This window comes from Mya arenaria, chromosome 5 (assembly GCF_026914265.1).
Source record: "Mya arenaria isolate MELC-2E11 chromosome 5, ASM2691426v1".
NCBI classification, from domain to species: domain Eukaryota; kingdom Metazoa; phylum Mollusca; class Bivalvia; order Myida; family Myidae; genus Mya; species Mya arenaria.
Genome location: NC_069126.1, coordinates 75,681,007 through 75,825,185, shown reverse-complemented (window position 1 = coordinate 75,825,185; position 144,179 = coordinate 75,681,007). Strand labels below are relative to the sequence as shown.

The 144,179-nt window shown below is 36.0% G+C and overlaps 8 protein-coding genes across 13 annotated transcripts in view; 2 read left to right on the top strand and 6 right to left on the bottom strand.

Annotated features, from left to right (window-relative positions):
* The window catches only part of LOC128233457 (uncharacterized), a 2,315-nt gene extending 692 nt beyond the window's left edge, over positions 1–1,623 (top strand). Inside the window, exons 2-3 of one of the 2 annotated variants that reach the window (XM_052947133.1) lie at positions 281–338; positions 1,070–1,623. In XM_052947133.1, the coding sequence (XP_052803093.1) occupies positions 281–338; positions 1,070–1,352 (341 nt within the window). In that variant the 3' untranslated portion in view covers positions 1,353–1,623. Of the gene's footprint in view, positions 1–280; positions 345–1,069 lie in introns of both variants that reach the window. The other variant, XM_052947132.1, reaches the window with a different exon arrangement.
* Positions 1,624–4,512: 2,889 nt separating this feature from the next.
* On the bottom strand, positions 4,513–7,024 carry LOC128234898 (uncharacterized). The gene is made up of 2 exons (XM_052949508.1): positions 6,869–7,024; positions 4,513–6,667 (listed from the first exon to the last, which is right to left on the bottom strand). Exon 2 carries the CDS (start codon positions 6,660–6,662, stop codon positions 5,766–5,768), a length of 897 nt encoding a protein of 298 aa, XP_052805468.1. The 5' UTR covers positions 6,663–6,667; positions 6,869–7,024; the 3' UTR covers positions 4,513–5,765.
* Positions 7,025–30,466: 23,442 nt separating this feature from the next.
* Positions 30,467–32,927, bottom strand: LOC128233386 (uncharacterized). The gene is made up of 2 exons (XM_052947040.1): positions 32,666–32,927; positions 30,467–32,356 (listed from the first exon to the last, which is right to left on the bottom strand). Exon 2 carries the CDS (start codon positions 32,349–32,351, stop codon positions 31,455–31,457), a length of 897 nt encoding a protein of 298 aa, XP_052803000.1. The 5' UTR covers positions 32,352–32,356; positions 32,666–32,927; the 3' UTR covers positions 30,467–31,454.
* Positions 32,928–38,622: 5,695 nt separating this feature from the next.
* LOC128235001 (uncharacterized) lies at positions 38,623–40,863 on the bottom strand. The gene is made up of 2 exons (XM_052949676.1): positions 40,847–40,863; positions 38,623–40,422 (listed from the first exon to the last, which is right to left on the bottom strand). The coding sequence occupies exon 2, from the start codon at positions 40,415–40,417 to the stop codon at positions 39,824–39,826; it is 594 nt and encodes a 197-aa protein (XP_052805636.1). The 5' UTR covers positions 40,418–40,422; positions 40,847–40,863; the 3' UTR covers positions 38,623–39,823.
* A 9,118-nt stretch (positions 40,864–49,981) lies between these two features.
* LOC128233651 (uncharacterized) lies at positions 49,982–52,303 on the bottom strand. The gene is made up of 2 exons (XM_052947433.1): positions 52,134–52,303; positions 49,982–51,816 (listed from the first exon to the last, which is right to left on the bottom strand). Exon 2 carries the CDS (start codon positions 51,808–51,810, stop codon positions 50,914–50,916), a length of 897 nt encoding a protein of 298 aa, XP_052803393.1. The 5' UTR covers positions 51,811–51,816; positions 52,134–52,303; the 3' UTR covers positions 49,982–50,913.
* A 29,558-nt stretch (positions 52,304–81,861) lies between these two features.
* Positions 81,862–88,381, bottom strand: LOC128235211 (ATP synthase subunit C lysine N-methyltransferase-like). Its single transcript, XM_052949979.1, has 6 exons — positions 88,226–88,381; positions 87,111–87,280; positions 84,867–84,941; positions 84,333–84,470; positions 83,632–83,682; positions 81,862–82,160 (listed from the first exon to the last, which is right to left on the bottom strand). Exons 1-6 carry the CDS (start codon positions 88,284–88,286, stop codon positions 81,918–81,920), a joined length of 738 nt encoding a protein of 245 aa, XP_052805939.1. The 5' UTR covers positions 88,287–88,381; the 3' UTR covers positions 81,862–81,917.
* A 3,743-nt stretch (positions 88,382–92,124) lies between these two features.
* On the top strand, positions 92,125–96,480 carry LOC128235000 (protein HEXIM1-like). The gene is made up of 2 exons (XM_052949675.1): positions 92,125–92,388; positions 93,488–96,480. Exons 1-2 carry the CDS (start codon positions 92,217–92,219, stop codon positions 94,207–94,209), a joined length of 894 nt encoding a protein of 297 aa, XP_052805635.1. The 5' UTR covers positions 92,125–92,216; the 3' UTR covers positions 94,210–96,480.
* Positions 96,481–112,281: 15,801 nt separating this feature from the next.
* LOC128234224 (programmed cell death 6-interacting protein-like) lies at positions 112,282–138,177 on the bottom strand. 5 transcript variants are annotated; one of them, XR_008260905.1, is made up of 21 exons: positions 137,968–138,177; positions 133,411–133,465; positions 133,117–133,186; positions 132,502–132,629; positions 131,806–131,959; positions 131,028–131,134; positions 130,549–130,665; positions 129,920–130,142; positions 129,251–129,374; positions 127,919–128,096; positions 127,019–127,240; positions 126,255–126,411; positions 123,918–124,066; positions 123,487–123,621; positions 122,587–122,758; positions 121,381–121,470; positions 118,660–118,710; positions 116,504–116,533; positions 115,169–115,282; positions 114,233–114,821; positions 112,282–114,195 (listed from the first exon to the last, which is right to left on the bottom strand). XR_008260905.1 is itself a non-coding variant. In XM_052948316.1 (20 exons), the coding sequence occupies exons 1-20, from the start codon at positions 138,168–138,170 to the stop codon at positions 114,667–114,669; spliced, it is 2,634 nt and encodes an 877-aa protein (XP_052804276.1). In that variant the 5' UTR covers positions 138,171–138,177; the 3' UTR covers positions 112,282–114,666. The 5 variants fall into 5 exon arrangements, 4 of the variants coding, with proteins under 4 accessions (XP_052804276.1, XP_052804277.1, XP_052804278.1 ...); XM_052948316.1 differs by having other exon boundaries at positions 112,282–114,821; XM_052948317.1 differs by lacking the exon at positions 116,504–116,533 and having other exon boundaries at positions 112,282–114,821.
* Between the last annotated feature and the right edge of the window lie 6,002 nt (positions 138,178–144,179).

Genomic DNA, 144,179 nt, shown 5'->3' with positions numbered 1-144,179 from the left:
TCACAATTATTTGATTTTACTAACATATGAGTAAATTATTTGAATCGATCCACGTCAAATTATTGAACAGGACATTTGAAAAACCCTCAACTATCATTGACCCGAATAAACATGCAAACACCAAGTTTTGTTTGAAATGCACACGCCAATACAGGCTTCTTACTTACCTAATATTTCCTTATTTATTACGTGCGTATTTAATCACAATGCAATCAACAACGATAGATACATGCTATATTGATCCGCAAAACAATTTCATAACGTTCATAATCTTTTTCAGGGAATTGCGCTAAACAGAAGACCAACACGGGCCGACGTTGGCATGGAACACGATCGAGGTTAAGGTTCGACTGAATACAACAATATTTAACTAGATTCCTTCTAGTAGTTTATTTGAAACTGAACCTAACTATGAAAATATTTCTCGGGCGAGAATTGTCCCGGCATTGCTTCAAGTAGGCAACAGTAAACATAAATATATCTAATATCAAGTGGTTGCAAACTAGTATCTGCATGTGAACTAAGCAAGAGGAAAATATAAACAGAAGGTAACGATTGCATTGCAAATTGGACATGGTACATACATTTCAACATGCTAATCAGGCAGGAACCGGACCAGAAACTGTTTAAAATAATTAACATGTATGTACAAAGTTATATTTGTTAATAGACCCATATTAAAATGGGCTGGTTTTGTAGTGGAAGTGACATGCTATTTATTTCGCTAGCGGATCTAGGGAGGGAGCACACGCGGTAACATCCCTATCCCCACCACTTGAAATTTTCAGGTGAACATTTCTTTTCAATTTGGTGGAAAAGTATGCATATCACACATGAATTCACAATTTTAAACCAAAATAGCTAGACTGGTCTTGGAAGAATCCCAAAACCGCGTACCGCATTCAGAGCATATCATGTTTTGTATCTGCGGGAAGGGCGCACCCAAGAGCCCCTCTCCAACGTGAAATGCTGGATCCGCCCAGCCCATGTAGTATAACACTTGAACACTGCCATGAACAAGATTATAGTAACTTACTTTTATCATTGTTGCCGTGTTTTCACATTACAGATTTTGCATTACTGCAACTGAACGAACCCATTATCCGGATGATAGCATCCGGGCGTGGCTCGACTGTAAAGTGATACGGCGGACGAATCCTTCATCGCGCTTCTTCGATCCACAGGCGCGTGCGTGCCGCGGAGATGACAATGGTGTCTCTGGGATAAAAACAACAATTCTTATGCCTGCATCCGACGGAGGCTCAATGAAGACCAGCGGTCAGGCTCCAAAAATGCCAGCCTTTAAATTCCTTGTTTTTCAAAATGTCGGCGCTGTGAACCATCCAGAGTAAATGACACCAATTTGGAAGTGCCTACTCATTATTACATGCCTTATTTCTCTTTTAATTGACACTTGACAGTGAATCAACGCATGGTTATACCATCTCAAACCATTGGCTTCCGTCCATTGAACTGTTGCACAGATTGTAAATTAATACTGTACATATGTATATTGTAATGGACCGGTGGCCTTATAGCAAATAAACTTTGTCATTGGCTGAATCCTTCCATATTTATAGGTTTTGAAGCTGAATGGTTTGTGATTTCAAAACAGGCTGAACATGCTGGATCTACTTTTTTGTTTACATGTTCACAGCATTGCTTGTCCTTGTACACTGGATATTGCCATTTTACCGAATACATTGTGGTTATGTTCAACCAATTTTATTTTTCTATGGAGAAACGTAACTTTTTTTCTAATGTTTATAATGTTTAGCACACAAATGGAGCTTTTCCCTCATATATGGTGTCGGGGTCGTGAACCACTTGAAATCAGTGTTATATTGCATGCTAATAGTCAATTGACTAGAATGTATAGGAAATTTATTCAGTGGTCTGTGACCTCCATATTTCATTAATCGCGTTTCAACAGCGAATTATTTATGCGGCGCATACCCCACTAGGCGCGGGTGTGTGTGTGTGTGGGGGGGGGGGGTATTTTTCTCTCTTAGACAACATCATTGTTTACAGTCGAACCGTCATTTAAGCTCGGTCAGACTTTTATGACCTAAAATCAAAGAGGATTTCATTATGCATCATGGAAATGTTCTATTCAAAGATCTGTCTTACATTCCGTAGTCATGGTGTGTTTAATAGTGTAAATAACTACTAATTGACACATGTAAGTGACAACATTTATTTACAGTTTTTACTCATATCATGTATATGTAAACATATATATATATTGATATTTTTTTACAATATCGTGTCGTTAACTACATTTGTCCCATTTCATTGCACCAAAAGTGCTGGCAATAAGGTTTTCAGCTGAAAACAAAAACCAACTATAACGACGTTGCGTACGATGTTGGCGTAAATTAGCGTAACCGACGTTATCGTCATTTTTAACCGTTTTAACGTTGCATAGATTACTTGAGGTGTTTTTCGATAGTATGCTATTTTTTCTGCTCCAGTTTCGAACTTCATCTTAATAGTGGAGATGAAAGTATTTATACATTATTCATTTTAATTTAATTCTAAACAAATAAGTTATGAGTGAATTATATTGCAATGTTCGTATAACATCGTATACGTAAACATTATTGAGCTTTCAAACGTAACGTCGACATCACATTAATATCAAAGGCTGTGCCATCGTGGCTAGATTTTGCAGTTTTCAAGTTTTAAATTCAGTTTATATTCAACTTAAGACATATGCACAGCAATTTGTAGTCAATTTTATGTACTTTTAGACTGCAGTTGCAGCTTTATAAACAAATGCATATTTCTTTAAATATTTCGACAACGTACGTTCATGTGTTTGCAAACCACCAAATACTGAGTTATTGCGTTACATTTGAAATAATACGCCAAGTGTTTTTCTCATTCTTGGATGCATGACAGTTTTCTTGTACAGAAATTCATTGCTGTTATGTGTGTACAACATTGTATGAATAAATATTTGTTAAATATTCTTGCTTCTTTAACATGCGTACAAATGTCGATAAAATATGTAGAACAAGAACGCAACATTGAGCTTCTTTTCGTCACTCATCGGTAGATCATACTGTTCATATTCAATCCCAAATTCTGCGTTTACAAATTTAACAAATTTAATTAAAAAATTCTTTACATGTTTGCAGAATTAGACACGACAAAACATAGTTATATCTGCAAATATTGATCGCAAATTTGATATCCTATCTGAAGCTTCAAAGTCCAAACCATACATTACATATAAATATGTTTTATTAAAAGTATATGTAGACCTTTTCCTAAAAAAATCATAAACGGTAAAATAACTTTATCGATGAAACTGTGTGGCATTATATACAACTTCAATTCTTCGAAAGCCATAACATGATGTATATCCCTGCATTTACTGTGGAACATCTGTTTAACCCCTTCCATTTCATACTCATGTTTTATAGAATTTGCATACTCTGAATGCTCTTTCCGAAATAAGATGCATTTAAAGCTGCACTCTCACAGATTGAACGTTTTGACAACTGTTTTATTTTTTTGTCTTGGAACGAGCCAATTTTTGCGAAAATCCATGAAAACCAGTTATATGAGACTGCTGACAAAAAAAACCAGTTTATATAAGTTCAAAAATTGATATTTTATGCATATTTCTTAAACCGTTAGTAACGGTTTAAGCCGTAAAACATTAATTTTCGAACGAATTATTGTCAGCAATCTTATATCATTGGTTTGCAGATATAAGCGCAAAGATTTGCTCTTTCCAAGACAAAAAAACAAAAAAGCTGTTAAAATGGTCAATCTGTGAGAGTGCAGCTTTAAACTTACAGTCAACACTTATATACGATGAATCACAATCTTCAGGTCTTTCCATATCAGTTCGGTCCGTATTACAGAAGCATCTTAAGAATTTTTTAACATATTTTAACTTAAAGGTGAACTGAACTATTTCTTCTAAAAACACTAGTTCTTTAAAATGGATTTTTCATTATTAAAAATTTAAGTGTCCATATTTTAATTTCAGAATATACTGTATTTATACTTATATTACAATAAGCATAACATTTTCTTCCAACGAAATAAAACAGTTAAGGAAATTGTTGAATTTAAGGAAAAGGTAAACTTTTAACTTAAGATGCTTCTGTAATATGGCCCCTGGGCGTCATGATCATTTGTCGTTAGTTGATGCAACCTATGTGTGCGTTCACTATGTTAACAGTATTGTATGTAACTTTTCTAAATATATGGTGTGTTCTTAGTTAATTTAAACAACGTTAACTTGAAGTCCTCGGGACCCAGATAAAAAAAAACTTTGAATTAACGATATTTCGAATTAACAATTAAAAAAAGTTGTTAGAAAATGACAGCGTTCGCGAAATATTGGTGACGTAAAATATTAAGCCGTGAAGATTGCTATGTCGGCTACACATTACCAACATGTTGCATCGTTCAATATACATGCACTGGAACAGAAGCTGTAAACACATGCTGCAGAGCAAATTGTGGCTGATATGTAATAGAAGACAGACAGAAAGACAGCGTTGTTTATTTTATACGTGTACAAAGTACATAGTCAATATACACAATAGACATTCTGAACCTGATACAAATGACAAAACATAGCATCCTTAAATACAATCAAATCAATATATAAACATTCATGTGTCAGGTGAATTAACATGATTTGGAATTACAAAGTACATCGTCAATATACACAATATACAAAATATACCTGATAAAGATTACAAAACAATAAGTCATTAAATTTAGTCATATCGATATATAAACATTCATTTGTCAGGTGATTTAACATGATTTGAAAAAGAAAGAAAAAGAAACATTTTGCATCAATCCAAATAGTTTTCAATGTAACGAGGCTTCAGCAGATGCCTTTGAATAAAACCTTTTTTTATACTTTCTAATATTTCTAATGACGTTGTTGAAATAAATTGGATCAACTTAAAAACTTATCGCTATATCAGTAAAATACGAAAAAAAAATCGAAACTAAACTATAAGTGGTAGTTAACCTCGTGATCCCGGTAACCGGCATTCACTATCGAATGAAATGTTTTTGTTTATTTCTGGTCTTTTTTTTTTTATATCATATTCAGCAGCCTTTCAAACAATATGTACAGATAACAAGAAGTGGCAGAAACATGCGTTAAAAATATAATCACCATCAGATATATTGTTATTTCTATTCAATTTAAGAAATATAGAAATAGCTTAACCTGATTTTCTATTTTACAGCAAATAGTGTATGCAAAGGTAGTTTAAACATATAATTTAATTGGAGTTTCTTGGTATGTGCAGTATTCAAATACATATCAACTACGAAAATATTGCTCTACACACTGTACCCTTTTGCTATAACTTTTATAAAACAACTCAAAACATTTAGAAGTCAAACACATTCGAAGATCGAGCTTATAATTAACTCTTGTTATATGTTTCGTGCTTAGATAATATTACTCATCAACTGTGTTGCAATTAGTCTGCAGTGAGCCTTGCATCAAAGAAAAATATCGGAGTTGCATGTTTGCTTATCGCCTTATAGCATGAGGCTACCACACGTTTTAATGATTACATGAACTTTTCATTTAAGTAGACCTTTCGAATGATATGTCCAATTACAAAACATAAACGCTGACATTTCTTTCATTGCCATGGTCACATTGGCTCTTCAATTCTTTAAATAAAAACGAATTCCATACACCTTTCAGTCCAGACCAACGCTGCGTGCAATTTTGTATATTTGTTCCGGTTTTCGATACATCACACTTAGCCCCCATTGTGCCTTGGTGGTCGCTGCGGAATGTGCACGCTTGTCTCCGTGGGGCAGTGCTTGCGAAGCATTTCCAGTTTAATCTGCCGACCTGTAACCTGCTCGACATCAACAAGTTTCGCCTGAGTGAGCTCCAGTGCCTTAGAGGCAATGAAGCAATCTGCAACAAGGGCTTCGTTCCGCGCCTGAACAAAGCCGTTTGTGCCACTGCTGCATTTATACACGTTCATCATGAATAGATGACGCTGATCTCGAAGTGACCCCTTTGTCATCGACGGCAGATAGCCAAGCTTTCCCTTCTCTGGCTGTACTCCTGAAAGAAACATTTCTTGACCCTCCTTACAAAGTTTTCCTACTATTTGTTTAAGGGATCCATGGTCAATGGTCAGTTCCCCTCCAACTAAAACTGGCTTTCCCGTCGACCATGCCAGACACTGTGAGAACAAGATCAAGCTCTCGGCAAGAGTCTCGATTTGAACCTTGGCTTCGGTGACCATTGTATACTTCCATGTCACCATCGAAAATTCCTTGATCACCGACTTGTTCCCGGAAGGTGTCAATGACAAAACTCCCACACCAGGGCACACCATGCTGTCCATGTCGAGTCCAGGCAATGGCCCAAAGCTGTTTAGACTGACATGTGGACTATTTATCCTAACTCTGGTGTTGTTATACAACATAACTAACCCGTCGTTCGATTGGACCTTGTACTGTCCATATCCCTTCACGGCATTCATGGAAACAGCTTTTTCATCGCCGGGCAATAGGCAGATGTCCGGAGCAGAGGCCACGATGATTTTCTCAAGGTATGGGCTCCTTTGGGATGTTGGCAAGGAGCAGAGTCCTCTACGGGACGAGTTGAAACTCATTAAAGACAGATGGTCTTGCCCCATGTTGCCTGTAAGAGAAGCGGCTCTAGCTTATTACGTAGATCTAAATACATGTATTAAATTTGTATTTACCAATGCCACAATAAAAGTGCGCTGGTGTTATTTTCTATTTAGAACAGTGTTTACTGAGATTCACTTAAACTCTCGGATACATTACTGTCATTTAAAAACCCAATCATCAAATGAAAAGATGTGATCAAAAATCATACCTGTATATAAAATCGTCCTTAGTAAGATCCACCACTTAATAGAAATAATAATTCAATACTATTTCTTTCTTAATAATGTTATTATGTTTATATTAATGTGTATTATATTAACGTATTTTTTAGTCTAACTACTCATGCAGCGCGCTCCTCTTTAAATACTTGTTCATGGAAATTCCAACAGGCAGACCTCACGTATGTTGTGCAATAAAAAGTTTAATGATCCTTTATTGGACAGATGCAATTTCAACTGCTTAACATTCTGTGGGATCCCGTCTAGGATATTTTAAAGCATGACTTGATATTTTTCTATTGTTATACTAATATTAACGTTGTTGCCTTAAAAAAAAACGATTTGTTTAAAGGAACATAATGTAGATTTATAATTTTATTCACATTTTAATACAGAGTATAGTGATAACAGAAATGAACAGTATTGTATATATGCATATTTTACTATGATATTTTTGTGTTTATATGGATATTTAAACATTGATAATTATTTATGTTGACGTGATGAAGCACTAGTGAGAATACTCACATTTCTTTAAACAAAATTAAAAAATATAGCAAATGCAAAATCTACCGTTACACATTTCACGTCAATTGAAAAGGATTAAACTAAACCTTTGAACGAATGGGTTCATGCGACCTTTATTAACGGTTGTTTAAGAGATTTATAACAATGAAGAAAATGATGAAGCATATATAAACAGAAAATCAGTCTACACAATGCGCCGCACGTGCACCATTATCTGTTTATCTTCCCGAGTTTGATAAACGTAACATTTGTCATCATACAAAATACATTCAATAGAAACTAGTGCACTCAATATCAACACCATTTGTTTATAAAGTCACGTTCATCAACTTTGGTGTATAGATGTCGCGTTCTATTAAGATTAAGCTTGCTTTAGTTTAAACATATTTTATTCAATTCATATATACAAAAATAACAGTACAGCAATAGTATGATGAAATGGATTGGAAAACAAGCAATGTAATTGCTCATACTAATTCCTTTCCATGTAGCAGTGTACAGTTACGAATTGCATAAGCTTGCTTTATTTCAAAATATATTGTACATGTACATGTATTAGTAACACAACTATCATAGATCTAGCGTTAGGACTGTGGAGATAGTTGGGAGCCAATGGTCCGACTGTTTAGAACTTCTATTGTTCAAATTAACAACGTGATTAACGGCATCGTTGTTAACTTTAAAACGAGAAATAATTGATAATTTTCTTACTGGGCGAGTACCTAAATCGGAACACTCTCGGCACTTTTTTGAAATATTCTTAGTTAGGCTTGCACCACTTCTACAAATTTTCCTATCAGCATGCTAGGATTCAAGACCAACTGGTTGATATAAATGGTAATTTTCAAAATGCTTCTAATCTGCATGAAAATAACTTTATTAACCGCACAGTGAAGGATTGCCACTTTTGTCATCGGAGTACCTAAATATGGAACAGTTTTAGTTTTCATTTTTATGTATCCTTTTTAAATTATTGCTACATGTTTTTTTTAATAAAATTAATAATTAAGTTTAAATCCAGCTTGTTTTTGTCAATAAAATTTGAATATTTAATTTAAAAAAGTGCAGACTACCAGTATGCTGTGATTGTGGGAAAATGAACGTTAATGACCTTTGAACATTAAAACTTTCATTGATAGCAGCATTTGAAATAGTTCTTTGGAACTTTTATCTAAGGCAAGCGTCTTTATTAATTAAAATTGAAAATAAACCGATCCTGATCGGGAAAACGCTTTTACAACGGGTGTTCCATATTTAGATACTGTTCCGATTTAGGTACTCACCCAGTATATATAGAAATAAAGCAAGTACAGCTGAAGATGATGTCTGAACTCTTGTTAGGATATACTGCAGATCACAAATGCGTCAATTATATTTCAGGAGCAGTTAGGAAATGAAAGTTAACCACGATACCCTGGACAACGTTGTTAACACTACCATTTTTACCATCGGCCTAGTTGACATAATACAATAACCTCTCACGTTCGAATTAGCGGGTGTTGGCACTTCTTTTTTCTTTCTTTTTTTTTTTTTTTTTTTTTTTTTTTTTTTTGGGGGGGGGGGGTTATCGTAAATAACTGTATCAATGCAGATTCCGAAATTGTGCAAACGAGATAACATTATTTGCGAAGAGGCAAACAAAATAAGAAGTTTTGTCCATTTAACCCCATTGTTCCTAAACAATTGAAATGATAGTGTACTTCAAAACAAATACATCCAATTGGTACGTTTTTCCATTGACATCATGCCAAAAAATCCTATACCATTTTCGATTAAGAAGGAAAACCCTATATGCCTGCATATACCTGCTTAGGGTCATCAGTTATCTGCTAACAGCTAATTCATTGAAATTTAATGGCCATTACGCCCAGCATGAATTGCAGGGATCAATTATTTTGGTCATTTCTTGGAACAATCTTTCTATAGTGCATGATTCTTAGGTTTAACGCTTAATCTTATTTTGTTTATTCCACAACAAAAAATCAATAATTAGTTTATTATTAAGTATTGGCATGATTTTCTTAACTATAAAAGTATAATTATTAATACACTTAGTATTTAATCTTTGATATTAAACTATCTCATTGACAACAGTATTTAACTATCTAAACCACACACTTGAGTTATGTTTAAGATTGAAAACATCAATAACAAAATATATACTTCTTAAATCCGCAACATCTAAATATTTTGATGTAGCCCATTTAGCTTAGATCGTGTCGTTTAATTTAACAACTTACGATTACGGTATTGTTCTATAAGAGGCTATTAGAATTTGGCCGGCGTAAGGATGTATTTTGACCCATATAGAATCACGACTCCTAGTCATTATTGAGTAAAAGTGACCCGCTGGTTAAACCTATCGATTACCGGCTCATAATGTTATGACTCCTGTACAAGAACTAAAATGGTACCGTGGAGTCGTATCATTATCATCATTATCGGTGGCGGTGGTGGTTGTGGTGGTGGAGGCGGTGGTGTTGTGGCGGTGGTGTTGACAGTGACAATAGCAGTAGCAGAAGTGGCAGTATTAACAGCAATAGCTGCGGTATTACTATATATTAATTGACCAAACATGTTGACATAAATAAATATATATTTTAAACAACAATATCACAGAGTCGGTTCTGTTCGGTGGGGTTATATTTACAGTAACGATAGTGAGGAGTCAGTCAAGGACAACGACCGTGGTCATGATTTCAAGGGTGTCATATATTGTAATAACTATAAGGGCGCTGCATACTATGTATTTCACCGGTCACGGAATGAAGACAATGCCAATTGAACACAAAACTGAGCAATTTTCTTAATTGAAACATTTGCAAAAACAAATCGCAATCTGTTAAACGAAAATGCATTTAAAACGCCTCTGAATGTGTTCATGATGATGTGACCAAAATTGAAGTAAAGTTAACATTCGAAGATTCAGTTTCGCCAATATGATGTATATTTTCAAGTTTCGTTTGTATTTTTCATTGTGTATACTTACGAATTCAATATTTTTACAGTGAAAAACAAAGCTTTTAAAATGATTAATTTGTTATAAATGCGGAATCAATAAATCTGCCTCTGTGAAATCAATATCCATACGCTTAGTTAAGCATACCCCTAAATATAATTCAACCTATGAACGGCCAGATTCATATATAATGCAATATAGGTTACATTTGCATTCCAAATAAAACGGTTGTTTAAGCATACCATTTTCATTATCATCTGCTATATGCCTAAAAAATAATGTTACTCATTAAAAAAAACCCCATCTTTTTATATAAGTTAATATTAAGTTTCACTAAATAGAACTCAGTAATTATGTCTTACACTTAAAACTTCTTTTCTCACGTCTTTTTAGGCAAAATTGAATACATTCTTCCAAATCTTGGCACAAACTACATCAACCCCCTAGACCTGATAACACGGTTAAACACATGGTCAAATTCTCGGTCAATTAGGGGTTAATGTGTAGCTGAAATTGACTGTCGTGTAGAAATGAAAAGTGGAAAAATTGGCTGGTATTTCTTGGCATGCGTTCGAGCTTAACGGTAGTTTGTCCTGCAAAGAATGCAAGTAGTGTGGGTATTGCGCACAGTCATGTTGTTGGGAAGAGGGAATTCTCCCAACTATTGCAGCAATAGAAAAATTAATTGTTTTGTTTAGGTTTAAGCGATTCGTAAAAGTTAGAACACACCTTGCAACCAATTGAATTGAATACCCAGAATTAAGTGAACATCAAACATAACAAATTGAACCAGAAAATGCTTTTCCAAGTCAGTCTTTCATCATCTGCATCATACAAAAACACACGCCGTCTTTTTAAGATGTTATTAAATAATCATCATCAGTACACTCTCGGTACTGACCAGCAGGGGAAGTAGTTAATTTATTCTTGTCCTTGTTCTTAGAAACTCATATGCCTCATTATTCTTCTCGGCCTATTGGTCAGTTATATTTACTGTCCAATCAAAACACTCAGGTTCTTCTCTTAAACTGAAGTCAGATCACATGAGGTTATTGAATATATATTGTAATGTAATTGGCTATGCATATTTGCCAAACTCTTCTTACATTTTATAATATTCAACATGATTTATCCAGTTTGTATATTAAAATACTGCCTGTTTGTTGTCAACAGTAACTTTCATTGGCCGCGAAAATACATTACTTTTCCCCCTATCTGCAATAATAGTTGTGTTGCATACATCGGTCAGTGGCTTTACAATAGCTCATGGTTATAGTTTAATGTACTTACGTTAAACTCTCTTAATTATGTCTTTCCATTTAGTAATTTCACGTTGTAATTGAAACACGGAAGTAAAAACAGTTTGTTTTGGGGCGGCCTCTTTTACTGGAAATAATCTCTATTCGTAAAACATGCTTTATAGGTAAAATACTATACCTCTGTAATACAAGGTTACGTTAAACCATACTTTAAGTTGTTAACGTCACGGTTGATCACGCTTACGTGACCGGAGTACGTATCATAGGGATTTCGTCCGGATTCCGTACGTGGCACTAGATTTGATGTGGCGGAGGACTACAATCTACGGATTTTCCGTACGACTCCTGATTGGATGAGATTGGCCATTTTGGATTTTCCGGGTTTCTGATTGGTTTTGGGGCAAATGATTGCCATGACCTCATCACCAAGTATCAAGGCGCGGGAAAGTATAAATACAAGACCGCGCAGCAGACGCCAGCTTTCACAACTTTTCGGCCATATTGGAAACTTTAAAAACTTCACTTTTTCAAATATTTTCATAGAAGTTCATTTAACAAGAAAGAGAGCCACCCTGCAGCAATGTAAATATTGGTGCCACATCGTCATTTATGGATATTCAAATCCGTTACTATAGTGACTGATATCGGTAGTTCACCATCCGGTGTCTGGATGACAAAATAAGGTCACCGATGCGCCATTAAGTTGTTTTTCTTAAGTGTTGGAATATTGGTGACGACATCACGACAACAATATATATATAGGGAGCCAAGGAAACAAATACTAAATGTGTCTTTCTTGTGTGTTTACTTGGCGACGACGCGGCAACACGCCCGAACGAGAAAGAAAAAATCCGCCACACGATACGTTGCCGGCAGTTATTGGCACACTTTTAAGTAGCATTTTATCTCCTCCGTTTTTGCATATATTATCGGCAGTTTTGTCGTGCTTTTAGCAACTTTTTATGCACATTTATATTTGATTTCCGTGCTGTTTAACACTATAAATTCAGACTTAAGTGTGGTTTATTACAAAAGCGAGCAAAATGGAAAATGGAATCTTTGCATAAGAACGATTCATTGCGCAATCCTCTTTTGTACCATTTATTTACTGGCAGCGGATAACTAATATCTCACCCGCGTAAGGTATCAGATAGTATGTTTTCACTTTTCAAATCTTTGTGCACGGCGTATATCGTCAGACTATTGCCGCCTATTGGTTGGTTTTGATCTCGTCAAACTATCGCTACCTATTGGTTGGTTTTGATCTCGTCAGACTATCGCCGCCTATTGGTTGGTTTTGATCTCGTCAGACTATCGCCGCCTATTGGTTGGTTTTGATCTCGCCAGACTATCGCCGCCTATTGGTTGGATTTGAACTCGTAAAACTATCGCCGCCTATTGGTTGGTTTTGATCTCGTCAGACTATTGCCACCTATTGGTTGGTTTGGATCTCGTCAGACTATTACCGCGTATTGGTTGGTTTGGATCTCGTCAGACTATTACCGCCTATTGGTTGGTTTGGATCTCGTCAGACTATTGCCACCTATTGGTTGGTTTGGATCTCGTCAGACTATTACCGCATATTGGTTGGTTTTGATCTCGTCAGACTATTGCCACCTATTGGTTAGTTTGGATCTCGTCAAACTAGTACCGCCTATTGGTTAGTTTGGATCTCGTCAAACTAGTACCGCCTATTGGTTGGTTTGGATCTCGTCAGACTATTACCGCCTATTTGTTGGTTTGGATCTCGTCAGACTATTACCGCCTATTTGTTGGTTGGGATCTCGTTAGACTATTGCCGCCTATTTGTTGGTTTGGATCTCGTCAGACTATTGCCGCCTATTGGTTGGTTTTGATCTCGTCAGACTATTACCGCCTATTGGTTGGTTTGGATCTCGTCAGACTATTGCCACCTATAGGTTGGTTTGGATCCCGTCAGACTATTGCCGCCTATTGGTTGGTTTTGGTCTCGTCATACTATTACCGCCTATTGGTTGGTTTTGATCTCGTCAGACTATTACCGCCTATTGGTTGGTTTGGATCTCGTCAGACTATTGCCACCTATAGGTTGGTTTGGATCCCGTCAGACTATTGCCGCCTATTGGTTGGTTTTGATCTCGTCAGACTATTGCCGCCTATTGGTTGGTTTGGATCTCGTAAGACTATTGCCTCCTATTTGTTGGTTTTGATCTCGTCAGACTATTACCGCCTATTGGTTGGGTTGGATCTCGTCAGACTATTACCGCCTATTGGTTGGGTTGGATCTCGTCAGCCTATTACCGCCTATTTGTTGGTTTGGATCTCGTCAGACTATTACCGCCTATTTGTTGGTTTGGATCTCGTCAGCCTACTACCGCCTATTGGTTGGTTTGGATCTCGTCAGCCTATTACCGCCTATTGGTTGGTTTGGATCTCATCAGCCTATTGCCGCCTATTGGTTGGTTTTGATCTCGTTAGACTATTACCGCCTATTTGTTGGTTTGGATCTCGTCAGCCTACTACCGCCTATTGGTTGGTTTGGATCTCGTCAGCCTATTACCGCCTATTGGTTGGTTTGGATCTCGTCAGCCTATTACCGCCTATTGGTTGGATTGGATCTCATCAGCCTATTACCGCCTATTTGTTGGTTTTGATCTCGTCAGACTATTACCGCCTATTGGTTGGTTTGGATCTCGTCAGCCTATTGCCGCCTTTGTTTTTTTTCTCTCGCCTGTTACATAACGTTTACATTTATTTCTCGAATACATTTATTTTAGATACAATAGAACATTACATGCTTTATACCCAAAGAGTAAGGTCGAACGGTTTTATGCATGCCATTCAGGTCTGCGCAGCTCTTTAAATGCATTTCTTTATTACAATCTCGTCAGACTATTACCGCCTATTGGTTGGTTTTGATCTCGTCAGCCTATTGCCGCCTATTGGTTGGTTTTGATCTCGTCATCCTATTACCGCCTATTGGTTGGTTTGGATCTCGTCAGACTATTGCCACCTATTGGTTGGTTTTGATCTCGTCAGCCTATTACCTTCTGTTGGTTGGTTTTGATTTCGTCAGACTATTGCCGCCTATTGGTTGGTTTGGATCTCGTCAGACTATTACCGCCTATTGGTTGGTTTTGATCTCGTCAGACTATTGCCGCCTATTTGTTGGTTTGGATTTCGTCAGACTATTACCGCCTATTGGTTGGTTTTGATCTCGTCAGACTATTGCCACCTATTGGTTGGTTTTGATCTCGTCAGACTATTGCCACCTATTGGTTGGTTTGGATCTCGTCAGACTATTACCGCCTTTTTGTTGGTTTGGATCTCGTCAGACTATTGCCTCCTATTGGTTGGTTTGGATTTCGTCAGACTATTGCCGCCTATTGGTTGGTTTGGTTCTCGTCAGACTATTGCCGCCTATTGGTTGGTTTGGATCTCGTCAGACTATTACCGCCTATAGGTTGGTTTTTATTTCAGACTATTACCGCCTATTGGTTGGTTTGGATCTCGTCAGACTATTACCGCATATTGGTTGGTTTTGATCTCGTCAGACTATTGCCACCTATTGGTTAGTTTGGATCTCGTCAGACTAGTACCGCCTATTGGTTAGTTTGGATCTCGTCAAACTAGTACCGCCTATTGGTTGGTTTGGATCTCGTCAGACTATTACCGCCTATTTGTTGGTTTGGATCTCGTCAGACTATTACCGCCTATTTGTTGGTTGGGATCTCGTCAGACTATTGCCGCCTATTTGTTGGTTTGGATCTCGTCAGACTATTGCCGCCTATTGGTTGGTTTTGATCTCGTCAGACTATTACCGCCTATTGGTTGGTTTGGATCTCGTCAGACTATTGCCACCTATAGGTTGGTTTGGATCCCGTCAGACTATTGCCGCCTATTGGTTGGTTTTGATCTCGTCATACTATTACCGCCTATTGGTTGGTTTTGATCTCGTCAGACTATTACCGCCTATTGGTTGGTTTGGATCTCGTCAGACTATTGCCACCTATAGGTTGGTTTGGATCCCGTCAGACTATTGCCGCCTATTGGTTGGTTTTGATCTGGTCAGACTATTGCCGCCTATTGGTTGGTTTGGATCTCGTAAGACTATTGCCTCCTATTTGTTGGTTTTGATCTCGTCAGACTATTACCGCCTATTGGTTGGGTTGGATCTCGTCAGACTATTACCGCCTATTGGTTGGGTTGGATCTCGTCAGCCTATTACCGCCTATTTGTTGGTTTGGATCTCGTCAGACTATTACCGCCTATTTGTTGGTTTGGATCTCGTCAGCCTACTACCGCCTATTGGTTGGTTTGGATCTCGTCAGCCTATTACCGCCTATTGGTTGGTTTGGATCTCATCAGCCTACTACCGCCTATTGGTTGGTTTGGATCTCGTCAGCCTATTACCGCCTATTGGTTGGTTTGGATCTCGTCAGCCTATTACCGCCTATTGGTTGGATTGGATCTCATCAGCCTATTACCGCCTATTTGTTGGTTTTGATCTCGTCAGACTATTACCGCCTATTGGTTGGTTTGGATCTCGTCAGACTATTGCCACCTATAGGTTGGTTTGGATCCCGTCAGACTATTGCCGCCTATTGGTTGGTTTTGATCTCGTCATACTATTACCACCTATTGGTTGGTTTTGATCTCGTCAGACTATTACCGCCTATTGGTTGGTTTGGATCTCGTCAGACTATTGCCACCTATAGGTTGGTTTGGATCCCGTCAGACTATTGCCGCCTATTGGTTGGTTTTGATCTGGTCAGACTATTGCCGCCTATTGGTTGGTTTGGATCTCGTAAGACTATTGCCTCCTATTTGTTGGTTTTGATCTCGTCAGACTATTACCGCCTATTGGTTGGGTTGGATCTCGTCAGACTATTACCGCCTATTGGTTGGGTTGGATCTCGTCAGCCTATTACCGCCTATTTGTTGGTTTGGATCTCGTCAGACTATTACCGCCTATTTGTTGGTTTGGATCTCGTCAGCCTACTACCGCCTATTGGTTGGATTGGATCTCATCAGCCTATTACCGCCTATTTGTTGGTTTTGATCTCGTCAGACTATTACCGCCTATTGGTTGGTTTGGATCTCGTCAGCCTATTGCCGCCTTTGTTTTTTTTCTCTCGCCTGTTACATAACGTTTACATTTATTTCTCGAATACATTTATTTTAGATACAATAGAACATTACATGCTTTATACCCAAAGAGTAAGGTCGAACGGTTTTATGCATGCCATTCAGGTCTGCGCAGCTCTTTAATTGCATTTCTTTATTACAATCTCGTCAGACTATTACCGCCTATTGGTTGGTTTTGATCTCGTCAGCCTATTGCCGCCTATTGGTTGGTTTTGATCTCGTCATCCTATTACCGCCTATTGGTTGGTTTGGATCTCGTCAGACTATTGCCACCTATTGGTTGGTTTTGATCTCGTCAGCCTATTACCTTCTGTTGGTTGGTTTTGATTTCGTCAGACTATTGCCGCCTATTGGTTGGTTTGGATCTCGTCAGACTATTACCGCCTATTGGTTGGTTTTGATCTCGTCAGACTATTGCCGCCTATTTGTTGGTTTGGATTTCGTCAGACTATTACCGCCTATTGGTTGGTTTTGATCTCGTCAGACTATTGCCACCTATTGGTTGGTTTTGATCTCGTCAGACTATTGCCACCTATTGGTTGGTTTGGATCTCGTCAGACTATTACCGCCTATTTGTTGGTTTGGATCTCGTCAGACTATTGCCTCCTATTGGTTGGTTTGGATTTCGTCAGACTATTGCCGCCTATTGGTTGGTTTGGATCTCGTCAGACTATTGCCGCCTATTGGTTGGTTTGGATCTCGTCAGACTATTACCGCCTATAGGTTGGTTTTTATTTCGTCAGACTATTACCGCCTATTTGTTGGTTTGGATCCCGTCAGACTATTGCCGCCTATAGGTTGGTATTGATCTCGTCAGACTATTGCCACCTATTGGTTGGTTTGGATCTCGTCAGCCTATTACCGCCTATTGGTTGGTTTGGATCTCGTCAGACTATTGCCGCCTATTGGTTGGTTTGGATCTCGTCAGCCTATTACCGCCTATTGGTTGGTTTTGATCTCGTCAGACTATTACCGCCTATTGGTTGGTTTGGATCTCGTCAGACTATTACCGCCTATTGGTTGGTTTTGATCTCGTCAGACTATTACCGCCTATTGGTTGGTTTGGATCTCGTCAGCCTATTACCGCCTATTGGTTGGTTTGGATCTCGTCAGACTATTACCGCCTATTGGTTGGTTTGGATCTCGTCAGACTATTACCGCCTATTGGTTGGTTTGGATCTCGTCAGACTATTACCGCCTATTGGTTGGTTTGGATCTCGTCAGCCTATTACCGCCTATTGGTTGGTTTGGATCTCGTCAGACTATTACCGCCTATTGGTTGGTTTTGATCTCGTCAGCCTATTGCCGCCTATTGGTTGGTTTTGATCTCGTCATCCTATTACCGCCTATTGGTTGGTTTTGATCTCGTCAGACTATTGCCACCTATTGGTTGGTTTTGATCTCGTCAGACTATTTCCGCCTATTTGTTGGTTTGGATCTCGTCAGCCTACTACCGCCTATTGGTTGGTTTGGATCTCGTCAGCCTATTACCGCCTATTGGTTGGTTTGGATCTCGTCAGCCTATAACCGCCTATTGGTTGGATTGGATCTCATTAGCCTATTACCGCCTATTTGTTGGTTTTGATCTCGTCAGACTATGACCGCCTATTGGTTGGTTTGGATCTCGTCAGCCTATTGCCGCCTTTGTTGTTTTTTCTCTCGCCTGTTACATAACGTTTACATTTATTTCTCGAATACATTTATTTTAGATACAATAGAACATTACATGCTTTATACCCAAAGAGTAAGGTCGAACGGTTTTATGCATGCCATTCAGGTCTGCGCAGCTCTTTAAATGCATTTCTTTATTACAATCTCGTCAGACTATTACCGCCTATTGGTTGGTTTGGATCTCGTCAGACTATTGCCGCCTATTGGTTGGTTTGGATCTCGTCAGACTATTGCCGCCTATTGGTTGGTTTGGATCTCGACAGACTATTACCGCCTATAGGTTGGTTTTTATTTCGTCAGACTATTGCCGCCTATTTGTTGGTTTGGATCCCGTCAGACTATTGCCGCCTATAGGTTGGTTTTGATCTCGTCAGACTATTGCCACCTATTGGTTGGTTTGGATCTCGTCAGCCTATTACCGCCTATTGGTTGGTTTGGATCTCGTCAGACTATTGCCGCCTATTGGTTGGTTTGGATCTCGTCAGCCTATTACCGCCTATTGGTTGGTTTTGATCTCGTCAGACTATTACCGCCTATTGGTTGGTTTGGATCTCGTCAGACTATTACCGCCTATTGGTTGGTTTTGATCTCGTCAGACTATTACCGCCTATTGGTTGGTTTGGATCTCGTCAGCCTATTACCGCCTATTGGTTGGTTTTGATCTCGTCAGACTATTACCGCCTATTGGTTGGTTTGGATCTCGTCAGACTATTACCGCCTATTGGTTGGTTTGGATCTCGTCAGACTATTACCGCCTATTGGTTGGTTTGGATCTCGTCAGCCTATTACCGCCTATTGGTTGGTTTGGATCTCGTCAGACTATTACCGCCTATTGGTTGGTTTTGATCTCGTCAGCCTATTGCCGCCTATTGGTTGGTTTTGATCTCGTCATCCTATTACCGCCTATTGGTTGGTTTTGATCTCGTCAGACTATTGCCACCTATTGGTTGGTTTTGATCTCGTCAGACTATTTCCGCCTATTTGTTGGTTTGGATCTCGTCAGCCTACTACCGCCTATTGGTTGGTTTGGATCTCGTCAGCCTATTACCGCCTATTGGTTGGTTTGGATCTCGTCAGCCTATTACCGCCTATTGGTTGGATTGGATCTCATCAGCCTATTACCGCCTATTTGTTGGTTTTGATCTCGTCAGACTATGACCGCCTATTGGTTGGTTTGGATCTCGTCAGCCTATTGCCGCCTTTGTTGTTTTTTCTCTCGCCTGTTACATGACTTTTACATTTATTTCTCGAATACATTTATTTTAGATACAATAGAACATTACATGCTTTATACCCAAAGAGTAAGGTCGAACGGTTTTATGCATGCCATTCAGGTCTGCGCAGCTCTTTAAATGCATTTCTTTATTACAATCTCGTCAGACTATTACCGCCTATTGGTTGGTTTTGATCTCGTCAGCCTATTGCCGCCTATTGGTTGGTTTTGATCTCGTCATCCTATTACCGCCTATTGGTTGGTTTTGATCTCGTCAGACTATTGCCACCTATTGGTTGGTTTTGATCTCGTCAGCCTATTACCTCCTGTTGGTTGGTTTTGATTTCGTCAGACTATTGCCGCCTATTGGTTGGTTTGGATCTCATCAGACTATTACCGCCTATTGGTTGGTTTTGATCTCGTCAGACTATTGCCGCCTATTTGTTGGTTTGGATTTCGTCAGACTATTACCGCCTATTGGTTGGTTTTGATCTCGTCAGACTATTGCCACCTATTGGTTGGTTTTGATCTCGTCAGACTATTGCCACCTATTGGTTGGTTTGGATCTCGTCAGACTATTACCGCCTATTTGTTGGTTTGGATCTCGTCAGACTATTGCCTCCTATTGGTTGGTTTGGATTTCGTCAGACTATTGCCGCCTATTGGTTGGTTTGGATCTCGTCAGACTATTGCCGCCTATTGGTTGGTTTGGATCTCGTCAGACTATTACCGCCTATTGGTTGGTTTTTATCTCGTCAGACTATTACCGCCTATTTGTTGGTTTGGATCCCGTCAGACTATTGCCGCCTATAGGTTGGTTTTGATCTCGTCAGACTATTGCCACCTATTGGTTGGTTTGGATCTCGTCAGCCTATTACCGCCTATTGGTTGGTTTGGATCTCGTCAGACTATTGCCGCCTATTGGTTGGTTTGGATCTCGTCAGCCTATTACCGCCTATTGGTTGGTTTTGATCTCGTCAGCCTATTGCCGCCTATTGGTTGGTTTTGATCTCGTCATCCTATTACCGCCTATTGGTTGGTTTTGATCTCGTCAGACTATTGCCACCTATTGGTTGGTTTTGATCTCGTCAGACTATTTCCGCCTATTTGTTGGTTTGGATCTCGTCAGCCTACTACCGCCTATTGGTTGGTTTGGATCTCGTCAGCCTATTACCGCCTATTGGTTGGTTTGGATCTCGTCAGCCTATTACCGCCTATTGGTTGGATTGGATCTCATCAGCCTATTACCGCCTATTTGTTGGTTTTGATCTCGTCAGACTATGACCGCCTATTGGTTGGTTTGGATCTCGTCAGCCTATTGCCGCCTTTGTTGTTTTTTCTCTCGCCTGTTACATGACTTTTACATTTATTTCTCGAATACATTAATTTTTGATACAATAGAACATTACATGCTTTATACCCAAAGAGTAAGGTCGAACGGTTTTATGCATGCCATTCAGGTCTGCGCAGCTCTTTAAATGCATTTCTTTATTACAATCTCGTCAGACTATTACCGCCTATTGGTTGGTTTTGATCTCGTCAGCCTATTGCCGCCTATTGGTTGGTTTTGATCTCGTCATCCTATTACCGCCTATTGGTTGGTTTTGATCTCGTCAGACTATTGCCACCTATTGGTTGGTTTTGATCTCGTCAGCCTATTACCTCCTGTTGGTTGGTTTTGATTTCGTCAGACTATTGCCGCCTATTGGTTGGTTTGGATCTCATCAGACTATTACCGCCTATTGGTTGGTTTTGATCTCGTCAGACTATTGCCGCCTATTTGTTGGTTTGGATTTCGTCAGACTATTACCGCCTATTGGTTGGTTTTGATCTCGTCAGACTATTGCCACCTATTGGTTGGTTTTGATCTCGTCAGACTATTGCCACCTATTGGTTGGTTTGGATCTCGTCAGACTATTACCGCCTATTTGTTGGTTTGGATCTCGTCAGACTATTGCCTCCTATTGGTTGGTTTGGATTTCGTCAGACTATTGCCGCCTATTGGTTGGTTTGGATCTCGTCAGACTATTGCCGCCTATTGGTTGGTTTGGATCTCGTCAGACTATTACCGCCTATTGGTTGGTTTTTATCTCGTCAGACTATTACCGCCTATTTGTTGGTTTGGATCCCGTCAGACTATTGCCGCCTATAGGTTGGTTTTGATCTCGTCAGACTATTGCCACCTATTGGTTGGTTTGGATCTCGTCAGCCTATTACCGCCTATTGGTTGGTTTGGATCTCGTCAGACTATTGCCGCCTATTGGTTGGTTTTGATCTCGTCAGCCTATTACCGCCTATTGGTTGGTTTTGATCTCGTCAGACTATTACCGCGTATTGGTTGGTTTGGATCTCGTCAGACTATTACCGCCTATTGGTTGGTTTGGATCTCGTCAGACTATTACCGCCTATTGGTTGGTTTGGATCTCGTCAGCCTATTGCCGCCTATTGGTTGGTTTTGATCTCGTCAGACTATTACCGCCTATTGGTTGGTTTGGATCTCGTCAGACTATTACCGCCTATTGGTTGGTTTGGATCTCGTCAGACTATTACCGCCTATTGGTTGGTTTGGATATCGTCAGACTATTACCGCCTATTGGTTGGTTTGGATATCGTCAGACTATTACCGCCTATTGGTTGGTTTTGATCTCGTCAGACTATTACCGCCTATTGGTTGGTTTGGATCTCGTCAGCCTATTACCGCCTATTGGTTGGTTTGGATCTTGTCAGACTATTACCGCCTATTGGTTGGTTTGGATCTCGTCAGACTATTACCGCCTATTGGTTGGTTTGGATCTCGTCAGACTATTACCGCCTATTGGTTGGTTTGGATCTCGTCAGACTATTACCGCCTATTGGTTGGTTTGGATCTCGTCAGCCTATTACCACCTATTGGTTGGTTTTGATCTCGTCAGACTATTACCGCCTTTGTTTTTTCTCTCGCCTGTTACCTAACGTTAATGATGGCAGAATGGGCGGTACTTTCAACACTCCCTTTGAGAAATTATGAATTTCGCAAATGGGTCTTTTCCCGAAGATCGACGGTGTAAGTTAAGTATAACTTATTTATTTTACAACGAATGTGAAACCTATTGTTACAAAATTATGTAAGTCACTCTCGTCGGCACGACGTTTTGCGAGAGTGTGGTCTTGTCACATGCAAGCGTAAATGCAAATCTACAAGAAGAATTGATAAGGGTATCACGTATATATGTCATTTATAGCAAAATCAGCTTTCAGACATTAAATCAGCTTTCATATTGCTTCCAATTAACCTATAGGGATTTTAATTTGCTCGGGAAGTAAACGGGAATATTACCATTGACAGAAATCTGACTTTCAGCGCGAGTTGTACCCTTGATTATTCCTCTGTATCCTTTGGGAAACCTTATCAAACCAAAGAACACTCGACCATTCCTTAAATGACTTCAAAGTTCTGTTGTTCACAATGGAACAAATCATTGTCAGTCGTTGGTAAACACATTAAATGCCTTATGTGGCGCAAACGACGGCAAAGCCTCGTTTTTATCGTTTTTAAATGAACTCGTTTAATAAATTGTATACTAAATAAACACTCATTTGAGATCCTCTATGTATATATTTGAGATCTTCTATGTATATCATACGTTCGTAATATTAGCGTATCACTATTTTTAATTTACTTAAAACAATAGTCAACACTAACTATTGGCATTTTTTTCCTTCTCAAGTTCCATATAAAATAGTCCAAAATATATACTTGGGGAAACTTTCCTGCGTGGGTATATTTAAAACCGAGGGCAAAATTGCGGAGTATTCGAATGTTTAGCAAATTAACGCAACATTATAAGTTACGGGGTTAGTATGTGACCTGATATGGGATATACGTGGCAAAGGAAACCATGTCGGGTGAGAGCGAAGCTCGAACCTGAATATTGTTTCTTGCGCCCCGTATATCTCCTATCGGGTCACCTACCAACCCCGTAACGTATATATCACGTCGACGACCTGTTAACATCTTTAAATATTTCATTTATTCATAAGTTAATACAGTGTATGGGCGCAAATTGAGGATTCAGAAATAGTCAGATTATGTCATACACTTTTATTGAAAATTTTAAACTAACATTGGATGTTATAGACAAAATTATTACAATAACAAATAATAAATAACAGCTCTGCGGATGAATACAATACATACAACTTTATGTACTATATTGGCCTTATAAATGTTCACTTTGTATATCGTATTCAAACATATAATCATATGGCATATTTCAAAATCAGTATTGCAAGAAATAGTTGAATGTACTTGAAACATTAAACAATCCACCACCTTTATAAGGTGATACAATCTGTATTACAATTAACAACATTGCACTCAAATTAAAGTCAATTGATATTTTACATAATTAAAAAAGATAACCACTTCAATTGTTTGATTATGAATATAAAAATCATTAAATATAAAAAAAAATCTTAAAATATTTCACAGTACAAGACATTCGCAAACGGTTGAACTCGTTATTACTCGTCGGTTTTGTATGAATGGTGTCATGAAACGATAACAAAAGCTCATCCTATGTCAATATTGATTGCATTCATCCGTCTGCAGATGTGTGTTGCTATTATTCAGCCGTTTGGCTGCAATTCAATTCTTAATGACCTTTGCAGCAATAAAGATTTCAGAGGTGAGGGCTCGATTACCTTTCCATTTCATACTGCTAGCTCTCGTCTTTATCATTTCATGAACTCTTCATTTCAGTAACTTACGAATGAAACATCCAATGACAAATCTTTAACGTCGATACTGTTATTTTATTCCAACAATTCTCAAACACTATCATAGTCACCTTTGGTCAGCATTTTTTAAATAAGAGTTCCATATGCAATTCAGTCCAAATCAACCATTCGTCCAAATTTGTTCGATACATCTCACTTAGCCACCATGGTGCCTTGGTGGACGTTGCGGAATGTGGACGCTTGTCTCCGTGGGACAGTGCTTGCGAAGCATTTTCATTGTTATTTGTCGTCCAGTTATCTGTTCGATATCGACGAGCTTCGCTTCAGTAAGCTCCAGAGCTTTAGATGCAATGAAGCAATCTGAAACAAGTGCTTCGTTCAGCTTCTGACCAAAGCCGTTCGTGTCGCTGCTACATTTAAACACGTTCATCATGAATAGATGACGCTGATCTCGAAGCGACCCCTTTGTCATCGATGGCAGATAGCCAAGCTTTTCCATCTCTGGCTGGACTCCTGATAGAAACATTTCTTGACCATCCTTCGACAGCTTTCCTACGATTTCTTTAAGGGATCCATGGTCAATGGTCAGTTCCCCTCTAACTAAAACTGGCTTTCCCGTCAACCATGCCAGACGCTGTGAGAACAAGATCAAGCTCTCGGCAAGAGTCTCGATTTTGGCCTATATTTCGGTGGACATAGTATACGTCCATGTCACTATGGACAATTCCTTGACTACCGACTGGTTCTCAGAAGGTGGCAATGACAGAACTTCCACGCCAGGACAAACAATGTTGTTCATGTCAAGTCCAGGCAATGGCCCAAATGTGTTCAAACTGACGTTGGGACTTTTCATCCTAACCCTGCTGTTTTCAAACAACAGAACTTTCCCGTCGGCAGATGGAACCTTGTATTGTATGTAACCCATTACCGCGTTCATAGACACGGCTTTGTCATCACCGGGCAATAGGCAAATTTCCGGCGCAGAACACTCGATAATTCTCTCTAGGTATGGACTCCTGTGGGAGTTTGGCAAGGAGCTCAGTCCTTTTCGAGACGAATTAAAGCTCACGATTGACAGTTTGTCGTGTCCCATGTTTTCTATAATATTAGTAATATTAGACTATTTAGTTCGTCGACATATTAAAAACAGACACCACATTCGAAGTGTGCTGGAATTTAAGTCACAATGAAGTGTGCTAATGCAATTTTACACGTATGTTGTGCAATGAAATGTGTTATCACAGACGCAATTTTTACTGCATAACGTTCTGTGGGATCCCGTCTTAAAGCATGATGTGATATTTTTCTAATATTAACGTTGTTGCCTTAAAGGTACTCGCGCATGGTTTGTAAAATGCACTTTTTTAATTACGAAATAAACCGTGGCAAATCATAAGGAGTGTTTAAACTAAAATTCCAAAAACTTTAACCTTACTGCGAACGTTGATATTTTCTCAATTATCGCCTTTGAAGACCACACTTTTCAATACCGTTACTAACGGGTTTCATCGATTTCATTGTTGCATTATAGGTTGACGTTATCACGTGAAATTATTAATGTCGTATTAAATCGTCGAAATATCTAGAACTGTTTAACTTTTGGTGTCCGAGAAGGCCTACAGTTTTGTTTTCTTTACTTTAACGACGTGGGTTCGTACCCCACGAAGCCCAAAAATACTATCAGTATAACATAATCCTATTTGTTTTCTGTAATTTCGATTTCATGGAGTTAAATAATAATAAAATAAGTGTTTTCAGATTCATGACCGGGAAAACTAATTTTTGTTACAAAAACATGAGCGAGTACCTTTAAATAACGATATGTTGACAGGAACATAATGTAGATGAATACACAATACGGACTGTAGTGATGTTAAAATTGAACTGTAATGTAAAATGCATACTGAAAGTATGGTGGCATTTAACTGCCGTATGATAACCAGTTACCGTTCGCGAATTGTTTCGTGTTAACCATTTAATTTTCGCGATAATTATCTAGCTAACTCGTTAATATTCGCGTTACTTTTTTGGTTAGATAAATATCATACGACTAAAAACAGGATTGAAGGTGCCCGGAACTGCCACCTTTTACCTTTTTAGCTGTACAACATTAACAGGTTATCTAGTTATGGTTTGCGAATTCCACTTAATAAGTAACTTACTAACTGGTTAACGTAATAAGATTCGTGTTACCACTTACCATATGAAAGATATATGCATTTGTCAGTTATTTAGTAGATGTGTTGAAGCAGATTTATTAAATTCGGCAGTTCCAATAACACGATGAACTATTATTACAATGATATATTTGTTTTATATGGATATTTAAACTTTGATCATTATTAATGTAAACCTGATAAAGCTCTAGTGGAAAAAGTCACATTTCTTTAAAAAATTTTATAGCAAATGCAAAATCTACCGTTTCACATTTCATGTCAATTGAGAACGTATAAACTAAACCTTTGAAACAAACGAATGGGTTCATGCGTCGTTAATTGACGGCTGTTTACGTGATTAATAACAACAATGAGGATTTTCCAAAAGCCGTTTGATTCCGTGAAAAGTCAAGGTTATACTTGTTATAAATAGACATGGAGTGGAATTTACGTTATAAGTATGATCTATCTTCTATAAATAGAAAATCAGTCTACGCAATGCGCTGCCCGTGCGTCTTTATCTGTTTATCTTCCCGAGTTTGATAAACCTAACATTTGTTATCAAACAAAATACATACAATAGAAACTAGTTCACTCAATATCAACTATCGTAGAACTTTCAAAATAAGAAATGTGTCCATAGTAAGAAACCATTTAAGTAAAATAAAAATATTTTAAACACCATTGGCTTATAAAGTGACGTTCATTAACTTCATTAAACTGTTCAAAGCATTTAAAGGCAGTTTTTTTAGATTTTCGCGTTCTGTTAAGATTAAGCTTGCTTTATTTCATGAATATATATTGTACATGTACATGTATAAGTAACACAGCTCTCATATAAATAGCGTATGGATTGATGAGATAGTTGGGAGCTAATGGTCCGACTGTTTATAACCTTGTTCAAATTAACAACGTGATTAACGACATCGTTGTTAAACTTTAAAACGTGAAATATTTGATACAATGCTTATATATAGAAATAAAGCAAGTACAGCTGAAGATGATGTCTGAACTTTTGTAAGGAAACACTGCAGATCACAAATGTGTCAATTATATTTCCAGAGCAGTTCAGAATTGAAAGTAAACCATGATGACGCTAACAACGTTGTTAACTCTACCAATTTTGCAACAATCGGCCTAGTGTCCTAAAATAATAACCCTTCACGTTCGTATTGGCGTGCATTAGCACATCTTTTTTCTTTTCTTTTTGTGTGTGTGGGTAGGGAGGGGTCGTTGAAAGCTGTATCGATGCAGATTTCTAAATTGTGCAAACGAGATGATATTATTTGCGAATCAGAAAGATAATCAGTTACCCCCATTACCCCCATTGTTTCTAAACAATTGAAATGATAGTGTATTTTAAAAACAAATACATCCAATTGCTACCTTTTTTTATTAACATCGTTCGAGCTTAAAGGTAGTTTGTCCCTTAAAGAATGCAAGGAGTGTGGGTAATGTGCACATAACGTTGGAAAGGGGGAATTCTCCCAAAAATTGCAGCAAAAGAGAGAAAATTTATTTTGTTTGGGTTAAAACGATTCTTAAGAGTTAGAACACAACTTGCAAACACTTGAATTGAATACCTAGAACTAACTGAACATCAAACATAATCTGTTGAACTAGAAAGTGTTTTCCATGTCAGACTTTCATCATCTGCAGCCTACAAAACACACGCCGCCTTTTTAAGATGTTATTAAACCCTCATCGGTGCGATCTCGGTACTGACCTGCAGGGAAGTAGTTCATGTTATTCTTATCCTTATTCTTAGAAACTCATATGCCTCATTATTCTTTTCGGCCTATTGGCCAGTCATACTTACTGTCCAATCAAAACACTCTGGTTATTTTCTTAAACTGTAGTCAGATCTAATGAGGTCATTGAATACGGCCTCATACCATTTAATTCGCCGTATCGAATTGTAATATTAGGACCGATTAAAATCGACAATATTCTGCGAAATAACTAGGTAATATGCCGCAATACATTTTTTTCGTTTCGCCCTCTTCTCGTCATTCTTTTGTATAATTTGGCGCCCGTTTTATTTTTTATTTTCATTTGAAACGGACGAAATCACAAAACGATTCTTCATGTGTTTGTTTATTTTTGTCGAGCCAGCGATATTGAAAGGCCAAACTCAAGTTTCATTGTTCGAACGTCCTTGTATTTTGGTTTGTTCGGGCTGTAAATTGGTAGTGCATTGTGTTTTTTTTTTCTCCAAAAAATACACAAATGCAAATCTACTCTATGCCTTTGGCGAGCGTACCAGCAGCATTATAGAAAACAACAACAGTCATTCAAAACTCCAACATCTATTAGAATGGGCCGCGAATTTTTTTATATTGAATTAAAATGAAAAAAAGTGACTTGAAAATTGAATAAACTCGGAATATTTGCAAGTAGTATATTTGCTGCACGGTTTCATGGTTGAAAAGGGCGTAACTCGCCGGCCTTGAAGATAACAGGATATTTAGCCTCACGCGAGAAAGCATGACACAAATTTGACATACATGTACTAGTAGTAAAATTGGTTTTTGGACATTTTAGGAAATGTGTTTATTGCTGCTCCCTGATATCTCTGCCGTCGGTGCCCCATCGTCATTTATGGACATTCAAATCCGTTTCTATAGTGACCGATATCGGTAGTTCACCATCTGGTGCCTGGACGACAAAATAAGGTCAACGATGCGCTATTATGTTGTCTGTCTTGAGTGTTGGAGTTTTGTTGACGACATCACGACAACAATATGTATATAGGGAGCCAAGTAGACAAATACTAAATGTGTCTTTCTTGTGTGTTCACTTTGCGACGACGCGCCAACACGCCAGAACAAGTTGGAAAACAATCAGCCACACAATACGTTACCGGCAGTTATTGGCTCAGTTTTAAGAAGCATTTTCTCTCCTCCGTTTTTGCACATATTATCAGCAGTTTTGTCGTGCTTTTAGTAACTTTGTATGTGATTTCCGTGCTGTTAAACACTATAAGGTGGTTGTGGATCAGACTTTAGTGTGGTTTATTATAAAAGCGAGCAAATTTGAAAATGAAATCTTTGCATCAGAACGATTCATTCCGCGTTATTTTTTGTACCATTTATTTACTGGCCGCAGATAACTAGTATCTCACCCGCGTAAGGTATCCGATAGTATGTTTTCACTTTTCAACTCTAAGTGCACGGCGTATAATAGAGGTATGGTTTGGTTTGGATCTTGTCAGACTATTACCACCTATGGGTATGTTTTGCTCTCGTCTGCTACCTAACGTTTACATTTATTTCTCGAAAAAATGTTATTTCAAATACAACAAAACATTACATGCTTTATACCCAAACAGGGTTCACACCGTTTTATGTTCGAACGGTTTAGGGCATGCCATTCAGGTCCGGGCAGCTCCTTAGAGGCATTTCTGTATTACAATCGGCAGCAATTAGTGCGAATGTAATTTAAAAAAAAGTTAATGATGGCAGAATAAACGGTCCTTTTAGCACTCCCTTTGAGAAATTAAGAATTTCGCAAATGGGTCTTTTTCCCGAAGACCGACGATTCCTTGGCACTTATTATTCACTTAAGTTAAGTGTAAACTTATCTATTTTACAACGATTGTGAAACCTGTTGTTACAAAAATTTATTAGTCACTCTCGTTGGCACAATGTTTCGCGAGAGTGAGGTCTTGTCACATTTAAGCGTAAATGCAAATATACAAGAAGAACTGTATCCTTTGGAAAACGCTATCAAACCAAAGAACACTCACACTCGACCATTACTTATATGACTTCAAGTTTCTGTGGTTCACAATGGATCAAAAACATTGTCATTCATTGGTATACACATGAACTACCTTATGTGACGGCTAACGACATGTGTATATTTGCAACCGGGAGCGAAGTCGTCGCATAGGCAGACGCAACATAAATAATTACAGTCTATGGGCACAAATTGAGGATTCAGAAATAGTCAGATTGTGTCATACACTTTTATTGGATATTTTAAACAAACATTGCATGTTATAAAAAAAGACAATCTTGCTTTTGAACAACAGCATAGTCATAATAAATATCCGCTCTGTGGGTGTATAACAAAAATACAACTTTAAATTAAAAGTTTTATGAGATAACATTTATAGTGCAGACTTCATTGTTTAACTTATAAAAAATGTACTTTGAATATCTTTTTCATACATATTTTCATAAGGAAGTATTCAAACATTTTTACAAAAAATAGTTATATGCGCTTGAAACATCATACAATGCGTCACCTTTATCAGACATATTGATATTAGCTGTATTTCTATTTATAGCTTTTCGTTTCGTTTATTTTTAGAAAACATATTTATTTATACATATAGCCTAATCTGGTTTTCCAGTTAACAAACTTATAGTAAGAAATGTAAACATTGCACTCAAATTTAAGTAAATTACTATTTTAAATAATCAAAGAAGTTAACCACTTCAATTGTTTATATCTACAAAACTTAATCATTAAATATAATACAACTCAAAAAATATTTCACGGTAAAAGACATTCGCACACCGTTGAATCCGTATTGTATATGTTATATTCGTCGGTTTTGTATGAATGTTTCCATGATAACAAAAGCTCATCCGATGTCAATGATGTCAGCATTCATTCATCTTTAGATGTGTGTCGCTATTACTCAGCAGTTTTACTGTATTTCATTCCTTAAAACCTTTGCAACAATGAAGATTTCGGAGATGTGGGCTTGCATACCTTTTCATTTCATACGGCAAACACCCGTCTGTATGATCCATTGCACTCTTCATATTAGTACCTTTCAAATGAGCATCCGATGAGAAAAAAAATAACGTCGGTATTGTTATTTTATTGCAACAATTTTCAAACACTGTCATAGTCGAATTGGTCAGCAAGTCTTTAAATAAGTGTTTCATACCCCATTCAGTTCAGACCAAATATTTCGATACATAACACTTAGCCACCATGGTGCCTTGGTGGTCGCTGCGGAATGTGGACGCTTGTCTCCGTGGGACAGTGCTTGCGAAGCATTTCCATTTTTATTTGTCGTCCAGTTACCTGCTCGACATCGACGAGCTTCGCTTCAGTAAGCTCTAAAGCTTTAGATGCAATGAAACAATCTGAAACAAGTGCTTCGTTCCGCTTATGGCCTAAGCCGTTCGTGCCACTGCTACATTTAAACACGTTCATCATGAACAGATGACGCTGATCTCGAAGCGATCCCTTTGCCATCGATGGCAGATAGCCAAGCTTTTCCATCTCAGGCTGGACTCCTGATAGAAACATTTCTTGACCATCCTTCGACAGCTTTCCTACGATTTCTTTAAGGGATCCATGGTCAATGGTCAGTTCCCCTCCAACTAAAACAGGCTTTCCCGTCAACAATGCCAGACGCTGTGAGAACAAGATCAAGCTCTCGGCAAGAGTCTCGATTTTGACTTTGGTTTCGGTGGACATAGTATACTTCCATGTGACCATGGAAAATTCCTTGACTACCGACTGGTTCCCGGAAGGTGTCAATGACAGAACTTCCACGCCAGGACAAACCATGTTGTCCATGTCAAGTCCAGGCAATGGCCCAAATGTGTTGAAACTGACGTTGGGACTTCTCATCCTAACCCTGTTGTTGTCAAACAACAGAACTGTCCCGTCGGCAGATGGGACCTTGTATTGTCCATAACCTTTCACCGAGTTCATAGACACGGTTTTGTCATCACCGGGCAATAGGCAAATTTCCGGCTCAGAAGCCTCGAGAATTCTCTGTAGATATGGGCTCCTGTGGACGTCCGGCAAGGAATTCAGTCCTTTTCGAGACGAATTAAAGCTCACGATAGACAACTTGTCGTGACCCATATTTTCTGTAATATAAGTAACATTAGATTATTAGTTGGTCCACATATTAAAAACAGACACCACATTCAAAGTGTGCTACAGTCTTGTCACAATGAGGTGTGCAATTTTGGCTTTAAATCTGTGTTACTTTGTTGCTGACATATTTTAATGAGACCTACAATGAGATCAATTGCAGCAAAATTATATTCACTTACTATTTTATTTTCATTAGAAGTTAATACGGAGTTCATAACTAATGATTAATATATTGAACAGAGGCAAATGTCGAAATAGAAAGCACTGAAAAGATATATAAAATTATAATATATGAATACCTTTGTATAATCGTCTGTAAGATCCAATATTTTCACTCTCAAATATTAAAATTTTATTTTTCTGTTATTTTTATCAACAGTTATGTCTGCAAGGTATCTTCTCGCTCTGAATGAGTACGCACAAAGTGTGCTCACTGTTAAATAGTCCTTGAGAAAATACATCATTCTATTCTTGAACGTTGCGTCGAAAATCTCCTTAGGAAATTCCTTTTGAGAAACCTCTATTTTGCTACGCAATATTATTCTTCGGTGTAAGCCTATTGGACAGTTTCAGCATTTTCTGTATTTCGTTTTTGTGGGATCCCAGCTAAGATATAAAATACAAACTTGGCTTGATTTCATTGTAATAAAGATAACGGCGGTTTGGACTTAAATGACGAATGTTAAAAGTACAATAATACAGTAATTATGCTGCACTAGGAATATTTTAGTCGGACGTTTTAAATACTACAAGTAAATAAGAGTACTAACTGTACTTGTATGAAAATCAAACTAAGGCCAAATAAAAAATAGGTCTGTTTCAGGTTACCCGACCGACCCTATTTTTTCCCGCCGACCCTAACCTATTTTTCCCTGAAAAAAAATGTGATTTGGGTACGAAAAGCATTTGTTACGAAATGTATGTACGTAAATTTGACAATATTAGAGTTGGATTTCTGAATGTATTTACCGTACTTCACCTTAGAGTTCGGACACCTTAAAATAATTAATTTTTCGCTCTCCGAATTCATAGAAAATAACCATTTTTACATTTTATCTACATGTATGGTAAACCTGCCTGTTTTCTTCATGTCTGCATTTTACCGCTTATTAATATATCCGTAGTTATCAACGGTTATTACGCCTATAAGTGTAACTCCTTTATCATTTAATTAAAATCCCATTCAACACCATTTTATACATGCATTGAAATGAATAAACACCTTTTATCGGCTTCAGATCAAACAGTCACATTGTGTGACGTCACATAACTCTCAGTTATACCCACGAGGATCTCATGGAGAGCATGGATATTGTTATGCAGGATTAATGTGTCTTGGTGGTGTTTTCGATTGTAACTTAAGTATTGCATTTCTAACTTTAATTCATCACATTCAATAGTCACCTGTATCATTGAATGTGTTGACTTTTATTGTTCTATTGATGTTACAATGAGTATTACTGTACGATTATTGCTTCATAAAGTCTATATTAAAAGTGTGGTACAAGTTTCAAAGTTTATTGGCGGATCGTTTTACAAACATGTCATGTCTGTGTTTTCTTTATCTCTTGATTGCCCTTGTTGTTTTCTAATCCTCCATTAAATATATCACACATCCTTTTCAACAGGCAATAAATCGTTTAGGATGGGTAGTAACTAACTAACTTGTCACAGTGATACGGTTAGGTAATCTAGCCAGGCATTGTAACGATAAAGATCAATAATTTTTGTCTGTGAGACTTAGAAACTGTAAAAGTTACAATCGATGTCCTTTGGGTGTCCGAAAATTAGGTACCTAAAATAAATTATTTTTGAAAATAATAATGGATGTCCGAATTTTTAGATTGTCCGAACTATAAGGTGAATTACGGGTAGTTTGTGCTTGTGTGGCAGGTATATTTCAATTCTTGAACTATATTTTCCTGTCAGTTACAAATGTGTCAGATACTGACTTTCGGATTGATATGTCAGACTTAAGTGTGCAATTTTGGCAATAAAACCTGCATGTTACTTTTTCTCCAAACCTGAACCCCCAGGTCCTCTTGACAGCATTGAGGTTTCCTTGGCTGATGGCTTATATGGTAAATTTGCTGTCCCACTCTTCATGTAATTATGTTACAGGGAGGTAAGCATTCTACAGAAGGTGATTGAAAGCAAAAGGGTGCATAAAGAAAAGCAAAACCGTTTCTGGAAAGTCTTAAATAATAGCAGAGTGGTGTACCATAACTTAGTTAAAATCCAACCATCATTGTCAAAGTATTTAACCAGATAAAGAATGTTTCCTTTGAAGCATGGAACATGTTTAAAAACTACTGTTAACCTGAAAATTGATGACTTTTATTTCTGTTACTTTCTGAGTCAACAGTTACTGAAATCAATATTTCAAAAAAATAAAATATAAAAAAAAAAAAAAATATTCCGACCTACCTACCCTATTTTTTTGGCAGTGTTACCTGAAACGCACCTATTTTTTATTTGGCCTAATCGAGGGTTTTTATATAGTAATGAAAGTAATGCACCTTTATATACCGTAAGGAGGTCTAAATATTAGAGCGTGGAAACAAGACACTGGTTTAACGTGGCCTACGCGCACTTTTGTGCGTAAAACATTAGCAACAATGAGTAATAATTTTCAAAAAGTCGTTTGATTTTCAGAAAACTAAATTTTATTTTTGATATAAATAGATACGAAATGGGTTTTTCGTAATGACCATGATAAATCATCTATAAATAAAATTTATATACAGCGTCGAACGTATGCAATATACCAGCGAGCTATAAAACAACATTATTTAGTCAATGGACCGATAAAACAAATAGATTGACATTTCCACTGGCACCTGTTACATATAATTGAGGCATTCTTCTAGAAAATAACGATTATTGATTAATATTAAAAGAAGCAGATGTTTGTATTAGTTATTAGATTAAAATTTATTTCTAAACCGATTCTTAAGATTTTCTTATTTAAAAAAGCTCTTGAAATCATTATTTTGGAAACCAGGGCACAAAAAGCAAATATCAACATAATTTAAACGATTACTCTTTCATGGATATATTAGCTACAATGTCCTGAATTCAACCGCTTACAATTTACATCAATGTGTTTTAACCCTTTTTTATTTGTAAAACATGAATTAACATACCTTTTAAATGAGTTAATAATCAAAAGAAAATGTGGCTTCGATACCACAGAGCCTGGGATTGAACCGCGACGATCCGACTCCCGAGGCGAATGCTGAAACAATTCCAAAGCAAACACCCTGTTCAATGTGAAATAAATGTGTGCTACATGTATTTTATTTCAATTTGCTTTTCCAGTATCGGCATATCGACAGACTACTGAATACTTGAGTCAAAACATGTGTATTAAACAGTTCAATATATGGCCGCGCGGGGCCAGTGAGTGATAATAGCCCCGGCATATCGATAATGGCCCTCGGGCCATTATCCACATGCCGGGGCTATTATCACTCATTGGCCCCGCGCGGCCATATATTAATCTCTAATTAATAAACCGTAAAACCGTAAACCGTAAAAGACTGCGCGTGAAGTTTTCTATTTTAGTAGAATGAGACGTGTCGTACCTAATGCGGGTATAAAGACGTTCTAGCGTTGGTGAGACAACCAAAAAGACTGTTTGATCGACAGCTAGTATATTCACATTCTTCATTTTGTTGTAAAACGCTCTTGTTAGCAGTACTTAGTGGGGCGTAGTTAACATGTGGTGGTTAAGAGATAGGACACGTTAAGAAACTACACGGTTATCAAAATATTGTCTACATTGTACATACATTATACTGATGCAAAGTTCTGTTTTGTATGTACGTGAAGTTAGCGGCCTAGCGGCGTGAAGTTAGCGGCCTAGCGGCGTGAAGTTGGCGGCTTTTTTCTATTTCAAAGCAATTGTTAATTCGTTTTTTTGGAAAACAATGATAATTTGTTTTGAACAAATTATAAATCTGAAAACCTGTCACATGAAAACAGATCCATCGTCGTATTTAATAAAAAAAGACGAAATAAGGTATACTGGCAGAAACCAGCGTCGCTGAGTATTGTTAATCTTATTACTTAAGTCGCCAATTGCCAATAAAGCAACCAATTGTGCAATGATCGGAGTATCAGTTGTAAATAAATAAGCATACATGATTGCATTATCCACAATGAAGTCACAAATAAACATCAACCAAATGAATGAATAATCTCATTAATGTTGCGACTAGTCAAAAACTGAGCAGAAAAAATACCACGATCGAGGCGTATGGTAAGTAATGAGTCATCACGTACACTTAAAGGAGACAAAACACGTGAACTTACGGTATGGAAGCTCATCACAAAATGATAATAAAAAATGATAACATGAACAAATTACGAAGTATGGGTTTACACAATTTTGCATTACTTCAGAAATTTCATTTTTACGTTTATATTTCTAGAGGTAAATACATTAAGCTTCGTTCAGGTAGAACGAAGGTTCAAGCAACAGCTCATAAGCTAGTTGTTTGAAATTGTAATGGAAAGCAAAATTTATATAAAAGAATTGTTTGAATTTTGCGAAAGTAGAGTCATGATGCCCTAGAGAAATTACCGTTGCATTCAGTCAATTAAAATAATTGCTTAAACAGCCAAGATCAATCAAAGTAAAAAGGACTTCAAAAAATTGTCGCAATCTACACTACTATAAATTAATAACATTTTGAGTCACCCAGGGACTTTTAATCTATGTTAGGAAAAACAGATCCATTTTGCCAGCAGCACTTTGCAAATGCGCTGTTTGCACGTCGTATTTCATTTATAGTTAGTGTTTTATTGCGAAAGAGAAAATGACCTATACCATGCAAGATAATTGCAAATAATATTCAAGGATTGTAAAAGCATTTCTTGTATTCTTCAAATGAAGAGTGATGCACCCTTACACCCAAATAAGATTTAATACAATTGTATAAATAAGACCATCATCTTTATAACGGAAGACCATCATCTTATAACGGAAGAACATCCTCTTATAACGGAAGACCATCATCTTATAACGGAATACCATCATCTTATTACGGAAGAGCATCATCTTATAACGGAATACCATCATCTTATAACGGCAGACCATCCTCTTATAACGGAATACCATCATCTTATAACGAAATACCATCATCTTATAACGGAAGACCATCATCTTAAAACGGAATAACATCATCTTATAACAGAAGACCATCCTCTTATAACATAAGACCATCATCTTATAACGGAATACCATCATCTTTAAAACGGAAAACCATCATCTTATAACGGATGGCGATCATCTTAAAACGGAAGACCATCATCTTATAACGGAATACCATCATCTTATAACGGAATACCATCATCTTATAACAGAAGAACATCCTCTTATAACGGAAGACCATCATCTTTATAACGGAAGACTATCATCTTTATAACGGAATACCATCATCTTATAACGGAAGACCATCGTACTCATATCGTCTTTATAACGGAAGACCATTTATATCGCGAAAAAAGATTCAGATACAACAGAACATTACATGCTTTATACCCAAAGAGGGATCACGTCTTTTTACCTCCGAACGGTTTTTTGGCATATGAAGTTGTACACAAGTCAATTATGGCAGAATGGGCGCTACTTTTAACACACCCTTTGAGAAATTATGAATTTTGCAAATGGGTCTTTTACCGAAGACCGACGGTGTAAGTTAGGTATAACTTATTTATTTTACAACGAATGCGAAACCTTTTGTTACAAAATTATACGTCGGCACGACGTATCGCGAGAGTGTGGTCTTGATGTATGCAAGCGTAAATGCAAATCTACACGAAGAACTGAAAAGAGTATCATGTGCACACGTCATCAATAGCATAATCAGCTTTCAGACATTAAATCAGCTTTCATATTGCTTCCAATGAACCTATGAGATTTTAATTTGCTCGGGAAATAAATGAACGGGAATATAACCATTGACATAAATATGCCTTCCAGCGCAAGCTGTAGCCCCGCTTTTTCCCATGTAATCTTTGGGAAACCTTATCAAACCAAATAAAACTCGACCATTACTTATATGACTTCAAATTTCTGTGGTTCACAATGGAACAAAACATTGTCATTCGTTGGAATACACATGAAATACCTTATGTGACGGCTAACGACGTAGGTATATTTGCAACCGGGGGCGAAGTTGCCGCATAGGCAAACGCAATATACGTAAATACAGTGTATGGGCACCAATTGAAGATTCAGAAATAGTCAGATTGTGTCATACACTTTTATTAGAAATTTTGAACAAACATTGCATGTCATAGACTAATTTTGCTTTGAACAACAACATAGTCATAATAAATAACCGCTCTGCGGGTGTATAACATAAATACAACTTTAAATCGATTTTTTATGAGATAACATTTATATTGAAGACTTTAAGTACATTGTTTGAGTTATTCTTTTTCATACATATTTTCATAAAGAAGTATTAAAACATTCTTACAAAAATAGTTCTATCCGCTTGAAACATCAGACAATGCGTCACCTTTATCAGACATATTGATATTACCTGTACTACTATTTATAGCTTTTCGCCTCGTTTATTTTTAGAAAACATATTTATTTATACGTATAGCCTAATCTGGTTTTCCAGTTAAAAACTCATAGTAAGAAATGTAAACATTGCGCTCAAATCTAAGTAAATTGGTATTTTAAATAATCAAAAAAGTTAACCACTTCAACTGTTTGTATCTACATAGAAATCATCTAATATAAAACAACTTAAAAATATTTCACAGTACAAGACATTCGCAAACCGTTCAATCCGTATTGTATATGCTGTATTCGTCGGTTTTGTATGAATGTTTTCATGATAACAAAAGCTCATCAGACATCAATGTTGACTACATTCATCTATCTTCAGATGTGTGTTGCTATTATTCAGCAGTTTTGCTGTAATTCGTTCCTTAGTGACATTTACAGCAATGAAGATTTCGGAGATGAGTGTTGGCTTAACTTTCCATTTCATACAGCTTGCTCTCATCTTTTTGATTCAATGAACTCTCAAATATCAGTACCTTTCAAATGAAACATCCACATTGTGACAAAACATTAACGTCGATACTGTTTTTTATTGCAACAATTCCCAAACACTGTCTTAGTCATATTTGGTCAGCAATATTTATATGAGTTCCATATTCCATTCAGTCCAGATCAACCTTTCGTCCAAATGTTTTTGATACATCACAATTAGCCACCATGGTGCCTTGGTGGGCGTTGCGGAATGTGGACGCTTGTCTCCGTGGGACAGTGCTTGCGAAGCATTTCCATTTTTATTTGTCGTCCAGTTACCTGCTCGACATCGAAGAGCTTCGCGTCAGTAAGCTCCAAAGCTTTAGATGCAAAGAAACAATCTGAAACTTTTGCTTCGTTCTGCTTCTGGCTTAAGCCGTTCGTGCCACTGCTACACTTAAATACGTTCATCATGAACAAATGACGCTGATCTCGTAGCGATCCATTTGTCATCGATGGCAGATAGCCAAGCGTTCCCATCTCTGGCTGGACTCCTGACTAAAACTGGCTTTCCTGTCGACATTGCCAGACGCGGTGAGAACAAGATCAAGTTCTCGGCAAGAGTCTCGATTTTGACCTTGGTTTCAGTTGACATAGTATATTTCCATGTCACCATGGAGAATTCCTTGAGTACCGACTGGTTCCCGGAAGGTGTCAATGACATAACTTCCACGCCAGGACAAACCATGTTGTCCATGTCAAGTCCTGGCAATGGACCAAATGCGTTCAAACTGACGTTGGGACTTCTCATCCTAACCCTGTTGTTATCAAACAACAGAACTGTCCCGTCGGCAGATGGGACCTTGTATTGTCCATAACCCATCACCGCGTTCATAGACACGGTTTTGTCATCATCGGGCAGTAGGCAAATTTCCAGGGAAGAAGCTTCGAGAATTCTCTCTAAGTATGGGCTCCTGTGGGCGTTCGGCAAGGAGCTCAGTCCTCTTCGAGACGAATTAAATCTCACGATAGACAACTTGTCGTGTCCCATGATTTCTGTAATATAAGTGACGTTAGATTATAAGTTCGTCTTCATAATTATAAACAGATACCACATTCAAAGTGTGCTACAGTTCTTGTCACAATGAGGTGTGCTAGTGAAATTTTGGCTTTAAATCTGTGTTTCTTTGTTACTTACATATTTTAATGAGATCTACAATGAACTCAGTTGCAGTAAATGATATTCAATTACTAATTTATTGTCATTAGAAGTAAAAACCGTGTTCATAACTTATGATTGATATATTGTACAATTACAAATGTCGAAATAGAAAACACTCAAAAGATATATAAAATTGATGCCAAGCAAAAGTTTAAGAATTCAGGCTTGTTCTTCCAAAAGTCTAATATCGATGACTGGTTTCATGAAACACTCGCTCTGCCTCCTCCTCTAAAATAAGTACGCATGAATCGTTCCCACCGTTAAATAGTCCTTGAGAAAATACGTCATTCTATTCTCGAACGTTGCACTGAAAATCTCCGTAGGAAATTCCTTTTGGGAAACCTCTATTTTCCTACGCAATATATTTCTCTGGTGTTAGACTATTGGACAGTTTCAGCCTTTTCTGTATTTCGATTTTGTGGGATCCCAGCTTAGATATCAAATACAAACGTGGCATATGAGTTTATTGTATAAAACTATCGGCGGTTTGTACTTAAATGCGGAAGGTTAAAAGTACAATAATACAGTATTTATGCTGCACTTAGAATATTTAAGTCGGCAGTTTTGCATATAACAATACTAGTACCAACTTAACCTGTATGAAAATCAAACTAATCGAGGCTTTTAGATGTTAATGAAAATAATGCACCTTTACGTACAGTAAGGATGTCTAAATATTAGAACGTGGAAACAAGGCATTCTTGCACTTTTGCGCGTAAAACATTACCATCGATGTGTAATAATGTCAAAAAGTCTTTTGATTTTCAGAAAACTAAATTTTATTTTTGTTATAAATAGCTACGAAATGGAATTTTCGTAAAGACTATGATGAATCATCTATAAATAGAAAATCAAATTATATACAGCGTCGAACGTGTGCAATATACCAGCGAGCTATAGAACAACATTATTTAGTCAACGGACCGATAAAACAAATAGATTGTCATTTCCACTGGCACCTGCTACATAGAATCGAGGCATTCTTATAGAAAATAACGATTATTAATTAATATTAAAAGAAGCAGATGTTTGTGTTTGTTATTAGATTAAAATTTATTTCAGATTTTCTTTTCTAAAAAAAGCTCTTGATATCCATATTTTGAAAACCAGTGCACAAAAAGCAAAGATCAACATAATTAAAACGATTGTTCTCCATTCTTCCATAGATATATTAACTACAATGTCCTGATTTCAACCGCTTACAACATGCACATCAATGTGTTTTAAGAAACCTTTTTTTATTTGTAAAACAAAAATTAACAGAACTTTTAAATGAGTTAATAATCAGACAAAAATGTGGCTTCGATACCACTGAGCCTGGGATTGAACCCGCGACCGTCCGACTCCGAGGCAAATGCTGAACCACACAACTCCAAAATAGCATCTTTGGACGCCATGGACGTTTCATATTTAGAAAAAATAAACCTTTAAGGACTGTGCGTGAGGGTTTTCTATTTTAGTAGAAAGAGACGTGACGTACCTGAAACGGATATAAAGACGTTGTAGCGATGGTAAGACAACAAACAGGACTGTTACCTCGCAAGCTCGTATATTCACATTCTTCATTTTGTTACAAAACGGTATACTTCACAATACTTTGGCGTGTAGTTAACATGTAGGTGGTTACGAGTGGGGTACGTTAAGAGACTGCGCGGTTGTCGAAAATACTGTCTACTTTGTACATATATTATACTGATACAAAGTAGTTCTAAAATTCTCTTTAAAAATAGCTATGCCGTATTGTGATATGATATTATTTGTTTATGTTCTTTTTTGTCCATAAACCAATAGCATATAGTTTTTGTATTGTTACCTGTTTATCCAATAGTATCGTTTTAACTGTTTTACTAGTATCGAAAAAACACTACTTTAGAAGTTTAACTAAAACTATTTAAAGGAGTAATTGTGAATACAACCTCACATTAATTAAATACTTTTTACCCCCCCCCCCTCCCGCCCCTCTGTCCCCCCACGAAAAAAACAAATAACAAAAACAAAATCTGTGTGTAGATCCCAGTTAGTTTTACCTTTCATATTTGTTTTACATGTATGTTATTTATTCAGACATTAGACAACGCCAGATAATCAGTCTACAATGTGGTGTAATTGATTGATATGCTCTGTTTTAAATTCGTATGAGGGAATACACCAGTTCATTACCATTTGCTTAATTGCATCGCAAACAATATATCAACGCTAAATGAAAACATATTCAGACACCGAGGTAACATTACCTGTATTTTATGGTATGAATAAACAAAATGTGCACAATGGATAGAGGACTATGCATAACTATTATTTTTATATTTATTGTTACTTTCTTACAATGTTTAATTGGATCAGTTAACATCTTGGATAGAAGTATTTCTTTTGATAACTATGAAAACAAGAAAGGATTGGATTAGTGGGAAAGAACTTGAAAGAAGACAAAAAGAAGAGTTTGCTGACGCTCTTGGATATGGATATGTTGATGGTGTTTAATTCAGTGAATTCCAAATAGGGGTGTGAAGAAAAGTGCCCTCAGAAACGAAAAAAAAAAAAAAATTGACCAGGGGAAGCGCGGAAATAGACACTTGAAGACTTCTAAGCACGTTCAGATCAAATCTAAACGGTGATAACCAGTGAACCGCATCGACCTCTAGGCTGTGAAATCATAAACTTGTCACTTATCATTATGCGACGTTTTTCCCTATCGTTGGCAAGACTTACTTGACTTGAATTGATACATGAAATCATACGCGGAATAATGACATATCATTGACCATGTCATAAATTAATGAAAAGTGAAAATTGAATGTTCAATGTTATAATGAATTCAACTAGTAAACTAGTGGACTGTGATCTCCGTTATCTGTATATAGCGTTTGGATATTTAAAAGGTCAGCATACACCAAGGCAATTATTTAAACATACTTCTGTCTTCTTCCAGTGGAAATACGATTTGTAAAGGCAGTAGCCTATTTGACATAGAACAGTGTTAATGATATTTTAACGTCTGTATTCAAGCTTACATCAACTTACAGGACATTCCATGATATGCATGCGTTGATGTATGTTACAGTTTGTAAACGACTTATTTTTCATTGACCAGAATGAGATACGAGAAACTAAACTGGCTATACTCTTCTAGTCCATGAGACAGTGTGTGTATACCACGTGATAAATTACGTCATATATGCTTCGTCGGTAGTGAACATTTTGCTTAAAATGAACACTTAAAACAAAGATTACTTTTCTTTTGCTAAACCATTTTAAATGAAACAAAGGGCATTCTATGCCGCTTACAGAGCCCTGCATTTGTTTTATTACCGGAAATCCTTTTACTTCCAAAACAAAGGAAGAACTTATTTACATAAGTGTGTTTAATATTGAATGTCTGTACACACAATGGCAGCTCGTATGGAATATAGTATTTGAAAAAATAGTTTTGGAACTGTAAATGTGTTAATAACTTCAACATTTTTTGCTTTAATTATTTTTTTTCAGTCAACCTCACAAATTAGATAATTTTTCACTTATACTGCACGCTTGTTTAATGTTGTCCTTGACAATAAAGTAATATTAAGTTTTCTTGAGAGCGTTCTTTGTTTTGTCTACAAAGTAACTCCCATTTTGGAACGCTAACAAGTGGAATGATAGAAACTGTTCTATAAATACCGTGCGGATAATTACAATGACACACACGTCTACCGCCCGCTATCTATTAAACAAAACAGTGATGTCACTCGCAACCATCGTGATTGAAAATGTACACCTAAAAACGCTCGTGAATAATCTCAATAACTTGACTTCTATGTGCCGTCCCATTTATTTATTGAATTACTTTTGAAAATACTACCTAAATTCTCAGCCAATGAAATTACAGAAAAGCAATGATTCAAGATACGCTCTTACTCCCAATTAAGATTTACCACAATCAATATAATTGTTTTCTTTCATGCTTTTTAATGAAATATGGAGTTTTATCAGTAAAATAACAACAGTGAAAATATCAATTTGATATTTTCACTGCAAAATAAGGAGTGGAAATATCAACTTTCAGAACTATTTTCAAAATCCATTGTAGTAACTTCCCCTTGATCAAAACAGGACATTTCACTTTGAACCAGAAAATGTTGGCCAAAACAATATCTAAAATTAAAAGAAATGTAACACATGTAAAAATAAATATATATTTGGTAATTAACAACTTACCGTTTATTAGAAACATGGTTGTCCCGTTTTTCAAACGTTTCCTTGATCTTGACGCTGAATGTTCAAACATTCGTTTTCATACCAAACAAATTACAGACGAAAACAACTGTTCGAATAATAGAATGTTATATCATCGTTCAAATGTATTTTGAACTGTTTGGCATTGATATACGTAATACGAACTACCCGGAAAATTCACACAACAATTTACAGAGTAATTGATATATTTTGTTTTTACCACACCCACGCCTCAACATTTGTCAACAACCTAGCGTGGCCCTCATCATTATCTGGAAATCAATTCGTCTTTAATTAAAACAGACTGGCCTCTGACAGTTATATGACTGAATATCCATGTATCATGAAACACATTCTAAAACTTAGAAAAATGTTTTATATCCATTATCCAGTGATTATCCGCAATTGTTTTGCTAACACATTCGACCTTTAAAATCTTCATTCAATTAATGGCGGCGTAGTAAGTTGGTTATGTATTCATGCCCCGCTTAAAATAAGTGTTTTTCGTTATTTTGGGGAACATAGATGCACTTATAAAACTTTAATGATAACTGTTTATAAAATATTTGCACTAAAACACGAGCGAATAATTAACTATAAAAGAAAATACAGGAGAACTTTTTTCAACAAACCGGATATAGAAAATTGACAGCGACGTCACCAGCTATAAATAGTATAAATTTGCGAAAGGGTTGTCCTACGGGTAGCGGCGTAAATAACACCCTTTTCAAAAAAGGGGGTAATTGAGAAAATAAATTAAAATACTATAAACTCGGAAAATAAGCATAAAAGAAACAGAAAACTGGTTTATTTCAGTGTAAGATCGTATTTAATTCCACTCGTGATCATAGAAAAAACATTATTTCACTCGTGACTTCGCCACTCGTGAAAATATGTATTTCTATGTTTTTCTTTGACACTCGTGAAATAAAATACGATCTTACACTGAAATTAAAAAATATCGTCTATTTATTATACCAAAAAAGAATGAACAAATGTCGAAGATAATGGTTCTTATGAAGAATACCTAGTTTAATTTGAAAGAAAGGTACAGAAAACACGGTATTTCTACCTCATGAGACGATAGTAGATCACAGTAAATTCTGTAACACTCAGTAACACTCATCAATCATTTAATATTTTTGTGTTTTCAGCAATTAAATACACAACTACGATCTTGTTTTTAGTAATTAATATTTTCCATAAATGCATTATTTAGTAAGTAGTTGAAGGCTTATCAACCAAAGTTTATATTTGTTATACATGTGTATGTATTGATTTTGAATAAGAGTGTCACTTTTAGAGCTGGGCTTAATTATAAAAAAGTTCATGTTTCAAGGTCCGCAAACTGCCACTCATCCGATGCCATCTCCTTGCGTCAGAATTTGCACTGACATTGTGATGTGATATGTCAGACAATGAGGTTGCATTCTAAGTCAGTAAGATGACATTGAGTAATATCTTCATGATTAAGAAAGGCTAGTTTTCTTCCACCACTCCGCCCATTCTAAATAATTAATATCTACTATAAGTCATCCTACTACACGTATTACTTAGAACTATCGTTTCGAAAAAGTGATAGTATGAAACGTTGATCAGTCCGGGCACATAGCGACAAAGTATCAACTTAACGTCCAAAAGAAATGCATGGTAATAATACAAACGGAACATACACTCCATGAACTATCAAACTAGGTAAGTATAATGAGCAGAAGTGATAGATAAAATGGCACAAGTTTAAAGTGGCTGCTATTTTAATGATAGTGGTAGTACATGCATACATTTATGAGATCAACTCGATTTTGATGAAGAAGCATCAAACATCGCATAATTATGTTTGGAATCTGGTTAAGTGATTTGATCAAGTTTTCAATATATAATGATGTTACTACTTATACGACACTTAGCTCTTTAAATATATAATCGTTTGACGGACGTCATTTATATTTGCATAGAAATGGTTCTTTGAAAGTATTTTGAGGTCAAATCAGAAAATGTATTGATTGGCAGTGTTATATTATATATCGCTGTGCCCACGTGGCCATATTAAACAAAGTTTGTTTTACTCTTTAAAGTCACCTGTATTTAATAAACAAGACGAGAAATGGTAAACTGGCAGAAACTGCGTCGCTGTACGACTGGTGGAAAGTATAAACTCCCTTATGACTAGTCGCATATTGCCAATAAAGCAAACAATAGGCCAATGATCGGATTATATGTTGTAAATAAATAACTGTACATGTTTGCATTATCCATAATGAATTAACTGATAAACATCAACCAAATGCATGAATGATTTCATTAATGTTGCGACTAGTCACACAGAAAAAAATACCACGAGGCGTATGGATATAATTAATGAGTCATCACGTCAACGTCAAGGAGACAAAACACGTGAACTGTATTGCAGCACATCACAAAATATTTAAAAAGAAATAATAACATGAACAAAACGTGTAGAGACGGTTTGAAGAAATTTCGCATTACTTCAGAAATTTCATTAATACGTTTACGTTTTTCTAGAGGGAATACGTACACTTTCCCATTTAATGTTTCGCCATTGTGCAAATAGTGACTGATGTCTGACACAGTTGTGGTAACAGCGGGACATGATAAATACATTAAGCTTCAATCAGGTAGAACGAAGGCTCAAGGAAAAGCTCATAGGTTAGTTGTTTGAACTGGTAATGGAAAGCAATATTTGTATGAACGTATTGTTTGAGTTTCGCGATAGTCAAGTCATGATGCCCTAGAGAAATTACCGTTGCATTCAGTTAATTAAAATAATTGCATCGCGCGAAAACAGCCAAGATCAATCAAAGCAAAAAGGACCTCGAGAAATTGTCGCAATCTACACTTCCAGAAATTAATAACATTTTGAGTAACGTCACACAGGGACGTTAAATCTATGTTATGAAAAACAGATCCATTGTGCCAGCAGCAAATGCGCTGTATGTCGTATTTTATTTATAGTAAGTGTTTTTTTGCGAAAGAGAAAATGATGCATATAATTGCAAAAATGTTCAATGATTGTAAAGGCATTTCTTATATTCTTAAAATGCAGAGTGATGCACCCTTACTCCCAAATAAGATTAACCTTAATTAAAACAATTGTTTAAATAAGACCATCATCTTTTTAACGGAAGACTATCATCTTAAAACGGAAGACCATCATCTTTAAACTGAAGACCATCCTCTTATAACGGAAGACCATGATCTTTATAATGGAATACCATCATCTTATAACGGAATACCATCATCTTTATAACGGAAGACCATCATCTTATAACGGAAGACCATCATGTTACAACAGAAGACCATCATCTTTTTACCAAAGACAATCATCTTATAACGTAATACCATCATCTTATAAAGGAAGACCATCCTCTTATAACGGAATACCATCATCTTATTACGGAAGACCAGCATCTTTTAACGGAAGCCCATCATCTTTTAACGTAAGACCATCATCTTATAACGGAAGACCAGCATCTTTTAAGGGAAAACCATCATCTTATAACGGAAGAACATCATCTTTTAACGGAAGACCATCCTATTATAACTGAATACCATCATCTTATAACGGAATACCATCCTCTTATAATGGAATACCATCATCTTATAACGGAAGACCAGCATCTTATAACGGAAGACCATCTTCTTAAAACGGAAGACCATCATCTTTTAACTGAAGACCATCCTCTTATAACGGAAGACCATCATCTTTATTACGGAAGACCATCATCTTATTACGGAATACCATCATCTTTATAACGGAAGACCATCATCTTATAACGGAATACCATCATCTTATAACGGAATACCATCATCTTTTAACCGAAGACCATCATCTTATAACGGAATACCATTCTCTTATAACGGAAGACCATCCTCTTATAACGGAATGCCATTATCTTTTAACGGAAGACCATCATCTTATAACGGAAGACCATCCTCTTATAACGGAAAACTATCATCTTATAGCAGAAGACCATCCTCTTATAACGGAAGGCCATCATCTTATAACGGAAGACCATCATTTTATAACGGAGTACTATCATCTTCTAACGGATGGCCTTCATCTTAAAACGGAAGACCATCATCTTCTAACGGAAGACCATTTTCTTATAACGGAAGACCATCATCTTCTAACGGAAGACCATTATCTTATAACGGAAGACCATCATCATTATAGCATCTTCTTTATAAAGGGAGACCATCATCTTCTAACGGAAGACCATTATCTTATAACGGAAGACTATCGTATTCATATCATCTTTATAACGGAAGACCATCATCTTATAACGGTAGACCATATACTTATATGCTGTTACCTAACGTTACCATTTATATCTCGAAAAAGGTTTCAGATACAACTGAACATTACATGCTTTATACCCAAAGAGGGATCACGTCGTTTTACGTTCGAACGGTTTTGGCATGCCATTCAGGTCCGCGCAGCTCTTTAGATGCATTTCTTTATTACAATCGGAAGAAATAAGTGCAAATGAAGTTGTACACAAGTTAATGATGGCAGAATGGGCGGTACTTTTAACACTCCCTTTGAGAAATTATGAATTTCGCAAATGGGTCTTTTCCCGAAGACCGACGGTGTAAGTTAAGTATAACTTATTTATTTTACAACGAATGTGAAACCTTTTATTACAAAATTATATTAGTCACTCTCGTTGGCACGACGTTTCGCGAGAGTGTGGTCTTGTCACATGCAAGCGTAAATGCAAATCTACACGAAGAACTGATAAGAGTATCATGTGCACTCGTCATCAAAAGCATAATCACCTTTCAGACATTAAATCAGCTTTCATAATGCTTCCAATTAACCTATGGGATTTTAATTTGCTCGGAAAATAAATAAACGGGAATATAACCATTGACAGAAATATGCCTTCCAGCGCGAGTAATAGCAATGCTTCTTCCCCTGTATCCTTTGAATAACCTTATCAAACCAAATAAAACTCGACCATTACTTATATGACTTCAAATTCTGTGGTTCACAATGGAACAAAACATTGTCATTCGTTGGTATACACATTCAATACCTTATGCAGCGGCTAACGACGTGGGTATATTTGCAATCGGGGGTGAAGTTGCCGCATAGGCAAACGCAACATACGTAAATACAGTGTACGGGCGCAAATTGAGGATTCAGTAATAGTCAGATTGTGTCATACACTTTTATTGGAAATTTTTAACAAACATTGCATGTCATAGACTAACTGTCTTTGAACAAAGGCATAGTCATAATAAATGACCGCTCGGCGGGTGTATAACATAAATACAACTTAAAATTGAATTTTTTATGAGATAACATTTATATTGTAGACTTTAAGCACATTGTTTGACTTATTCTTTTCATGCATATTTTCATAAAGAAGTATTCAATACATTCTTACAAAAAGATATTATATGCCCTTGAAACATCAAAATATGCGTCACCTTTATCAGTCATATTGATATAACCTGTATTACTATTTATAGCTTTTCGCTTCGTTAAACATATTTATTTATACGTATAGCCTAATCTGGTTTTCCAAATAAAAAACTCATATTAAAAAATGTAAACATTGCACTCAAATCTAAGTAAATTGGTATTTTAAATAATTAAAAAAGTTGATCACTTCAGTTGTTTGTATCTACATATAGAACTCATTAACTATAAAACAACTTAAAAACATATCACAGTACATCACATTCGAAATCCGTTGAAGTTGTTATTAGTATATTATATTCGTCGGTTTTGAATGAATGTTGTCATGAAACGATAACAAAAGCTCATCCGATGTCAATGATGTCAGCATTCATTCATTTACAGATATCCAGTGTTGCTATCATTTAGCATTTTTGCAATTTTCGGAGGTGAGGGCTCGCTTAACTTTCCATTTCATACTCTCGTCATTATCATTTAATGAACTCTTCATTTCAGTACCTTTCGGATGAAACATCCAATGACAAAACTTTAACGTCAGTACTGTTATTTATTTAAACAATTCTCTGTCAAAGTCACATTTGGTCTGCCATTCTTTAAATAAAGAGCATCATATTTCATTCAGTCCAGATCAACCTTTTGCCCAGATGTTTTTGATGCATCACACTTAGCCACCATGGTGCTTTGGTGGTCGCTGCGGAATGTGCACGCTAGTTTCCGTGGGGCAGTGCTTGCGAAGCATTTCCATTGTTATTTGTCGTCCAGTTACCTGCTCGACATCAACGAGCTTCGCTTCTGTAAGCTCCAGTGATTTTGATGCAATGAAGCAATCTGCAACAAGTGCTTCGTTCCGCTGCTGAACAAAGCCGTTCGTGCCACTGCTACATTTAAATACGTTCATCATGAAGAGGTGACGCACATCTCGAAACGACCCCTTTGTCATCGATGGCAGAAAGCCAAACATTTCCATACCTGGCTGGACTTCCGATAGAAACTTTTCTTGACCATCCTTCGATAGCCTTCCTACGATTTCTTTAAGGGATCCATGGTCAATGGTCAGTTCCCCTCCAACTAGAACTGGCTTTCCTGTCGACAATGCCAGACGCTGTGAGAACAAGATCAAGTTCTCGGCAAGAGTCTCGATTTTAACATTAGCTTCGGTGAACATGGTATGCTTCCACGTCACAATCGAAAATTCTTTGACTACCGACTTGTTCCCGGAAGGTGTCAATGACAGAACTTCCACACCAGGACAAACCATGTTGTTCATGTCTAGTCCAGGCAATGGCCCAAATGTGTTGAAACTGACGTTGGGACTTCTCATCCTAACCCTGTTGTTATCAAACAACAGAACTGTCCCGTCGGCAGATGGGACCTTGTATTGTCCATAACCCATCACCGCGTTCATCGACACGGCTTTGTCATCACCTGGCAATAGGCAAATTTCCGGCGCAGAAGCTTCGAGAATTCTCTCTAAGTATGGACTCCTTTGGGCGTTCGGCAAGGAGCTCAGTCCTCTTCGAGACGAATTAAAGCTCACGATAGACAGCTTATCGTGTCCCATTTTTTCCTGTAATATAAGTGCCATTAGGTTATTAGTTTGTCTTCATAATTATAAACAGATACCACATTTAAAGTGTGCTACAGTTCTTGTCACAATGAGGTGTGCAAGTGAAATTTTGGCTTTAATTCTGTGTTCCTTTGTTATTTACAGATTTTACTGAGATCTACAATGAACTCAATTGCAGTAAATAATATTCAATTACCTTTATTATTTTCATTAGAAGTAAATACGGTGTTCATAATTTATGATCAATATATTGTACAATTGCAAATGTCGAGAAAGAAAACACTCAAAAGATATATAAAATTATAAAATATGATTACCTGTTTGTATAATCGTCTGTAAAAAAAATCCAATATTTTCACTGTCAAATATTAAAACGATATTTTTCTGTTATAATTATCAACTGTTATGTCTGCAATTTATGTTCTCGCTCTGCCTCCTCCTCTAAAGATGAGTACGCACGAATTGTGCTCACCGTTAAATAGTCTTTGAATACGTCATTCTGTTCTCGAACATTGCACTGAAAATCTCCTTAGGAAATTCCTTTTGGGAAACCTCTATTTTGCTTCGCAATATATTTCTCCGACGTTAGCCAATTGGACAGTTTCAATCTTTTATGTATTTCTGTTTTGTGGGATCCCAGGATTAGATATCAAATACAATCGTGACATATGATTTTATTAGCATAAATATATCGACGGTTTGGACTTAAATGCCGAATGTTAAAAGTACAATAATATGGTAGTTATGCTGCACTAGGAATACTTAAGTAGGCAGTTTTATATATAACAACTACTAGAACTAGTTAAACCTGTATGGAAATCAAACTAATCGAGGTTTTTAAAAGGTAATGCAAGTAATGCACCGTTACGTACAGTAAGACGGTCTAAATTAAAACATGGAAACAAGGCTCTAGTTTAAGGCGGCCTAAGATCAGTTTTGTGGGTAAATCATTACCAAAAATGAGTAATAATTTTCCAAAGGTCGTTTGATTTCAGGGGCGTAGCTGACTGTACACAAATACGCAGTTGCGTAATAAAAAAATGATTGGTCGATTTTTTGGCAAACAAAAACCCCGAATTTGAAATAAAAACCGAAAGGGGGTAGGGGGTGAAGGGGTAAGGCATTAACCTGCGTTATCCCAAATTGGCCCTAGCTACGCGCCTGGATTTTCAAAAAGTTAAATTTTATTTACGGAATAAATAGATTCGGAATGGAATTTTCGTAATGACCATGATGAATCATCTATAAATAGAAAATCAAGATATATACAACGTCGAACGTGGGCAATAAACCTATACCTAAACCTATGTCCGAGCTATAAAACAACATTATTTAGTCAACGGACAGAATAAACAAATCGATTGATAGTTCCATAGGCACTTGCTGCCGATAATCTACGCATTCTTATACAAAATAACCATTGTTAATTGATATTAAAAAAGCAGATGTTGTGTTTAATGTTAGATTAAAATTAATTTTTGAACCGGTTCTTAAGATTTTCTAATTTAAAAGAGAACTTTTGAAATCCATATTTTAAAAACGAAATCAGTGCATAAAAAGCAACAATCCACATAATTGTAACGATTACTCCATTTTTATATTACCTATAATGGCCTGATTTCAACCTGTTACAACATTCATATTAATGCGTTTGAAGAAACCGTCTCTTTTTATTCAGTTGTAAAACATAAATTAACAGACCTTCCCAATGTGTTAAATAATCAAAAGAAAATGTGCCTTCAATGTAACGTAGCCTGGGATTGAACCCGCGACTTTCCGACTCCGAGACAAATGCTGAACCAAACAACTCCAAAACAACATCTTTAAACGCCAGGTGTAATATAAAATCATAAACCGTAAAGGACTGAACGTGAGGGATTTCTATTTATGTTCACGTTGTAGCGATGGTATGACAATCAAATCGAATGTTAGCCCGGCAGCTCGTATATTCACATTCTTCATTTTGTTATAAAACGCGCTCTACTTCGCAATACTTTGGCGCGTAGTTAACATGTACACTGTGTGGGAATGGACACCGGATATAGCTAAAAAAATGATCAATCGATGAACGTTTGATTTTGACACATGGTCAGTTTTCTATCATTTTTTGTATTTAATGTTGATATATTTAACAAAATCGAAGAGTTTTGAATTACTTGATACTGTGCAATATACGAATATGATGGAAATATGTCTCCTCTTTTGTATAACAGCCCAATTCACTCCGAAAGTTGCATGATCGCTCACAAATGTTCGTTTATGTGGTACGATTTCAAACATAAATCAACAATTTAAAATAAGAATAAAAACTGAATCGGGCGATTTCATTGTAATAACATAATATAGTAATGTGTAAAATATCAATATGATATATTTTGTTGTTACAGATATATTCATACCTATTGATGGCCTGGCAGTGAACTGGGGATAGATGAGGCAAATAAATAACTGCACAGGGGATAGCTATCAAGTGGACTGAGGATAGTAACGATGTATTTAGAATAACGAGACTGTGATAATGATAACGGATATTTATCTATACGCGAGCTCGAAGGAAATTGTTCGATGTTGTCAATATCGAGGGAAGAGAGCAAAAACATGTTGTTGTTTTTTTTTGTATCTGTATGCACTTAAAACTGTTTCATTCATACATATTAGTTAACCATGATGTGTTTTTCACAAGCATCAATATCTAAATATTTGAAATACGGCGGTAATCTGATTTATTGAGAAACACAAAACATATGGCCGTAGAATTTTTTGGTGTTTGCTATTCATATATATAGTATTGCTTTATAAATCAAGTCGGTACGTTTTTGCACACAGAAAGTCACCAGTGGGGAATGAGATATTGTGATCACGTAAAGCTTTTATTCTAGCTTGGGTCGATTTTGGTATTACTTATGCACCAGTCAATTGTAAGCACGGCCCTCCCAGGTCCGGGGAATAGCGGGGACTTTGACTTTCGGTCCAGCAAAGCCCGGGTAAAATCCCCACCCTGCGGGGACGAACCACTGGTAAAATCCCCGCCAAATGCCCCCGCAACCAAGTGACCCTAGGTAAGGCCCATTCCCCGCTATATTTGGTGCGAAGACAAAACCACCGCATTTACCCGACACTGCGGGGCCACCTGAAAGGCCCATTTCCCTGGCTATCCCCGGTATACCCCCGGACCTGGGGGTCCGTGTTTACAATTGACTGGTGCATTAGAACAGAATGATGGTCTCTTTTCGTTCATTTCAGTGAGAAAGAATGTATTGTTTCCAACCCTGATATTTACGCAGCTTGCATATATACGTTCATTTAGGAGAGCATGGATCAAACTCATTGTTAACTAAAGTTTGCTCAATAATTTCTTATCAAATTGTACTCTCACTTTTTGCAGATTATTTGAAAGTTCGAAATAGACATATACATGTATACTGTATATTAACAGTGTTACTATCAATTTTTTTCCCATTTTATATGTTATCACCAGGACACAAATTTCTCAACCTTAAAACTATCCCCAGTACATAATACGGCTATCCCCAGTACAGTACTGTGAACTTTCTAAGGGCATATCTTTAAAACTTTAAAAGTTACATTGCCATATCTCACAATAAAAATAGTTGAGCTTATGCTAGTGAAATCCTTCGATTCAGATTTTTTGTTTATTCGATATATTTCCTAAAAATAACAATACTTGTCGAAATTCTGTAAGTTTTGAGGTGATCAGCTCAGATTTGAAGAAACATTTTACGAAGTCTGCTAAATCGTAAGCTCTTTAAAGAATACCATAGGCCAAATTTAGCATTCAGGTATTAATTCAAACACTTGCTTTATTTGTGGATACGGTAGATATGCTTTTACACAGCAAGATCTTACCTCTGGTTAAGAAAAACAGCTGCATAATTGTCTGTTTACTTATCACTTTTTGAGCTATATCCGGTGTCCGTTCCCACACAGTGATGTCGGTGGTAAAAAACGTTAAGAAGCTGCACGGTTGTCGAACTACCGGCTACTATGTACATACATTATACTGATGCAGTTATACAAGTCTCTTAAAAAATAGCTATGTATTGTGATATCATAATATCTTGTATGTTCTTTTTTGTCCATAAACCAATAGTATATATTTTGTGTATTGTTAGTCGTTTCTCTAATGTTATAATTTTACCTTTATACTGTTAGCAAAAAAAAGCACTAACTACGAAGTTAAACTAAAACTATTTTAAAAGAGTAATTGTAAATACACCCGCACACTCATTTTATACATTACTACCACCCCCACCCCCTGTCCCCCCACCAAACAAACAAACAAAAAACGTCATTAATCTACACGGTTTCGAACCGCTTCCTTCGCTCATTAGATGGACACCCACTGCGCTATGTATTAAAGGAACAATCAAAAGGTAAACGCAAAAAGATTCAAATAATAACTTGATTACAAAGAGCAAGTAACTCTTGAACGATAATCATGTTTAATAAATTAACTATGCACTCTACCTGTCTGTACGTTACGATATATGTCTGTTACAATAGAAGAGTTCAAAACGTCACAGCTCAGAAATGTTCGTAGTTATTTGTGTGTAGAGCCCAATTAGTTTTACCTTTCATAAATGATTTTACATGTTGTTTATTCAGACATTAGACCAACCAAGCCAGATAATCAGTCTACAATGTGGTGTAATTGATTGATATGCTCTGTTTTAAATTCGTATGAGGGAATACACCAGTTCATTACCATTTGCTTAATTGCATCGCAAACAATATATCAACGCTAAATGAAAACATATTCAAACACCGAGCGATTGTTTCACAGGTAACATTACCTGTATTTTATGGTATGAATTAACAAAATGTGCACAATGGATAGAGGACTATGCATAACTATTATTTTCATATTTATTGTTACTTTCTTACAATGTTTAATTGGATCAGTTAACATCTTGGATAGAAGTATTTCTTTTGATAACTATGAAAACAAGAAAGGAGGAGCTTGGATTAGTGGGAAAGAACTTGAAAGAAGACAAAAAGAAGAGTTTGCTGACGCACTTGGTTATGGATATGTTGATGGTGATTAATTCAGAGATTTGCAAACAGTGGTGTGGAGAAAAGTGCCCTCAGATGGAAACAAAAACGAAATATAATAAGATTTACCAAGGGCTGCACGGAAATAAACGCTGGAAAACTTCCGATGACGTTAACGGTGATAATCAGTGGACAAATAAGGCATCCTCCTCTAGGCTATGAAATAATAAACTTGTCACTTATCTTTATGCGATGACGATGTCTACCATTGGCCTTAAACAGCAAGACATACTTGACTTGATGCATGCTATCAAGCATGAACAAATACACGGAATAATGGCTTATCAGTGACCATGTCATAAATTAATGAAAAAAGTGCTATCATAACAATTCAATTTTGAATGTTATAATGAATTCAACTAGTTGACTAGTGGACTGTGAAATCCGTTATCTGTATATAGCGTTTGGATATTTAAAAGGTCAGCATACACCAAGGCAATTATTTAAACATACTTCTGTCTTCTTCTAGAGGAAATACGATTTGTAAAGGCAGAAGTCTATTTGGCACAGAACAGTGTTTATGATATTTTACCCTCTGTATTCAAGCTTATATCAACTTACAAGACATTTCATGATATTCATGCGTTGATGTATATTACAGTTTTTAAAAGACTTATTTATCATTGACAAGAATGTATCGAGATATGAGAAACTAAAGTGACTATACTCTTCTAGTCCATGACACAATGTGTGCACACCACGTGATAAATTACGTCATATAAGCTTCGTCGGAAGGCAACATTTTGCTTAAAATGAACACGTAAATGATAACATTTTTTTGCTGCACCATTTTAAATGAATTAAAGGGCATCCTATGGCGCTTAAAGAGCCCTGCATTGGTTTTAATACCGAAATTTGATAAGATGACTACTTTCATCAAACACTTCGACAAACCTGTTGTCAAAATAATGTTTTGGTAGTGCTCTGTCAGACGGCCGTTTTGTGAAAAAGGTTTGTTATAAACTAAATTCCCAATCAAACTCCGGTAAAAGACCGAAGGCGGAGCTCCGTAGGCGGCATTGAGGTCGCTATGTTTCATTTACAATGGTTAAGAAATAGTGAAGTCGTCTTTCTTTAAACGGTATACACGCACTGTGACATTGATTAAACAAATGGCAAGCTGAGATATTCTTGCGGAATAAGTTTGAATTTGTTGCCGTAAGTTACCAGGGATGTGATTTGTCCGCGGATTCGCGAAATTCCTCGGATCTGATGGCCCCAAAGACCCCCCCCCCCCAAAAAAAAAAAAAATAAAAAAAAAAATAATAATAAGGCCTAAAAAAAAAAATTGTTTGGTTAGGGTTACATCCTTAAAAAAAATAGGTAGGGTAGGTAGGCTTTTTATTTTTTTTTATTTATTTTTTTTATTAGGTTTTATATAAGAAAATAATTTTCATCATTGGAGAATGGTGTTAAAGCTATCTTCTGTATAAGCATTTAAGGTTTAAACTTAATATTAAAAAGCAATTTAAAAAAAAAAACGAGATTTTTTTTTTTTTTTTTTTTTTTTAATTTTTCATTTTTTTTTTTTCAAACTGACTATAAAAACGGTAGGGTCGGCGCCTATTCCGTAGGTAGGGTCGGGTAACCCGAACCAAATGTATTTTTTTTTTAGGCCTAATAATTATATTATATATCTTTTTTTTTTTGCCTGAAAAATATTATTTGGTTGCTTTCAGTTGTATAAGTTAATATTCAAGTTTGCTTCAAATTTAAAGTCAGGAGAGCCCTCACAAGAGCTTCTAAAAAGCTATTTTTTCTTCTACAACAGTGAGCTTTTGACCCCAAGAGCGCCCCATAAACCCATGACCGAAAATGTTTCAGCCCTCCAGCTGCCAGGACAATCACATCCCTGGTTTCGAAGTAAATTGTCTTCAATAACCCCAAAATTGAACAATGAAATACCATGAAAATCATTTTACCTCCAAAAAAGGACGGACTTGTTTACATAATTGTGTTTTATACTTAGTGTCTACACACAATGGCAGCTCGCATGAAACTAGTATTTGAAACAATAGTTTTTGGAACTGTAAATGTGTAAATGTCTTCAACATTTTTTGCTAGTTATTTCAGTCAGCCTCAAAAATCAAATATTTGTATAACGTTTTACTGCCTAAATCAAAAACACTTTGGCTGAAGTAATTACAACGCTTTTCACTTATACCGCACGCTTGTTTAATGTTGTCGTTGATAATATGGTAATAGCAAGTTTCCTTGAGAGTGTTTTCTTTGTTTTTGTCTACAAAGTAACTCCCATTTTGGAATGGTTACAAGTGTACTGTTCTATAACTACCGTGCGGATAATTACAATGATACTCACTTTTACCGCACGTTATTTATTGAACAAGACAGTGATATCACCCGATACCATCGTGATTGAAACTTTACAATTACGTTGAAAACCTCGTGAATAATCTTAATAACTAAACTCGGATTGTGTGTGCCTTCTGAACTCATTAGAATACGACCTAAATTTTCAGGCACAAACTGCTGGACTAAATTATAAAGAATTTCAACTTTCGGGGTCTGCAAATTGCCACTGATCCGTCAGAATTTGCGCTGACAATGTGACATGTCAGACAATGAAGTTGCATTCTAAGTCAGTTTGATGACATGGAAGTAATATATTAATGATCACTCACTCACTCCGCCCATTCTAATTAATTAATATTTACTACAATCAATTAAATGTATAACTTAGAACAATCGTTTCGTTAAAGTGATTGTATAAGACGTTGGTCAGTCCGGGCACATAGCGACTTAGTATCAACATACTTGCAGCAGAAATATTATTGCATACGGAACATATACACTTCAGGAACTATCAAACTAGAAAAGTATAATGAGCAAAAGTGATAGATAAAATAGCACAAGTTTAAAGTAGCTGTTAATTTTAATGATAGTGGTAGAACATTAAACATTTAAGAGAGCAACCCGATTTTGATGAGGAAGCATCAAAGTTTCAGAAGCAATATATAATGAAGTTTCTACTTATACGACACTTAGCACTTTGAATATATATATTCGTTTGATGGACGTCATTTATATTTGCATAGAAATGGTGCTTTGAAAGTATTCTGAGGTCATATCAGAAAAGGTATTGATTGAGCTAATACTGTCATTAGCAGCGTATTAAACATATCGATGTGCATCCGTGACCAAATTTGTTTTACACTTTAAAGTCACCTGTATTTAATAACCAAGACGAAAAATGGTAAACTGGCAGAAACTGCGTCGCTGAACGACTGATGGAAAGTATAAAATCCCTTACGACTGGTCGCATATTGCCAATAAAGCAAACAAAGGGCCAATGGTCGGATTATATGTTGTAAATAAATAAGTGTACATGTTTGCATTATCCACAATGAATTAACTGATAAACATCAACCAAATGCATGAATGATTTCATTAATGTTGCGACTAGTCACACAGAAAAAATACCACGAGGCGTATGGATATAAGTAATGAGTCATCACGTAAACTTCACGGAGACAAAACACCTGCAGCCAATTGTATAAAAACCGGCTGTTTTTGGTTTGGTCAAAGTTATCCAAAATGTTTATTGATTGGTCAATAGTTATCCAATCATAGATATTAACCAATCAGATCGTGTTAATGAGTCAACTAGCCAAAAGATAACCTGTTGACATCTTATGAAAAGTTTTATACAACTGGTTGCTGAACTGTATGGCAGCTCATCACAAAATAATAATAGCATGGACAAAACGCGAAGTAAAGGTTTGAAGAAATTTCGCATTACTTCAGTTTTTTTTATTTATACGTTTACTTTTTCTAGAGGGAACACGTACGTTTTCCCATTTAGTGTTTCGCCATTTTGCAAATAGTGGCCGATATCTGACACAGTTGTGGTTACAAGATGACATGATGAATACATTAAGCTCTGTTCAGGTAGAAGGAAGGCTCAAGCAAAATCTCATAGGTTAGTTGTTTGAACTGGAAATTGATAGCAGTATTTATATAAAAGAATTGTTTGAGTTTCGCGATAGTCAAGTCATGATGCCCTAGAGAAATTAACGTTGCATTCAGTCAATTACAATAATTGCATCGTGTGAAAACAGCTAATATCAATGAAAGTAAAAAGGACCTCTAGAATTGTTGCAATCTACACTACTAGAAATTAATAACATTTTGAGTAACTCACCCAGGAACGTTTAATCTATGTTATGAAAAACAGATCCATTGTACCAGCAGCACTTTGCAAGTGTGCTGTTTGCACGTCGTATTCCATTTATAGTAAGTGTTTTATTGCGAAGAGAAAATGATCACACATACCTTGCTAGATTATTGCAAATAATGTTCAATGATTGTAAAGGCATTTCTTGTATTCTTCAAATGCAGAGTGATGCACCCTTACTCCCCAATAAGATTTACCACAATTAATACAATTGTTTAAATAAGACAATCATCTTTATAACGGAAGACCATCATCTTTATAACGGAAGACCATCATCTTATTACGGAACACCAGCATCTTTTAACGGAAGACCATCCTCTTATAACAGAAGACCATCATCTTATAACGGTACACCAGCATATTTTAACGGAAGACCATCCTCTTATAACGGAATACCATCATCTTATAACGGAACACCGGCATCTTTTAATGGAAGACCATCCTCTTATAACAGAAGACCAACATCTTATAACGGAACACCAGCATCTTTTGACGGAAGACCATCCTCTTATAACGGAAGACCATCATCTTATAACGGAAGACTATCATCTTATAACGGAACACCAGCATCTTATAACGGAACACCAGCATCTTATAACGGAACACCAGCATCTTTTAACGGAAGACCATCCTCTTATAACGGAAGACCATCATCTTATAACGGAAGACTATCATCTTATAACGGAAGACCATCATCTTATAACGGAACATCAACATCTTATAACGGAATACCAGCATCTTATAACGGAATACCATCATCTTATAACGGAAGACCATCATCTTTTAACCGTAGACCATCATCGTATAGAGGAATACCATCATCTTATGCTCAAGGATTGCAAAGGTATTTCGTGTATTCTTCAAACTTTTATTGAACTTGTAAACATCGATTTGAGTTGTCCTCTTGGTTACTTGACACACAGTGGCCAAACTACGTGAAATTGAACTGCCGTTGAGATGTCCTTAGGGGCAGGTACGAGGGGGCACTCTTTAACTTAGTCATCCAAAACGAAAAGGAAATATTGCGATACAACTTGCTACGTTTTCTCAACATCGCCCATCAATTGAAAGAGTTTTCTCGTCTGCTATTTGTCAACGTTTTCCCAACAATGCCCATCCCTTGAAAGTGTTTTCCCGTCTGCTTCTGTCAACGTTTTCCCAACAACGCCCATCCCTTGAAAGTTTTTTCCAGCTTGCTATTAGTCAACGTTTTCCCAACAACGCCCATCCATTAAAAGTGTTGTCCCGTCTGCTATAAGACAACGTTTTCCAAACAACGCCCATCCCTTGAAAGTGTTGTCCCATCTGCTATTAGTCAACGTTTTCCCAACAACGCCCATCCCTTGAAAGCGTTGTCCCGTCTGTTGTTAGTCAAGGTTTTCCCAACAATATCCATTCCTTGAAAGTGTTTTCCCGTCTGCTATTAGTCAACGCTTTCCCAATAGTACCCATCCCTCGAAAAAGTTGTCTTGTCCGCTATAAGGGAATGTTTTCCTCGCAATGCCCATCCTTTGATGCCCATTCTTAATTACCCCCTTCTTAATAACCCCCTTTTTTGAAAAGGGTATTTTTACGCCCGTGGGACGCCCCTGGCGCAAATTCTATTTATAGAAGAGCAGATGACGTAGCTGTCAATTTTATGTTTCCGGTTTGTTGAGAAAATGTTCTCTGTTATTTTTTTTTATAGTTAATTATTCGCTCGTTTTTCAAGTGCAAAGATTTTATAAACAGGAATCAATAAAGGTTTATTAGTGCATCTATGTTCCAAAAAAATAACGAAAACACATTTTTTTAAGCGGGGCATGAATACATAACCAAATTACTACGCCGGCCTTTATTTAATGAAAATTTGAAAGGTCGAATGTTTTAATAGCAAAACAATTGCGGATAATCATTGGATATAAAACATCTTTCTTAGTTTTGAGTGTGTGTTCATGATACATGGATATTCAGTCATCTTACTGTCAGAGACCAGTCTGTTTTGCTAGAAGACAGGTCGATTTCAAGGTAATGATGAGGACCACGCTAATTTGTTGACAAATTTTTAGGCCTGGGTGGGATAAAAAAATATCTGTGAATTGTTGTGTGAAATTTCAGAGAAGTTCGTATGACGTATTACAACGACACACAGTTCAAAATACATTTAAACGATGATATAACATTCGTTTTATGTCCGAACAGTTGTTTTCGTCTGTAATTTGTTTGTCATGAAAGCAAATGTTCGAACATTCAGCTTCAAGATCAAGAAAACGTTTGAAAAACGGGATCACCATTTTTCAAACAAACGGTAAGTTGTTTATTTCCAAATATATCTTTTTTTTAAACTTATGTAAAATTTCTTTTAATTTTAAATAATTTATTTGCCAACACTATCAGGTTCAAAATAAAGTGTTTGTTTTGATCAAGGGGAATTTACTACAATGGGTTTAAAAGTAGTTATGAAAGTTGATATTTTCTCTCCTTATTTGCAGTGAAAATACCAAATTGATATTTTACTGTTGTTATTTCACTGATACAACACCATATTTCATCAACAAGCATGAAAGAAGAATAACTATCGAAAACAATGGTTCTTAAGAAGGATACCGTGTTTAATTTGAAAGAAATTTAAGTGCATTAACACTGTTTTTCTACCTGATGAGACAATCGTTGATCTCTGTAAGTCTTTTTAGGACCCACCAGTCATTTAATATAAATTGATTTTGTGCGCACACGGTTACAATTTTGTTATCAGCAATTGATATGTTCCATAAATGCATTTTAGTAGTTGAAAGGTTTATATAGGCGTAACACCAAGGCGTTCCAAGGCGTTACCTAACAATCCTTGATAAACATACCTAGTTTTTTTTTATATAGTATGTATGCACTGTGCTGCTTGTAGAGTTTTGTGCTGTTTTTCCATGTTTCTTGTTTGTGATTTATTTGGTTTTATGTTCTATGTCTTTGGCGTTTACCCAGTGCCATAATTAAACCGGGTTTATGTTGAAACTTTTTGCTACTGAGCTTGTTTCTGTAGTTTTTTGCATAAATATTATCACTCAAAATTTATATTTGTTACAATGATTATATATACGAGCATCACTTTGATATTCTAGTTTTATCTGGATAGTTACCTAGATTCATGAGCTTATATTATGCCCTCTCCCTATGATATGTTTAGCATGTATTTGTCAATATTTGTTTTTTATCATATGCCTATTAAATTCCTTTTCCATATCCAACAGTGAAAATACAGCACGGCGTATTAAAAAATCCGTATCACGATACTGTCGTTTTCTGATTCCGTATCATGCGAGTACCGTGTGTAATCTCGGAACTACTTTCGCGTTGCTAAAAATAGCATGACAAAATAAAACTGGTAAAACCTGTCAGCTTTTAAATACATTAAACTATCTAACTTTACTCACGCTCCAGAAGCATGCAAATATTTAGGAACATGGTTCTCATGTTCTTCAAAGAACCATGAGGATAAGCATGAAGCAAAGAACACTTCCAGTCTATCTAGATAGCTACTTCAGTGAACTAGTTCTGGCTTCGATAACTTTAATGTTGATATCTATTTTTTTGATGTTTACAACACATTAAATAACACGTCCAAAAAGGTAATATATAACGTGTTCGCTGAAGTTCTTTAGCTATCAGCGAACTAGCTGTTGTCCATTTCGAAGTTCATACATTGTTGCATTAATGATTATCCATGTTGAGTATCATAAATGTGAGCAGCTCGCCAATATAAAGAAGAAGGCGAATTCGCGCCATCGATAGAAAAAAGCGATTGACTCACGAATTTCCCTCAATTCTGCATATTATTATCGTCAAAAAATCCCACACGTGTATATTTACTTTTTTAAATGGCCGCGTTACGTCTACAGGAAATGACGATTAGTGTATACTCGTAAAATAAGTACCGCTTTTGATGTGTGTTTTTTGTGTTGTAACATTTAATCATTGTTTTCGTATTAACAATTTGTTAATTTTGCTAAAATATAAAATATTTTGTTCATATTTTGCCCAAAAAAGTGAATTCTGTAACTTCTGACTTCGTTTGGCTGTAGTAGCCTCCCTTGATTTCATTACATAAACTACGTTAACACATTCGAATTCATACCCGCATTTGACAGATGGCGGTAAAATTAAATCAAATAGAAACCAAGATATAAAATGGAATAATTAAATAGGCAGGTATACCTGCGGTCTCGACGGATACGTGTTTTACACACCGAACTCGACGTGATACAGGTCACCAGAAAAGCGTCCTATCATAATATCCCCTATAGAATGTTCAATAATTTCATAGTTATACAATGGATAGAAATTTAATGATAAAGACATTTCTTGTATAATTTGAGAGAAAAGCCATGAGGAGTTTTGTAGTATATTCTTGGACATCCTTATTTGTAATATAAGGGCTAGCTTCTCTGATTATTGGTATTTGGGAAAGGTTTAAGTTTCTTTTAAAAGTTAACGAGTTTTTATAAAAGTTTCATCAGTGCCAGAAAATACATTTTGTGAAATTTTGGGCATAAGTGTGTCTTGTAGGTATTTAAGTGTTCACATTACTTGCTTAAAATTGCGTTTGTAAAACTGTTAGTAATTGTGTGGCGGTTGGTTGTCGTAACAATTCCGACGCATACAGTATATACTGCTTTCGGTGTACTTTTTGTGTTTAAAATTATCATCATAGGAAAATAAACGGTGCTTTTCTATCGTTTCTAACAACGGAAAGAGCTTTTAAATGAAACAGAAGCAGCTAAAGTGTTACTTTACTAATATTTACATATACTTATAGAAGTGTTTGAATAGTAAGTGACATCTACCGTTATATAGTAGAGTACTATTATGCTAGGGCGTTGGACTAAAAGGTGGGCAAATACACGCTTTTAGGTTTTAGCGGCCATTTAGCATACTAGTATTTGTGTAATCAGACTCCATACTGTACTATGGTCGCAATAACATTGTTATTTGTGTCAAATCTTCGTTGGTTTCCATTCCATCATCACTTATCGAAGGTAAGAACTAGTTGTTATATTGTTCGAATTAAAATGATAATTCGTTCCAAAGCTTAATTACTTTGAGCTGTTTGAATCTGAAAAATACATGATTACAACTTACCTAACTGTTGAGGGTGCTTTTTGAATAACGTATGTTTATTACACGATTGTATTAAAGTTCTTAATTTCAATAGTTAATGAATTACCTCATAAGCATGCCCACTCTTAGGGATATATAAAGTTTTATTTGTGACTCTTACCAGAGCAAACGAAAATATCTGCCTGTTTACCAAAAAAAACTATGCTATTTTCTGCCTCTAAATTGTTTAGATTTGCTTAAATACTTACGATGAAATCCTTGGCCAAAATTTCAGCGTTGCATCGTTCTACAAAATTCCGTCAAGTTGAACTTTTGGCCAAGGATTGCATCATTAAAATACATGCAAATCTAAAAATTTCCACACGAGTAGAAGCACAAAATAGAATAGTATTTTATAGACTAAGATATATTTTCATAACTTTTCTGTCATTTTTTTATCGTTCTACAGAAAATAGAGGAGCCCGTATTGAGGGTAAAACATTGTTCGGGCGCAAGCCTTCTGTTCTATGTAGAACGTTAAACAATGTATATTCTATTATATTTGGTGGGTCCAATTACATGTGGACCAAAGTTGTTTTTTCTGTGACACCGACAGACATTTGAAAATAGTCTTCATGGCTGTTTTGGTGTTGTTGTTGTTGTGGTTGTTGTTGTTGTTATTTTGTCAATTACAGTCACGCAAAGATTCATTGAATCGATACTATGCTAGCCATTTCCATCTACAAAATGTAGTCAGCAATCAAGACCTGTATTAAATATAAACAGGCGGTAATTTTAATAAAACATCATCCACATTAGTCTACAAAAAATAGTAATCATGTAGGTAAATTAAGAATACCAACATTTCATTATTTCTTTTTCTAAAAGGTGAGCTATTGGTTATAAAGCAAACGGAGCATGGCGAAGGAGATTATTTGTCAATTCGTTTGGTTTTCCTCAACATTCTGGATCTCGTTTGCTTTACGGTCAACCCATTATCGCCTTATGAACTTTACCTCTTCCGGTCTGGACACCATGGGCTGCGCGCGCAAAGTGGCTAGCAATATGTTCGTCGGCGCTCGCATACAGGAAATGAGCGGGATTTGTGAGGCGCTTGATGCATCTTGGTACGATGGCAGGACATTTGAGACCGGATATGGTTACATGTTAAAAGAGTGCGCATCAGAAGACTTTCAGCCAATGGTACGTACAGGCTTAGGTGTTTATAATGTTCATTCGAGTTCATTCGAGTGATCTTTATACGCTGTTTCTTTTTTGCTTGGCATCGATCCTTTGCATTAAAACATCTTGGCTAATTTTAAGCTACTGTGCCTGTCCCTGTAGTTTTTTACCATTTAACTTATACACTTGTAAAGTCACGGATAATAAACAAACCTGTCGGAGATGCTTATTAAAACTTGTATAATTATCTCTGATATAACGTGTTCTGCGATTAACACTGTTCAATATATTATCTATGAATAAAATTCCGTTTTTAAATGTCAGTAATACGCTATAAAAATAGGTTGTTGTGAAGAATAGAAACTTGCATGCGAATTGATAACGGATGTACCATTTAAAACTGGTAGTTATTTAAAACTGTCTAACAACCTATAAGTTGGTACGACAAAGCTACAAGTGTAGTTGTGGTGGACAGTAACCATCCGAAACAATCACTGGCACTGGATTTTTAAACTCAATCATTTAAAAAAAATAATCTTATAATTCCCAACTAAACATCATAATACCAAAATTGTGAAAAAAATGTTGAATTTATTTTTTTAAATATGCATTTTGTACTGTGTGTATATAATTTTTTTTTAAATGATTGAGTTTGAAAATCCAGTGCCAGTGGATACAACCTCGGATGAATATGGACGGTTTACAATGTCAGTATTCTTTACATTTAACTAGTTATTTCAATTAAGCAGTTAAGCTTAATGACTTTACTCTTTGAAATTTTAACAATTTATACAGTAATACACTTTACTGGCAATCGATTTAAACTTAGAAATACAGAAACACGTTAAAACACTATATATACTTTTATTTGGAATTTTGATGTACCGGCATTCACGAGGTTGTTTTCGATGGCTGTTTTCTTCCAAATGGAATACTCTCACAAATCAGTGAACATAAATGACGGATTTCAACCAAGGCTGATCATGTTTCACGTATAAATATTCAGAGAAATCATGTTTACGATCATTAAATACATTCATTTATTATGTACATGATTTCAGATCATCGACTCCGCCTACAATTGGTCTCTTCCTGTTGAGTTTGTACAGGAGAAGACGCAGATATCTATCTCAATAAACATCAAATCAGGCTGGGAAAGGTAAAGTTTTCTGTATTCTTCATTGTGTTTAACATTATGATTCAATTATGAAAAAATAAGGGTTGGTTGAATTTCTGAAGTTTTACTACGCTGCAGGTAGATCGCGTAGTTATTTTAATTTAGCGGTCAAACTTCATGACTTCACTCTTGGGAATATTAACTATCAATTTAAACTTAATACTTAATATAAAATACAAGTTAAAACACTACAAATAATGAAACTATTACTTAAAATTTTACGAACCTCTTCTTCTGATCCGAGGTTGTTTTCGATGGAAAATGGCCGAGATGTTCCCATACAAATTAACCCCGACATCAGTTGAAATGATATTTTCGTCTCAAACCGCTTGGGCCTAAACAAAATCGATTTGGTTCGGGTTACCCGACCCTACCTACGGAATAGGCGCCGACCCTACCGTTTTTATAGTCAGTTTGAATTATTATTTTTTTTTTAAATACATTTTTTTTCTTCTTTTTTTTTGTTTTTAAATATGGAGTTTAAAACCTTAAATGCTTATACAGGAGATAACTTAAACACTTTTCTCCAATGATGAAAATGACATTCTTATATTAAGCCTAATTAAAAAAAAAAAAAATAATAAAAAGCCTACCTACCCTACCTATTTTTGAAAAGGATGTAATCCTAACCAAACTATTTTTTTAGGCTTTGGTATTCAAAATAATAGCAATGCTAACATTTTGGCTTAAGCCTTAACGTAAACTTATGAATCATTGGGTAAAGAATTCAGAGATTACTCAAAGGCATAACGTTTGTACTGAACAACATTAAAGTTTTGACAGTTTTATGTTTGCTTGTAGCAGTTAAATTAGTATTAATTTTTATATCTAAAAGTGCGCTTAACGCCATTTTACCATTTGATGGAATTTTGCAAGATATTTTTACTATAATTCCATTAGCGATTCGGTGGAGGGTGGGGCGATGGTATAGGATGCGAACGTCTACATTCGGTGCATGCCAAAATAAACAAGGACTAAACTCTGTTTTCTCAGATTGGCCATCAACATTATGGACACTGATACCTTTACGAGTAATGGTAGACTCGATATCTACGACGAACAGCTGGAAATGATTTTACTACACATGGTCATTCGCGCCAGCTCGCCAGACATGGTATATTTCACCACTTTCGACGGTTATATGTTTGATACGGAGATAGAAGTTCCAACGGTTTTGGCAGATGACGTCATCTATCGGTTCGATTTCATTCCTAAACATCACGGATGCATTAAGGTATTGCGAAAACTTGTATTGATCAAAGATATCTTTTAAATAATTTAAAACGAGGCACAAACAAAAAACAACAATCAAATAAAGCATTCTATGCTATATAACATTGCCTCAAAGTATCTGAGAACTATCCGCATGATGATTGATGTTATAGAATTACCATAATGTTTCCGGGAACTGCTCCCATGCTGATTGATGTTATAGAATTACCACAAAGTGTCCGAGAACTATCTGCATGATGATTGATTTTATAGCATTACCCGAAAGTGTCTGAGATCTACTCGGATGCTGGTACATGTCATAGCATCACCACAAAGTGTCTGAGATCTACTCGGATGCTGGTACATGTTAAAGCATCACCACAAAGTGTCTGAGATCTACTCGGATGCTGGTACATGTTAAAGCATCACCACAAAGTGTCTGAGATCTACTCGGATGCTGGTACATGTTATAGCATTGCCACAAAGTGTCTGAGATCTACTCGGATGCTGGTACATGTTAAAGCATTACCACAAATGGTCCGAGATCTACTCGAATGCTGGTACATGTTATAGCATTGCCACAAAGTGACTGAGATCTACTCGGATACTGGTACATGTCATAGCATTGCCACAAAGTGTCTGAGATTTACTCGAATACTGGTACATGTTATAGCATTGCCACAAAGTGTCTGAGATCTACTCGGATACTGGTACATGTTATAGCATTGCCACAAAGTGTCTGAGATCTACTCAGATAATAGTGCATCTTAAAGCATTACCACAAAGTGTCTGAGATCTACTCGGATACTGGTACATGTTATAGCATTGCCACAAAGTGTCTGAGATCTACTCAGATACTGTTACATGCTATAGCATTGCCACAAAGTGTCTGAGATCTACTCGGATACTAGTTCATGTTATAGCATTGCCACAAAGTGTCTGAGATCTACTCAGATACTGGTACATGTTAAACATTACCACAAAGTGTCTGAGATCTACTCGGATACTGGTACATGTTATAGCATTGCCACAAAGTGTCTGAGATCTACTCAGATACTGGTACATGTTATAGCATCACCACAAAGTGTCTGAGATCTACTCGGATACTAGTTCATGTTATAGCATTGCCACATAGTGCCTGAGATCTACTCAGATGCTGGTATATGTTATCGCATTACCACAAAGTGTCTGAGATCTACTCGCATACTGGTACATGTTATAGCATCACCACAAAGTGTCTGAAATCTACTCAGATACTAGTTCATGTTATAGCATTGCCACATAGTGCCTGAGATCTACTCAGATACTGGTATATGTTATCGCATCACCACAAAGTGTCTGAGATCTACTCGCATACTGGCACATGTTATAGCATCACCACAAAGTGTCTGAGATCTACTCGGATACTAGTTCATGTTATAGCATTGCCACATAGTGCCTGAGGTCTACTCAGATACTGGTACATGTTATCGCATTACCACAAAGTGTCTGAGATCTACTCGGATGCTGGTTACATGATATAGCATTACCACAAAGTATCTGAGATCTGCTCGGATACTGGTACATGTTAAAGCATTACCACAAAGTGTCTGGGATCTACTCGGATGCTGGTACATGATATAGCATTACCACAAAGTGTCTGAGATCTACTCGGATGCTGGTACATGTTAAAGCATCACCACAAAGTGTCTGAGATCTACTCGGATACTGGTACATGTCATAGCATTACCACAAAGTGTCTGAGATCTACTCGGATGCTGGTACATGTTATAGCATTACCACAAAGTGTCTGATATCTACTCGCATACTGGTACATGTCATAGCATTACCACAAAGTGTCTGAGATCTACTCGGATGCTGGTACATGTTAAAGCATTACCACAAAGTGTCTGAGATCTACTCGGATGCTGGTACATGTCATAGCATAACCACAAAGTGTCTGAGATCTACTCGGATGCTGGTACATGTTAAAGCATTACCACAAAGTGTCTGAGATCTACTCGGATGCTGGTACATGTCATAGCATCGCCACAAAGTGTCTGAGATCTACTCGGATGCTGGTACATGTCATAGCATTGCCACAAAGTGTCTGAGGTCTACTCGTATGCTGGTACATGTTAAAGCATCACCACAAAGTGTCTGAGATCTACTCGGATGCTGGTACATGTTATAGCATTGCCACAAAGTGTCTGAGATCTACTCGGATGCTGGTACATGTTAAAGCATTACCACAAAGTGTCTGAGATCTACTCGGATGCTGGTACATGTCATAGCATCACCACAAAGTGTCTGAGATCTACTCGGATGCTGGTACATGTTAAAGCATCACCACAAAGTGTCTGAGATCTACTCGGATGCTGGTACATGTTAAAGCATCACCACAAAGTGTCTGAGATCTACTCGGATGCTGGTACATGTTAAAGCATTACCACAAATGGTCTGAGATCTACTCGAATGCTGGTACATGTTATAGCATTGCCACAAAGTGACTGAGATCTACTCGGATACTGGTACATGTCATAGCATTGCCACAAAGTGTCTGAGATTTACTCGAATACTGGTTTATGTTATAGCATTGCCACAAAGTGTCTGAGATCTACTCGGATACTGGTACATGTTATAGCATTGCCACAAAGTGTCTGAGATCTACTCAGATAATAGTGCATCTTAAAGCATTACCACAAAGTGTCTGAGATCTACTCGGATACTGGTACATGTTATAGCATTGCCACAAAGTGTCTGAGATCTACTCAGATACTGGTACATGCTATAGCATTGCCACAAAGTGTCTGAGATCTACTCGGATACTAGTTCATGTTATAGCATTGCCACAAAGTGTCTGAGATCTACTCAGATACTGGTACATGTTAAACATTACCACAAAGTGTCTGAGATCTACTCGGATACTGGTACATGTTATAGCATTGCCACAAAGTGTCTGAGATCTACTCAGATACTGGTACATGTTATAGCATCACCACAAAGTGTCTGAGATCTACTCGGATACTAGTTCATGTTATAGCATTGCCACATAGTGCCTGAGATCTACTCAGATGCTGGTATATGTTATCGCATTACCACAAAGTGTCTGAGATCTACTCGCATACTGGTACATGTTATAGCATCACCACAAAGTGTCTGAAATCTACTCAGATACTAGTTCATGTTATAGCATTGCCACATAGTGCCTGAGATCTACTCAGATACTGGTATATGTTATCGCATCACCACAAAGTGTCTGAGATCTACTCGCATACTGGTACATGTTATAGCATCACCAAAAAGTGTCTGAGATCTACTCGGATACTAGTTCATGTTATAGCATTGCCACATAGTGCCTGAGATCTACTCAGATACTGGTACATGTTATCGCATTACCACAAAGTGTCTGAGATCTACTCGGATGCTGGTACATGATATAGCATTACCACAAAGTATCTGAGATCTGCTCGGATACTGGTACATGTTAAAGCATTACCACAAAGTGTCTGGGATCTACTCGGATGCTGGTACATGATATAGCATTACCACAAAGTGTCTGAGATCTACTCGGATGCTGGTACATGTTAAAGCATCACCACAAAGTGTCTGAGATCTACTCGGATACTGGTACATGTCATAGCATTACCACAAAGTGTCTGAGATCTACTCGGATGCTGGTACATGTTATAGCATTACCACAAAGTGTCTGAGATCTACTCGCATACTGGTACATGTCATAGCATTACCACAAAGTGTCTGAGATCTACTTGCATACTGATACATGTCATAGCATTACCACAAAGTGTCTGAGATCTACTCAGATACTGGTACATGTTATAGCATTACCACAAAGTGTCTGAGATCTACTCGGATACTGGTTCATGTCATAGCATTGCCACAAAGTGTCTGAGAGCTACTCAGATACTGGTACATGTTAAAGCATTACCACTTAGTGTGTGAGATCTATTCGAATGCTGGTACATGTCATAGCATTACCACAAAGTGTCTGAGATCTACTCGGATGCTGGTACATGATATAGCATTACCACAAAGTGTCTGAAGTCTACTCGGATGCTGGTACATGTTAAAGCATTACCACAAAGTGTCTGAGATCTACTCGGATACTGGTATATGTCATAGCATTACCACAAAGTGTCTGAGATCTACTCGGATGCTGGTACATGTAATAGCATTACCACAAAGTGTCTGAGATCTACTCGCATACTGGTACATGTCATAGCATTACCACAAAGTGTCTGAGATCTACTCGCATACTGGTACATGTCATAGCATTACAACAAAGTGTCTGAGATCTACTCGGATGCTGGTACATGTTAAAGCATTGCCACAAAGTGTCTGAGATCTACTGGCATACTGGTACATGTCATAGCATTGCCACAAAGTGTCTGAGATCTACTCGCATACTGGTACATGTCATAGCATTACCACAAAGTGTCTGAGATCTACTCGGATGCTGGTACATATTATAGCATTACCACAAAGTGTCTGAGATCTACTCGCATACTGGTACATGTCATAGCATTACCACAAAGTGTCTGAGATCTACTCGCATACTGGTACATGTCATAGCATTACCACAAAGTGTCTGAGATCTACCCAGATGCTGGTACATGTTAAAGCATTGCCACAAAGTGTCTGAGATCTACTCGCATATTGGTACATGTCATAGCATTACCACAAAGTGTCTGAGATCTACTCGGATGCTGGTACATGTTAAAGCATTGCCACAAAGTGTCTGAGATCTACTCGGATGCTGGTTCATGTTATAGCATTACCACAAAGTGTCTGAGATCTACTCGCATACTGGTACATGTCAAAGCATCACCACAAAGTTTCTGAGATCTACTCCGATGCTGGTACATGTTATAGCATTACCACAAAGTGTCTGAGATCTACTCGCATACTGGTACATGTCAAATCATCACCACAAAGTGTCTGAGATCTACTCAGATGCTGGTACATGTTATAGCATTGCCACAAAGTGTCTGAGATCTACTCAGATGCTGGTACACGTTATAGCATTGCCACAAAGTGTCTGAGATCTACTCGCATACTGGTACATGTCATAGCGTTGCCACAAAGTGTCTGAGATCTACTCGCACACTGGTACATGTCATAACATTACCAGAAAGTGTCTGAGATCTACTCGGATGCTGGTACATGTTATAGCATTACCACAAAGTGTCTGAGATCTACTCACATACTGGTACATGTCATAGCATTACCACAAAGTGTCTGAGATCTACTTTGATGCTGGTACATGTTAAAGCATTGCCACAAAGTGTCTGAGATCTACTCGCATACTGGTACATGTTATAGCATTGCCACAAAGTGCCTGAGATCTACCCTGATGCTGGTACATGTTAAAGCATTACCACAAAGTGTCTGAGATCTACTCGGATGCTGGTACATGTTATCGCATTACCACAAAGTGTCTGAGATCTACTCGGATGCTGGTACATGTTATAGCATTACCACAAAGTGTTCGAGATCTACTCGCATGCTGGTACATGTTATAGCATTGCCACAAAGTGTCTGAGATCTACTCAGATGCTGGTACATGTTATAGCATTGCCACAAAGTGTCTGAGATCTACTCGGATGCTGGTACATGTTAAAGCATTACCACAAAGTGTCTGAGATCTACTCGGATGCTGGTACATGTTATAGCATTACCACAAAGTGTCTGAGATCTACTCGGATACTGGTACATGTTATAGCATTACCACAAAGTGTCTGAGATCTACTCGGATACTGGTACATGTTATAGCATTACCACAAAGTGTCCGAGATCTACTCGCATGCTGGTTCATGATTCAAACAAATGATGCAAATTTGATTTTGTTATCTGTCGGTAGGTTTATGACTTTCTTTAATTTTATATTTATAATACACACATATTTTTTGTAATGTTCTGTGTGTTGTTTTGTTAAATGGGCTATTTCAATTTCCTCGCAGGTCCACATGAATATTGTACTAAGTATATTGTTAATGTATCATGTAGGGATCGTGTTGTCGACCAAATGCACCTTGCCCGCTCTTTACTGGTTAATTTCTTTGAATTTTGACAAACATGACATTATTTTGGGTCCAGATTCCGTGAAGCCAAAAAGCCAAATTTCCTTATTTTATTTGAATAAAATAAAATGTTTCAACTATCATGATCAAGTTCAAGTGTATTTGTTTACACATCTCTCTAGTCATATCATTCATCAGTCCCATAAAAAAACATGTAAATAAGATGTTTCGGCACTTTCTTTTCAAAACATGGAAGTGTTTTAAGCAGGCAACATGGAATTTCTAGCTTTGAATTCAGTATTAAAATGAACCTTTTTGTTTCAAAAATACAATGGAAACTCGATGGACAAGCCCAGTAGTCAAAAATTCAAATATAAACGTTGTCAAGAGCAGGGGCGTGCCTAGGCATACTCCAGTACGCCTGGACGTACAAATCAATTCATTGCTTCCCCGAAATGGCAGGTACTTTGACCTCGAAATTAGGACTAAACTAGCGATTAAACAAGCATCTTTTAACTGGTTAAAGTTTGTCGTAATTTGACTGATAGTTTGGGTTTAGAATAATAAGAATTCTTAAATATGGTCACTCCACAGCTGTGTTCTTAAAAACTTCCTTACGGGGTTGGAAACACTTTTCGCTCCCACTTCATATACCAAATATAAACCAAACTAGTGACATACCTTAATAGTGCGGACGTAGTTCAAAATGCTTCAAGGTACGCCCTTGAATAGGCATGATGTATGGGCCCAAACAACACTGACCGAGAGACCCAAACATGGAAACATTACATGTATACGTTCACACACTACCAATAGACCACGCAGTGGCACACATGAATCTAAGCTTGACCGGTAAATGATGGAACGGGTGTGTGTGTGTGTGGGGGGGGGGGGGGGCTAAAACTAGTTTATAAGTGGCCAAAACCTCACAAATTCAAAACATTTATTAACGATGCAATATTACATACAAATATTAGCCTCATCAAGCCTTTACCTTCTTCCGAACAGGTGCTGATAAATGGAGCCTTCGCAACTTGTGTGGACGAAATTGTCCAGTCCCGTCTGGCCAGATCGATGCACTTCGCCGTTTTTGGAGGAGGGACCATGGAGTTGCATAGACTGGAAATTTGCAGACACTGAACTTTGCGGAAGCCCTTAGTCATAATTGAACTTGACAGTTGGTTAACAACAATACTGGGACCTTGGTTAACAACAACACTGGGACCTTGGTTAACAACAACACTGGGACCTTGGTTAACAGCAATACTGGGACCTTGGTTAACAACAATACTGGGACCTTGGTTAACAACAATAATGGGACCTTGGTTAACAACAACACTGGGACCTTGGTTAACAACAACACTGGGACCTATTCTAAAGTCAATTTCTAACTTAAGTCGATTTCTTAAATTTTTCACAATCAAATTAAAAGAAATGTAGCTAGTGTATATTATCAACTCCGATATGTTCTATCAAGGACAGCACTATTAAAAATAAAATTAATTAGGTCGATTATTCAGAACTTAATAAAAGACATCGTTGTTATCCTCGATTGTTTATCCAGTACCATGCCCAGTTTGAAAGAATTATGCGGGTCACGTGACATGCCCGTTGTTAGGGTTGACAAAATGTTTATCAATAAGATTAAACGAACTCTTATTTAGAAATGGCACATGGCCGTTCAAGTGACCAGGTAAATTATCTGTTTCATGGTATGGTGTATTTGATTTAAAGTACCATTTCGTAGTGTTTGCGACACTACGATACATATAGTTGTGATAGTGGCAAAAGTGCGCAGATGTCATTCTCGTACATTAGAGCAATGAATTTATGTGTACAACAATGAGATAAGGCTCTAGTCCGATGCATTCCGTTTTTTAAGAGGTACCCAACAGGGTTAGACTAAATTACTAAAAACCATGATTTTGAAATAATTCATTTAGATTTTTTACACAAAAAACGTACAAATATAGTATTTAGTTGATATGTATTTTACTGGCGTTCAGTATTAAAAGAGACTTAATATCAAATACAGTTTTAAGACACGCCCATTTGGTGCCTCTCCAATTAAAATATCAACCAATCAATAAAAGTTTTATGTTTTTGTTTATTTAAATTAAACACCGCTTTAAATTTACAACATTCGATTGGTCCAAACTCCATCTTATACAGCTACGTCGAAGAACAATGTCCCCGAAGAACTGTCTGCACACTCTTATCGAAGAACATGGGCCCAGGAAAACTGTTAACACAATGTCCCAGGAGAACTGTTAACACAATGTCCGCGAAGAACTGTTTGTACACTCTAATCGAAGAACAATGTCCCAGGAAAACTGTTAACACAATGTCCCCGAAGAACTGTCTGTACACTCTAATCGAAGAACAATGTCCCAGGAAAACTGTTAACACAATGTCCCCGGAGAACTGTCTGTACACTCTAATCGAAGAACAATGTCCCCGAAGAACTGTCTGTACACTGTCACCGAAGAACAAGGCCCCAGGAGAACTGTCTGTACACTGTCACCGAAGAACATGGTCCATAAACTAAAACATTTTATATCTGATAAGGAATGATTAGAAGTTAATTTCAACTACAAATAAATTTGGGTGCCAGTCTAATGGTGAAAATACAGGTACGTTGGAGGTGCGAGGACAAAATTTGTAGTTACTTTAATTGGAGGCAATTAACGGTTGGCAAAGTGGGAACAAACCATACTGTCACCGAAGAACAAGTTCCCCGAAAAACTGTTTGTACACTGTCATCGAAGAACATGGTCCCAGGAGAACTTTCCACACATTCAGTAATCAAAAAAGCCATCAGTTTCTATGTATTCTAATTTGCAGAATTATCAATTTGAAATATCGATCTGACGGTGAGAGTTTTGAGATGGCCCTTTGTGCCCAGGTGAACTAAACAAATTTTACAGACATAGAATCGACAACGCTATATGAAGAACTGGTAGAAAGTGTGGTGTCTGGAGTGTAAAAATTGAAATGTTTTTTTGTTAACATTTAATCTACATGTTGCTACTTGTAGACCCGTTTTTGCGAATTAAATTGCGAACTTTACGAACAAACAACTTCAGGCAATTTCTTCAATGTTGGATACAAAAACTCTGTATAATAACAAGAAAAGAAATGATGTAAGCTTAAATTAAACAATACAGAAATTGAAGTAGTTTCAGGCACACCTGATGCGAATTGAATGCTGGGGAAAGCTAAACCATTTTTGTCTGATACTCACTACTGATGTATTTTAACCACAAATAAATTACTAGTATCTTAACGATTCCCTTTAGTTCCATAGACGGTCGTGTTTTATTTTGATTAGAAGAGAGGTCATACCAACACAGATTCGCACCACTATGTATGTCGCGCCATATAGGGCGAAGTCCCATATATGATGTCGGGTCACCCCATAAAACTTGGGTATGATTTGCAATATAATTGCTCGCTGACAACTCTTCTGTAAAACTCGTATTCCGCGGATGTGTGGACTGTTTGGGGTGTCCATCATAGTCAATAGTAATAAAACAAGAGTAAAAAAATCGTAGCAAAAGTATACTTTTGTCTTATAATCCCATTTAACAATAAGTAAGCCAGCTATATTTTAATATAAAAGGGGTATAACTATGGTGTTACTGAGCTGATCATAAACCCCACGATTCAACTCCGCCATGACATAAATAATAATACCAGAAAACACTGGTCACCACGGTTTGTTATACTTGGATAAACATCATTTGATTGTCTGCACAAGACTTTTGAGGCAATCAACCCCACGACTGAACTTGAACCAGACATTATTCCAACAAGCATTGTCACCATTATTGGATAAAACATACTTTAGTTATTGTCTTCACAAACCATACGCGTATACATATTTTTAACGTAAACGGGGCAACCCATGATAGCAGTTGACCGAGAATGTATGCCCACAATCACTGTCACCAAGTTTCACCATAATGTGATAACACTATTTACGTTATTGATTACAAAATGGCACGTTTGAAAAACAAAAAACTTCCTCGGAAGTAATATCACAGTAATTTTTACATATATTACCTAATAGCACTCTGAAATAATTTCGGTTCACCAAGCATAAAAAGTGTGTTAAGGACTTTAACATTGAACAAGGGATGTCACAGAGACAGCGTGCTCAACTATACCGCCGATTTTAAGTTTAAAGGCCTTGTTTAGGCCTTCTATAATTGACCCCCTCCCCAATCTGTGTACAGTACACAAGATCTGTGTATTGATCTTAATCTACTTGCCATGATCCCTCTTATCAGATCTCTGATCTGAGAATCCTGCCTTGCAGTTTTGGAGGTTTTATTATAGAAATGGACCCTAAATGGCTCTGAGCCAATAAACGAATACACAGGAAATTGGCCCCTACTGTGACACCAGTGCAATAAGCAGAAGATGCACAACAAGAGATAATCATGCCAAACATTCATTAAACTAAAGATCACATATTTTAGTGAAACATGCATGGTTCACTGTAAAATAAGATAAAATGCAAAGCCTTATCCAGAACTTCTAAGTCACATAATAAAGGGGCAAAATTTGCATTATATGCAAGATAAAGTAATTATTCTTGATTAATTAAGAATGTTTGATTGTTGGGAGCCTGTGTATAAAGTTTCAATGAGAAAAAAGAATTTCTGAGTCGAATAATAAAGGACCATTAATTGCAAAATAGAGTTATGTAACTTGGTTATTCAAGTAGGTTGGACGGTTGAATAAAGTCATAATGCAATACATCAAGTAGTTGCTGAGATCTAAACATAGATGTGATTACAAGCAAAACCTTAACCAGAAATTCTATGCTGAATAATAAAGTCAATTATTTGCATTATATGCATGATGTAGTTATCTAACTTGGTTAGTTAAGTAGGTTGGATAGTTTGCAACACATGTCTTAAGTTTTAATGCAATAAATGTTTTATTTACTGTGATATTGACTTAAGTATGGTTATATGTAAAACCTTAACAAGAATTTCTAATTTAAATAATAAAGGGCCATAATTAGCATTAAATGCAAATGAGTTATTCAACTTGGTTATTCCAGTCGATTTGATGGTTGAGTACCATTGTATAAAGTCTCAATGCAACACATCTAGAAGTTGCTGAGATATTAACCTATGTGTGCGTACATGCAAAGCCTTATCCAGAACTTCTAAGTCACATAATAAAGGGGCAAAATTTGCATTATATGCAAGATAAAGTAATTATTCTTGATTAATTAAGAATGTTTGATTGTTGGGAGCCTGTGTATAAAGTTTCAATGAGAAAAAAGAATTTCTGAGTCGAATAATAAAGGACCATTAATTGCAAAATAGAGTTATGTAACTTGGTTATTCAAGTAGGTTGGACGGTTGAATAAAGTCATAATGCAATACATCAAGTAGTTGCTGAGATCTAAACATAGATGTGATTACAAGCAAAACCTTAACCAGAAATTCTATGCTGAATAATAAAGTCAATTATTTGCATTATATGCATGATGTAGTTATCTAACTTGGTTAGTTAAGTAGGTTGGATAGTTTGCAACACATGTCTTAAGTTTTAATGCAATAAATGTTTTATTTACTGTGATATTGACTTAAGTATGGTTATATGTAAAACCTTAACAAGAATTTCTAATTTAAATAATAAAGGGCCATAATTAGCATTAAATGCAAATGAGTTATTCAACTTGGTTATTCCAGTCGATTTGATGGTTGAGTACCATTGTATAAAGTCTCAATGCAACACATCTAGATGTTGCTGAGATATTAACCTATGTGTGCGTACATGCAAAACCTTAAACAGAATTTCTAAGTCGAATCATAAACAGAATTATTTGCATTAACAGTTAGGGCTATTCCATTTAAACATATAACCCCCGGGGGGGGGGGGGGGGGGGGGCACTTTTAAATCATGCCACCCCCCTACAGAAGCAAATTTACCCATTTTGGGTCCAAATTAGCGAAAAAAGACACCCACCTATATACTATTAAAATAATTGCCTTCCCCCCCCCATGGGTTATATGTTTTACTGGAAAAGCACTTAACAAGTTTATTTCATTTTTTTTTAATTAATGTATTGTAGATAAACAAGAAATGCCATACACCAGTCCTTTTGAATTTTATTCCATAAAATACCTAGTATTTACAAAAAAGGATGTCATAACTTTTTACTAAAAATATCAAATTCATATCGTTCTTGTTCATAGTTCTTTTTCACAGTGTCTTTTGAAATCTTTCTCTGATCATAACCTGGGTTGTCTGGACGCATGTAAACCCAGACAGCATCCAGACCACTTCCGGTCTGACTCACTGGAGACCAATTGGGCAATGGAAATCTAGAAACCAGTACCCTAGATTCTGGCTTGATTTCTTGTTCAAATTTTTTCTCCAACCCATCCATCTGAAAAATGTAAATCTATTATTAAAAAGTTGCTTGAAGAAGATTACCATTGCAAAGGTCTGAAATGAGGTATTAGACATCAACATTATACATTTTATAAATATGTTACTTTACTCATTTGTATAGTCTTATTTGCGAGTGGAAGTAGTATTTTAAGGTCTTTAAACAATGAATCTGTAGTAGTAGCAGCAAAATTTACTCAGCCCAAAATTGATGATTGCTGTGTGAACACATTAAGTTCGGGAACATCAAAAGACCCCTAGTTATGGATGTAAGTATCACGTGATAAAACCTCTAAATATGAACTGACAGACCATAAAGAAAATTAAATACAAATGTATAAGACATTTGGGTGTACCACCAATATGTCTGACAGCCGACAGCAACCAAGACTGTGAATGCAAATGTAGCATGGTTACTTCATATGCAACTTAAAAACCATTTAAAACATTGTGAGTGACTATTTTAGTTTAGAAGTACATCCTGGCAAAATTGCAATGTGACTGACAGCCAACAAGAAGCAGAACATTCACAGTGAATGCCAACGTGGCGCGGTTACGTCATACACAAATTGTAATATTCGGTGTGACTGTTCAATTTTTGGGGATACAATCATTAAAATTAGACTTTTGGATGAACAAGCCCAAATTCATATACTATAGCTAGGCATAAATTTTTTTAACAAGCCCTGTTATGTAAAATTCAGAATTTGAGCAAGCCCCGAAGACATTTTTCCAGTGCAGGGCTTGCGGGCTTATGTTAATTTCGACCATTAGGGATATAAAGTGACATTGTAACCAGTATGGGGGGGTGAATGCAAAAAGGTTCTAAGTGACATTAAATAAAGAAGAAGATAGAACCTTTTCGCTTTTACACCTCAACTGTAGGAATCATGGTAACATCAAAGACTTCAACATGCGTTTATGATGTTATAAAATTATGCTTCTCAATCCATCTTTAAATCACTGTGGAAGATGTTCCTGTTAGTGATAACATTCCAAATCATACATGTACTGTAGTGAATAAGGGATAGATTTGTTCCAATGGTGCCAAGAACCAGAAAGGCCAGACCCACAAGGCCCAGTCTTAAAATGTATATCAAATTAAAATTGATTCAAATATTTTCAATATATCTACTAAAAAGCATTGCATTTCAAGGTAAAAAGATTAAACGATAAATTTGTTCATTAAATGAGAATAGTTAAATTATATTAGATATGGTCACTAAGTTACCTAAGTTTCAAATTAAAACTTTCATTTTCTTATGTCAGCAATTTTAACACAATACACTAATAAATAATGCAATTAAACTTAAATACAGTTTCGGAACTCTACATTGATTTATCACAAAAAATTAGCAAGAGGTATACACTTCTTCAAACAGAATACTGGTTTGTTAGGACGTGGGCCTATTTCACCAACATTCGTTCTCACTCATATTTCCACCACAATATTAGTTTTAGTAACTCACCAGTGTATCAACACCAAACACCACAATGTTGTCATACTTGGACATGTCTGTCTGAAAATTAAAGGTAGAGGGTGCAGGATAAATGTTTGAAAGGTCAGTGTAAGAGGCAAATCAAGGCATTTTTTACTAGTTTTAGTGTCTTAATATGGCCAATCTTCCATGAGTTGTAGCTACGAGTTGTCTAAAAATCCAAAACCCAGTTTCTCAAAAATTCTTAAGTTCTTGTTCAAATGAGTACACTATTTAAATCCTGTGTATATTCTTAGAGGAAAGGAAAAATATGTTGGTAATTTTCATATGATTTTTTTTGGAGAAATTACTGATCTATCAGTTTTCGTTCATCAAAAATCATTATACAAACATTCTACCAGAGCATATGATTCTAAGAGTAAAAAGATTCAAAATTTTGACTCAAACTTGGAGATGAAAGTGGTAAAAGTTAGTTATTGAGGTAACTACAACAGTATTTTCTAGATACTGGGGCCTCGAAATGTTGATTCATCACTTGCAATGTGTTTTGAAAGTTTTACTTCTATTCTATGTGAGAAATGAAAGTAACTGTACTTAAACACAAGAAATATCCTTCCTGATTCATGTGTATAATCATTTATGCAGTAAGAAAAATCTATAATGGAATTTCAAACATACTTTGAATTAAGTTCAAACACTTTGGAGTCCACTATATGAACCAGAGTACCTACCTTCCAGAGATCTTGTTTGAAGAAGCGTGTTGACCTGTTGACACCCTGTCTCCAGGAACTGTACTGTGACCACAGAACAAGCCAGCGATTGAGCTCCACCCCGTAACCTTGGAAACCGTGCTTGCTTGCCTCAATTACCTAGGAATAATATAGGGGGTTATTTTAACACAGGGTTAATGCCAAATTGTTATAAGCGACATTCAACTATGATTAATGGTTTTTGGCGTTAATACAGCATTAAACCCACAGTAATATCTATCTCCCTTATGACTCTTCTATTACTGCAGCCATAGAAAAAAGACTCATTCTGTCTCTGGGAGCTGGAACATCCGATGTAAGTTTCATGATCAGTAACATTCAATTTTTCTATAATACCTTGATTAATATTTGAATATCTGGATAACTAAGTATTGAACATCGAAACCGTTGACAAATAATTACAAGGGAACTTTTTTCATTTCCCAGAAGATGCATGTATCTTATTTCACAAGCTGTTCATCAGAATACCCATAATATTACACGACTGTGTCTTACCACTCGGCCATCTCCGCTGCCTATGTCCAAAAGAGATCCAGATCTGCCTTTCAACGCTGCCATTACATTCTCCACCTGGTCGTTTAAAACAGTAATAAGATGTTTGTTTATATGGCATCAATGTCCTATTAAATATTTCATATAAGTCACAACTTTGTTTTTGAACTTTTTCATATTCAATTACTAATAATCCCAGCTGTTTCAAAACTGACAATGACTACAGGTCAGACCATGCCAAAATAATTCTAATGTTAGAGTCAGCAAGTGGGTAGGTTTTCAGCCATCAATCCAGAAAAACAACACCAAAATTAAGCAAATAATAATTAAAAACAAAGAAATATGATTTTCTACAACAAATTATTAAATTAAACAATGATATGAGACAAACAAGAGCTGTCACAGTATGTGACGAATGCCCCCGAATGTGACATTGACCTATGAACAAGGTCAGTACATGAAAAGTTGATCTTGCCTTTACATGTCAAATACATATGGCAAGTCATTTTAAATTGCCTATGAACATAAAAAAATACCACCCATATTTGACAACCTACACTCTTATGACCTTATATTCAGCATTCCATTGTGAATAAACACTAAGTGTATCTTTCACCTTAGAGGTAGGGACATGGGTCTTGCACGTTGATATGTTGAACACATGTGGCAAGTTATTTTAAAATCTGTCCATACAAGAAAAAGTTAGAGCCCGGACAAGACAACCTATACTCTATGTGCTTATATGCAGCATTGTGAATAAATACCTAAGTGTGACCTTGACCTTAGAGGTAAGGACACGGGTCTTGCATGTGACACGTCGTCTTGGTATGTTGAACACATGTGGCAATCATTTTAAAATCTGTCCATACAAGGGAAAGTTACAGGCCGGACACGACAACCTATTCTCTATGTCCTTATATATGCAGCATTCCATTGTGAATAACACAAAGTGTGACCTTAGAGGTAAGGACACGGGTCTTGCACGCGACACGTTGTCTTGGTATGTGGGACACATGTGGCAAGTTATTTTAAAATATGTCCTAACAAGAGAAAGTTACAGCCCGGACACCACAACCTATACTCTATGTCCATATACCCAGCATTTCATTGTGAATAAACACCTAAGTGTGACCTTGACCTTAGAGGGAGAGACACGGGTCTTGCACGCGACACGTCATCTTGGTATGTTGAACACATGTGGCATGTTATTTTAGAATATGTCCATACAAGAGAAAGTTACAGCCCGGACAAGACAACCTATACTCTATGTCCATATACCCAGCATTTCATTGTGAATAAACACCTAAGTGTGAGCTTGACCTTAGAGGGAGGGACACAGGTCTTGCACGTGACACTTCGTCTTGGTATGTGGAACACATGTGGCAAGTTATTTTAAAATCTGTCCATACAAGAGAAAGTTACAGCCCGGACGCGACAACCTATACTCCATATCTTTATATGCAGCAGTCCATTGTGAATAAACACCTAAGTGCAAGTTGTTTTAAAATCTGTCCATACAAGGGAAAGTTACAGGCTGGACACGACAACCTATACTCTATGTCCTTAAATGCAGCACTTCATTGTGAATAAACACTAAGTGTGACCTTGACCTTAGAGGTAGGAACACGGGTCTTGAACGTGACACTTCGTCTTGGTATGTGGAACACATGTGGCAAGTTATTTTAAAATCTGTCCATACAAAGGAAAGTTACAGCCCGGACACGACAACCTATGCTCCATTGTGAATAAACACTAAGTGTGACATTGACCTTAGAGGTATGAACACGGGTCTTGCTTGCGATACGTCGTCTTGGTATGTAGAACACATGTGGCAAGTTATTTTAAAATCTGTCCATACAAGGGAAAGTTACAGCCCGGACACAAGCTATTGAGCTGGACACATGGACAGACAGACGGACGGACGTACGGTGCGATTTTAATATGCCCACCTTCGGGGCATAAAAATATGTCAAATACAACTGAGATGTTCAATTTTCTAGATGTATGGAAAAATATTTATTTACGTTTTTCATTTGTGAATTTTCTTCGTTACTTGTTTTTTCCCATCGGGTAGGCAGGCCTGACGCTTAACATAGAATCAATTTCCTTTGGCTACATAGCATAACATTCTCAAACAAAATAGTTTATAACTTTCTTTCCTTATTCAGTTTTGTCTAAAAGTTAGCCTATTCAGTTTTAGTTTTGGAATGATACAGAACCTATTGCTGAATGCTCCTAAGTTCTTACCTGAGTTGTGGTAGCTGGTACATAAGGAATGCAGACCCTCCTGAAAGCTGGTGCTATAAAAGGTACAGTGAGGGCTACAGATCCAACCGCTATTGAACTAAATATCCCCACCACTGCAATCCTCTTCTTGTCCCATGGCCTCTTGGGCTGCTTTGGGGCTTCATTTATGACTGAAAATAGATATGGTTATAAGGACATGAGTTGCATTCTTCAAATTAATGATTTCAACTTGGGAGATATCCAGGCTATGATTTAGTCATTTAGAAGCATGGAGTGAAGATTTGTAGCCCAAATATTCATTTCTAAAGAGTGTGGTCAATTATCTCATATTTAAAAGCAACAGGATCTTTCTTAGGTTTTATCAAAATTTGGTTCAACAAGTTTATTTTAACACTTAAAATGTACAGGAAATTGTTATGGTAGCGTTTAGCCTCTATCTATTTGAAAACATTAATATAACATGAACCCATTCCCCAAGGTAAATTTACCTTCCAGTGTGTGTTAGAGATTGCGCATGCTCACAAGGCATACATACAATTTCAATATTTTTCAAAACACCCCCATTTTTTGCACAAACCCGTTTAGACGTTAGGGATTGGAAGAATCCCCTATAACATGTCTATAATTTTAGACTATGATATTATGTAAATACATATTCTGACCGAACTTGATGGTGATTGGACAAACAAGGTTTAAACAACTGTCTTGGTATTCATAAAATTATATTACAACAAGCAAATTTGTTGAATCGATATCCCTGCTAGAATAGGCAAAGTAGATGGAATGGTTATCAAGTGTCGGTGAATTTCCAACAGGAATATGCAGTATGGTAGCAGAGTGATGTGTGAATTTACATACATGTGTATGACCCTTTTTCAATGTTTAAAACATTTGGTTTTGAACTTTAAGGAAATTTATGGTTGTCATATATGTTAAATGGTAAAATTGGCATAAATCTAATCAGAAGTTTCCGTTTTTTTATTGAAATGTACAGGGAAATTAATAAACAGTGTAAAATCTTATTTAAAATTTTATCCGAAAAATAAAATCCGAAATTTAGGCAAATGTCAATGTCAATATAAATGTTTAAATACAATTAAAAATAGAAAACAAACTTTTGCATATATTGCATTCCTCAGCACTTAATTCTTTTATGATATTAGTTTTATTTGCCATTGTTTATATACACAAATAACTTCAATATTCATAATGTCCTTAAGGACGCGGCCATGTTTCCAAAATATAATACTTTGGTACGATTCGCAAAAACAGAAATAATCCAAGGGAGCTAATCCAAAACTTCAGATTTATCATCATAATAATTGTTCAATATTCATTCATTTCATTGATTTAAACTAATGATATTATGTTACTTTCATAACGTTTAAAGTGAAAATATCATGCAAGGGCATACATTTGACTTATATAATTGCATATTTCTTTCTGAAAAAAGAATGGTCTACGGGAGATAATCCAAATTTAATGAATATATAATAGAATTATAAGTTACTTCCCTTTGACCTTATGACCATGATACTTTGATAGATGCAAAAATAAAAGTACCACAATGGTTGTATAATCCACCATTTCCTGTAAATATATCATCCACAATTTAGTAAGGGAACTTCTACGGACAACTTTCGAGCAACGATTCTATGGCCCGAATATTATTAGTGCTGCAAATCGTAAGAAGGAGTACCATGCAGTAACTTATTCAAAGTTCGTGGCATGCTGCTACATGTAACTCAAAGTCGTCGACGCTGAACTGTATGGAAACCCAATTCTACATCTCAACTATGGGAAGAGCTCTTTAATTCAATTAGAGTGTTCCAGTTGTGTTATTTTTAGCATTAATTTAATTAAAGATATCTCCAAATCATTTGGATGACTCTACAATTCAGTTGATGATATATCAACTAATGCACCAGTTAATTGTAACCACGCCCCCCCCCCCCCGCCAGGTCCGGGGGTATACCGGGGATAGCCGGGGAAATGGGCCGTGTTTTTACTTTCCAGGTGGCCCTGCAGTGCCGGGTGAATACAGTGGTTTAGTCTTCGCGCCAAATATAGCGGGGAAATGGCCTTACCTAGAGTCCCTGGGGTGCAGGGGCATTTGGCGGGGGTTTCACACCCAGTACGTCTCCGCTGGACGGGGATTTTACCCGGGCTTGGCTGGACCGAAAGTCAAAGTCCCCACTATTCCCCGGACCTGGGGGGGGGGGGGGCGTGGTTACAACTGACTGGTGTATACGTTAACTAAGTTGGAGCTCTTCAATTGCATAAGAACTAACGTCAAATCAGTAAGAGACCTCTGTTATTCAATTGGAGATATCTCAAGATCATGATTATATATTGTGTTGTTTCAAATGAAGCCGAGTTATTGCTTGGTGTTTCGTAAAACTACGTTGATAATAAGAACTGCTGATACTGTCACATACGTGAGATGGAGGATCCAATAGCGGATGTAGGGTAAAGGGGGGTGGGGGGCAACTACCACCCCTTCCCTTAAAATCGTCAAAGTTTACTTTTAAATTAAATATCGCAGAAAAAGTAATAACATTTCCTCAAAATGCACCATTTCGGATTAGAAAAATTACTGGGGGAAAGCCCAAGCACCCTGCCAACATTTTAAACAATTCTAATTTTGGTTCTGAGTGAAGGGCGGAAAGGTTGTACCCATAAGTAACGCTAATTCCTGGATACGCCCCTGAGAACTCTAAGGGAGCGGCAGCCCTACTGAATCGGTTTATTGCATACGCGGTGATATTGACAAATTACTATACATTGACATTTTGAACCTCGGCTACTCCCAGAGCTCGTTATTATTTTTTGTATTTTTTTATTATCGTAAATATGTGTAAATAAGTTGGTCGTTAATATTTTAATTGAATCCAAAGCAGTATAACACAACTTTTAGTGTATCATGATTTCACCCCTGTGATCGTTATTTGAAGATGGAATCACTCCTGCTCCGACTCCGATGTCAGGAGACACTGCGCTAGTATACGATCGTGTCATGGATCCATTCAGACAGGCCCCTGGTCAGGAGAAACTAGCTGCGCTAGTATACTATCGTGTCATGGATCCATTCAGACAGGCCTCTGGTCAAGAGAAACTGCGCTAGTATACTATCGTGTCATGAATCCATTCAGACAGGCCCCTGATCAGGAGAAACTGCGCTAGTATACTATCGTGTCATGGATCCATTCAGACAGGCCCCTGGTCAGGAGACACTGCGCTAGTATACTTTCGTGTCATGGATCCATTCAGACAATCCCCTGGTCAGGAGACACTGCGCTAGTATTCTTTCGTGTCATGGATCCATTCAGACAGGCCCCTGGTCAGGAGACACTGCGCTAGTATACTATCGTGTCATGGATCCATTCAGACAATCCCCTGGTCAGGAGACACTGCGCTAGTATTCTTTCGTGTCATGGATCCATTCAGACAGGCCCCTGGTCAGGAGACACTGCGCTAGTATACTTTCGTGTCATGGATCCACTCAGACAGGCCCCTGGTCAGGAGAAACTGCGCTTGTATACTTTCGTGTCATGGATCCATTCAGACAATCCCCTGGTCAGGAGAAACTGCGCTTGTATACTTTCGTGTCATGGATCCATTCAGACAGGCCCCTGGTCAGGAGAAACTGCGCTAGTATACTATCGTGTCATGGATCCATTCTGACATGCAAACTGGCCCCTGGTCAGGAGGCACTGCGGTAGTATACAATCTAGATCAGTTCCGACCGGCCCATGGTAGGCCTTTTTAATTTGGTCAAGAAAATATGTAAATTTCAGACTCATTTTGGAGAGATAAATGAGAATGAGTGTGGAATTTCAATCACCTTCGGTCCCGTTTCCGCTCTTCAGCAAAAGTTATTAAGTGAATCTATACACGTTTCATAACTTATTGCAAGAGCAAAACGACTATTGAAATAAGAACAATTTTAACATAAAACATCTCCTTGTCAGCATTTCCACCGTGAAAACGAATTATGTTGTCTTGAAAACAGAATACAAACAAAGTGTGTAAACGTCAAGTAAAAGATGAGTGCGTCGGACCCGGTGCCGGAAAAGTAAGCATTATTCCTTTTGTGTTCTTATAATGTACGTAGTCGTTTTCACTAACCCGGTCGACCGTATTTTTTTCTTTCCGACCCTACATTTTTTTTTGCCGTAGTGTGGATTTTTTCGTTATCATATTTTTAAAAAAATCTGCATTTTTTGAGTGAACATATGTTCAAAAAATCTACAATAGTTATATATCCCGATATAGTTCGGTTTGGTACAGAATCCCGGTTCTCAAAAATAGTAATGCCTGCTGTTGTTGTTTTTTAGATGTGAGTGGAAACAATTAATGAACATGTTAAATTGCCTTATTTCAGTTCTTACATACTTAAATTTGTGCTCTTTATTTTAACTGAAGTCGGTCTGTTCACGACATATATGTTTCAATCTTCCTTATATACCTTATATTTTCGGTAATATGAAAAATAAAATACCATTTTTTTGTTCAAATAAATCTTTCAAATGATACCAAAACAAAGTTTAAGGTCAGCATACATGTACATCTATTTTTCACAAAGTTATAGGTTGAATATCTAAATGCGTTAGCTGCGTCATCAAATGATATTTAAACGATAAATTAACCGACCATTGCCTTCGATAGCTATGAAATATTTTATCGGCAGTGGTTTTCATTTAATGTTCGATGAATTTAGCTTTCGTTGGGGTGAATTGTTTATTTGGGGAACTATTTAATGTATGTTATGCGCGGAATAATACAAAACACATCTGCATTAAGTTTCGTTGCTTGTTTGGAAGAAATTTGATTAAAATTTACAGAAATATGAAAGATTGAAGCTCATACATGTAAACGTATAAGGACTTTTGTGCGACCACTTGAGAATAAGACCATTATAAGGTGCTGACATTTGACATTGAACTACTTGGTATGGCGTATGTCGACACAAAGCAGGCGTATAAAAATAAGCGCCAACAGCGATCAGCGGTTAGTTGTCAACAGACATCTACAGAGACCACGTTAGTTTTATCATGCAAATTTGCCCCAAAACAGCTAATCTTTATCTGACAGTAGGTTCTATTAATGACAAAAACTATGGAGGAAGAGATGACGGTGGTGGAATGTCAACGGGCTGACGAGAAATCGACACTAAACGAGAGAAACATTTCGGATGCTGGTTCCCCTTTTAAGGACGAGTCCAAGATGATGCAGGGCGAAGAATGTAAACAAACTGACAAACAAAACACTGACAAAGGTAAGTGAGCTAAATTTCTGCAAGATTAGCATTTTATTTTTTACTAGACAACAGTAAAACTTGTGTTTTATTCTGTTTTAAGGGCATTGATCGTCAGCGAAATAATGTCAATATTGATTACTGCTCGCGCCTCGATGCGCGTAGCGAACCTCGCCCAGTGTCAGTGTGAGCCTCGCTTTAGGAAATGAGTGTTACGAACTTTCATTCGGTGATCTCCCTTTGGATATAGTCATGAAATGAAATGTATTCAATGGTATATGTCTAGTTATTGTCTATTTTTGCATATTGAGCCATTCAGTTGGTCAGTCATGTATTTAATTAGTAATTTAAAGTAAAATGTGACGACCATTATTATAATAATTAAGTGATACATGATAAGAATGCTGGTCAAAAAGCCCACCTCCATTAAAGGACTGGTACAATAAAGGCCCCGTCTAGAAAGGCTACATTCTCATTGAAAAAAAAGCATTTGACCCACTTCTGCAGAACTGAAGAGAACTGTGTTTATAATTGATTCAGAAATTAGCATTTTGCATCATATAGGATACGGGTACAGAAATCACTTAAACATCAATCTTAATTTTTTTATCAGGTACATTTAATGGACATGGTCAGGGCATTTCTGATTGGGGAATATTCGTCATTTTCCCCTAAAAATGGGAATTCAGAATTTTCATGAAAACAAGAATGCTCTATTTAATTATGAATAGAACAGACAAAAAAGATCAAAGAATGTACAATACAGTACTAAGGTTTTCTTATTAAAAAAGCACCAACTTATTCATACTGTATAAAAATGTTTTGGGGGTCCAATTATTTGATGAAATAATTAGATGAGTTTTAGCATAAGAATGGGGCACAAGTGGTCCTATTTGGCCAGTAAATCCCCCCTCCCCTGATTTATTTTTTTAAAGATTTGACACTTCACTGGTGCAGACCAGACAGATGTTTAAATATGATGATATGTTTCAAATGTACAAGTAATATGTTTTTATATTTTCCATTAACCACATTGGATAACTGTCTTGTCATCCATTACATAAACTGTTCAAACTTGCAAAAAAATGTACAGATGTTAATTTTATTTTCGTGTCTGTAGAGAACAAGGTTGAGAATGGGGACAGTGCAGCAACCGATTCGGACGCTCCGGAGGGGAGACGAAAACGGAAGCATCGCCGACGACAGCGAGGTGGAAAGAACCACCGACGTTGGAAACCTTATGACAAAATGAGTTGGACAGAGAAACAGGCACTTGAAGAAAAGGAAACAAAGCGTGCTAACCAGAAAAGAGAAAATGCATTTGCTTCCGGGCATCCTGTTGCTCCGTACAATACAACTCAGTTTCTTATGGACGATCATTGCAAAAATGAGGCCATTTCGCCAGACTTGTATCGCTATAACTCGAAGGACTCGAATGCCTCAAACTATTCAGATTCTTCATCAGACTTTTATGATGAAGGAAACGATGACGACTTTCTTGAACGAAACTTTCAAGATCAGTTTAATGACTTCCGGATGCAGCAACTTATGGACAAAACAAAGGAATCATTGGTGAGAGAATATGTGCAACTGGAGATGAAACTTGAGAGTTTAGAAAGTGTGGAACGAAAATCTGGCTCTGGGTCGAGATCAGGTTCCGAGTCCTTGAACAGCAGCACTGATAAAGATACAGAGATGGACACAGGTAAAGCCAGTGAATTGTTCAATATGGAGGAATTCAAGAGATTGAAAGCTGAAAATGACAATTTAAGATTGCAAAATAAATCATTACTGACAATCTTGGGAAAAACTGACGGCATTCAGTCAACTGAAAAGTGTTAAAGTGCATTAAATGTGTTGTGAAAAATGTTGAAATGCATTCTCTTGATACATTGTACATGACATAGACATGTGATGAAATACTATATTTTACTTTACAAGTTTGTGTTTTATTTGTCAATTTTTGGGCAGTTGTTCTTGATCTCATTATTGGCATTTTTATTTGCAAAAAATATAAATAGAAAATATAAATACTGTTACAAAAAAATTGAAATGAGTTAAATTTGGTACTTCAATATATAGAAAATTCAACAACTTGGTAACTTCTATAAAACAAGACCTCTCCTAGCAGAGTGCAAGGTTTTCTGATATAGGTAATAAGTCACGCAGAACTGTTCTTATATAAGCAAATACTTATAAATTCATTGATATAAATACTGTATATGTATTGAATTGAAAGGGACACTCTTTGTTTTGTTGCTATACATAGAACACTACTTTTTGAAAGACCATTATGATTAGTGTTTTGCGGAAGTTTTAATTAATACATGTATGATTAATAAATTCAAATTAAATTTAAAAGAGCATCTGGGATATGTTGTACTTGAAATATAACCAGATAAACAGTATCAATATGATGATCACTGCGATATAAATTTTGAAATCAGTAATCTCTCGGAATAGACAACCAAAAAAGCTGGAGTGTTCCTTTATGACGTGGATTATGTGCAACAAATAATGTGCCAGTGAGGGTTTCCTGAAGTTTTGATGGAAACTCTGAAAACAGTAAATTAAAAAAAAAATGTATATTTAAAAAAAAGTTACAAAAATATTCATTGATCATTTTTGTTTTAGGTCATTTTGGAATTTTCATGGTTGTTTTGATGTAGGTATTTTGTACATTTAAATGTACACTTTGTTGTTTTTTAAGGTCAATATTTTTGATTGGCCTTTTAAGATGAAGTGTACCCAGTGCACAAATTATTTGTTAAGCATTTTACCACAAGTCTTTCAAGTTTTTAGTGTTTTAAATGTTCAGATATAAATTCAATGCTTGTTCCATAATCATGAATGAATGGATTGAATGAAACAAAAGGCTAGATTTTAATCAATTCTGGTGAACTTGTTATAAGGATCCATACTCCTCCAGTGTATTGTTAAGTCTTGTATCATTTCATTGTACTAGGTAGTGTTAAACATCACTACACTGGGTTCTGTATCCGTGGATTTACCCTTGGTATGCATGGACCTACCCCCGGTATCCATTGACCTACCCTCAGCATGCATGGACCTTAAGCCCCCGTATCCATGGACCTACCCTTGGTATCTATGGACCTACCCCCGGTATCCATGGACCTAACCTCAGTATCCATGGACCTTCCCTAAACCCATGCAAATCTTTTGTTTGTGCTACCGGTACATGTTTTTTCCTAGATTACCACTGGAAAACCAAACTGAAAATGTGCTATCTAATGTAAACCTACTGCGTATGTAATATTTGGGTTTCCAAAAAACATAATGTGTCAGCTTGTTTCTATATATATATATATGAAATTGATGAAGTGTTCATCTTGAGATGGCTTTGTTTCAAATTTAGCAATCTGTAACACGTTCATGCCGAGGAGATCTGATTCAGGAAGATTGGTTGAATATGATTATTAGGCCACAGCGTTTTTTTATCAGATTTAATGCACATATTTTTTTCCAAAACTGCAAAATGGATAGCGACTGCTCCTATTTTTCACCAGAAATATGCGAACAAAAGTCAGTCAGATTATTTTGACAAATGCAAATGGAAAAAAATATAACAACGCTATAAATGTTTTGGACAATAGCATAATGAACACAATTATATATTTTGCTCACACGCTGTTTCGGCCAAAATCTGTTGAAAATAAAATAAAATTGGTATGGCCTTTGTTCTATAAAAATAAGAGGACATACTTTCATTAAATTAAGTTCATGTATAATTGTCACCTCTTAAAACTGACCTAGTTTTCACTTGGTGTTTTTATAACTTGCTTAAGTTGTTTATAAAGCAAAGTAGTTTCATAATTACACACAAGTATTGGAACTGAATAAGATTTAGACTAGTTATTGTTTGCCAATTTATTAATTTGCAAGAATGCAGATTGTAGTAATATTCAGTTTGTTGTAACTATTATTATTGTGATGGGAAAGGCTTGTTTAACCTTGGAATCAAATTCATGACATTGCTTCCATGAAATGTTTTGCAAAGTGTTACTTGAATGTATGTTTGGACTAGAATGTTTGCTTGGTCATGTTCATTGCTGCATTGTTTTAGCATTTTATTCTGAATAAAATAATTATTCTTGAATTGACTTTGGTTTATGACAGTAGTTAGAGAGTTCCCTGAAAGAAGAGCAAATCTGCAGTATGGCAGAGTGTAAGCCTTGGAATAAATATATTTGCTTTGAATTTAATACCCCTGACAAACGAAGTTTAAGGGGGTATTTTGGAGTCACCCTGTGGTTGGTTGGTATGTTGGTTGATTGCAATTTTTATTGTCCAGAGCTTAACTTTAAAATAATTGGATGGAGTTTAATGAAATAATGTTCAAATTTGGTCAGAACAATTGCTGAAATATTGGACAAATTTTAAACTGGGTAACAGGTGATCAAAAATTAGGTCACTAGGCTAAATCTTAGATTGTTTTTGTCTGGAACCATAATAATTATTACGATAGTAATGATTGACCAGATTGTGTTCAACTTTAAACTTAAGACGGAATAATTTTACCTTTAATGAAATTTTAAATGTGGGTCACATGTGGTCACAACTAAGTTAAATCTTGGGCAATATATTTGGGAAATATTTATTAAACTTATTCAGAATATTTTCCTTGATGAAATCAATGACTTCTTTGAAACTGGGTCACATGAGGTCAGAAAATAGATCAAGGGGTCAATTCTTTGAAAAATTATGCGCAGAACCAAATATTGGTATGGATTGCTCAGACTTTGTAACACCTATGGTCAGAATGTTGATGTTATCTCGGTAGACATTACAAGTTGGTCTCATGGGATAAAAAAAACTAGGTCATGAGGTCAAATGTAAGATAAATCTTAGTAACAAATCCGCTTCAATCTTTATGAATCTTAATCACAATATTTTTCTCGATGTAATACATTGGACTAAGGTCCCATGGGGTAAAACATTAGGCAACTAGGTCAAGTTTTCAAGAAACTATCAGAATGGTTGCCTTGATGGAATATTTTATTAATTTGAAACAAGGTAGCATCGGATCTAAAACAAGGTTACAAAGTAAACTCTAAATGCCACATTCTATAAACATACTGACAATATTCTTTTATTGCAAAATATTGCAAACAGACTCAAATATCGTATCCTGCAGCCGTATTGCAAGTTTCGGATGAAATATTTCACCAACACTTGATTTCCATTCCATCTACTTTGCCTTATGATAAGATGTGGAAGAGATCAATTCAACGCAATTACTTGTAATTTAAGCCTTTTCCGTATATGGAATGTTTATTGAACATAAATAAAGAAGTTTAATGATTCACATTAGTATTTTAACAAAATGCCATTGTTGCTATGGAAATGTTAAGTAACTGTCATAAATCGTCGAGAATAGGATGCGCCAATGGCAACCCTTTCACAGAAAACATATCGGAAGAATTTAAAACACATTTTGGTATTTCAATTTATGATTTATAACTCAATGTATTTGATTGTTTGAAGGCGCGATGCAGCTCATATAAAAATTATGCTCAGCTCTTTGCAATTTTTTTATCGCATCAAAGTTTCTCGTGTATATATATATATCATCGGGAAGAAGCTTGTTTCCACGATTATATTTTAATAACTGAGTTTGACCCGCGTATGTTGCTTTTAGCGGGCATTCTGTGGTTTCCATGTTTCTGTCATTTTTGAAGCGTATGTGTCACGCCCTGATTAAGGTATTGGTAGCAAGTATCTCAATAAACACTTGATGTCAAGGCCGTACGTATCTAAATAATCACCTTATGTCAAGGTCACATCTATCTGAAAAACCACTTTATGTTCAGGCCGTATCTCAATAACCACTTGATGTCAATGCCGTATCTAAATAACCACTTTATGTCAATGCAGTATCTAAATGACCACTTTATGTCAATGCAGTATCTAAATGACCACTTTATGTCAATGTAGTATCTAAATGATTACTTTATGTCAATGCAGTATCTAAATGACCACTTTATGTCAATGCAGTATCTAAATGACCACTTTATGTCAAGACCGTATATCAATAACCACTTGATGTCAATGCCACACGTATCTCAATAACCACGTTTTGTCAAGGCCGTATCTAATAACCACTTTAGGTCAAGGCCGCATCTCAATAACCACTTAATGTCAAGGCCGTATTTACCTAAATAACCACTTGATGTCAAGGCCTTTTCTAAATAACCACATGATGTCAAGGCCGTATCTAAATAACCACTGTATGTCAATGCCGTATGTATATCAAAAACCACTTGATGTCAAGGTCGTATCTAAATAACCAATTTATGTCAATGCCATATCTCTATAACCACATTATGTCAAGGCCGTATCTCAGTAGTGCCTACACGTTACTCACATCTGAATAACCACTTGATGTCAAGGCCGTATCTGAATAACCACTTTATGTCAAGGCCGTATCTCAATAACCTCTTTATGTCAAGGTAGTATCTCAATAACCTCTTTATGTCAAGGTCGAATCTCAATAACCACTTAATGGCAAGGCCGTATCTCAATAACCACTTGGTATCAAGGTCGTATCTCAATAACCACTTAATGTCAATGACGTATCTCAATAACCACTTGATGTCAAGGACGTATCTCATTAACCACTTGATGTCAAGGTCGTATCTCAATAACCTCTTTATGCCAAGGTCGTATCTCAATAACCACTTAATGTCAAGGTCGTATCTCAATAACCTCTTAATGTCAAGGTCGTATCTCAATAACCTCTTTATGTCAAGGTCGAATCTCAATAACCACTTAATGTCAAGGCCGTATCTCAATAACCACTTGGTATCAAGGTCGTATTTCAATAACCACTTAATGTCAAGGACGTATCTCAATAACCACTTGATGTCAAGGTCGTATCTCAATAACCACTTGATGTCAAGGTCGTATCTCAATAACCACTTGATGTCAAGGTCGTATCTCTATAACAACTTGGTGTCAATGTCGTATCTCAATAACCACTTGATGTCAAGGTCGTATCTCAATAACCACTTAATGTCAAGGCCGTATCTCAATAACCACTTGATGTCAAGGTCGTATCTCAATAACCACTCGGTGTCAAGGCCGTATCTCAATAACCACTTGATGTCAAAGCCGTATCTCAATAACCACTTGATGTCAAGGCCGTATCTCAATAACCACTTGGTGTCAAGATCGTATCTCAGTAACTACTTAATGTCAAGGTCGTATCTCAATAACCACTTGGTGTCAAGGCCGCATCTCAATAACCACTTGATGTCAAGGCCGTATCTCAATAACCACTTGATGTCAAGGTCGTATCTCAATAACCACTTGGTGTCAAGGCCGTATCTCAGTAGTGCGTACAAGTTACATACAGTACAAAGTATGCACATCATGTATTTCAATGATATTTTAAACAAAGCTTCCTACAAAAGACTCAAATTAGACAACCCTGCCTTGCATACAATGCAAATTATGACCCTTGTTTGTCTAAGAAATTGTAATTTAACTTTTGCACAAAACGTGTTTAATTAAAGATTTAATAAAACAACGCTTTCCAGTCGACAAACCTTCGGAATACAGAAGTAAGTGAGGTAATTGTCGCATTATTTTATACGAATTAAGGCCTCGTCTAACTTTTTGAAATTTTGGTTCAAGTTTTGCTTCGATGTACCATTAAGTCCCTATCTCACTAACTGAATTTGAAATAAAGCTCCTACTAAATTTAGCAGGTTGCCCGGGTGATTCCATGATGAATTCTGCACATTATAGCCCTTCATCGACTTACACTTCTAGCTAATATATCGCGTGTTGGTAACATTAAGTCCACATCCCACCAAACACTCAGACTTTGTAACTTAAAACCGGGCTTCGCAGTCAACAGACCTAAGATTGAATGACCGAAAATCGGTATTGTCGGGCCAATAATAACGATGATCATCTAACGCGTTTAGGAAACCAGTGGCATTCTTTAAATGCGTAGAATTGGTGCAGAAATCGATGATTGAAGTGCTGTTTGTTAAGTCAGCTGCTGACCTTCAGTCAGAAAGAACATGTCGTTTTTCCATGTTATCAAAATTATTTGACTTAAGTATGATTGAATGAATGAATCTTTATTTCCTCCAATACACGAAGAGTTGAACAGAGTTATATTTACAACCATGAAATGATATATACATATAAATAGTTATATACAAACCAAGAGTACACAATTACTTACAGTAATATAAACGTGTTTTAAAAGAGTTATATACAAAGTTCGAACAGAATACATATAACTAAATATGTATTCGTTAGGTTATTGTGTCTGCACACGAATATTATCTAGTTAACCAGTAATTATGTAACTTATTAAGTGGGATCCGCAAACTATAACTAGGTAACATGTTACTGAGTTTTGTACAGCACGAAACAAGTTACAGGTGGCAATTCAGGGCACTTTCAAGCGTATTTTAAAATAATTTATCTTACAAAAAAAGTTTCGTGAATATAAACTAGATAGCTAGAATTAAGTGGTTAACGTTATCGGGTTATATCTTACGGGAGTAATATGCCACTACCAGGGGCGGATCCAAGATTTGATGTTAGAGGGGACGATATCTTTTTGACTGGGCCCGTCCCTCAGAACCAAAATTAATTTGGTTTAAAGTGTTGAACGGGGGGGTGGGGGGTACTCCCCCAAGAAAATTTATAGTTCGAAATGGTGCTTTTTTTCTCCGGGGGTGGTGGCTGGGGCGGATGCTCACCCCCTTTGACCCGCTAGTGACCACAGTCGTTTAAATGTGTTGTGAAAAATGTTGTGATGCATACGGATACGATATTTTACTTTTCAACTTCGTGTTTTATTTGTCTATTTTTAGCGCAGTTGTTCTTGATCTCATTATTGGCATTTTATTTGCCAAAAATATTAACAGAAAGTATAAAAAAGTAAGAAAAATCGAATGAGTATATTTGTATATTTTGGTACTTCAAAACAGAAATGATTACTGGATTTCGGTAATTTCTCTATTATATAAACACAAGAACACCTTTTTAACGAATGCAAGACATTTTTCCTGGCGTTGCTATTAATAGAACATGTTTGATAAATTATCATGAATCAAATTTTAAATATAGTTTAAAAGGAAGTACTTAAAATATTTTAATAAAAAATTATTTATCGCTTAACAGTGTAAACACTATCTTGGAATAGACAATTTAAAAAGCTGGAGTGTTCCTTAAACTTTGCACTCTCACAGATTTACCGTTTTGACAAATATCTGCAAAACAGTGATATAAGACTACTGACAAAAATCAGATCGCAGATTTTCATATTTCCGTTCGAAATTTATTGTTTTAAGGCTAAAAACGTTACTAACGGTTTCAGAAAAATGCATAAAACATCAGCTTTTGAACTGAAATATGAAATCTGCGGTCTGATGTTTTTGTCAGCAGTCTTATACCACTAGTTTCCATGCATTTTCGCATAGATTATGGATTATGTACAACAAATAATGTGCCAGTTAAGGGTGTCCTGAAGTTTTGATGAAAACCTGAAAACAATAAATGAAAAAGAACGAATGTTTAGAAAAAAAGTGATCTTTTTTGTTTTAAGTCATTTAAGAATGTTCATGGTTGTTTTGATGTTGTAGTTATTTTGTATTTCAAGGTCAATATTTTTCATTAGCCTTTTAAGATAAAGTGTACCCAGTGCACACATAATTTGTTAAGCATTTTGCCACAAGTCTCTCAAGTTTTTAGTGTTTTAAATATTCAGATATAAATTCAATGCTTGTCCCATAATCATGAATGAATGGATTGAATGAAAAAGAATGTTAATTTGAAAACATTGTATTGTGAACTTGTAATGAAAACCAGACAAATCTGTATATTTGTGCTGCATGTTTTTCTACTTTACCACTGGAAGCAAAATTGCAAATGTGCTAATAAATTTGTAAGCTATTTGTGAACCTACAGTGTAGTATGATAATGTCTGGGTTTCAAACAAATACATGTATCACCTTGTTTCCTAAGAAAGTCGGTGAAGTGTTCTTAAGATCCCGCTGCTTCAAATATAGCAGTTACTTTCCATGTCTGTTTTCAGGTCAATTGATTAAATAAGAAATTAGTTTATATATGTAATAATTATAATTGTGTAAGGCCGGCCAAATGTTTCGTTTTTCTGAACTGATGCACATATTTCTCTAATACTGCAAAAAAGATTATTTTTTTCAAGCGACTGTTCATACTTGTCAACAAAGTATTAAAACAAAAGTCAGTTCGAATATTTTCACAAATTTAAAAGCCAAATCAAATCAAACGATGCAATACATGTTTCCATGTCTCAATCCAAAGGAGTAGGGTGCGTTGTTTTGACCCACCCCTTTCACCACGCCCTTACCCCATTTTTTTAACAATCCCAGGCTTATTAATAATGATGGGGGAACTGTTGGGGGAGCTAATGATAACTCACAAAACAATGAATGTTTATCCTATTAACTTTGTACAGAGATAATAGAATTAATGAGTATTAATAAGCCTGGGATTTTTTTTTTAAAAATGGGGGGGGGGGGGCGTGGTCAAAGGGATGTGTCAAAATAACTAACCCTGCCCCTGTGTCCCAGACAATTACATATGTATATGAAAGTACTCGAGATAATATATGAATATGATATAAATTAAAAGTGATTTTCATTCCAAAATTGAATTATAAGATTAAGAAGAATTTCATTATGAACATTCAATATATACTGTATCGGTAAACAACTGTTAACACGGTGTATACGGCTCCTATTTTAATAATAATGAATAATAATGTATCTTTATTTTGCTCACTCGTTCCAATTTTTGTTTCGGCCAAACTCCGTGTAACTGAAGAGGAAATTGATGTTGCCTTATTTCTATAGAATTTAAAGACCATACATACATTAAGTGGATGTATATTTGCCACCGTGTAGGAATAACATAGTTTCCACTTGGTGGTTGCTAGCTTGCATCAGCCGTTAATAAAGCAAATTAGTTGCATAAATACAAACAAGTATTGGAACTGAATAAGATTCAGACTAGTTATAAGTCATGCTGTCTGCCAATTTATTAAATAGCAAGAATGCAGGTGACATATTCAGTTTGTTGTAACTATTACTTATTATTGTAATGGGAAAGGCATGTTCAATCTTGGAATTAAATTCATGACATTGATTCCATGAAATGTTTTGCAAAGTGTTACTTGATTGTATGTTTGGACTAGAATGTGTCATGTTCATTGCTGCATTGTTTTAGCATTTTGTTCTGAATAAAATAATTATTCTGAATTGACTTGTGTTTATGACAATAGTTACATGCATTACATGAAGGAAGAGCCGCTTCGTGCAGTTGAATTGGGCTTCCGATATATATTTGCTTTGAGTGTTTGTTAAATGATATTTAAGGAAGCAAACTGAACATTTCATGATAACATATCTTAAATTGCGTAATAAATCATCAACTGCTAATATGGAATACTAAAGTTGACGTCACACATATATGAACGAATAACGAAAATACTTAATAGAATTGAAACGGATAATTAAGTATTGATATTCAATTTTTCGCTTTTGTCCTAACACGGTGTGGTGTCTTCAAATGAATCCGTTTTTGATAACCAGAAAAACATCAGCTATTACAAGCTTGGTTTCTCATTTTGTATCGAGTTTCTGCCATGTTGGTAACTTCTTGTGAACAAAATATATATCATTCTAACATGGTCCGTCCATCTATGTTTAAATTTGTTCATGTTTAAATTTGTTCATGTTTAGTTTCAAATTTATTTAATTTTGCAACGATTGTGAAACAAGCTATTACAACTTATATTAATCACTCTCGTTGGCACGATGTTACGCGAGAGTGTGGTCTTGTGTTGTGGTGAAAACCCACTTGTCCGGCTTGGTGACCACTAACCAAACTAACATGCGCCCAGGCCGTGAATCGAACCCAGGTCACCTTGGTCCATGTTTATAAAGTTGGAATCATGTTTATGTGTTATATTGTACACACAGGGGTTTCTCTCGAAAAAAAATTCTTATATATATTATATAGACTATATAATATATATAAGATTTTTTTTCGAGAGAAACCCCTGTGGTTGTACATGCGCCCAAACCGATGTTATTATAAGGCCACGGGTATAACGATGATCCTTAACACCTTAATGCAAAACTAACAACATTCTTTCAATGCTCAGATTTAGTGCAAAGTCGATAATTTGCTATTCGATAAATCAGCTGCCGACCTACAGTCAAGACTGATGGCAAGATTGCTTTTTTCCATTTGCTCAATTATTGTTGTCATTTTACTTACATAACGACATTTGCAAACTTCACACGATGTCAGATTTATAAAAAAACAACAACAAAAAACAATAAAGACTGTCGATAACTTGCGTATTTCGCAGTGCATTGTTAACTAGTACGTGTGTTTTTAAGTGTACCCTATAAAACGTGTCAAATGCCCCAGATTGGGGCTTACAGGATAAAAATATTATATCTGATAAGATAAATGTTTGATTAAGATACATTTTATCTTAGCAAACTCATTCAAACGGTGCTCGATTGCTTTAGATGGGAAAAACTATGTATGTCCTTCAAGTGTTACCTTAAGAGATACCGTGACTCGGAACAAACCGGTGCAATTACTATATGCCAACCTTCGGGGGGCTTAAAAACTATACTTCATTACATTGTCATACATACGGAATAAATTGTTTACCTTGCTGATGCGTCATGTGGCTTGATTAAATATGTCAACTTGGCCCCTACTTGATTAAAAGCAAGGTGAAGGCAACATGCTCAAACCACGTTGGTTCAAGGTCACAATGAAATTATCAAAGGTCGTTCAAGGTCGAGTGAACTTGGTCAAGGTACACATATAGAGTTTCACGGTATAACGATATATTACCTATATATTAATATCTTCATTTCATTAAAAATACACAGGACTGGCAATGGCTTTCTCGTCAGAGACAAGACATCCCTGATTTACATTTATAATATAGTAGCTCGTCAGTTTCTATCGGTTGGCGCGGTGGAGGGCATGATGACGGAAACCTTGCGGGCATACGGGGTGTATGCCACCCCGGAATAACTACCAAAACGATGTTGCGCATCTACGATGGCATTATGAATTTAGCTCATTTAATTTAGCCATGATTCATCCTGCCGTGTATATCGGCTTTAATCATGGTCTCACATCTCGAATACACGTGTATTGGTACTGCTAGTTAAAGTCACCAAAAACAGACTCTATAGTTTAACTTTTTACAAAGGAAATTGAAATAACATGGTTTATAGATGCCTCAATTCCTGCAATATCAGGCGACCTACCCCGCAACCCCCCACATGCGGCAGTTGCGTTGACATTACCCCCTATGGTCACCTCTCCCTCCTTAGAAAGAGACTTTTTAAAACCAACATTATTTGGAACATGATCGTCTATCACAAAATCCTAAATAGCAACCAAAAAAAATCAAGAAAAAAAATCCCAAAAGGAGTGGGGATGTGGCCATAGGGAGGTCATGTCAACGCAACTGTCGCCTGTGTTGCAGACCTGAAGCTATATCAGCGAGTTTACCCCTTTCCTATGACGAGGTTTGTCGCACGTTTGTCTTGTCACGGAGCCTAGCGCCACCTCGTTGACCTTTTAGATGCTTTTCTCTATCAGCGTTATTTATAAACATGTACAGTAAACAACGAGAAGGATCTTATGTGTTATTTGCTAGTGTCAGCTTTGACTTAGGCTGTTTAGAGCTTCTGACGTCACCAAGGGTACATGTATGTGTTGTATCGACCAACTTAGCTCAGTTATTTATACACTGTTTAGTGTTTACTTCGTATCTCGGTCACGAGAGCTAAAACTGAGCTTAAAACCTGCTCGAAAAATGGACTCGACCTGTATTCTTGTGTACATGATGACCTGTATCGCGAAACAGACTTTAGCGATGATTACGTCGATATAGTCTGTTTCATCTTCAGTTTTGTGGGTCGATTATTGATCATATTATGAACAGGAGGTAGCGAAATCAAGTATTAAGTTCATAGATAAAATATCTGGATATACATACACGTAATGAGAATACATTTATTACTACAAGAACAACTGAACGGTGGAATAATCGAATAAAAAACAAACGGCCTGAAGTGTAAACGCTCGAGGCATTAAATGTTATTACGGTATCAGATTTGCCGTTTCTCCAGCCGTGGTAATTTAATGTTAAGGGGACCCGCTCATGTTTTGGCACCATGTTATTATTTCCCCTGTACATAATGCATCAGAAAACACTTACATATTATAACTACATGTATTTTATTCTTTGATACCGAAATTGCAGAAAATATACACTTAAAGTATTATTTCTGTTGGCGTGCGAACCATCGCCGGTAGAATAAAGGAAAAATGGAAAAAAAATCAACAAAACGCCCTCAAGGAATCATATTCAGGAACGATGATAACTTTAAACCCTGTTTTAAATCGCGTTATAAACGTTATTCAAAACACAATATATGAGCATATTCAACATTTGTCACGTGAAGGGTTCCAGTCGCCAGTATCTTAGTTTTATCACTCCTCATTTGCCACACTATATTCCGACATACAAAACAGTGCATTTTACAAAAACAACAACAACGAGTCTTTAAATTTTAAATGCTGATGCCTGCATGATGACATAGTGACGTTATTTTGTATCATTTAAAAGAAATGCTTACTGATTTATGAATACTGCAATAAACATACAGTACAGATAAGTTATCATAATATTATAGTGGTAGTTTGTATTGTTATACATGACCGTGTTTTCAAATGTCTCGAGGCCATAACAGCATGTTTGCAAAAGTTTGCAGCAACGCATGCAATTTACATGTACTTAATATACACATTTTAAACCGTTGCAAATGATACCAAAACAATATGGGCTCACCATGCAGCAATATTTCATGGCTGTTCAACAGCTATCTTTATAAGGAGTTCAACCCCGGTACCCATTCAGGGGCGTACCTAGAGCATTTCTAGCGACCGAGTACTTAATTGAAGTGGGCACGTGAAGGCCTGTCATTCTTTTAGGGGAGGTAGTGGAAGATGTGTCACTCCCAATGGATGTTTTGAAGAATACAGTAATGAAACAACCCTTTCCACGCATTCTAAACGCCAAAATTCGGTGAAATTACAATGGTCTTTAACAAATCATGATACACACCATTTTAGCCTCTAATTTTTAATTCTGATTTAAGATATAATTATGTGCATGCTATTCCAAGGTATGCCCCTGTCATTACAAGGCCCGATCAATTAACCACAATGTAGAAAGTTCGACGCCCAGTAACACCATGTAATATTAGTGTATCATTCGACAGGGTGTTGTCGACAAAATATTTTCTAGACGTACGTGCTTCTTTTCTCTAGATATACGCATGCTTCATGACCAAGATGTTTCCTTCTTTTTTAAATCAGCTACATCACTGATTGAGTGTATGTATATTCAAGTTAAAATTAAGATACCGTTGTCATGCAGGACGGTGTTCAAACAACACATGTACATTATTACCAATTGCTATAGGGACACTGCAAGTATGTAGTTACACAAAAACATCAAACATTCTAATATACAATCACTACCGTTGAAACTGCGTTGTGAAACACAAACATCAAATGGCCACCAAGACAATGTTTAACTATTTACTACTGGTAACAAAACAGAGCAATATAATTAGGAGATGACACCATATGATAGGGTCTGTCGCTCATATTGGTCTGACAGATAGGATCATATATCTGTGAGGCTCGGTAAGACCTGTCCAACAAGTGTTAACAATAAACGCAAACAGCAGCAGTGATACATGGCTAGGCCTCAATGCACAGGCCACAAGTTTGAAGATAGTAAACCATACATATGACCTGGAAGTAGGAATATTCGTTATTGGTCCAAGCTATGACTTGTACATTTAATACATAAGAAGCTGTGGTACATTTGTAAGCACTACGTAAAAAATAACAATAGAGGCTGCATGGTTGAATGCACACCCTTCAAAACACTTCATATGCACTATATTTGTCAGTTTCATTTTTATTCTTGAAAGGTTTTGTATAAACGTCGTAGAAACTCGGAGAGTATCTGTTGTTGTTGTTGTTGTTGTTGTCTTCTAATACAAACTATTGAAGTACAGTTTCGTTGGAACACAGAATTGTTAAGTTTCAGTGATGATTTAAAGTCTGTGGAGCAGCAGAACTAAACGTAGTTGAGCGTCAGCTGCCTCGGGAATAATGCTACAGTCTCATTGAGTGGGTGGGGGTGGGGGTTATTCTAGACATTGGTTTATTGCAGAAATGCTGCACAATTTGATAAAAAAGAAAACGAGCGGAGGTTGAACTATTATGATATTGGGTAAAAAAACGAGCGGGTGTTAACCTTCATGATATTATTGAAAAAAAATATTTCAAGATTAAAAGCATGATCAAGATCTATTCATGCTTTTGAAAACAATAAAAAACATAAACACATATGTTTTGGATATTCATAAAGCAATGTATAGATTGTAGCTATTAAGTCCAAAGGCAATGCAGCCCTCGTGAAACACAGTCATGCTCCACCGGAAATTCATTGAACAGCCGACCAAATATAGAACCCTTACAATCTACATGTACCTACATAAACAGTGATAATGTTTTGCATCTTTTATTTATACTAGGGCTATTTAGGGCGGGGGATGCTGGATAAATCAAGACATTATGTTACTATGCGGGATTGATTCGTGCAATAAAATGTTTTTTTTATGTCTTAAAATTTCACAAAAAAACACAAACATACCAAAGTATGCGTAAATACATTGATATAAGCTTTAAATATAACAAGCTTGCATTATTTACTAACTCAGATAGTATTTCCCCTTGACGAACGTACATGTAATAGTATTAACCTTGTTACAGAGAGCTCTATTAACCCTGTAACACCTTATATGAGGTTAATCCTGTAAACATCAAAGGTAAGTCGCGGATTAACCATTTAGGCTCTATTTACTTAATGCCTTCGTAAGGACAAAACAAACTCATGGAACGTAGTGTAAGAATTTTGTCACAAAGTGACACTCTTATTCAAAATCAATCAATACACATGTATAACAAACATAAATTTTGAGATATAAACCTTTAACTACTTACTAAATAATGCATTTATGGGAAATATTAATTACTGATAACAAGATTGTAACCGTGTATTTAATAGCCGAAAGCGCAAAAATATTAAATGATTGGTGAATGCAAAAAGATTTACTGTAATCTTCTATAGTTTTATAAGGTAAAAATACTGTGTTTTATGCTCATTTCTTTCAAATTCAACTTGGTATCCTTCATATGAACTATTGTTTTCGACATTTATTCATCCTTTTTGGAATATTAAAACAATATTATTAATTGTGGTAAATCTTTTTTGGGATAAAGAGTGCATCTTTAAATATCACTTTATTTTTATTTAGCTTTGAGGTTCATTATTTAGCAAGCATTTATACATCCGTTGCAACATATGTAACTGTGTATAGGAGTTCAGCAAACTTCACGAAAGAAGATTTTATCAGATTTCCTATAAAAAAGCATTTGCATTTTTTAAGAAATGTCTTTAAACAAAATGAATTGTTTTGTGTCTAAAGTGTCAGTACTAACCGATCAACAATTCTGAGGCTTTGTGGTGATTGAAGCTATTTTAATAAAGATATTTGAATTTTTGTAACCAGGAAATGAATTTAATCCACTATTTTCAGTATTTTATTGAATATCTTTCTTTCTTTGAAAAGAGGTCATCAAGAGGTTACACGACATTGATGAGTAGGTAGTCTTCGGCATTTTGACACAAAAACAAAGTTATTATGTCAACAGACTTTTATGAATATTTATTTGAATGCTTTTTTATAAGATAGTGGATACATTTTTTATCCATTTTTATAAAATGTTTATGAAGTTTGGTCAACTCTATTCTATTCCCCACAACATGTCACAGGTTTTACTCCCGAAAAAGATTGTTCCTCAAAAATAACTAAAACATGAACATGAACGTTTTAATATTTGGCCTTCCCCACTCCCTTTTGCACTGCGGAAGGCTCTTAAGATTTTAGCCAAAAGTTCTTGTGTTTACAGTTTCAGAAATACTATAATAAAACATTGCAGTATGGTTAAGCTTCAGTATTTAATTAGAATTTCACTTTTTTAAAAGTGAAATGAACTGATAAAAATACTTAAAATCTTTCACAATTGTATTTGTGAAATTAATTCCTGAGCCTCACACTTCAGTTAAAAAGAATGTAAAACCAGTTTTGTCAATACACCTTTCAGTACCGTATTTAATGAAGTACATTGTTCAAGTGTGATATGTTCCTTGCCTACACATTGATCAAGTATCCTCAACTTTGAATCTCTGTATGTTATGTTCCTTGCCTACACATTGATCAAGTATCCTCAATTTTGAATCTCTGTATGTTATGCTCCTTGCCTACACATTGATCAAGTATCCTCAATTTTGAATCTCTGTATGTAATGTTCCTTGCCTACACATTGATCAAGTATCCTCAACTTTGAATCTCTGTATGTTATGTTCCTTGCCTACACATTGATCAAGTATCCTCAACTTTGAATCTCTGTATGTTATGTTCCTTGCCTACACATTGATCAAGTATCCTCAACTTTGAATCTCTGTATGTAATGTTCCTTGCCTACACATTGATCAAGTATCCTCAACTTTGAATCTCTGTATGTTATGTTCCTTGCCTACACATTGATCAAGTATCCTCAATTTTGAATCTCTGTATGTTATGTTCCTTGCCTACACATTGATCAAGTATCCTCAACTTTGAATCTCTGTATGTAATGTTCCTTGCCTACACATTGATCAAGTATCCTCAATTTTGAATCTCTGTATGTAATGTTCCTTGCCTACACATTGATCAAGTATCCTCAATTTTGAATCTCTGTATGTTATGTTCCTTGCGTACATATTGATCAAGTATCCTCAACTTTGAATCTCTGTATGTAATGTTCCTTGCCTACACATTGATCAAGTATCCTCAATTATTTTGAATCTCTGTATGTAATGTTCCTTGCCTACACATTGATCAAGTATCCTCAACTTTGAATCTCTGTATGTAATGCTCCTTGCCTACACATTGATCAAGTATCCTCAATTTTGAATCTCTGTATGTTATGTTCCTTGCCTAAACATTGATCAAGTATCCTCAACTTTGAATCTCTGTATGTTATGTTCCTTGCCTACACATTGATCAAGTATCCTCAATTTTGAATCTCTGTATGTAATGTTCCTTACCTACGCATATGATATGATTGTCGTCTAAAACATACACAGTAAAATATTAAATTAACGATGTAGGGTGAGAGTCGGCTTGTGGTATAGGTGTCCGCCCCTACCCAAGAGGTTGAGGGTTCAATCCTCACCAGGGGTATTTTTTCACTGCCTCTTGAAATGGACACCAGAACTGGTTACTACCCAGGAAATGGACTCGGAGAGTGATTCTATAAGCTAAAAAAACAATGAGGTTTGACCGTGGCTGACCATTGACAGCACTGATAAGTACTGCATCACCAACAACTCCAGCCCAGTTTTCTATTTTCAAGAACGATTATGTATGGAAATAACTGTTTGACATTTGCTATATACCAGGTATCAACTAAAGTGGTGAAAAGACCCCAGCCACCAATCCAAGCACAATTTTCCTATTTTCAAAAAACAATTTTTTCATTACATGTATTCTATTGTATGAAAATAACTGTTTTACAGAGCTATATACCAGGTATCAGGTATCATCCTATTGATCTAAGCCGTGAAAAGGCGATTGGCTTTAATTCATGGGTTGTGATAGTATAAGTCAATACAATTTTTCATTTCAGACAATTATATTGCAAAAAGATACCTAAAGAATATGTGCACTTTATTTAACAATTAAAAGACTTTCACAATACAAAATAATCATTGGTTACATATGACTACATAATCATTCATCAGTCGTATAATAACAAACACATTTTCAATTGTTTCACTTGAATGCATAAATGAGAAATAAAACAAAGAAAAAATACATTTAAGTAACAATTAGGAATAGCTTAATATTTATTATAAGGAATATGAACAAACTGGACAGCAAGGTATTTGTTAATATTACATTTCTTAAGTGACCATGATGTTTTTCCATACATATATTTAAATCAAACACAATTAATCTTTAATTTTCCTAAAATGGGATCAACAAAAATAAATTTGATATGAATAGTTAAAGAACTATGTTTTTTGTCTGGTCTAACTAATGCACTCTAAATGCAAGAAACGCTTAATAACCTTCAAGATGACAGTTTGATTAATGATATTAAATAACTCACAAACCGTCACACGTAAACGTGCAAAACAAAGAAGTGCAGTGTACAGCGCATGCACTGATTACATCATTTAACAAACATTTAACAAACAACAATGTATTTGGTTCAATACAAATACTTTACATCCCTCTATGCACTTAGTTATCATAAACAGCATTCTTTAAACAGAATGTAAGATATCCACATGAATTCCGTCATGAATTCGGCTCTTGACTCTCAAGGGGAAGATGCAAGAAAATAAATAGTTCCTGTTGCTCAAGAACCTACAACATTGCATTATCATTTCTGAATGTGTCTTTTTATTGTGTATTTTAAGAAGTCTAATTTAAACACTAGATATTCTACTTTTTTTTTACTCCGCTCTTCTCTATATACTGGGATATCATCTTGCAAAATTGTAAGAAAAAGAGGAAACCAGTACAAAATTATACCTAAATTTTATCAAATTATAAATGAAAATTCAATTTTTGTATAGATAAGATAAAAGGCAACAATTTCAATGAAGAGTTTTACAGTGACAGTGTATTTCACATAGCTAAATTTAACTTAACATCAAATTCTCAACACAAGTTTTGGGACATACTACAACTTTGGGGTAAACAACCAAGACTTAAGGGACAGTTATTCAAATACTTGTTCAGATCCCCATGAGGTCAAACTGTTAACTCACCAATAGCCGATGACATAATTACAAACAATACCATACTACAGGTGAAATGCTCGAAACATTGTTAAAGTCAACAATGTTGTTAATGTCCTCGTTGTTAACTTTCAAATCTGTACTACAGGTTATCAACAACTGATTCAGCTGTCCTTGTTCAACTAAAATATGAGCACATCATTTAAAGTACACCTTTGAAAGTTAACAACAATGAAGCTTGTTAACTTTAATAAAGTTCTGAACAATCAGCCCATTATTTCATGTATAATAGGTCATAGATAGAAAATAAACTAACAACACAGCATGGACGGTGTTCATTCAAACATTTCAAGTACCATAACATCATCGCGGATTTTCATTATGCATGATTTTATGAGAATATATTTCATAAATTATATGTTTCATATAGCAAGTCTCTGCTATTTTTTCGCATACAAAGTATATAATTATGAAAGCCGCATGAAAGAAATTTACAGTCTTAAAAGCAATATACGTTGTACAATTTCAACCAGTTTGCCTCTGGTTATAACTGTTGAGAGTTTGTATAATAAATAAGTAAAAAAAACAATTTTGCAGTTTAATGACTCAGCGCCAGATGGGTTTAACTCTATATACAGCCCTCAATCACTGTTCAAAACTTAAATTACTGATGACTACCAAGACATATCATTGCACTTAAACTAACATGAACGCGTCAATAACTATTTAAATACATAATTTCCATTCTTATATGTAAGACATTGTGAGGGTATGTTCCAAATCAAGGTACTGTTTTCATACATGAAGTTGAAGAACTACAGGTCAAACCAAACATGCATAAAATGGCGCAACCAACAAAGATGATGATAAAACACTTGATCATGATTGACTGATAATGGATCAGGTAATTGTAGTAAGTGAAAAGTTCATGTATATTATGGTTAAGAAAACAAACACACACTTTGTTCTTGTAAGTAATGCATTACCATTCATACTAGGTTTGTTCTAAAACTTGTGTATCATGAATAATTATTGAATTTTCTGTAGATTTTGTTTAGTTGATTTCATTTATAACTTACAGGGAACAAAAAATTCAAGGATGGAAACAATCCTGATATCTTTAGCCGAGCAAATTGAAATATTGTAGAAAATCACTAAATCAAAGAGTTGCTGATACAGCTTTTATCTTTTTCAAAGAGATTTGCACACACAAAATCACAGGATGAAAAACACTGCCTGACTATACACTGTCAATCCTTATCACAGAAACCCACGCCCTATAGCGCTCATCGCCACTGTGGTGGTTGCTGGGGGTAACCGGGGGCGGTGGGATAGGGATATCCCTGGTTGGGGTATGGAGGGGCAGGGTAGCCCTGTTGAGAGGGTGGGGGACCTCCCTGTGTAGGATATGGGGGCTGGTTTCCTGGTGCTGGGGGGTAAGCTGCAAAATAAAACATTGTTTTAAAATAATTTGAATGCACTACAAAATTTGAACAAACTTCAGCTTGCAATTTCTCACCAAACTTTAACTTAAAACATATGCATAATTTTTTAACAACAATTGCGAACAACAGTTTTTAACTTCAAACCTATGGTGCTCATTGACAATATCATGAGCCGTAGAATCCCCTGAGGAATCCCCTAACATGCTTATTAACCTCGCTTTAATTATGATGGTTCTTAAATATCATCTCTTGACAATGATTTTTGATCCCAGTTTAAAAATCCAAATTCTACGAGACTTTTTTAAAATATTCATTCAAATGTAGAGATATGACTACTATTCACCTTGGTGTTGAGGGTATCCGCCCATGTACGGGTTATAGGAGCTGTAGCCGGATGGCATGGGAGGCATCGTCTGACTGTAACTGTACGCCGGCTGGCCCCAGCCCTGGCCTCCACCTGGGAATAATGGCAGAGTTATTAGTGTGTTACCCATAGCACATATATATGTTAACATATATACACAAACATGATATGGTAGGTATGGTTAACATTGTACACCAGTTTGCCCAATCACTGACCTGAATCTGGGGTTAATTGGATAGAGAAGATGAGACTAGAATTTTTATGGATAAATAAAACTTACACTCTACTAAAGGTACTTGTTACATCCATGTTGTGTTGTTTTTTTCTTAAGAATTTGGCCAAAATTTTACAAGGGGAGGCATATTTTTATTTAACCTCAGCCCTGGACTACTTGTACACTGACTGAAGATTAGACTGTACAAGTAATTTTCATTCGGTCCAAGGGAGATAACCATAAATATAGTAGCATGCGTAGGTGGGAGGGTCTAGAAACTGAAATATGACTGTACATGAAAACACAAATATCTATACCCATTACACCATTACTTTCTGTATAACTACCATCAGTAATCATGCAGAATGAAATTTGAACCTTATTATAGCTTCTGCATGGTTAATAGTGAGTTATGACAGTCATTAATGTTCCAGCTTACCTAAGCCTTAATAAAATAACCATGGATACTTAATACTATCTTATGTATCTGATATCATGAATCACACGAGACCAATGATTTAACTTTCAATTAAAAGTTATAGCAATTTTGCTTATTTATTGTACAATCTCTCATTTTCAAGTACTTCCTTAAGGGGATAAGATACGTATACATCTGATATATAGATTAAGTGTTTTAAACTGGTTGTTGTGTAAAAATACTGAAGTGCATATATGTACATATAATACGTGCAACTATCATTGGATAATGAGGGAACGGGTTAGCCGATACTTATGTATAGTATGCATAACCATCATTGGATAATAAACAAATTAACTATCAAATAGGAAATATAATGAAAGACAGTTGATCTGTTGGGTTGTATCATGAGACCACAGGTCGAGCGTGATGTATTGTTATGTAGACAGTGAGTCAATTGATGATAAGAAACAGATAAAAACGTGAATACCCTTGCATGTTTTACACACCATTAGAATTATTTGAAATGAAACTGCTGGATAAATGTAATTTATAAGATAATAATAATACACGGACAAGAAAATGCCTACAAATAGAAAATGTCAATAATGTACAGAATTTGAATGTATAAATATGCAAGGAAGGAAAACAAAAATTGCTTGTGACTAAAATAGAAACAAACCATGTCTAGATGAGGAAGTGGTAGCAGAGTCTGAAACCACCATTTTTATACACATAATGATCGTATGTCATTGAACAAGATTGAAATCATTTGATCACTCTTAGTGGATGCCTAGAATGTATGCTAGCCTTTTTTAGTTATTTGCCTGTCATTCAGAAGAATTACGTCATATATATATATATATAAAAATTATGGCAGTTGCAGCAGTTGTGGAAATAAACAAGAGCCCACAAGCCAGCAAGCCCACAAGCCCAGAAGCCACAATGTTCACAAAGCCAGCACTCAGATAAAATCCTGGATTTTAAATAGAAGAGCTTGTTAAAAATATTGATGCCAAGAAACACTTGTCAGAATTTGGACGTGTTTCTGCAAAATGACTGTAAGTCTATATTGTCATTAACACATGGGTACCAAGTTTCATGTTAATCTCTGTACATCTTTTATCAGTTACAGCCAATGGGCCAATGTTCTAAATTCTAGTATGATAATACCAACATCCAAGGCCTGGAACCATACCTAATTTTTTTGGGTAAAATACAACAACACAAAAAACATAACAAAATGTTGAGCTACAATAATGATCCTTCAACATAAATGCTATGTGTATGTTAGGACTGTAATTGTGTTCATGCAGCTTTTGGGTGACCTTTTAGTGTGACCTTGCACTTTAAAGGCTCTCAAAAAGCTGAACGAGTTGTTTCAAAATCTAAGCAAAACGGAATATTAGTCCGGATACAAAGTTTGTAATGATATGAAATAATGCAGGATTTCTGAGGTTTGATTCTTATATTGTAACCTTAACCTTAAGGCTAGAGATCTGTAGATGACAGATTTTTAATTAGTCCACAGTATTTTTAATTAGTCTACAGTACTTTTAATTTGTCCACAGTTACAGTATTTTTAATAGTATACACTATTTTTTAATTGTGAGAAATGTAAATGAGTAATAAAAATATGAATAAACACTACCATATCGATCCAACAATGGAATCTCTGAAAAGATTCCTTCTTTTCACTTTGCTTTGCAATATGGCAATTTTGCAAAAATATTCATTTATTGATATTTCTTTTACATTTTACAAGAAAAAAAGATGCAGCAAATAGCTCAAACTAATCTCTTTATATTGCAGCTATACTTGGCAAACTCAATATTCTTTCATGAACTAAACTGCCTGCAATGTTTTCATGGATCATGATAACAGATGTAAAATCCCCATCATGAAAATCTAGTTTCAGGAAAAAAAAATGTAGTAAAAGCTGCACTCTCACAGATTTACTGTTTCGCCCCAAAAAATAATTTTTTGTCTGCATTCGAAGACAAAAAATAAAAAAAAGTTGTCAAAACAGTAAAACTGCTAGAATGCCCCTTTAAGTGACCTTGACAGCAACCTGTTTGAAATTGTTTACAAAGCAATGTATATTCATTTCAAGGTAATTCTTTCTTCCTTTAAAGCAAATGTCCAGCAAAAAACAAAAAAAAGCGGTCAAAATAAATCCTGAATTTTAACATCCCTGGCAATAAACCCTTATATAAAATAATAAAACTCAGAATAATGATTTTTTAAAAATACAAGGCAGTAACAATACTAGCGGCAGAAATAATGCAAAAAGTGTAACATATTTTTTTCTGGATCATGTTACAAGGATACAATTAATAACAGCTTCCTATTTCTGATTTCTGATACCTCGAACGCCAATTATTTGAACAACTTGTCATTTATAACATTTATTCACACATATTAGAAAGCTATGGTAATTTTAATTAAGAAATATTGCATCAAGTTACACCATAGTAACTGTCACTCAGTATACAGTGTGGTCCAAGCCTCAGGCATTGGTTCAACTATGATTATAGGTGTGCCATGATTATAGGTGTGCCTGTAACTAATACTACTTCAGTTTGCAGTGTCAAATAAATTTCATAAGTCCAATCCCATGTGACCTACTTTACACAAATTAAAATTAATTTAGTAAAATGTGTAAAATAGTTTTGTCAGATAAGATGTGTTCATGAATGTATACTAGCACCAAAACAGGTCCATATAAAGCAGGAGTGTCCCCATATATGGCTTTACAAACTTTGGTGTTTAATCTATATTTTTTACATAGAATTTACTGAACACAAATTATGAATGTAAAAATGTTTTGTTGCATACCATAGTTCTGTGCATTTGGTTGAGAGCTGCTACTGGGGGCTGATGGAGCACCTGAAAATGGATAAGTCCATGTAATAAATAATGGATATATGGCTGTAATATGGAACAATCCTAGTCATAAATAATAGAAATATGCCTGAAATATGGAATAGTCCATGTTATAAATAATAAATATATACCTGAAATATGCATTATCAGCAACCCTGGTACTTAACATTAGTACCGTGGGAAAATGGACTATCAATAATTATCTTGTTTTCATGAATATTGATGGGGTAGGGAAGAAAGTTATCTTCCAATGAAATCACATCACAAAGTTTAATACTCATCAACTTATCAGATCAACTTTGATGTCATAGAGATTGTCTTTTTACTTAATATGGAAAAGAACACTATATGATTTCATTGGCCGAGATTCCAATGAGGTCCCATTCTGCACCAATGAAACTGCCTCATTAATTATTCATGACTACAAGGTTTTCCTAGCAAATGTCCACAGTACTCAATGAAGCAGTACCAGGGTAATCCGACAATGGAAAAATAGAACCAATCACAAGATATCAGTAGGTGTTTTGCATTTAACAAGAAATTATTACTGTATAATGTTTTGCCAGAAATACTGAATAGTCCACATGAAAAGTCGTTTTTTCTTGGAAATAGAACATTTTCTTGCTAGAAAATGTTCTAAGTGTAAAATTAATTTAAATTTCACAAAACGTTTACAACACTTAGATTAAAGCTTGAACAACTTAAATCAACAATTAAACACAAATTTTAAAATCTAGCAATTTATTTATCAGGATTGGCTGGAGACCAAGTCATAAACTATAAATGGTATTAAGGAAGGTCTGGTGAAGAATAAGAAATAAACTTAAAAGACATGTCTGCTATATGAATATATATGTTTTTCTCCTGGGGATTATGTGGCTTAAGTCATAAATAATGAAGATATGTGGAATTAAAGCATGGAATTATTCCAAGGGAAGAAAATGTTTGTACTGGGAAATGGAAGAGGGTTCGACAACAATTACACAGGAATGTAGTTAAACAGCAAGAAATCTGCTATCATGTCATTTAAACATTGTGTGACGAGCATGTGTCTGACACAGTATCAAAGTTTCATTATGTATGTTACGTAAATATATAAACTAATTGGGTTAAAAACAGTAACTTTTTCTGCCAACTAAATGCTATGTCAAATGATAAAAAAAGACATCTACACTACATCACAATTAACATTTACAGAAGTATTCTCAGGAGACCTCATAAAACCTGCATCTATCATGTGTATGGTATCTACAAAATGTCAAATATGGGATTTTTGGATGCCTGGTAATCCCATATTGAAGTCAGACAATTTGTAAAGTTATTAAACAGATAATATAACAGTGAATTTACGTTTGAACATTTGTTGTTTCGGCTAATGTTTCGTACAAAAAGCAAATGCTCAAGCATTCAGCTTCAAAAAACTGTTTAAAACATCGGATCCCCATTTCCATAAAAAAGTTAGTTGTTTTAATTTAAGAAATCTTTAATCAAACATATGCAATCTTTTTTTTAAGATTAAATCATTTTTTAACATAATTTAGTAAAATTACTGGTTCAAAGGGTGAGGTTTGTCAGTTTTGATCAAAGGGAAGTAACTTCAATTGATTTTAAAAGTAGTTCTTAATGTCAATATTTTCACCCCCTAGTTAGTTAGAACTGATAATACTCCACTTTCACCGAAAAGCATGAAAGGAATGAACAGTATAAACTTACGGTATAATATACTTTTTTCCATAATTTGTTTTTCATATTAGTAATCAGCAAGCAGTTACCTTTCCATTGCAACCAAAAACATCACCAGGCATTGAAACTGAACATGAATGTTAATGGAACTAAATGGAACTGTTAGTGTGATGGCTTATTTGTGCGTTGAACACCTTAAGTGCAATATGGATGAGGCTTCGAATAAGTTGCGGTGCCTGTCAAACCCAATGTCTGCTGCTGTTTTCATTTGACCAGTCGCCAGTTGTTAATCAAATGGTCCAATCGAATCAATTAAAGGATCATAATTACTTTTAAATTGACAACAGCGTGCTATGGACTGCATTATCTAATGGATTAGGTGGAACTCCGCTGCCAGCAAATTAATATAATAATTGCCTTGGTGACTGGTCAATTACCATACAATCAACAAACTAGTCTCAGACCCACCTGGATACAAAGAAGGTAAACTTGCTGTTGGAGGTTGTGATTGAGATGGTGCTTACTAGAGCTTTGTGGAAGGTTAAGAAATCTTGTTGTGGTCAGGCAGGGGTTCTAATCACTCAATATAAGTGATGCAAGCTACATCATCGTTTCAGCTCACAAGTTTATAAACAAAACCTTTTTTACCTGCTTACCTGAATGGAGAAGGCACACAGACCATATGTTGTTGAGACGGAGCGTATGAGATGTTTGTCTGAGGTGGTCAATCAGTGAAATCCCATCTTGCAATGTCAGTGTGAGAGCAATAAAATATTTTTATCATCTTATGTTTAAAACAGAAATCCATAACTTACCTGGATATGAATATCATCTGGCACACAAGTTGTTGGTGGTTGTAACAGAGAGGATGATAAACTGGTGGTGGTAAACTGGAAGTGGTTTGGAGTCATATCCTGTCTTGTTAAGTTGGTGTTAGGAAACTAGACCATCCCCGAATGAACAAAGATGCAAAGAAAGATCGTCACTTACCGGGATAAGATGGCACACTAGATTGTGGTGGTTGTGACGGAGCGGATGAGAAAGTTGGTGGTGGTGGTCGAGCGGGTGGCTCCTGTCTCGCTGTAAACAACACTTCCACATAATAACACAAACAACAAAAGGGAAATAGTTCAACAAGATGAGCTGGCTTCACAAACTGGGTCTCAATTGAACTTCCCTGGAATCTGGCCCCATTATCACAAAAATACTTGAATCTTGTTTGAAATGAGAACATTATTCCTCATTTTCTATCATAAGGAGATATAGGTTAAGATAAATATTCCTACACCTTTGTTGTGAAACCGACCCCATGTGCAAACCTACACCATTTGTGCTTCAAAAAGGCAAGGTGTAAGAAAGCTATTGAAAAAGTCTTCCTATGAAAAGAGTATTTTTGTTTTACTAAACTATTAAATCAGCATAAAGTTGTTTAGTTTGGCAAAACAACCAAAAGTGTTCATTTCAGTGTTGATGTGAACATCTCTATACTAGCCAGCTAACACACGTTGACCACTGTAAAACAATACTTAATAAAACCAATGAAATACTAAATGAAACTTTGCAATTGCTTTCATCAGAAGCTTTCTAAATGATTAAAACAGATCCGTCCAGGGATCCGAGTGCTAGAGACATGAGCATTAACACTTAGAATGTGTTGAACGCAGGCTAAGATTAAAGATGAGTAAACTACATGAAAATACAGTGTAATGAGCCCTGTCTTACTGAATTTATATATTGAGGTCTACAGTGCGACAAGTAATCAAACAAAACAATGTGTATTCTAAAGCCAATCCAAAAGCACAATAGTTAAGGTGTACACATGTGTTACAAAACCAACCAATGATTATATAGAAAACGGAGCTTAATATTTGAACAAACGAAAATAGAATACAAGGTATATAACTTTTATCATCTTATTGTTTATTGATTGTGATCACTTTATAACTAGCAATCAATTTTTACTTTGTACAAATTACAGTAATGTGAACATCGGTTGTGAACAAAATATTCATTTCATAATTACTTTATAATAAGTTATATATGAAAAATGAGGAAATAATGTAAAAAGTTAATGGAAGTAAATACAGTTATTCATTAAATTTCCTAATGATTCTACAATGATTATAAGGAGAGTATGAAAATAATTCATAAACTATATACAACACACCAAACCTAAAACACCACCAGGGCACTTACTGGACGCAGGTTGCTGGTACGTTGGTGCAGCAGGCGGTGGACCAGACGGTTGACGGGCAATCGTCTTCTGAAGGTCGGACATCAATTCCTCCTTCTCCGTCTTCCGTGCAAAACAGAAGTCTCCAATCTTGTTCTGCAGCTTCAGCAGTAGTGGGGTCAGGTCGTTGTAAAACTGTTAAAAAAAAAGAAAAAAGTAATGCAAATATTTTAAGTGAATTGCTATTTCCAGATATCAATTGAAACAGAAGCAGCAACTTCACTAGCTGAGGTGACATATCATTATGAATTTGAGCCATAGGCATTTAATAATGTTCAGGGCTATTATTCCATTTAAACTACAAATCCAAAGAAGGTACTTTCAAACACACACACCATTAAAACCCAACACTATAAAATGTCTTTATTTTGTCTTCCTGGGGTTGTATGTTAAAATGTAATATCTCTAACAATATCCTTCTATATTTGTGGTATTCACTGGGTTTTGCACACCACAAAATGCATTGGCCCCGAAGTTCAAAGCTACCATCTTGAAGTTATTCACATTTTTTTTTAAATACTGTCAACTTCAAAATATACTGTCAACTTCAAAATATACTGTCAACTTCAAAATATACTGTCAACTTAAAAAACTTATTATTGCCAAAAAACAACAAAGTTAGCCAAATATCCAGAGATAAGTTACGCTACCTTTACGCTTTACAATCCATCTTATGTGCTGTAAAGCTGCAATGATTCTTATGTACTATGGACTTATTAAATTGATTAGTAAACATTTAAATCCTCGGTCATATATTTATTCCCTCCTCCATGTTTCTCTTGAGTTCCATATCGGCATCAAAACACTTCCCTATCAGGTAATGGGTCTTACCACCCATTTCACACTAAAAACCTCCACCTTACCTTTGTTCCTTCCTCTAGGTTACCCTTCAGCCCCATAAAGCCATCATATCCAGCTGCTAGGTCTTTCAACATGGCTTCTCTTTGAGCCGCAGACTGGTTTGATGCGTTAGACTGGGTAAACTGGGTGTTTGTGTTCTGTAACAAGAAGACACAGAATTCAGACAGAGCTAAAAGATGCATGAGAACCGTGAAGGAAATATATTTAACTGTCAGACTAACAATGCAATGATTCAAGTGTCAGAATAGTTTTCAGATCACAGTGAATTTCTGGATGCTCTACACTTAAAGATCTGTCTGACACTAACAGATAATGAGAGGCTTGACTTAATTTAATTTTAATAACTTTTTAATGCAAAAGTTCATATTCTGAAACATTACAACAAATGTGTTAAAAATTCCCCTAATCATAATGCTATTCCTGTCAGCGTTACCTGTATCCTCGCCATGAGCATTTCCTGTCTCTGGCATGAGTCGACCACCTGTTGCCTGAGAGGCCCATATACTCGATCTAACTCTTCTGATGACAGGGCCTCCTCATTTACCAGACCATCAGCTGATAGAGCTGCCATAAACTTGCCGGCTGCAACATAAGATAAACATAGTAAATAATCAAAAACATGCAGAACATAGCTTTAATATTGAAGCCAGCATCTTTGGTTCCTTCAGCAACAACTTTCAAGTTTTACCAGCTTAAAATGAATGCTAAATTTATAAGTAAAACTATTATTGATGCTTCCTTGAGTTGATATACCCATTTGACATGCCAACACCTCATACACATTATGTTACAGGACTTCTTATTCAGTTAGTGTAACAGAACATTTTTTAAGAGCAAGAGGTGTTGTAGGACACCACGCTGGACTTTATGTTGCTTTGTTTTAGAAACTTAAAAGGAATGTTAATGCAATATGTGCCTTTCAAACCAATCGAATAAATAAAGTAAAAACAAGAGCTGTCACAGAGACAGCGCACTCGACTTTTCGGCCGCTTTTCAGTGTAAGTATTGAAAAGTTTTGGCGAAACATGCATGGATCACTGTTAAGATAAGATTTCAATGCAATACATGATGTATTTGCTGTCAGAGATATTAACATAAATGTGGTTACATGCAAAACCTTAACCAAGGGGTGGCACCGACGCCGACGCCAGGGTGAGTAGTATAGCTTTCCTTATTCTTCGAATAGTCAAGCTAAAAATATTGAGTCATCATAGGCCATAATTTGTATTAAGTTTAATATGTAGTTAACTGTTAAGTAACCTAAATGTGTTATGGCCATGAACAACTGTTAACGCTAGGAAGTACATTAAATGATCGGTAGTTGAGATCTGTGTTAAAATCCAAAGTTGCCTTAAACTTTAACAAAATTTTAACTTCAAGTCGATCAAGGGCCCAAATTTTTATTACCCAGTAGGCGATAACATGGATTTTGTAGCCTAATTGAATAATGACATTTGTGTGAAGTATGACTAAAATCACATGAAGAGTAAAGAAGTTATCAGTGAAAATCCTAACTTTAACAAAACACAATGGACCATTATACAATTATTTGTACAGTGAAACTGCGTTCCCTCGAACAAGCGGTCGCTCGAGAACCGGCGTTCCCTCGAGGTCGGAGCTTGGTCCCGAACTTTTTTCCTTCTATTTTCATATAAAATATACCCACGCTGCCTCGAAACCTAATTATGTTGAGCAGTCGAGCAATATCCTCGGTCCCAAGTACACAAATCGTGCACAAAACCTTATGGCTCCCTCGAGGACATAATTTCACTTTTTCCCGAACGCGTGTTCCAAAATAAACAAACATTTGCTAGGTGTTAAAATTTTCGCAAGTTGTAAAAATTGCAATGACAGTTGAAAGGCAATTTGATAAGGTGTGAAAAACCGTTTTTCATTGTTAACGCATGACCGATATTAGTTGATATGGGCATTTGAGATGATAATTATGAGAAGTTACTGATAAGAAGTTAATTGTGAGAAATTTAAATGAGTAATAAAAATATGAATAAAACACTACCATATCAATTCAACATCGGATTGAACAGTTTCGCAAAACCGACATCTTGTCACAAGATGCGCCAATCAACAATCCTTGATTTTGCGAAACTTAAAACTGACTAATGCCACAATATGTACGGTGATACAAATGTTGCTTGTTACGAAAATGTGCTTTTTTGTTAAAATAGACATTTCTATTTATTCATTTATTGTTTTTTCTTTTGCGTTTTACATTTAGTTAAAGACAAACCTTGAACATATTAGCGATTTCCACAACGCAACACATAATCGGTGTCTTGATAAACAATCTGTTTGACGACTTCAAACTTAAAATACACTGAAAGATATTTCATATCAAACTGGAAAATTGAAAATCGGGTCGTTCGAAACATCGGTTCCCTCGAGGTTTTGGTTCGGTCCCTGGCGACCTCGAGCGATCGCAGTTTTACTGTATAAAGGATGATATGGTGTATGTTTTCTAATTAAGTGATGGTCCTGAACAACTGTGTGAAGTATTAAGTGAATTGAAAGAAGGGTATTGTAGTTAAAAGAAAAACACCAACTTGCCCTAAACCGAAAACCAGACCAACGCCAGGGAGAGTAATAGAGCTCTCCTTATTCTTCAAAGTAGTAAAGCTAATAATTCTAAATGGACCCTCCACTGTGAAACTTGGGTTTCCTGACCTCACTCTAGAGGAATCTTGATTGTCTGTAACCTTCTCATTCCCTTTAAGTTGCATAACATATCACATTTCTACAAAGTTGGACTCACCCATGTCAAACTTGGCTTCTCGTAGTTCACTCTCAATGACTTCCCTCTCAGCTTTTATGGACTCAACCTCCTCCATCATTTTCCTGAGCTCCTTTGCAGCTGGATTGCTGGCCGAACTTCCACCCCCTCCACTGGGCAAGGCTTTCTCTATTTCGTGCTAAAATACAAATGGGCTGTCATAAATGTGTCAGACGAAAATAAAATAGGCTGTCATAAATATGTCAGATTATAATGCTTAAAACAAAAGATATTTAGACGATGATGATTTTTCCAGAGATCAATTACTACAAGACTATTTTTGAGGCTGGCCCTCACGATTTGGCACAGAATTCTCTATTTCCTGCTGGAATAAATAAGGGAATGGAAGTTATGGGTAGATTATTTGATACACAATATTTTCTGCTGCTTCTTGGCTGCAGTGATGCTAGTTGTACTTCCATTGCCAAAGTTTGGCAGAGCATTTCTATCCTGTGCTGAAATATGGGACTTTCTAGATTTATGTCCATGAAACAAGTCCAGATAAAAAGTGTCATGGGTGAAGGCTTATTTTAGTGGTCTATTGGTCAGACCTAATTGCTAATAACATTCTGAGTAGAGTTTCATGAAATTGTTTCAATCAAGTTTTTCTTAAAGTTTTCATTTAATCTGAATTCTTTGACAACAATTGTTGCACTTTTCTTACCAGACTATAAGTTTGGGTTCATTGGCAAGTACCAAAATTATACATCAAAACCCACCCAGTTCATGTATAAAACACAGCTTACTGTAGGTTTAGACAGTAGGGCTATGGCATTTCTGTGGTTCCCGTACTTGTCCTGTACAATCTTGTCAGCATTGATGGCTGTATCAAGGATGTTCTTGTACTTCCCACTCTCTTCTCTCATTGGTTTTGTAAGCTGGGCACTTGGTGTGCGTGTCCATCTCTCTTTGAACTGATCCTTTAATTGTTTGTCAGATTTCTCCTCCTCATCCAGCATTCTGATACACTGGAAAAAAGTCATTATGAAGTAAATACATGTTCATATCACATTACGGAGATATTTGAAACCATGACAACAAAAGCAAGGTTATGGACAAACTCTGACAAATAAAACATAACTTATCAGGAGTGAGGTATCAATCAGTCACATGAATTTATTTCTATGGAAAGAAAATAATGATGTTTGCAATAACTTTCTTTAGACACAGAATAAGCATAGTCTTGTATATTGGTCAAAATAAGCACAAGCTTGTAAGCCATTCTGAAAGAAAATGATGCCAAGTACTAGTGTCAAAATTCATGCTTGTTGATTCTGATGACTATATGTACAATGACTTTCATTACAACAAACCTCGGATAATGTCAGGCAGTCACATGGCATACAATTATTATCAATCCAGCAGTCCTCATATCTTGTTTGGCAGTCTTATGGTTTACAAAAAAATTCCTTTGATCCCCAAACTGTTAATTACTTCTACTGTATTAAATAACAAGAATCGAACCTGGTACACTTAACAATGATTGTGGACAGAGTCATGGGCCATGCTACATATGTGTTCAAGGTTTTGTGTTGGTATCTTTTTTATATCGCAAGGGTTAGAGATATCGCAAAACAGCGTAAACACTGATAACAGCAAGACTATTAAATTACCTCGTTTTTTTTTCTTAAAGAAATGTCCCATACCTCGTCCAGTATTTCCCTGTTCCTAGTCAGTAGCTCTGGCAGATCAGACATGAGTCTCTCCAAGTACTGCATACCTCCCATGTCTCGGATCTGCTGGGCCTTGTCCAGGACCGACTGGGGCACCTTGTCCCCTCCCGCATCCTCCAGGGCCGCGGGCAGGTTGAGAGAGGTCAGGACACTGAAACAAATATGCATGTATCATGAGTCTTTCTGCAAACAGCATATTCGGAAAATGTACTTGCATTTATGAAAGACTCATCATTGATTGATATCATTTGGCCAATTCCATACTTGAAAATCAGTCCATTTAACTTACTTCAGTGTCACATCAATTCAATTTTTCACTTAACTTGATAACCATGCAGCATTTTGTGACAACATGAATGTAGCTGCCACAGTTTGTCAAGTTTATGGCCCTTCTGTACATAACAATGCAGATTTCATTAGGAAATCAGTTGAGCAATAGGATTGTCCCCAAAGCCATGTTTATGTCCTAACACCGTTAGAATTCACATGTCTGCATTTTGGAATAGTAATGGTTTGGGATTGAATAGTGGACTGTATTTTGGCTCCAAAATAATCAGAAGATACACACCAAAAACTGTAGCTGAATATGATATGCCATTAACTGAAATTAGAGTATGACCATGACCATGACTTTTACACTGACTGTCCCATTAGTACAAGACTCAGAAGGGCATTACAATTTCCCAGAATGAAAAGGCCATTGATGTCATTATTAGGGTATAAATGCAGTTGGGGTGGTCAAAGTGTGTAAAGTGCGTACTTTGACCAGCCCAATTGCGTTCATATCCATGATAATGACACCAATCTTGCAACTCATTACTTATATTTACACCAATAGTTTATTATTACATTCAAGAATTGTTAAAAATTGTTTTATTTAATTTAAGAAAACCTTAGAGTAATCCTTTCTCACCCCTTCTGTAAATAGAACAACCTGCCTTAACCCGGTAACAGTTTATCAAATGACATCACAATAACGCGTGGGAAAGATCAACCACTTGAAATCACTTTTAAACGTAAAATTGAAACACTAATGACAACTATACATTTAACATATCATAAATCAACACTTACTTAAATGTTGATTTATTTTTTTAGGAAACTTCTGACACAATACAAAAAATAAAAAGATCAACAATTTTCATGAATATTATTATGTGATGATTCGCGATCTGAACATATCCGAATATGTTGCGTTTATCATATAATAACCGAAATTGCCGAAAGGCAGTTCTTTAAGGAATGGAAGTTGAGGTGTAAATATTTGCTGATAAGCCCTGACTACATCAACAACAAAACTGTTACCTGTTCATAAGATTGGTCTGTTCCTGTAGCCTGCCAATCTCCATGCTGGTGACCTGGGACCTGCGACCCTCAAACACATTCACGGCATCATACACAGGAATGGGCACAATCTTTTCAAACAGGTCTGCAAATGTAGGGGTATGTTGTTTGAATTTATAATCAAAGTTTAGAACATAACTGAGTAATAGTCCAAATTTCTTGATAACTTTTTAAGTCTAACAAACTTAAGTATCCTATTTCAAATAGCTAAATTATATATTTAAATTTAATTTTGAGAAATAAAGAAAAGTTTTTTATATTATCATACACAATAATAAAATTTAATATTTAAAGACTAAAAGAAGTTAATATTATGCAAATGATTGAGCTTGATCCTGTTATAGGGAACTGAAGTTTCGAGAAAATGGGGCCCTATGTATTTTATACTTGTGTAAGTTAAAAAAATCAACATGTTTTGACTATTTATTCTTTTATATATCTTAATCTAGACTTTAAAACAAATCAAAGCTCTAATTTATTCTACAAATGTAAGAGTGTAGTCTAGTGGCAAAATTTTGATATAATTTTTTTTGTGATAACAATTTAATTTATATTTTATGTAATGACACCTACTAAAATTGACAACACCAATTATATTCAAATCACAAAATTACCCCCTGAAATACCCACCAACAAAGCTAGAGGAGAACTTTGATGGCACTGGCAAAGGTTTAGAAACAGCAGCCCTTCCTAGCCCAGGTAATGTCTTAACATCAGGAATGATGTCGTGGTAGATAAAATCATTGTCTTTCTGGGCAGCGTCTAGTTCACGTTGTATCTTGGCCTGCTCGTTCTTGAAATTGAAGTTCATCCCCCCTCGTGTGACAGCTGCTGCCATCAGTTCCTTTGCATGCTGTAGTAAAAAAAATCTCAATAATCCAAAGGCCTTTCTGATGGACTATTTTTACTTAATTTGGCACAGTAATAAATACAATATTCTCCAATGCAAGGGACAAAGCTGCTGCTCCTCCTATACCATGAAACCAACAAATCATATCCTAACCGTTGTATCATAAATGATATGATTCATTGTTTACAACATGTTTCACTCCATGTCATGTTGTAATATTACATCCTTTATAAACTTATGGTTGGGTTGCTGAATGATGGACAATATTGAAAAGTAAATAGACACAATACTCTTTAATTGTACAGACTAGTTTCAGTTTTCTAGTTTATTACAGGTACAACATTTTACTCTCCAAAATATACACAACACTTTTAAATTAATTTGTATCTAAGATATGGAATTTCGTTACCCTAAGCCTGGAAATCTGTTCACCGTAACTTTTAGCCTTCTGAGCCACCACTCCCTGGTAGAACTCAGCCATCGCATGGAAGGCTGCTTGCTTTGTAGCAACAACCGGCAACCAGTCCTTCAGAAAGTAGTAATGTGTTGTTAGAATTTGACGAAGCCATAATAACATAGATCATGTATTTAATAATCTTGTGATATCTATACTTCAACTTTTGTCAAAGTTTTTTGATTCCTACTATTTTGACCCAATAAAGGAGCTATTTGAGTGTAGCTTGATATTTTTTAGCACCGCCTGCCAACATGCAATCATAATGGGTGACAAAACAAATGTGAAAAATAAAATTACACTACAATTGACTTGTTGTTTGAGTTTGATGAAAGATTGTGAAAGGTTTCTCGGAGAGAGTTAACCATTGAAAAACGCTGATTTTGTTGGCATTTTTGACTGGGGTTGCTACACAGTGAATACACCAAACATACCCTTGGCCAGAGTTCTTTCAGTGAAGGGAGCTGCATGAGTTTCATGGCATCAGCATACAGTTCCTGAGCTTGGAACGCTATCTTTACCACCATTGCCTCCTTCATGCCTGTAATATTGAAGAAAAAAATGATGATAGCTAGCATTCAAGGGATAAGACTAGAACATGCTGTGAATTCAAGAAAGGTTATGAGTTTCTGACTTTCATGGCATTAGCATGCTAGGCCTAGGTTAAGATAACCAAATAACCATTGCCATTTCACAACTGGCCATTAACTTTGGTGGTCATAATCTACATCAGTAAAAGTCATCCTTGTGCTATACAATAAACAATGTCTTAAAAGTTTATTTAACTTCTCTACAATTAAACTATTTAGACTTTCATAACATTCTGACAGCAAACTCCACAACCTCTACATTTTAACTGAAGTATGGAAGTTTATGCTGAACTCCAAGCACGTTCCACTATTGTCCAACTTAAAGATACTTTAAATATGAATTAAGTTGTTACTATACATTTGTGTAACTTGTGAACTTCACAAAATTGTATTTACAGAAATCATTTTACTTCAAGACTTATAGGAAGTGCGGCCACAAAGTAACATTGAGTCCCAACTTTTGATATTCTGAACTTACAAGCCTTCTCTTTTTTCTCCAAAGTTTTTGTACTTCCAAGGACTCAATTTTGGAATCTTTTGCACCTTTTTAGGGAGTAATATACCTCCAAACGTCCTTTAAAGGAAGCCCTGTATACCCCCACTCTCCTCCGCATTCACTCACCCATTACGGCCTTCCTGTATATGGCCTCCTGTCCCTGGGCCAACATGAGGGCAGCGAGGGCATTTAGCGTGTCGGGGGCGAAGTCTGGGGTGGGATCCTGGGTACAGATGGACAGGGACGAGTCCTTCAGCTGACCAAATATACCTGCCGCTTGCTGGAATTAAATGACAGTGTCTGTTTACCAAAAGTATATATCATATACATACACTGGTCATTAAAGAAGTAAATCATTTAAAACAGAAATAGAGGGAAAGTGGTAAAGGTATACGCCTTTCACCCAGGAAGTTGTAGGTTTGATCCCCAGCAGGGGTACTTTCTAATGGCCCCTAAAACCCCCAACAAAAACTGGATTCTACACAGGAAACAGAATCGAGATTGATTGGCACAACAATCGAGACAATAATAACAAATAAAAAAAATAATAAAATAGACAAGTATAAGCTATTAAAACAGAAATTTGACAATCTTAACTTTATTAGTAACACAAACTTAAACTCCTTATATGTCTTGACATCATTCTGATATGTTTATAATCCAGATTTTTGAAAGGGAAAAACCAAGCCTTGAACTAAAATCATTCTGTCCGATTTAACATGTCCTCATTTCATACCTGGAAGAACTGATGTTTCCAACCTTTCACCATGTCTCACCTGGAAGAACCTGGCCGATGTTTTCAGTCTTGTCAACATAACATACCTGGAAGTATTTGGCCGATGTTTTCAGCCCTTCATCACTTTCATGGTTCTGGACCTCCCCAATCTGGGACATGAGTGCCGCGATGTTAAACAGCACACACACCTTCTCATAGGCCCCGGAGGCAATTGCTAAAATGAATCACAACATTTTTAGTGAGAAATCTTTGCTGAGAAAAGTATCCATTTTTTTGTCCTCAAGAAAATGCATGAAAAGTAGTTACATAAATGTTATTTACACAAATATTTCAAATCACCATGTTTTTTAACCAAATGTGTTCAGCCTCATTCCCAATGCTTAAACACATACTTTTCCTCAGAAATGAAAATAAAATTTCCAATTTCAGTTTTGACAATAAATAAATAAAACCCTGATGTTTGAAGTTCTCTCGCAACCAACATTTTGTAGTCCTGTTCATCCTCAATTGCTAAAATTACCTTTTTCAAGGCACGTGAACTTTACCGACCAAGGTACATGTCCTTCTTTTTAGTATTTTGTACATTTACTTTCAGTTTGTACTTAAAAAATACTTATATGAGATTAAAAACTCTTTTTCTAGACATTATTTTTATAAGCTAAAGACTGGGATGAAACTGGTAATGTATTAATACTACTCACACAACGTATTTTTGCCAGCAAAGAAAGAGTCCTTGTCAAACGCATCCCTCCACTTAAACTGTATTCTAATCTGAAATGTAAATAAAAAGTTGAGTATCAATGTATGCAAGATAACTCCAATCAATAATGAAAAACAAAACAGACACAGATAATGATAAAGATGTCTGGTGGTAATACTTGAATGCTGATGCGTTAATTACTGGTTAATATTTACAGTATTGTATAAAATCAATGAAACATGCATTACCAGACAAAGTAATTAATTTTTATGTTAATATTATTGTAAGTTTGTACCTGGTTTTCTGATACAGGAAGTTTGTTTTCAATGGCAGTCAGCTGGTCATAATACCTGTATAATAAAGGTATATTGATGTTTCTATCCCAAAAATTTTCAAATTGTTTTAATAAGAAGACCATGTCAAAAATATAGCAAATACAGTATAAAGTAAATATAACAATGCAGTGTTTTTCGCTTCCTAGTATGGGTCTGAAAAGGGGACCTGTTTACAATTCAAACCATCAGAGCTTTCATTGTAAATTATAAGTGCAACCAAAGCGTTTATTAGTGACTTCAAGTGTGGGAAGCATAATGAAATTACAACCTGCACAAAAAAAATTAACCAGACATGAACAGAAGTTACCATTCTTAATAAGGATAAAATGACAGCCTATTCACCTTTGTAGTAATATGAAGTACTATGTGGCATATAACCTTTAAATGATTTTAATAGTGGACAATTTAAATACTTCATATATATATATATAATTTTATTATGATATATGGCCTCCGGCCCAATCATTTACATATACATATATATATAAATCAATACAACAGGTATGACAGGTCATGAAAATTATGCAATTCAATATTCATTATTCATAACGTAATATAGATATTATAGATTGGTTCTATTTTACAAACATATCAGTGTAAGTACATAGACATATTTAACAATGTGCATCATTTCTTATAATTCAACACATATGAAGGTAATATTGATATACTATGCGTAAAATGGCAAGAAGTTTTATCAATCTCATATGCTGATATAACATTCAATTCATGATTAATACACTATGCACAATGACATAAATATATGCCTATACATAATAATCATGGAAATAATTATTTCGTAGTTTAAAAGCATGGTATACAAACATAGCAGTATTTCTTATAATTAGCTCATTTCTACTTGACATCAAATTATAAAATCTTTGCAATGTTGGAAACTCATGATACATGCTAGATATGTATTTAACACGTAATTTAGAATAAAGGGGGCACACAAGAAGGAAATGAAATTCATCCTCGACAATACATTCACAATATGGACAATATCTATAGTCTCTATCTATATCATAATGCCTCCCCTTTTCAATCATAAGATTGTGACAAGAACTTCTAAATCTTGCATAGCAGATTCTGACCTTTACAATATCAATAACATGTACATATAATGCAACTTCAAAGGTATCTTTGTAATTTGCAAAATGAAATAACTTGCTATTCGAGAATATCCTTTCTCTCCAATTTTGCATATATTGGTCTTTTAGCCTTTGAACATATTGATGCAAGAAAACTTTCTCATTTGCAACAGATTGGCATTCCCATATATATCCAAAACCATTTATATACAAATGTTTTCTAACATGTGTCACCCATGATTCAATGCCCAAGTTATCATAATACAAAAGCATATTATAGCATTTCCTAACATATCTGTCATTATTTAAATTCAGGATTCTAATCCAATATTTCAAACATCTTTTGGCAGACATAATAAACATAGGAAATCTCCCAAGATCAGCTAATATAGCATCATTGCAAGCACTGGGTGGGACTTTTAAATATCTTTTACAAGCAGTAACATGTACAGATTCAATACATTGCATATGTTTTAGTCCCCACAGCTCTGATCCATATAATAGAATAGGTCTTATTTTAGTATCAAATATTTTATAGTACATCGAGTAAGGCACATAACACAAATTCTGCAGAGAAACATAGATATGATTTAGTACACGTCTTGCCTTAAGGGCAACAGATTCTGACATTTTATACATTGACAATCTACTTGTAAAATAAACACCAACATACGTAAAACCATTTACAACTTCTATACATCTGCTATTGTACACCCATTTCTCACTTCTGGCGATTCTACCACCATCTTTAAAAACAACAACTTTTGATTTATCAATATTAACAGTTAGCTTCATTTCTAGACAATATTTATGCAGTAAATTCATTTGCTTTTGTAACCCACTTATCGTATCCGACAGTAGAGCTATGTCATCAGCAAACATCAATAAGAATATCTCTGTATAATCTGGAAAAAGTTGAATACCTCTGACATCATTATTAGACATAAATACAGATAACTCATTTATGAACATACAGAATAAAACAGGACTAAGACTGCAACCCTGACGTAGACCAACAGGGCATGTGAATACATCTGAACATCCTTCATCCGTTTTAACATAAGCTTTAACAGAAGAATATATAGCATTAATAGCATTGTACAAATTTCCCTTTACACCATTCTGGCTAATAACATCATACAATTTTTGTCTAATAACTGAATCAAATGCCTTTTGAAAATCAATAAAGGCGACATACAAAGGTTTCTTTCGGACATATAGTTGTTTACTTATTAAAGATAACATAGTAAATGCATTGTCAATTGTACTATAATTGGTTCTAAACCCTGCTTGTGACTCACATAATTTACTGTACATATCAACATAAAATGTCAGACGTGCAGTTAAAATTGATATATATATTTTACTCAACACATCAATGAGTGCAATACCTCGAAAGTTATTAGTATTGTACTTATCTCCCTTAACAGGAATAATAATTGTTTCTGTCCATGCTGTTGGGAATGTACCCGTAGTGAATATTCTATTAAAAAGATTAACAATAAATAGAAGCAGCGGTTTAATACCATATATTAAATGTCTTGGCTTCAAATTTCCACCAACTGCCTTATCAGCCTTAAGATGTTTCACACTTTCTATTATTTCAATGTCAGTAATAGGGGAATTAAAAATAGAGTCTGTAATATCGTCAACACTGTCATCTGGTTGGCGTTCTCCCATCGGTTCTGCGTTGCTGCTCGAGTCGGTAGAAGAAAATAACTGTTTGAAATGTTCATACCATATATCTAAGGAAATATTAGAACTGTCAACATAGCAATTGTTAGATAATTTCTTAATTTCACCCCAAAACAATTTAGAGTTATTAATATTCTGCTGCAATTTCTTGGTGTAATTCCTCTCATACTGATATCGTTTTCGCCTACATAGTAGCTTATAAGCTTTTTTCTTATTGGTATATTCTACGAGACTAATTTGGCTTTTATTAAGTCTAAAAGCGCGTAGGAACTTTCTAGTTGTTTTCTTAGCTTTGTGACATTCATTGTCAAACCAGGATTTTGTTGATTGTTTTGATTTAACTGATTTTAAAAATCAAAAAAAATTTCATATATGACCACAGGTTAATCATTAATACAGATTTGAAGCATCAATGTACATAAATTTAATCATTACAATACTAAATAAACATTGAAGATATTGTGTATTTAAAAAAATAATATTACAATATATACATAAGAACATTCTCTGAATCTCAGCAAAGGTTAAAATAAGGTGGTTGTATGTAATTGGCTGGAGTATCTTAACAGTGCAACTTATGTCGCCCTCTTTTGGATTATTCTAATGGGAAATGATTATATGTTATACAACTATGGGTTTTGAAAAGAAAATTGCATTACCCGGTAGATTGAAAAGGACTTAAAACAAATAAAGGTAAATAACTGACAAAAAATGCACCCAAATACCTCTAAGGACTAGACCATGTATCTGAGCATTAACAGTAACCATTGATAGAAGCCTCATTTCTAGCTCTTTCATTTCTTGAATGTTTTAAAAATCCAACTTATTTTCAAGCGTCAAAAGACCCCGGCCTCTTTCACAAAAATGAGAGAAAAACACTGTAATGCATTCAGTGTCATAAATCATTTGCCTTGACATTTTTTTTCAATAGTAAATGAGTATGAAAAGGATTTTGATGACTTTAGAAATGCATTACTTCATTAAAATAGCCTCTATAAGTCATTTCAGGGTAACTGGGTTAACTGAACCAGAATGAACTTCAAATTGAGAGGAGGGTTAGTTGACAGTGTATGGGGTTTGAGGCTTATGATTCAATCCAAAGATTGGACAAAAAGTATTTCTATCACATTAACATTGTCAGTTGTAAACAGGTCATGCCTATGTAAGAAGATATTAGGGTAGAAAGGAAATCAGTGGTCATTTAACCTGATTAAGGAAGTTTCTAGGGACAGTCCCAAAATACTAACAAGGAGAACTGAAGTGTCAGTTACATAACACTTTTAACAGCCTCATTTAATGGCTAGCTCTAAAGACATGTATTGGAGTGCGTCCTTCCTACCTAGAGGTCTTAGGAAGTTAGGTCTCACTTACGAAAATAACATAAGTAGAAATTACTAGAATCAATATGCGAAGATAAGAAAAAATATTAAGAGTGAGATAACTTGGAATCACTGAACGTTTGCTACGTTAATGAATGATGTTCTGGATATACTGAATGCTGAATGTACCTTAACTATGACTCATACTCAAATGAATATTGGGAAATGTTTAATAGCAGGAAATAATCTACTTCTTCAAAACATTCAGTAAAATACAACATATAAAAATGTTCAATGTAGCAGATTTATAAAACGGAAAACAAAAATTTGCAAATGACGAAAATGTATCATTTGACATCGAATGTCACTACTTCAAAATGTAAACAAATTATGCCCCACCCACTATTTTTACCTGTACAAAACTTCCAGCGCCGATTCGTGTTTGTCAACTGATTTTGTTATTGTCAAGTTTCTCAGTTTGCTGAATTCACTGATCGCTGTGTTGTAATCATCTGGGTTTGCTGAGCTAAAAGTGTTCTGAATAAAGCTTCGGAATGGCTTTACAACATCAACTTCATATGTTTGTTTTAGCGGAACTGCTAAGAATGTCGCCATCTTGAAAATGAGAAGTCACATGGTATAATTTCTATTTATAGAAAAATGTGACGTCAATAATTATTCAACTGCGCGTGGATTTGTATAATACGCAGCAGACAACAATGTTTAATGTATTCGGTCTGTCGTAGTTATTTCCCTTCAATTGAACATAATATTTATATGTAACATGTTCATTATGTAGCCCTGAAAACGCCCGGTTGGAGGGTCAAACTAACGATTCAAGAAACAATAGCACGGCGCTCTAACCAACTGAGTTAACCGGGAGGCAATATGTATACAGCTACTTATCACAGTATCTTTCCCGCTCATGGGCGTCTGACAGGAAAGTGTGTCTTTTTTCGTTCGATGTTTTTAGAATGTTAATGTTATACTTAGATTATATTATCTTTTAAGCTTTTATTTGGAGACCATTGAACACATTGAAATGAGAATGGTTTTTCTGAGAAGTATTCTTTTAATCGTTAATTTGTCATATTTCTACCCGTGACTATCCGATTGCTCCTGGGTATATTCAAAAGCGTAAAATACATCTTCAATTCCACTTTCCATTTAAGAATAAGATATGTACATTTTGGTCCCTGTTCACTTTTATAGGGAAAACCTGGGAAAACTAATATTTTAAAGAAATCTTTCATAGTTCTGTCATAAATGATGCATTTACAAGATATACAGGCATACAATAATCTTTATTTAAAACCGGGCATATGATTACAAGAAACATTAGCTCAATGAGCTCTTTTCCGACATGAATATCAAACATACATAACATAACAATGAACTCGAAAATAAAAGCATATAGTTTCAAAAATATTTACAAAAGCCATCTTTAATATGCATGCATACAATTACAAAACAATATGATGTATTAGAGCACTGATAACATCAACTAGTTTTCTCGGCTATACGACCAGTCCACACGCGCACGGTTCCTCTAGATGACACCACTATATAGTGGTTCGTTCTGTCAAGTGAATAAATTAAGGATAATAATAGCATACATTTTAAACAGCAACAGCAGCATTATGTGCATTGAATAGTAATGTTTAGTTGGTAAAAAATATTAAATTAATTTTAGCTTGCTAGAAAAATTCTTTGGAAAATATTGCTTTGAGGAGGTTCTTAATTTACCAAGTAAATTAAGTACTACTAGATTTTATTGACGTTATCAGAAACAGAAGGGTACAAAGACACGGTTGGGCCCTTTTTTGTTTTGAATTAACAAGGTTTTTTTTACAGTGAGAATTTATTGAACGCGGACTTACAATGCAATCAGAATGATATAATCATAATTATATCCGATGATCAAATATATAAAGTATGCTTTTTTTTCTGGCACGGAATTCATAACATATATTAAACCTGATTAAAGTTCCTTACTTGTCATGTTGCACTGATGTGGTTTTTAACAGTCTAATCATCTTTATTTTAACAACGTTAATCAAATATCGCTCTTTTCATGTAAAAGTCCCCACCCTTACCAGTTTCTACATCCCTTCTAACTTTCCTTACAACTCCCAACTTTCCCAACACCTCCAAACTTTCCCTACACCTCCCAACATTCTCTACCTCTTCAAGCGTTTCCTACCCGTTCTTGCTTTCCCTACCCATTCTCACTTTCCCTACCCCTTCCCACGTTCCCAAACCTCCAACTTTATCTACCTCTTCTAACTTTCCGCACCCCCTTCTAACTTTACCTATCCCTCCCAACATTCTCTACCCCTTCAACCCTTCCCTACCCGTTCTCACTTTCCGAACTTTCCCTACCACTTCCAACTTTCCCTACCCTTCTAACTTTCCTTACCCCTCCCAACTTTCCCTACCTCTCCCAACATTCCCCTTGCCTCCCAACTTTCTCTACCCTTCTAACTTTCCCTACCCCTCCCAAAAAAACTTTCCTTACCCCTCCCAACTTCCCCTACCTCTCAAAACCTTTTCTTTGCCTCCCAACTTTACCTACCCCTCCAAATATTTTCTTCCCCTCCAAACTATCCCAACTTTCCCTGCACCGCATAACTTTCCGTACACCTCCATACTTTTTCTATCCCTTCATACTTTCCCTACCCTCCCTACTTTCCCTGTCCCTCCCATCTTTCTTTGTTCTTCTAACTTTCCCAACCCCTCACAGCTTTCCTACCCCTCTCAACTTTCCCCACCCCTTCTAACTTCCCCTACCCCTCCCAACTTTCCCTGCACCTTCTATCTTTCCCAACCCCTCCCAACTTTCCCTGCACCTTCTAACTTTCCTAACCTCGCCCAGCTTTCCTACCCCTCTCAACTTTCCCCACCCCTTCTAACTTTCCCTAACCCCCCAACTTTCACTGCACCTTCTAACTTTCCCTACCCCTCCCAACTTTCCCAACACCTTCTAACTTTCCCAATCCTTCCCAGCTTTCCTACCCCTCTCAACTTTCCCCACCCCTCCCAACTTTCCCTACCACTCCCAACTTTTCCTACCCCTTCTTACTTTCCTACCCCTTCTTACTTTCCCAACCCCTTCCAACTTTCCCAACCCCTTCTTATTTTCCCTACCCCTTCTTACTTTCCAAACCCCTCCGAAGTATCCATACCCACCCCAACTTTCCCAACCCGTTCATGCTGTCCCTACCCCTTCTTACTTTCCCTTCCCCTAACACCTTTCCCTACCCCTCCCAGCTTTCCTTATCTCTCCCAGCTTTCCCAACCCCTTCTAACATACCCTACCCATTCTAACATTCCCAACCCCTTCTCACATTCCCTACCCCTTATAACATTCCCTACCCCTTCTAACATTCCCGACCCCTTCTCACATTCCCTACCCCTTCTAACTGTCCCTTCCCCTACAACCTTCCCCTGTCCCTCCCAACTTTCCCGGCTACCCCTCCCAGTTTTCCTTATCTCTCCCAGCTTTCCCTATCTCTCCCAGCTTTCCCAACCCCTTCTTACTTTCCATATCCCTAGAAAAATGCTTTAAATATAATTTTGTACAGGTACTTAAAACAGTTTGCAAATGATTGTAATTCTGGTTTTCGATGTTTAATAATGAACAGAATTAACACACCCATGCATTCCTGATTAAGGTTGACGAATGTTTGAATCATGGGTCATATTGAGTTCATTCAAACATACATGTATATACCGAATGTCTGTGATATTCTGTGGTTTCATATTTCTACTTGTAAAGTTGATATTCCTTGTACTTTAGAAAACAATAACATCCATTTGTTAACCATCGTGATTCTTTTTAAGATCAGCATGCGTTTGAACTTCAGTTTAGTGTATGCATTATCTGGGCCGATTTTTCAGTACTTCATTGAAGTTACCAACGTTGTTAACAACTCGTTCTTAACATTAAATAGTGAAAAAAAATGTATGAGTTGCTCATACATTTAAATAAAACAAGTACAACTAAACGAGTTGTCTCGAACCTTGGAACTAGAAATACACAAGATCACAAAGGTATCCATTGAACTTCTAGGGCAGTGAAGATTTGATAGTTAACAACGAAGACGTAAGCAACGTTATTAACTTAAACAACCTTGTGAACAATCTGACCAATGCTAAATGTAAAATGTCAAAACATAGAGGTTCAAAGACCCTGAAAGTCTTTTTTGATATTGAAATTAATTGAGATAAACATCTTTTACATTCTTTGAATGTTAAACTAAAATAGAATTACATTTGTCAATTGTCACGTAACAGAGTTACGTATAAAATGTGACGTAATACCGTAATACTTTTATCAAAGTTATATTTAGGATATAATTAAGATTTAATTAAATGTATATGTGTCTACATACTGTATGTTTAGTAATGTAGGGCATATTTGATTGTCATTTGAATTGTAGATGGTTGACAGCCGACCTGGTACAAATGTACAAAATGGTCATGTTAATTACAAAAAACGTGTATTCCTGTGGTTGTAAAGCTGTCATATGTAGACAACAAATTAGTATAAGAGAGATGGTTTGGGATGTGAAAACAGAGAGGGTTAGGCAAGGCAAGGAACGCGGCCTTGGGTCCTTAATGGACGGCAGTTAGGATGTGGGATTACCTTAAATGTCATGCTGTATTATATACTGATTATTATACTTAGAAAGAACGTTGAACAATAAAGACTTAGAACACTTGAACAGTTGTTGGTTGGTTACTGAACGAACTATCACGAAAGTTAAGTGAACAGTAGCATTACGCGACACAATGATAATGTACTTAAATAAATTCAGCATTATCAAGCTAAAACATTGATTTACGATTTTGCGGAATAATGTAAATGAAACATATTAAGGCCTTTTGTCTCAATTAACCAAAAGACAACCATTCATTTTCTGCAATACATGAACATGTATATTGTATTGGGTAGCATGTGTAAGTTATTGGGGGATTACATGGGTATTCTCACCACAACTTATGTAGGTGAACCATATGTTATCAGATCCAGTTCCCTGTTTTAGAATAATGGGCATACAAAGTTTTAAATCACACATTTCTTTTCATGATATTTGATTGATTGATCGTTGACTTGTGTTCTAAAACACACAACATCTTTTGGTTTTCATCATATTTGATCGATTGATTGATTGTATTTATTTATGTATTTATTTATTTATTTATCTATTTATTTATTTATTTATCTATTTAATTTATTTATTTATTTATTTATTTATTTATTTATTTATTTATTTATTTATTTATTTATTTATTTATTTATTTATTTATTTATTTATTTATTTATTTATTTTATTTATTTATTTATTTATTTATTTATTTATTTATTATTATTATTTTTTTGATTTTTTTTTTGCAATGTTTTCTTTTTAATTCTATCTAAAATGAGTAATAAGCGTTTGATATATGTACTTGAACACTTATAATATAGAGCGGACATACGACTGACATAAATAGAATAGCGTCTCCTAATATCAGGCCGTGCGCGTTTTGCACGAGGAATCCGTTTAGGGGACCGCATATGAAACAACGACAGCGCATAGAATGTACCAATTTGCAGAAATCTTCTGATTACATAAGATGGTTTTTTTATGTGTTTATATTATTATAAGTAGCAAATACCATACATGTAAACGTCATTCTGATTGGTGGAAACGTGTCACATGACGAGATATAAGTTTCTCCCACCTCAGATAAGTAGATCCAAAACTTTAACCATGCTAGAAATTCTTTTCTCCCACCTCAGATAAGTAGATCCAATAATTTAACCATGCTAGAAATTCTTATCTTGCCCCCGGGCGAAGATAAAATGCCGGAAGAGGAACTCCTTTTTAATGGTCGACACATTGTAATTACCTCCCTTGTTGAAGTCTGTCGTTTGTAGCATCATGGAAACCTTGTCTTGTGGCAATATTTAGGACGCTAATTAACTATTTCTCGCTTCAAATGTCACCATAAAACTGTTTTCACGCACCTTTCAAGAAATAATGCTTCAGTCTCCTTTGAACTATTTAAAGACCGATTTGACTAATAACATAATCTGAATCACTGCGCGTATATCCATGACAACCACGAATTATCGCATATCCATGCGCAATTATTTTCACTAAGCACAAAATAGTTCCAGCCAAAAAAATGCATTTTTACGTAATTTTGTTTGACTGAGGTGGGAGAAAAAGCATCTACCATAGCCGCTCGTGTAAGATAAAATCATCCCGACCCTCGCGCAGGGTGTTTTGCGGAAACTCGGTAAACCTCGTTTCCGCAAAAAAACCTATGCTCGGGTCGGAATGAACCTATCTTACACTCTCGGCCATGGAAGATACTTATAATCTTGCCAACGGGCAAAGATAAAACAAGTACCCGTATGGAACTCCTTTTAATGGTCATCACATTGTAATTACCTCCCTTGTTGAAGACTGCCGTCTGGAAATCATAGAAACCTTGTCTTGTGCACTCGGTAAACCTCGTTTCCTCAAAACAACCTACGCTCGGGTCGGGATGAACCTATCATAGACTCTCGGCCATGGAAGATACTTGTCTTTTGTCAATATCACTTCACAGTTTAGTAACACTACATAT

What these genes read in the sequence shown, in the direction of transcription:
- LOC128234898 (XM_052949508.1), bottom strand. Translation starts at nt 6,662, where the DNA reads ATGGGGCAAGACCATCTGTCTTTAATGAGTTTCAACTCGTCCCGTAGA.
- LOC128233386 (XM_052947040.1), bottom strand. Translation starts at nt 32,351, where the DNA reads ATGGGTCACGACAAGTTGTCTATCGTGAGCTTTAATTCGTCTCGAAAA.
- LOC128235001 (XM_052949676.1), bottom strand. Translation starts at nt 40,417, where the DNA reads ATGGGACACGACAAGTTGTCTATCGTGAGATTTAATTCGTCTCGAAGA.
- LOC128233651 (XM_052947433.1), bottom strand. Translation starts at nt 51,810, where the DNA reads ATGGGACACGATAAGCTGTCTATCGTGAGCTTTAATTCGTCTCGAAGA.
- LOC128235211 (XM_052949979.1), bottom strand. Translation starts at nt 88,286, where the DNA reads ATGGCAAATAAAACTAATATCATAAAAGAATTAAGTGCTGAGGAATGC. An exon ending in TACCAGCTACCACAACTCAG is followed by an intron (nt 84,942 to 87,110) that starts GTAAGAACTTAG and finishes TTAAACGACCAG; the next exon opens with GTGGAGAATGTAATGGCAGC. An exon ending in TGTTTGGTGTTGATACACTG is followed by an intron (nt 82,161 to 83,631) that starts GTGAGTTACTAA and finishes TACATTTTTCAG; the next exon opens with ATGGATGGGTTGGAGAAAAA.
- LOC128235000 (XM_052949675.1), top strand. Translation starts at nt 92,217, where the DNA reads ATGACAAAAACTATGGAGGAAGAGATGACGGTGGTGGAATGTCAACGG. An exon ending in CAAACAAAACACTGACAAAG is followed by an intron (nt 92,389 to 93,487) that starts GTAAGTGAGCTA and finishes TCGTGTCTGTAG; the next exon opens with AGAACAAGGTTGAGAATGGG.
- LOC128234224 (XM_052948316.1), bottom strand. Translation starts at nt 138,170, where the DNA reads ATGGCGACATTCTTAGCAGTTCCGCTAAAACAAACATATGAAGTTGAT. An exon ending in CAGACCAATCTTATGAACAG is followed by an intron (nt 128,097 to 129,250) that starts GTAACAGTTTTG and finishes TATTTGTTTCAG; the next exon opens with TGTCCTGACCTCTCTCAACC. An exon ending in ACAGGGAAATACTGGACGAG is followed by an intron (nt 127,241 to 127,918) that starts GTATGGGACATT and finishes ACTTTTTTCCAG; the next exon opens with TGTATCAGAATGCTGGATGA.